The sequence below is a fragment of the Plectropomus leopardus genome, chromosome 19 (genome assembly GCF_008729295.1).
Source record: "Plectropomus leopardus isolate mb chromosome 19, YSFRI_Pleo_2.0, whole genome shotgun sequence".
NCBI lineage: Eukaryota > Metazoa > Chordata > Actinopteri > Perciformes > Serranidae > Plectropomus > Plectropomus leopardus.
Genome location: NC_056481.1, coordinates 19614626 through 19758804, shown reverse-complemented (window position 1 = coordinate 19758804; position 144179 = coordinate 19614626). Strand labels below are relative to the sequence as shown.

The window sequence follows — 144179 nt, the reverse complement described above, 5'->3', positions numbered from 1 at the left end:
GAGAATCTAAGACTCAGCTGAAACCTGCAGGAGAAGGTTAGCAACGCAGCTAGCAGGCTAACGTTAGCAAAGCAGGGCAGCTATTTTTACGTTAGCAGCCGTGCAATTCGGCCAGTTAGCTTACAACGCTACTTTAATAGCTAACATATTGAACGATATTTCATAGTAGGACATTTATGTCAATTAACCACATAAATCCAAAGAGTTTACATTACCTTCAGCTGTTTGTGTTGTCAAGTCAGTCCGTCCCCGTAATGTGTCCGGTGACAACATAAGACGCCCTTTTCAAAAGTTCCGCTCGGGTAAAATATGCTTTGCTGCCACCTACTGAATTATTTTGTCACAGCTCGACAAATGGGCCCCAACCTTGTGACGACTACTGGATTTACTAAAATACAAATCACAAATTCATTCAGATACTCAGAATATTTTTGTTCAGTGTGGCTTTGCATTAACACCACTTTTTTGTGGTTAGAAAGGAGGTTGCATCCAAATATTATCTTTTTAAGTAAAAAGTTTAGATGTTGAATAAAACATTCACTCTGTTGCGTCACATCTTTTCACCGTGCAGGAATACCTTCTTTTGGCAAAGACTATATACTGACATTTTTCAGCTTCATTGCCCAGTTTAAAACCTTCATTGGAAAATGATTCAAATGTAATGATGTTACATTACTTCAGCAAAAACTTTAATGCAGTCTTTTGATGCTGATATAACAAAGTGAGTACTTTAATATAATAACTTTTATTTGGATGCTATTTTTAAATATAAAATACTGCATATGGTCAAAATGATAACTGAGTCCAAATATGCAAAAGTAAATGTAACAACAGTAGCTACTGTATTATTTGTGAGTGTTTCTTTTCATGGAACAATAAAGATTGATTGATATATTTTTACATCCAACATCCTGACAGAGCCAAATGTTTTTAAAACATACAACTTTTATTTAACAGCTAACAGCACTTCTTTATTATATAAATAAATAAGTTAAATAAATAAATAATGCAGAGAACGACTGTTCACAAAACACACATGTAGAAATAACTCTTTTTAACATCTTAGACTCAGAACAGTGTCACACAGCACACGTGTGCGTTTCCTGCTCAGTGTGTGTGTGTGTGTGTTGGGATCACAGCCGCCGCAGCAGAGCAGACATGTGCTGTTTCACCTCTCCAGGGTCCGCCAACGAGCATGCCAAGACCACCCCCCTGATCCCAGTCCTGGTTTTACTCGAGGGGAGGATCTACAACATGTTATAAGAACTCTTAAACTCCTGATTTTAAAGATCACACACACACACACACACACACACACACACACACACACACACGCACACGCACAGAATCAAAGGCTACCTTCACGTATATTTTGCATCTCTCCAAAAGAAATTTCCACTTCATTGCAGTCCGCTCATCATCAGTCAAACTGGTGAACTCCTCCATCTGCAACAGATCAAAAATAAATGCTGTTTACGTCACCAGCTGCTGAAACTGTCATGTGTTTAATACATTCAAAATATAACACATTTTCTATCAATCCCGACACACAGCGGCTACATTAGATTACACGAGGCTGAAAAATCATCCCTATGTGAAGAAGTACTGACTGTGCAGCCGAGTGTCTTCTCTGCCACAGGGCTCCTGAGGGCGCAGGCCTGCACGGTGCCCGTGTGGTCTGTCAGGTCCACCAGCAGGTCAAAGCCTGTGGAGGCTGAAAGGGCCTGATCCCGTCCTGGACACAGCTGGTAGGAGCAGCTCTGGAGGTCCTCAGTCACCTGAAACTTACACCTGGAGCTGAGACAGGACAGAGCAATTTGCTGCAGCTCATCAAGTTTGCACTATAACAAAACATCATGCCTGGACTCTGTGAGCGTACCAGCGTGTCCTGATGACTTTTGACACAGAGGAGTCGAGGTCGAGTCTGGAGATGAAGCTGTACGTGATGCCGAAGAAAGCTTCGGGATCGACCCGGGCCTTCTGCTTCAGCTGGCTCACTGTGTACACGTCCGTGATGGACTCCACTGCACAGACACAAGCAGCAGCGCATGGTTGGAGAGTAACTGAAAACAAGTTATGTATTTAAAATACAAAATATGAGTAAATGTGTTCAGTTACGAATCAGTGGCATTCTGAATACAATTGCTATCTTTAAATATAGATTACTTGAAGAGAGTTTGTTTGATTTAGTCCAGCTGGCCATGAGTGATGTGGCACTGCAGTTTTCAGCTGAACTTTTTTTGGACGCCCTGTTTGTATTTAGTATTTCTGCTCGTTTTGAAAGCTCAGAGAAAGAATGGCTGACTGATGAAGTTAAAAATAAGGGCTGATCTTCACAACACCTCCTCGTTTCACTACAAAAACCTGAATAAAGTGTCAGCTGGCTGGAGGGAGATCACCAGGGATCTGAAACATAATGCTTAATGACCATCGCTAATAAGCTAACAAACAACACTGCTGTTGGCAGTGCTGTTTTTTATGTCCAGTAATTATCACGATAAAAAGTGACTTTTCTATATAAAAAGTCCAAATGTAGAATGACAGAAAGTGCTCGCCCATCTTTACAGTGGTAATGCCTCCAGTCAAGCTCACAGCTTATACATAGCCTACATGTTTTTTTTACAGTGAAGCATGTATTTTTAATAAACTTTTATTTTTTTTTAAATGTGTGCATAGCAGCTATCATATGATAATGGCAGAGGAGATGCACAACCAGGACACTGTGGTGTGTTTTTGGCATGAAAATATAAGACTTAAGACAAATGAGCTCAGCAAGATGATTTGGAAGTTTTCCAAAAGTAATCCTAAGTATTTAGCATACGTTACTTCATTTGACGGATCTAATGGAATATGTTCCAGATGACATCATATAACATGCATTCAGTAATCTGTGGTGGAACATGTTTCCAGGGTAACCCCTCCTGACACTGTCTGTATTACGTATCTGCACGTTTTCTTTGCAAAACAGGCAATGAACAGGCCGCACTTGTCACATTATTTGACTTTAAACAGGGTTCCCACACATTTTAATGGTCAAAGTTTCAAAAAAAAAAAAAAAAAATTCTAACCAAACTTGCCTTATCTACATGTCCTTTTTTTGTCTTTTTTTTGGGTGACAGAGGCCTGATCGTCCCTCTTGGAAACACCAAGCAGGAAGCTGTCTGTCTCTACTTTAGTGTAATGATCGGAGAGGAAATTTTAAAGAGAGACAGAAAAGTCCAAAATAGATGCTAAGGGATGAAAAACTATTTTAAAAGACTTCTCCTCATTATAATTCAAACAGTATCAGAATTATAACCTACCAGGAATATCTTCTGGCTTCTCATCTTGATCCAAAACTCCAGACTCAGACGCCTCTTTGGCGTAGCTGAACAGCAGACTGGCCTCTCTGGTGTCTGACAGCGAAACATGACAAGAAACTGACAGGATGCTACTTGCACGCTAAACCACAGCTGCTTTTTTGATTTATTGCACAATAGATGGTTATGTTTTTCTGAGTGTTTCTGTGACATCTTACCAGGATTGACAGTGATAATGGTTTTGGAGTTAACAGTTGCTGTCATGCCGTTGCGAAAGCTGTCAAAGCTAATCTTTGCGTCGGCGATGAAGAGAACTTTGAATGGAGAATAAAAAGTTAAAGCAAACACGCAGTCACATCTCACATATCCACTTCCATGTTTCTCCTCAGTGCAGTGTGTTAATGGGACGTGACAGGCAGGAATAACAGTTAAATAAAGATTCATTCTGCGGCTGAGAGTGAGCAGCAGCTGGTCACCCACCCGTCTCCTTTGGTATCATAGTTTGCACGAGCTGAATGGCTTCTCTGTCCCAGCTGTGAGTGAGACAGAGGTCAGGGAGTGGAAATCAAACACACATGGAGTTCAGCAGGTTAATCTAAAGCTTCGTGTCACCCGAGTCAATTTGCGGTGACCTATAGATGGAAAGTAATTCATCTTTCTTCCTTTTCCAGAATAATAAAGGAGCATGACGCACCAGACGAGAGGGAAGGACGAGACGGAGTCATCAAAGAGCTTCACTTCCAGCCGCTGCCCTTTGCGTCTGTCAGAAGTGGTGAACTGCTTCAGCTCTCCGATCTGTCAATGTAAACAGAATCATCTGAAGTTTCTATCACAACATCTTCCCTTCCTGTAAAAAAAACAAACCCAAATGAACAGTCTGGCCTCTGTCTGAACTCTGAACAGTGGTGGAATGTAACAAAGTACTTTTATTCTAGTACAAATTTAACACACCTGTGTACTCAAGTATTTTCTTTTCATGTCACTTTATGCTTTTACTCCACTGCATTTCAGAGGGAAATTACTTTATACTTTACTACATTGATCTGAAAGCTTTGGTTACTTTACAAATTAAGATGTTTGCATAATAACATAATATGTTCTGTAATAAATTAAACAGTTTATAAAAGTACAGCCGCAAGATTAGTTGATTAATAATAACAAATAACAATAAGATGACTGACGGAAAATTAATTGCAGACTATTTTGATACACATTTAAGTCTTTTTCTATTTTTATTAGTTTTAGGGTTTTTTAAATTATTAATTAGAGTTTTTTGGGGGTGTTTTTTAAATTCTATTTTTAAAAAATAATACATTTTTTGTGAATCTTCTATTTCATATAAAATTTTTTTAAACACTTTTTGGGGGTTTTTTTTTTTTTTGTTTTTTTCCCATATGATTTAATTGTTTTTTTGTAACTTTGGGGTGTTTTTTAAATTTTTGTATAATTTTAACTTTTGCAGCTTTTGCTACTTTTTTAATCATTTTTAATTTCTGGGGTGTTTTCTGCCATGTTTGTTATAATTTGGACATTTTTGGGGGTTTTGTTTTCACTTTTAATACTTAAGGTACATTTTCCTGATTTTTTTATGTATTTACTTTTACTTCACATTTTTATCGCACGACTTATACTTGTCACAGTGTGGTATTGGTAAAAGAGTACTAAGTAAAAGAACTGAATACTTCTTCCACCACTGACTCTGAGGCACGTCTTCAGGGCCACTGTGGTGAGGAAACAATGAGCGTACCACCATGTGACCACACAGACAAAATAAACACAAGGTCATCTATTAGGCAATTTATAAGATATGAAATCAGTACATTTAGAAAAAATATTTGCTCGGCATTGTCCAAAACGTCCCGCTCCGTCAGGCTTATCAGACCTCCCACTCCGGCCTCAGTGACGGCTTCCATGACTTTTCCATGAGTGACTTTCATCGTGTTACTTTTTTTTTTACAAATCCTTTCCTTCTTGTTCATGTTGTTTTTAAGATCAGGAAACTTTCGCAGATTATTTTCCACCACAGTTGAGCTTACTGTGGAGAAAAGCGAAGCTGAAAAACCACCGTCTAATGCAACCAGCATGTTGGAAAATACATGTTGGTTTCTCGACAAGTTTATCAATTTTCTTCTCAGTCTCTGTTTGAAACACATTTGACCTGGGAGTGAATTCTGATTGTAACTTTTCCCATAAAATAAAAAGCCAGATGTTAGCGTGTTAGTCAGTTATTTGTGCAGCGGGAAAGAGGCTATAAGTAAACATAGATGTGGCAGGTTGATGGAAATGTGAGCACACAACACATGTTAATTAAAAGACTGTAAAAGATAACGGATATATCCAAGTGCAAATACACTCTTTGTGAACTTCTCTACCATCTAATAATGACAAACTGTGACCTTAAATTGCCTCACCGATTTCACTGCTGCCAGTATATTTATCACAGACCCGTCCAGCTGCTGCCCGTTAGCCACGATGTCTCCCAGAGAGTAGAAATCTCTGGAGTCCTTCACTGGCAGGTGAATGAGTGGCAGCAGCCTGTCGATGGTGTCCATGTCAGCACACAGACACACCTGAGAGTGAGCCTCCGACACCAGCAGCCTGTAGAGGCTGACACAGCAGATACAGGCCTCTGATACACTGTTGCATCACGTTTTAGACAGCGTTACACACCTCTCTACCCTTCATCGCAAGCTGAGGGTGACTCATTTTTCTGTATTAAAAGTGTTAATTACCTCGGTGTTGTGGGACAGAATCTGTCCCCTTTCTCTGGGTCTTTGTTGGTGACTAACGGATTGTCAATGATGACTGTAAGAACAATAAGAAAAAAATTTTGTGCTATTTGTTAATCACATTCAAGCACTTAAAAATAGCAGGTTTGGGAGTCAGCAAAACACTGAAAACACAACCAAAGCTTCGTTTTGTACTTTTTTTGATACACCTGGAAACTATATTGATTTAAAAAAAACTATGAATTTCCATAAAATTTCTTCCAAAAAAAGAAAAATAAATGTATACAGATATATTTTTGCCAAATCTACAAAATCTCAAGAGTTTTTAAGGCTTGGGGGACTTTGAGAGTGACTTCCTCACCACAGTCTCCTGTGTTGAAGCTGTTGGACAGCCCGATGATGTACCCATCGTGTCCCCAGGCTGTCACATTAATGAAGAAATCGGGTGAGTCCTTTATGGTGAAGCTAAAAGTGAATCTGTCCGCACCAATATCTGAAATTCACACGCACAGGGTTTGATTAGTGTTGCCGTTCAAAGATAGACGAGAATGATTATCATTTTTTGTATCCTCCAGAAGAGGGGGCTGCTGTACAAGACACTGAGGTACAGTGCAGAAACATTAAAGTAACAACTGAGGCACACTAATATGAAAAGATACTAACTTTTTCTGTCAGGAAAGCCTTTGACATCAGATTTCCCGATGACAATCCCCGCCACTTTCTGAAGGAAAAAAAACAATCATTTCAAGGGCAATGACAGTGAGTAAAACATTTTTTGTAACAGTTCAACACAAACTCAGGATAAGCGTCCTAAGATACATCCTGCTCCACAACTGAAGAAAATGGCTCCTGGCTATTAGACATGAGATTTTAATTTGGCTGCAGCAGTAAAGAAAAGGATACAGAGCTGCAAACGATGGTCAAAGAAGTACTGAGACATTTGACTTGAGTAGGTGTATAAATACTCTGTTACAAGTTAAAGCCCTGCATTCAGATTTCAATAGTACAAAAGTATTCACATCAAAATAAACTGAACTCATTATACAGAATTTAACCCATAAATCATATTATAGAATTGTATTATAATTAATGATGCATCAATGCATTAAAAACTATTTGCACGTTTTCATTTACGTTGCAGCTGGTAAAGATGGAGCTCATTTCAATGACTTTATTGACTGGTGGGTTCCTTAATCCATATTAATGCACCATCATTTATTTGCTGATTATATTTTGTATCAATAATTGCAACGCTTAAAATAACTAAAGCCATCAAATGAATCAAGAGCCGTAAAAGGTCCTTGAGGGGAAGACAATCAAGTATTGAAAAAGGCTTGAAAAGAGCCACCTTTTTAACAAAGTTCTTGGAATACACAGTTTCACCAGAGTTTTGTTTATCAAGTTATTGTAATTAAATTTTACCCAGAATCATAAATTGCTGCACTTTTTTTCTTAAATTCTGATGCTTCTGCATATTGAGGCCCGCTCTCCTCCTCCTTTCGTCCTCGCCTCGATGATGTCCCACCTGACATAGTTTGTTTATAACTCTTAAAACCCCGGCAAAATTAGTAGGCCAATGTTGGAAACTTAACATGACTGAACTTACTGTGAACCTACAATGATCATATCTTTTATTTAAAAAGTTATACTTGAGATATTTGCCTTAGATTGAAAAAATGATCTTTGAAAAAGTTCTTGAATTTCATTTTGTATTTTCTGTATGAACCCTGATAAATGTAGTAGAGTGAAAAGTACAGTATTTGCCTTCAAGATGGAATCGTAATAAAGAAGTAGCAGAAAAAGGAAATACTCAGATAAAGATAAGAGTACCTCAAACTTGTATTTAAGTACAGCACTAATCCAGTTGGCACCAGACGTCCATATGACTTCAGGGAGACACTGGACTCTTATGTTGGACAGACATTACATTTTAGTTGTAATGAAATTTAGGTTGAAGATATTTTAAATGTCTAATGTCGCTAAATTTTACCTTTTGTGGACACTGACATTATAGTGTTTTGCAGTTGTTGGGTCTTGTTCATCATAACGCACCACTACACACACACACACACACACACACACACACACACACACACACACTACTACACTACAAAACTGTCTCAAAGCAAACCAGGGCTGTACTCATTTTTAGACATATATATTGTATATGTCTGACACTGGTTTATGGAAATTGTGTATTCCTATTTCATGATATCTGTTTTTTACTGTACTTGACTATGTACAATCAAGTTTTATGTAATTGTATGTACATTTTCCCCACTGTATACTTAAAAGCCCAGCTAGGGATAAGAGTTGGAAATTAGCAGTAGCTATAAACTCTCAGCTTCATGCTTTATATGAAACTATGTTTAACTGCATCATACCTATCAAATAAATAAATGCAATTCAATTCAATTTAAAGTCAAGATAGCTATGGCATGAAACATTTGGAAGATGTTGGATTTTGGTTAGTATGATGGAGGTAAATAAAACGTTTGTTACAGTAGCTTAATTATGTCGCCTCAGAAAAGGCCAAATGCCAACCTCACTGAGAACATCACAAGTCAGCATTTGTTTAGATTTATTAAGATCCCCATAAGCTTCTGTGGTAAGCAGGAACTACTCTTCCTGACCTGGGTATTTAATTTACTAGATTACATAAATACACATCCATAACATTCATACACATTCATTACTTTGGTAGCAATAAGATAACATTAATCCTGGGTGAGTTTTTCTCTAAATCCTCGTGGTTAAATCAACTGGAAAGTCACATTTTAAAGCTTTTTCACCCCTGATGAGTTTGCAGCCCTGTGCCTAACAACACAACATAAATCTAACAAAGTATCAACCTCATCTGTCATTAGAACTTTTGGTATTAGACATTTTCCAGACACTGAATGTGGGTCACGCAACCTCACAACTGAAATTCAAGCAAATATCAAAGTCTACCAACGTTGGTGGCCAGCTGGGTAAGTAAATGTACTTAATTAAATTCCAGCACTGTCTGTAGTTTTATAAAATAATGTGAACTCACCGGATGAGAGAAGTTGGGATGAAGCTCTGAGATGGCGATGTAGGTCTGAGCAGCCATCTTGTTTCTTTATTATTATCCAGTCCAGGTTTTTGTACACTTACAGACTCTTTAAATAAAACAAATGAAACAATGAGAGTTGTGTTTTAATAATTAATTTCACCTGGTTAAATGTATTAACGCATTTCAACTTTCCTAACATTACCTAATACTTAAAACTGTAGCTAAAACAACGATACAAAACTTTACCTGTTAGCTAAATAGTTAGCTAAGGACGGATAAGTTATCATAAACTAGCTGTTGTCAATACTCTAACTGACAACACGGCGAATAATTTTAGAGGTTATATTTTTATCAATTCATCATTGGTTAAAACAGTTTAATTTCAGCTCCACCTAAAATGTTGTTTTTTCATTTAGTTTTATTTTTACCTGTGTGTTTTCCTCACATTGTATTCCGGTTAACGAGGAAGACCTGTTGCACGCGACTGACCCGCCCTACGCTGCCGTACTCTGCCTCTGATTGGCTTAAACCGTAAAAGGCTCTGAACCAATCCAACCAACCATAACGAGTATTAGCCAATCAGAGGGCGGGTCATCACGCAAACTGCAGGTGCTGCTTTCAAACGCTGTCAGAAAAATCCCAATATAAAGAATTGATCTGATAAGAAAAAAAGGTCAGAATCAGGGTCAAAATATATAGCGACGAAAAACTGAAAAACAAATAAGAACATGACCTATAAAACAGTGCTGAAAATAACAAAAAAAAAATATTTGTATTTTTTTCTGTAACATAATTAAGTAAAAAAATTATCAAAATTCTAAATATACTTTTAAAACACTGGGATTGACACTGGACTGGGATAATTTTCTAATAACCCTCCCCTCTTTTTAAAACTATTTCAGGTCATTATTTCCCTTCAGTAATTCTTTTTTCTAGTCACATTTTACTAATTTGTGGCAGTATGTGGGACATTTCATTTCCACCCATGTTATCAAAAGAAATCAAATAAATTTGCTCATGGGTTCAAAGGATTAACTTAAATTATTTAAAATCCTTTTGTGTTATGACAAGATACCTATGTTCACGTAATGTTCCGGTAGAATTTAACTGATGTTGCCAGGATGATTCAGTCCTGTAAACATCTGTGTAGCTGTGCAAAAATGCATGAAATGGAACTGAACAACAAAACTGCTGTCACTGACTGTAAACTGTCAGATACACACACACACACACACACACACACACGCTCTCATATTTTTACACCTTGTGAGCCATTTCTTTGAAAGGTATCCCTGCAGCTCTGATATCGCCTTGATAATTCGTCCACAGCATCAAGGGATTTGTAGTCAGACGATGAATTTGACAGTTTCCTGGTTTATTTTGACAGCACAAAGCTATATTTGACATGTGATTCTGTCTCATAGACCTGAGCAGGATGAAAAGATGTAACAGTAAACCCTCATTCAGCTCCGCACTGAATAATCCATCTCATCCCTGTGACTAATGTTGATTTCCAGGCAGTCAGATGTCTGTTGATGTGATTCCCGATAGCTGAGAGGAAAACATCAGCAGCCAAAAAATACAATAACGCAGATCATTTCTGAGCAGACAGCCAGCGCAATGTGTATTGTGTATTGATGCACTTTGTATAATGTTGTATAATGTGAACTGATTAAATACACTGTGAACACATGCAGAGGAATCGATCTGCTATTTGCACCAGTGGTTATTCAAATGAAACCAAATTTCAAATTCTAATTTCATTAGTTTTCTCTGACTGCAGTTTGTGAGTCCATTAATCACCGCAGCACTGTAAAGTATCATCAGATAAATCAAGTGAACCTTTAGCTTCTGCTTCAGTGATTTAACCGTAATGAATTCATGGCCTTAGTTCATCTGTCATTAATCATACTCCGTCTCAGTATTCAGGTGGTTCCTCACAGTAAACGATTTGAATTTCTTTATGATGAGCAGTCACATGAAGTGTTGTATGTTGCCTCTGGTTGCATGACTTGATTCAGGAAGTACCTGAGTGGTGCCACAGTATCTGCAGGGCTGCAGCGATGTGCTGCGATTGGTCGGCCTCTCTGCTTCAGGTCGTCTCCCTGGAGGACCTGCAGCCATCTGACCGCTGCTGCTTGGCTATTAATCCATCATCTCGCTGTGTGTGTGAGTGTGAGGGCGTGAGTGTGTGTTCTTTTCTGTATGTGTGTCAGTGGGGTTATTTGCTGTGTGTAGACGTATGATGTTCATAGCTGAACAGCATGATGAACACAGGGCTGTTCTTAGTCTCCATAAAAAATGAGGCAAATATAGAAACTGCTGTCACAGGTGATACTTTTTGTTGTTGTAATGTTAAAAAAAAGCCTTCAAGTGTACAAAAACACACCTTCGGGCTTGAAGACAGTCAAGTTGGAAGTCCTCAGCACTTAATTAAGCTGATTGTGTTCAGAAACAAGCAACATGTCCTTAACTAAGTTAAGCAGATTTCTGCTGCAGTGGGAATGTATTATTTTATTCATTTACTTGGATCCCCATTGTGTAGCAACTACTCCTCTTGGCGTCAACACAGGTAAACATTACATCATAAAATAAAATAAATTTATAATTTTATGTCCATGACGAAAAGGAATGAAAAACAAGAAAATGGGAAAAGTAGTAAAAAGCAACTGCCAACAAAAGAAAAACAAAATGATAAATTAACAACAATGAAAATAATGATGACAATAATTACAACAAGTATCCTCACTACAATTAGTCTGTAAAACATCTGATACTCAACATAAGTAGCAGTACCACTAAAAAGAGCATATGTAGTACATATACTGAGAAAATGAAGTGGACAGGTTTTCTTTAACATATGTTCAGATATTATAAAACATGATACATCATACATTAGTTTTGGTGCCACCCTAACCACCAAACTTTTCTGTGGGCAAAATGTTTTAAGACATCACCTTTGGTTCAGAGAAGTGATACAGTTAATTTTATGGACAAAAAGATGAATCGAGAAAATAATGACCAGATTAGTCAATAGTGAAAATAATCATTAGTTGCAGCCCTAATTAGTGGTAAACACACAACCCCAATAATTCACTCATTTATTAAATTTTATACCACTTGCAGAAGCTTCTCTGCTTTTACTTTTGAGACTTTATTTTGCTCATCTTATACTTTTTAAAGCAAAAACTCTACTTGTAGTGAAGTATTTTTACATTGTGGTATTGCTCGTAAAAGATGTGAGCACTTCCTCCACCACTGTTCATATTTAGCGACTGGATCTCCACGATGGCACCAGACAGGAGCTTTGTGGTTCAGCTGCAGACCCTGCGTAAAACACGAGAGGAGGAAGCAAAGACAGCGGCGACTGCTCAGAGGCAACACAAGAGACAAACACAGAGCCAAGTCCTTTCAGAAACGCAGGGATGTGACAGCTGCAGATTCCCTCTTTCTAGTCTCCTGTGTGCTCGTGCTTTAACCCTCTGAAACCTGGATCGACATCACTTTTCTTGTATTGCATTCAGATGCCTTCACAAGAATTTTAACCTTCAAAATCTGAGCAAATTGGTTTGATTTCATTTAAAAACATGGGGAAAAAGGCAAGAGCTTACTTGGCAAGAACTGTTTTGAAAACACCAAGAAATTACTAGAATTTGATTTTGTTTTTATTTCCTCAAACTATGATTGTAATGATAGTAATAATCATAATCATAATTATATATTTAGATTTTTTAAGTAGAATTTTTATCATTATCAAGCACCTATTAAGTCATTTCTTTGTTGTTTTACTTTTTACATTTTTTTTTGTTTCTTTGTTTTTGTTCATTTTTAGTCAATTTTCTTGTACCTTTATTTTTTTTGCTAATTTTTGGGTCATTTATTCTTAAATTCCTCATTGCCTTTTCCCCATATTCTGTGATAGAAATTAAGCCAATTTTCTCAGGTTCCAACGGGTTAATAACAGAGATTTGAACTAAAATATCATTTGTAATCAAGAAGTTTTAGAACTGCTGCTTATCCACATGTGATGCACCAAAAAACAGGTTGTAGCATTAAGTTTGGTGAACCAAAAGGTTTTAACCCACATGCACACTCACACAGAGACAATGGAGCTCTTGTTTTTAGCAGAGATATTCTGTAAGGATCTAATGGACCCAATCATCATTATATTATTGAATCCGATCATTAAAACACATAGCTCTGAACGGTGAGCTATATCTTGGCAGACGTGTCCGTCCAGCTTTAGCAGCCATTGGCAGCCGTTTTTATTGGCTTCCAGAAGTGGAAGACGTCCAAACTACAAGTATGTGTACACTGTAATTTCCCTGCCACCTGTGTGACTGGCTGCTCACAGCGTCTGAATCCAGCTGGACTCTGAAGAAACAATGCTCTCTGTCTCCTCGTCCCCGCGTCCAGCGACAGTGGAGGAAACCTTAAATGATGTTAATAACGTGCTGTTGAAAAGACAGAAGTCAGAGGCATGCATGATGTCAGCTCCCATTATTACTGTGTGCCACCATGTTGAGGTAATGGGAGGACCGCAGCGTTGCTCATGTTATTGCTATGAGTCCCTACTGAGACTTAAGTGAGACAGGAAACATCACATTACGTGAAATTAAGAATAAATGAGGGAGAAAGTGACAAAAACACGACTGAAATGACACAATAGCCGTAGTGTGTTTTCAGTGAACATTCACACACTGAATGTAAAAATGTTGTTTCGAAGCAGCTTGCGGTTTGGGCACTTTTACATCGCCATCTACACAAAACAGGTACACAGCCTCCACACCCAATTGAGGTATGTCTTGTATATTTCTGCTGTCTGGCTCACATAGATATGGCTTTCATCCAAGTCTGTGCTGTCCTCATGCTCAGGTAAGAATGAGCGGGGGATGGTTTGCTTCACAAATAACAACCACGGCAAGCACCATGATACAAGTGGAGTCAATAATTCACAGATAACGGCAAAAAATACAATTGAAAAATATAGAAAATTAAATGTTTATATTAAAGCCTTTGAATCCTGAGCATATTGTCTTGGTTACTTTTAAAAACATGGGAAAAAAGGCAATGAGCAATTTTAGAGGACCCCCCCCCCAAAAAAAATTAAGAGAAATTACCCAAAAAATCAGAAAAAAAAACAAAGAAAAAAAATAAAGAGAAAAGAACTGCCAAAAATGCTATAAAATATTTAATTATATATTAATATTTATTTCTTATTTTTTGAAAATGTCGTTTTTGGCATGCTTACCCGTAGCTTTAAAAAAAAAAAAATATTCCAAATCCACTAATTTCTTGCAATTTGTGAAATTGTTTTTGCCAAGTTACTTTTTACCTTGTTTTGCCTAAGAAACCACACCAATTTATAACAACAACAACAACAACAACAACAACAACAACAATAATAATGATAATAATGATAATAATAATAATAATAATAATAACAACAATAATAATAATAATAGATTTTATTTATAGAGTGCTTGTACCCAAAGACACTTCACAAAAGTTTTTTTTAAAAAAAGATCATAAAATAGAGTGGAATAAATTACAGAATAAGATACACAAAACATTAAAATGAAAAAAAGAAGCTTTTTTTTTTTTTTTTTAAATTTTAAGGTTAAAGGTTTTTGTGTTTTTTCTGAACGCAGCATAAGAAAAATGATGTCAATCCAGGTTGGTTGGCATGTTGGTTCTAAGTATGCAGTAAGTTCATACAATGACAAAATGAAGTGTACTCAAACCAGACAGAATGCCTAAATATGGTCAACGCATTCTGATCCCAAACTCATCAAGCTATGACACTGCAGTAGCCTCCAGCATCAGAAATTATTGACGTCAAATTTATGCTCATTACATGCTCTGTAACTTTTCAAAACAAACCTTCGCTTTCGTGGGAAATATATATAGTTTCTTTCTCTTTTCAAAAGGAATTTTGAATGGGAAAAAAACAACTTTGCTTTTATGTTTACTACCTGAGGTTTAGGCAACTAAAGTGTATAGGTTTTGGAAAACATAAAAATGTTTCCAGTTGCCTCTCTGTCAGCTATGCTAAATTTGTGTGAAATTTGTGCAAAACAGAGGCTCTTATATCTAATTTGTGGTGCTTTTTGTGGTCAGCATTGGACAATGGTGACATGTGACTGTCACTCATCGGTATGAGGGAATCGTAACCAGACTGTAAATGCAACAGCAAATGAGGTGGTTCATTGGAGGAGATAGTCATAATGTAAGATACCTTTGGCCAACCTGTTTTCATCCCATCTTGTCTCATCTAGTGGACTGTTTTTTTTTTTTTTTTTTACAAATTCTTGCTAATTTTTGGGTAAAATTTCTTCTTTTGTTGCTCATTGCTTTCTTTCCGTATTTTTGGAAGAAATAAAGCACTCAAACAACATAAGTGTTACACACATGCAGCACACCACAACTCAATGAAGAGGGGGGTAAAAAAATACAAGTCTGCTACATATATAATGCTTTCTACACATACAACCCCTCAGCTCCCAGTAGAGTATAAATTTACTTTCTGATCTGGTTTTGGAAAATTCAAGATGTTTGGTTTGATATATTTTATGGACAACAGAGTAGTGTTTTATTCGTCCTAAATCAGATTTTCGGAGTGCAAGCGAGTGTGTGCATTCTGCCATTTGCTGTTCGCATGCATAGTTTTCCGTATGGAGGCGATCATCAGTCAATTTAAACTTTTTATCCACTCCACAAAAAGCCCTCTTGATATATAGCCACTGTCAGTTTAACGTTACCCAGAGAAGTTTTCACCCATTCATCATTTTAACTGTGGACGGGCTCAGAGCTGTATATTTCAGCTGCATCAAAGTCCACCCTGCTGTCCCCGTCCATCACAAACGTCCTCACAACGTCCACTGTTTAGATAGTTCCCCTCTGACAGAAAGATCTCGCTCCACGTTCGACCCCAAGAGTCAAAATTTAAAAAATCTTTGAAGTGTTTTTTCTCCCATAAATGAATCAAGAAACACGTTTCTCCAATTATTACTGAGTGATATATGAAACAGAAGCTTTCACTTCTTTGCCGCATGTGTTCCACTGAACAATGAAATCATTATATTCTGGTATGAAGCAGGACACAGTGTCATGCTGTAACAGCATTTATGGGCTGATTGTTAAATGATTTCAGTATTGCTTTGTTTAGGTGCTGATTTGATGGTATGTGGGACGAATGGTCTGTGCAGAGCATCATCTGCACGGCCTCAACATATGCACACAAGCGTCTTGTCTGTTATTCATAAAGGAATATTGTTTTTGGAGAGTTTCTTTCGAAAGTGAAGTATGTAACGTTTGAATAACAGTGACATCCAATCCAGGGAAGTGCTCACTGTTTGGAATATAAAACTCATTATTGGACTTATTTTAAGACTCTGACTTTCCAAAGACATTTGGGCATGAATCATTTGTATTTTTCCAAAAGTGGGATTTTTTTTTTTATCCTCTAATGTTCTGGCACTGCACGGTTCAAAGTCTTCACTTCAGGAATCTCACATAAAACAAAATGTGATTCCACAGATCTGTATTTTTATACTTATCCAGCATTTATGTCCATTGTGTTTCTGTTCATATTGTAGTTATAATCTGTTACTGAAGGATATAATTTGCAGTACAAAAGAGACACCAAGATCCATCCGTTGATATTGTGCATTCTCAAGACCTCAAGTATTTTCTACCCATAAATCTCACACTGTCTGTGCTGTACACCGTGTGTCGCATCAGTACTGTCCATTACATGTGAAGCTACAGCCAGCAATTAGCTAGCTAATGGTCAGCATACATTAGCCTCCGTAGAACCACAGCTTGTTTTTTTTACTCTTTGGTCTTCATCGAAACTAGATTCAACGGGCTGTTCTATATTGATCAGAATAGGGGGGTGGCTAGAAGCGTTCATCGCCCATAAAGGCAGATTTAATCCAGACAAAACACTTTCTTTTAGTGGACACACTTCCCCCCAAAATATGACATGCTAACATTGTTAGCAAAGGTCTGTGGCATTTTACATAGAATAAGTTAGCCTAGCGACTACCAGAGTTTGCAAGATTTTACAAAGGTAAGCTACTGTCAGAAAATTCAGCTCTGTTACTCACAATAAGGTTCATCGACAACACTGTCTTATACTGGAAAGGTTTTCCCCAAATATAGGCTACATGCTAACATTATTAGCACAAGCCTTATGACATTTAACATTGTATAGGCTAAATTAGGCTAGTGACTAGGAAAATCATGCACATTATTTAAAATGTCATTGTGTGGCGGCTTTATTTCACTTCACAATTAACTGTTTGAAATACATGTAAATAAAAGCTTGTTTCCACGAAGAGAAACATATTTTCAGATTACAAAAATATACAGGGCGCAACGTGTAGTTATTTCTGGGAAGGTGCATGTAAACTATGCCATAGGACAGTGATAAGTTACGGCCCATGAGCCAAATCTGGCTCAGATTAGGGTGCAAGTTGGCCCCCAAACCATTTAATAATTCGCAAAAAAGATTAAGTGATCCACACTGAGAAATGTTTATGTGTCTTTAGTAGCTTATACTTAAGGCGCCAGAGTGTATAAAACAGTATCAAATTTGGACTTTCATTGCAAAAAGTGCTAGCTGAGGATTGCTGCACCCCTGTCAGAGGTCTTAGTTAAGCTCCTTATGTCCTAACATCTGAGAAATGTCCTACTGTTCTAGAAATGTCCTTAAAATCTAGGAAAGGTCCTAAAATCCTAGAAACATGTATAGGGTCACATTTTGCAAAAGTGTCCCCAAGCAAAACTAGTTGAGTATACCCTTTTTGTGTCTATGCAGAGCCAGAGTTGAGGAATCCCCCTCTATAGACCAAAGAGTGGTATCAATGTCCCATCTATCTCCCGGCATGAAAGCCCAGGTCTACATATGCCTATTTCCTAAAATGCTGAACATTTCCTTTAACAACATCTGGTCCAAATAGGACAGTATTGCTGTGAAAGTGAAGCAGAAAAGACACATTGATGTCAATGATAAAGCCTCACTATTTTTATACTTTACTACGTGTTTGATGATGCTGTGTACATTTTTCACCCACAAGGGTAAAAAAGTTTTTTCTCTTTTTTTAAGAGACTGAATGTTATATGTTTAAAAAATATATATCTGTTATCTATGAGACTCTGTAGCTTTGTGTTCCTAATATGGATGTGCATATTATATTTCAGACAGACTTGTACACTGCCACTGCAGAAATGTCCAAAATGAGTCTTGCATTGCAGGGATGCATCAGATGCCTGTAAGAGTGAGCCATGGTGCTCTGCAGCCGTATCCTGCTGGATGTTACTGAATTCTTCTTCTAACCAAACTCCTTCATTAGAGGGAAACATCTCTGTCTCATCTGTGTCTCCTCGGGATGGTCCTAACATCACATATGGAAGACATCACGCTGTTCCAGAGCAGCTCTCCTCACAGAGCACTAATAACAGTGTGGCTGTGGGTTTAATAAAAAGGAATGGAACGAATTATGGCCCCGGCCCAGCCAGGGCCGTCATGTATTGCAGCACATTAGCATGGCCTCGGCAGCCAGTCCAGACCAGCAGAGACTGGGAGGGGGAGAATGTGACTGGGAGGGACCGGGGTTCCCAGTAATAACCAGTCAGGCTGTGAGGGTTCGAACACACAGAGAGATGTATGGAGAGAGTCAGCTTGCGGGCAGCACAGAGACAGACTCTGCCAGGACGTCAACAGCAGTTTCACTAAGCATGTTGATCCTAGTCCTGATTCAAATGGAAGTCAGAGTTTGTTGTGCTCGGATAAATAAGTGAAAAAATGGAAAAGAAGGGAATCTGTGGGGATTTAAGAACCCACTGAGAATCAGAGGAAGATGTAGAGCTTCAGGAATGTCAAATTAAAGACAAGAGAAATAAGACTGGAGGGAATGAGCGGTTAATCAAGTTGGTGACTTAAAGTAATCGTCAGAAATAAGAAAAGAACATACTTGTTTTAATATACTTTTTTTGCACAATTTAAAATATGCAAAATGAAAAAAATACCCACAGTACATAGTGCAGGGAAAGGATAAAAATACTGGGCTTCTTCAAAATCTCCACCCACAATGTCATAAGAAATACACACACACACACACACACACACACACACACACACACACACACTTTTACGTAAAAAAATATATTAGATATGAATATACTATGTATAAAAAAAGATATATTAAATATAAAAAATATATGAATTGAATGCAAGTGTGCCTTGAGGACTCCAAGATTATTAGTAGATTATGACTCCTCCTCCTCCAGCTTCTCCTCAGTCTTCTTCTTCCTCTTCATCAAGCTAATGCCGTGTCTGAATCTTTTTCAGAATGAGGGATTTTTCTTTTGCTCCTCAGTCTTTTGTTCAGAGTCTTCAGTCTCCTCCTGCACCTCAGTGCTGGGTGACTCATGGGGTGGACTCAGTCTGATGCTCCCTAGTCCTATCCTTGTGCTCTCCTTTGAGTGGAGTCAGTTCAGTTTGAGGGTTCTTGCTGACCTCCGTCTCAGTCTTGACCTTAGTGACAAGCGCTTGATTGGTTGAGGCCTGGCTTTCCTCAAACTCTTTAAAAAATTGACCTCTCTTTCTTAGAGGCATTTTCCTTCAAGCTTTGAATCTTCTCCTGCATCTGTCGGAGCAGAATGTCCTTCTCTTTTAGTTCCTCAATTTCTTGCTGAAGAGCTTGATTTTTGTCCTTTTCAACCTGGATCTCCTCCTGCCACTGATGAACCAGATTGTCCCTCTGCTCCATCAGCTGCATCAAGGCATCCAGTTCCTCAGTTGTCCTTGAAGTCTGGATGTGACTCTTTATGTCAAGTTGTCTCTGAAGGCTGATGAAACAGTCTTGTCCCTGATGTGCAGACCTGTCACTGATAAACATTTCAATCTTGATCTTTGATCGAAAATCTAGCTGAGATTTTTTTTGTGTTGTCTCAGAGCGGTCTGATAAAAAAAACTCTGTCCTCCCTTACAAAAGTGTCTATGTAAGCAATTTTTGATATCTGTCTGTCTATCTATCTATCTATCTATCTATCTATCTATCTATCTATCTATCTATCTATCTATCTATCTATCTATCTATCTATCTATCAAATCCATCTTACAACCCACGTGTCAAAACTGCCTTAATCACTATAACACTCATTGTACTCATGTGTCTTGTTCTGTATATTTTTTAACTTGTTGGTTGATTTTATTTTCATGCTCTGTAAGGTGACCATGAGTGTTTTTAAAAAAGCGCCTATTAAAAGCGCCTCATTATTATTATTATTATTATTTATTAGGCTGTTAAAATAATACAATAGGAAATAGGCTGTTAATATAATACAATACCAAATAACAATATACCTGTGAAATAAATACAGTTTATGGTACGACAAAACCCTGTTGATTGTATTGCATTTGGGTTTTATTTTGTATTTGACACATTGTCTTTGCCACATACAGGGAGCCTCACCCTGACACTTCACCTCCTCTCAGGGGGGGTCTCAACCTCAAAAGCGAGACCACCCTGGAGTGTCACACAGTGATCACCACATTAACGACTGTATCTCCTTTTGTGAATTCATGTAAATGTTGAAAAGTCAATCAGGGTTGATGAAGAGAAGCACAGAGTGCATGAAGACACGGGCGGAGCAGTTGGCAGTGAAAGTGGCTGCCTTCTGGGTGGGCAGAGCAGGTCCTAACCTTCGCCTCAGTATGCAGTGACACGAGTGTCCTAAGATCAGGAGATGACATGTTAGTTCAGACCTACAGCACTGCAGGGAATCCTAATGGCTCCATCAGGACAAGTGCACTGTCTGTTGTGTTAGATTTGACCTGTATGTCACCGTTTCAAGGCAGCAGTGACTGTCTGAGTTATTCTGGAGCTTAAATTCAACAGTTTTGCTCCCGTCTCCTTCTTTCACCGTGTTTGGTCACTTGATCTGAAACCTCCACGCCAGCTCACCGTCTCCGTCTGTGTTTCACTAAAGCTCCACAGATGTCTGTTATATTTGGATCAGAAGACACCAGCTCGCCTGATTTGCTCTCCCGCTCTCTTTTTGGGACATTTATTTTGACCTCTAAGTCGTTTTCCCCTTCACTGTCTGTCGGTGACGTTAGACTGCAGACCACCAGAGTTGGACTTCTGCTGTTTCACTCTGGCTTTGGAATTACATACCTACAGGATATGTAGGAATAATTACACTGAAAGAGCTCATTGCTCCTCCACACACTGCTGCCATGATAAAATGATGCAGAAAATTTACAAAGAAATTTCAGTCACTTGAAAGCTTATTTGGGAAATGTCCCTGCTTGTTTATTTTTCAATACGAGGACTCCCTCATGAATAAGTGCCAATGCAGTCCTGATATTAACAGAAGGGTCGCTGTGTAATTGATTTCCTTTAGATAACTACTCCAGTGTGTCAGAGTGATCAGCTGCAGCCTGCAGAACGGCTCGCTCGAATGCAACGGCATGTCAAGTCGGCCAAAGATACATTTGTGTTGTAAAAAGATATATTAACTCAGACACACATGCATGCACACACAGACATAAAATCACATCCATCTGCTCGGCGTCCTTGTAATTGTGGCTCCATCAATATCATATTACCTGTTCCTTTAGCTGCCTATTGATCACACAGGCCTGCAGCCGCCGCTCATGTGCTGGTTACGATGTGCTCTATTACCTGTGTAGATCAGGGGTTGGTGGGATTGACTGTGCATCATGGGAGGGCTGGGGGCTGGGGGTGGGGGGGGGGATTATGGTTTGTCCTGGCGACACATTCATCTCTGAGAATGTGAAGTGTCTCTGGTACAGATGGACCCCTCTCAGCACATGGAGAATGTTATGGTGGGCTGCAGAGGATGTATGGATCAGGTTTTCTGTATTTTTAATGGCTCATTTAAAGACATCCACCTGAACATTACAATACAGAAATAGCAGTTATAGCAGATATAGTGACTCTCTTCACACAAATAACAGTTTTTAACTGTCTACATTAAACTAAACCTACAATAAAGGTTTGGTACTTCAGTTTCTCCATGTAAAGCCAATTTGTGTTAGACTTTAAGACCTATAGCATGTCTTTTATAGAAATTATTATAAATTACATAACATGAGAGCAGTTATTTCATATTATTAACAGTAGAAATGTTTGTCTTTCCAATCTCTTCTAGTCTGCCGAATGCTACTTGGAGTCATTGGGATTAATGGCAGAAATAATAGACATGCAATTTCTGTCTGGTTTGTCTTCTCCCTCAAACCAAAGGATGTCAGTTTAATGTTGGAGTACGGCCTCAGGGTGATAGATATGACAAAACTATAGTGTTCAGCCTTTGTGACCAGAAAACAATGTGATATATTAGAGTAGATGACAAGCAATTATGACTATGCTGTAAGTGCATTCATATTATTTTATTGTGACTGATAACCACATATGTTTGTAGTTGTAGTTGGTGATCTTCTATTTCAGCTTGTGTACTTTTTATTGTGAAGGAAAAGAAAGATGGAAAATGTGTGTGGCCAACAATTTCTTTTTTTCTTGGGACCTCTTGTCTTATTTCTCTCTGCGGTGTTGAAGGCCTGACCTGGACACTGGACTCATTCCCTTTCTCTCCATCCTCGTCTAATCACCCTCATCCCTCTTTAAGCTCTCCCTCTCTTTCTATCTGTCTGTAAGCAGGAAATAAAACACATTACAAAGTTTTTCATGTTTGAATATTTAAACTAAACAACTAGCAACATCATTGAAGGGTAAAAACCACTTGAGGCAAGAAATCAGTTATAAAATGCAGCTGAGAGATCATCGCTTTGTTTATAGCGCCCATAGAACAATACACTCCAGAATAAAGTAATACTGCCAAATAAAGCAGAGAACCAATACTGATTAAATAACAGCTTTAACATAATAAATTTACATTTTAAAATTTTAATGAGGCCCAATGATTGACAGCAGATTGTCAGACTGCTCCCGACACATTCCAAAATAATCCAACCAACAATCTTCAGGCAAAGCTTCTGCCTGTTTCCAAGGTACTGTTTGGTAAAATCCTCTCAGCCTCAGTCAGAGCCAGAACAGGCACCCATCACGTGCAGAAATGGATTATTGAAGGGGCCTACAACGCACAGGCCTAGGGGCCCTGTGACCTTCTGCAAAATGAAAATCAAATTAATATCTACAGGCCAAAGAAACTATAAAAGAAAGAGAGTCATGATGTCAGTGTTTGAATTTTGCATTGAAGCCAGACTTTGGTTCCAGATATACTGGAATCAATTAAGTGGGTAAATCACATTATAACCCATCATATCTTTTTTTAACCAATGACTGGTATATATATATATATACACACAGTATATCCACATAACAAGTATTAGCCAATTACAGCACAGTGTTATTAGCCAATCACAGCACAGTATTATTAACCAATCACAGCACAGTATTATTAGCCAATCACAGCACACTAGGGACTAGGCAAAGAATATCTTGGGCATGTGCATGCATGACTGATGACATCATAGCATTCCATGATGTAATCTGTGATGACACCTTAGAATGCCTTTATGACATCAGCAGGATGTATGTATAAATAGCCCTGTGTCTTGAGCCTTCCATTTTCTTGCACTTTTTTGAGTGAAGACAGAGTTTCAACCTGAAGATTTTATCTGACCCCATTGAAACAACTCCTTCCATCTGCTAGACTTTGGATCAGCAAGTGTTCTACAGAGACAGGACTGTACATCAGCGACAGAACTGTTCATCGGTGACAGAACTGTTCATCAGTGACAGAACTGTTTATCAGAGACAGAACCTTTAAAATATACCCAACAAAAAATGGACCGAGGGAGGAACAACCGAAGGTCCAGTGGCTACTACGCCCCGCGAGACCAAGGGAGGCCTCAGGTCCCCATCACCCCACAGAACAGGGGGAGGCCCCAGGTCAGTTTCACCCCACAGAATCCAGGGAGGCCCCAGGTCCCCTTCATCCCGCAGAATCAAGGATGTCCTCAGGGCTCCTACACTCTGCAGATTCAAGGGAGGCCTCAGGGCCAATACTACGCACAGAACCAAGGGAGGCTCTGTGCCCCTTTCAACACCCAGGACCAAGCAAGACCATGTGCCCCCTTCATCCCGCAAGGCCAAGTGAGGCCTCAAGGCCCCTGCATCCCAAAGAACAAATTGCAGGAGCTGAACGATTTGTTGATGGAGGAGCGTGCCAAAAGCCAATCTGAATATCAGATGAGGATGCAGCTCACCAAGGAACTGGACGATGCCAAACAACAGCTGGCTCGTCAGAAGACCCTGAAAGAAATGTATATCAACAAAGAGAAAGACACACGTAAAGAGCTGGAGAGACTGAAGAGAGTCAGCGAGCCAGAGACCATGACCAACATGAAGATCGCCACTCTGGTTCAAGAAACTCTCAAAACCAAAAAGAAAAAGGTGCTTCAGAACGAGTATGAGGAGCTCAGGGTTGAATACATCATCAGCCAGGACAAGTTCTCAGCACAGCTTGGTGTTGAGAAAGCAAAAAACGAAGCTCTTTTGAAAGAACTTGAGCAGCTGAAACTTCAGGTTAAGCAGATAAACCTGAACTATGAAGCTCCGCTCAAGGCTGAAAAAGAGGCCTTCACCAACCAAGAGCTCATCACTCAGCTCCAGACTGAGACAGAGGTCAACAAAAACCTCCGAAATGAAGTCTCCCAGCTTAAAGAACATTACCAGGACAAGTCTAGGCAGCAGGAGAACAAGAGCAAGGCTTTCGAAAAGCAAGTGGAGGACCTGAAGGCTCAGCTGCAAACTGCTGAAACTCTCAGCGGTCGTCTGGAGGAGAAGGTGATGCACCTTACCACAGAACTGGAGTCTCTCCAGGAACAGGTGGGGGAAAATCAGCTCCTTCAGCAGAAGAACAGCAGCCTGCAGGACAAAGTGAGGGAGCTCAAAGTGACACACACAGTCAACCAAGTGATTTACTCAGCAGAGATCCAGGTTGAAAAGGACGCAAACCATGCTCTTCAACAAGAACTTGTAGAGCTAAAAGAGAAAGAGACTCTGTTCAAACAGATGCAGAAGGAGATCCAAACCTTGAAGGAATATGCTTCTCAAAAAGAGAAGTTATTTTTCAAAGAGTTGGAGGATCTGAAAGACAGACAGGCCTCCGCCTGCCAAGAGCTTGTCGCTAAGCTCAAGGCTGAGATGGAGGTCAATGAGAACCTTCGCACTGAACTCACCAAGCTCAAAATGGAGCACCAGAATAAGACCAAGGAGCAAGAGAGGGAGAAGGAGGCTTTGAAAAAACAGGTGGAGGACCTGCAAGAAGAACAGGCTTTTGCCTATCAGGAGGTCAACACCAAGCTCCAGATTGAGAGGGAGGTCAACAAGAACCTCCAAACTGAACTTGACAAGCTCAAAAAGGAGCAACAGGACAAGACCATGGAGCAGGAGGCTCTCAAAAAACAAGTGGAGGACCTACAAGAAAAACAGGCCTCCGCCAACCAGGCACTTGTCACAGTGGCCCAGATTGAGACGCCGAATCTTCAAACTGAACTGATCCCGCTCAAAAAAGAGCACCAGGACATGACCAAGGAGCATCAGACGGAATCCCCCCATGATTCTGCGACTGAAGGGTCTGAACAGAAGATTGAGGAGCAAAAGAAAAATCCCTCATTCTGGAAAAGATTCAGACCCCGCATCGGCTTGAGGAAGACGAAGAAGAAACCGGAGGAGGAGTCATAATCCACCAGAGACTCCTCAAGACACACATGCATTCAATAGAAAAATAGCATCTATAATATCTATAATATAATATCTATATCTATATAGAAATATACATATATTTTATCTAGAAATATATGTACAAATATATTTATATTTAATATATATTATATTTATATCTAATATATTTAATATATATATAGAAAATATATTTTATACACATATATATTTTATATAATTTATATTTATATATAATATATTTCTATACATATAAATATATATATATACACATACATAATATTTTATATAAAACTATATACAAATCATTTTATATTAAAATATATATATTTTATATACCAAAATATATTTTAGAAACAATAGTAATATATATATATATATATATACACAAATAATTTTATATTAAAAATATATATTTTTTTATACAAAAATTTAAAAATAAAAATAAAAAATAATTATCTGCCTGTTTTGTTGGATATTAATTGTATGCTAATATCTCTCTCTTTCACTCACACAAACACACACACACACACACACACACACACACACACACACACACGCACACAAACACACACATACATTTTTAGGTTTACTTATAAAATATACGAGGACCTGGGAGCATCAGACCTAGTCCCCCCATGATTCGCCCAATATTGAAGACTGAAGATTGAAGACCCTGAACAAAAGAATTAGGAGCATAAGAGAAATCCCAAATTAAAAATTAAATAAAAAAATAAAAAAATAAAAGTAAATGCATGTTTTGTTATATATCAATTGTATGCAAAAATATATATATAATTGTATATGCACACACACATACACATACACAAACAGACACACACACACACACAACACACACACATAAAAACATTAAAATGAAAAAGTACAAACTAACATTAAAAAATACATGCTTGTTCTATTTTAATCATATACTCATATATAGTATACTGATATATTGTATATATAACTAATATATCCATCATATATACTGTATATTTATATGTTTATTTATATATATTTTATGTATAGTATATAATTTAGATATGAAAATCCCTAAAATTTAAAAATACAAAAATAACAAATAAACCTGAACCTGAAAAGTAAACACTAATAATACAATTTTAATCCAATATTATTAAATATAGCCTAAAAAATTAAACACTTAAAAAAATAATTAAAGGAAAAAATCAATAAATATATACAGAATGTCTTCCCAGTTTGTTGTATTTTGAGTATCTGGCTAGAGTGTCTCATGATCTTAATGTTACAGCTCCTACATTACATTTGTCTTACATGGTCCATTGCAGGTATTTAAAACAAATAAACACATTATGGAGGGAATCTCTTCTCTCTCTTTTTTTCTATTGAGTTGTTACGATGGTTACATTAAAAATCATGGCACAAAATATTGAAATGAATTAATATGTTCCTTTTTTAAGCAACGAAATATTGGAAAGGTGACAAAAAGCTGTTTTGTCAAAAAAAAAACAAACTTTTCCAGCTCATTGGTGCAATTTAGGCAACTCAAACTACTTCAGTAAGGTTTACAAAAGAAGTTTGTCCTGGTTAAAGAAAAAAGAAATGATCAATAACCACTCATAGCTGTCTGCCATATATCAAACCAACGGGCAAATGGCTTAGCTTAGCATACAGAGTGGAAACAGACCCTGGCTCACTCAAAACATCAGAAATACACCTCCCAGCAGCTCTAAAACTTCTATCTCTATTGGCCCTCTCTGAAGCAGAGCGAGTGTCTGAAAATCGTAGGCTGCTGTGTGTCTCTGTTCAGCTTTTCTCATGTGTGTGTGTGACACGATGCTTATTGAACACTGACCATAAATCTCTGACTTCCGTGCAGCCTCTGAGTAAAGCGCTCAGAAATTAAATAATGAGACTCGGGGACGCGATCTGGTCCCCTGTCAGGGCCCTGAGGGATGAGATCTGATATTGTTCCCATCTCTGGCTCCAAAGTGGGAATTAAATGCAGCCCTGCTCCCAGCAGCTCACCGGAAGAGGACACTGTCTCCACTGGACTCAGTAATCACTGGAGATATTAAAGCTTCATCATCTCTTTCCTCAGACATATAATATTTACTCAGTATCAGTGTGTACTCATGGAGTCAACATAAGAACACCAGTGTGGGTTACAGGTTATGATTGAACCTTATTATGTTACATTTCTAATATAAATAACTTCTTAATAACCAGTATGGGCAGCATACTAACATAGGACACACACATGTTGGTTAGATTGCAGCAAACTGCTTTAAAACAAAAAGAACTTAAGAACAATAACAGCAACATGAGCAGCAGGAATTTTAACATTTTACCGCAGCGTCCCCCGAGCTTCTGAAAGATGATCAGGTCCTTCAAGACATACTCAAGAGGAAACTCGATCTGACCTGAGAGAGACTCAAGAGAGAGACAAGGGGAGACCCGACTCCCAAGACATCTGTTAGGTGGAGAAGCATCTAATTTACCTTTTGGTGCAGAGGGAAACGCAGAGGGAGGGAGATAGAGGGGAAGTAGAGGTCTGTATATGTTTGCAGTCACATCTGCCCATGTGGCATTTTCTAGACACAGTTTTGCCTCATGAATAGATTCAACGTGCACAGGAATTTTTTTATTTTTATTTTTTAATAGACTTTTTAATTTATATTATAATTTTAATATTATTAAGATACTTTACTGCATGTCATCCCTAGTCTCTCTTCTCCCTCGCCTTTCACTATACAGCTGTTTTATATTGAGGGCAAAAGCCTTAACAAATAATAATAGTCATAATTCTGGACAACAAGCGGGATCAAGTTTTCTTTGTTTAAGTTAGTGTAAATAATGAAAATGAAATTGTACAAAGTGTACGTGTGTATATGGATACTATATGAGATGGTGCACATAACTCTTTGTCCAAGTTAGACATCAATGAAAAAAGAGAGAAATAATACCATGTAATACCATGAATGGGCAATGAAAGGCAAAAAAAAGACAACCCAGTGACATCACAGCTTACACACTTACAGATACAAACTTGGCGGGATAAATGCATGTTGCAGTGTGTGAACGGACTGAAAAAAAGTCTCTCATGTTGTCTGTGAGTAACTTGAGTAAACAGCAGACTACACAAACAGCTGTGAACAGCAGGACCCTCACATGGAGTCACACAGCAGGTTAATGAGCACTGAGGAAACTACAGGACAGCAGAGAAATCAGTGGGAAAGGTTGGGGTATGCTCAGGGCTCTACGGTCTCATGTTTAAAATGTAATGAATAAAAAAACTGCATAAATGATTAAATAACATTATTCTTTCTTATTAAATTCAAATTAATAAATCTGCTAATTATCAACAATAAAACCTTTTATTAAACTTTAATAAATCTAATGTATCTCTGCACGCATCATTGCGGAGACATGGTTAACCCCTAGCATTTTGGATTGGGCTGTTGTGCTGGATGGACAGACCTTGTTGGGAGCCATAAGGACGCAGGACTCTGATGCAAATTCAAAAAATGCACTGCAGGAATTGAATGATGCCATCAGCAGCCAACACGCCCAAAGAACCAGATGGAATTTCTATAGTAGCTGCTAATTTTAATCAACTCATCCTTCAACTCCAAAGCAGGATCAAGGACAGTTTAGTTTTTTAAACTTTGTTTAAGATATGACTAATAAATCTACCCTCTACCTTCTTTGTTTTAACATTTTAGTGTCTCTCTCTGGACTTCTTCTGTTCAAGCTAATATTTAATTTAATTTATGTTAGAAAGGGTGACACAGGATTTTTTATTTCTTTCCATCCCCTTCCATAAAAAAAATCACCCAAACATTCTTGTGCCATCCAGATCCTTTTCTGGTGTGTGTGTGTATGTGTGTGTTTGTGTGTGTGTGTGTGTGTGTGTGTGTGTGTGTGTGTGTGTGTGTTTTATTAAGGTATATTGCATATTCAGTTAACTTTATATTATAGCATAATGCTGAAATAATTCCAGCTGAAACGGGTTAGGGTTAAATATTTTTAGTCATCATTTTCATACTATTTTTGTATTTTCATTCTATTCTTAAACCTTTTTGTTTTTTTTAATGTTTTTTTTTTTTTTTACAACATATTATGTTTTTCAGAGTTTCATGTTTTACGTATGTCCATACTGTTCTAGCCTGCATCCTATTCTGTGACTGTACGTTGATTTTGAGTTTATTTCCTCATCATATTTTTATTGTACGCTAACACAGAGGCAACTTCCCTGTAAATGAAAACCTAGTTGGTTATGAACCTCTCTCTGACTATAACTGCTACAACCATGCTGCAGATAGATATTGCTAGGTGAGTTTGTTAGCTCAATGCTAACACATAATGGAATTACAATTAATGGGCTAAAGGAAATAAGCATCATCACAATATACTATCTTAAAAAATGTTACATTTTATGTCTCATGCTTCACATTAAACAACATGTACTCATGGATATGGTCTATGGAAATGAACTAATAGCCACTGACTCAATTTGTATTGCTAGCCTGTTATTATGATTCCCGTCCTGCTCACTCCAGTTAATTTTTTTTCCTGTCCCGTCCCAGTCTCAGGGTGATTAGTGAAATTAACTCCCATTTTGCAGGAGCCCACAGGAATCATGTGACCACAGGATTCCTTAACAACATGTCGGCCTCTAATGTATTCTTGGATTCTGGCTTTGCTCAAAGAGCTAACCCTGAGAATATTTTAAATCATATTCACTTTAGTAGAACATTTCAATTATTTTAATTTCACACAATTATTTTATCAATAAATCATTAATAATTAATAATTCATCATGAAAAATAACTGCATATACCCGGTGGGACAATAAGCCTTTTTTTCTATGAATTTCAGGAGTCTGACGTTCACTTCAAGGGTCAAAGGTCGTCCATAGATCCCCACTGTGTGGTCGGCTTCATTAGGTGTTGATGACCGTCCCTGAGGGCGAGCTGTCAGCTGTGATTTTAGGTCTTAAATCGTATTAATCCGCCTTTTTATGTTAATAAAAGGCAACCTGTTCCCTGAGAAGTCTTCATCATCTGGCTGTTTCTCCTTCGTTTCCCGTTAAAATGACCCAACCACCAAACATCTTGGAAATGACATGAAACCTCAGTAAGCGGGCTCTGCTGAACATATGGTGGAATCAATGAGAGGGAATCTGTCATCAAATAGAAAACAGCACATACGATGAGCATGTAACGCGGGAACCTGGACTCTTTCCCAGTGATTTGTAATTAATGTACACAACACGTCTCTGTTCCTCCTTCATGTGCCAATTAGAGAGGAAACACGGGTGCAAATCCTCTCTGCGCCTTGCTGCAGGAATGCGCCTCTCGCAGCCAGAACTGAGTGTTTGCTCCTAATTTGAAGCTTGCTTGTCAAAGTAAAGAAGGCCTCGCATTAAACTAATCACAGGCTGTATGATTTGGCTTCTATTCAGACAGCTCTGATAAACAGACAGCAGCAGGACGGACAGTCTGAAGGACGGACAATTCTCTGATGTCCTACACTTTCCAGGTCCCTCTGGAACTCACCGAGTTCTAGTTAGTGAGATTCAACAGAGTCCTCTTTATGGTTCAGTCACCGACTGCCAGTATACAGGGCCTCGTGGGACTTCTGCATGTGTTGGGCTCGAAGTGATTTTCTTTTTGTAGACTCTTCATAGACATTTTACATCTGTTAATTGTTAACAGTCATTTTGTGTCTTTTTGTAGTTGTTTTCAGAGTCTTTGTAGCCTGTTTGTATTCATTCAGTGTTTGTTTACAGTCATTTTGCCTTTCTTTTTGGCTATTTTGCATCTTTTTGTGTCTCTTTTTACCTTCAAGGTCATTTTCTATCTCTTTGTAGTCAGCTTTTTTAATCTTTTGGCAGTCAAAGTTGAGGTCATTTCTTTATTCATTTTGTGTTCATTTGTGGTCGGTTGCATCTCTTTTTGCTCACCATACACCATACAAAAATGTGTCATTTTTGTCTCTTTGTAGAAGTTTTCTGACTCTTAGTAATCTCTTTATATTCATATTGCGTGTCTTTGCGGTTGTTTTGCACCTTTTTGTAGTCTTTTTGTCTATCTTTGTGGTCGTTTTATACCTGTTTTGTAGTCATTTTCTCCTTTGGGTCATTTTGTGTCTCTATGCAGTTTTGTATGTCTTAAGTCTTTGTAGACATTTTGCACCCTTTGTGCCTCTTTGTGGTTGTTTTTGCATCTTTTTGTTGTCTTTTTGTGCCTTGTTGTATTCTTTGTTTTTTTTTTTCTTTTTTTCTCTTTGTGGTCATTTTATGGCTCTCTGTAGTCATTTTGCATTTTGTGTCTCACTCAGGTCTTTCTGCATGATTTTGTGCCTCTGGGGTCATGTTGTATCTCTTTGCATCTCTTTCTTGTCATCTTGTGTCTCTCTATAGTTGTTTTGAGTCTCTTTGAGGTCATTTAACATCTTTTATAGTCATTTTGTGTCTCTTTGTAGATACTTTCAGACTTTCTGTTGCCTCTTTTGAGGCAATTTCGTGTTCCTTTGAGTTTGCTTGATTGACTTTTCAGCTGGAATCATTAACTTCATGCAGAGGCTTTGTTCCAGGCCCTTTTCAGTAATCCATCCATAACACAAAGAAGGGCACAATGTGGTTTTTACAACACAGATGCGTGTTTTGATGTTAGCTTGTTGGCCAAGAGCCGGTCAACTTGAGACATAATAATTATCTGAGAATTGTTTCAGCCTGTGGCCGGTCCTGGACGTCCAGTGTCCTCTGGGATATCCTGAGAAACATCCTCTGGTCTCTGGCTACAACATGAAATACAGGAAATGTATATTAAGTAATTAGTACTGTCAAAATGTGGTAAAAGTTTATAAAGAATCTTTGTGCTGAGAGTGTGAGAGTCAGGTATGTGTGGCTGACAGCAGACTCTCCCTGTTAGTTTAGGGTCAAAGGTCAACAGATGACTCCTCACTCCACCCACACAGGCATCACTCCAGTTGGGCAGTATGCTTCTGTTCAGATTATGTTTCAGACTGATGTTTTATTTTGCAGCTGATTGAAATCCTGCCGCAGTCAAACATGAGGGATCATCCATAATGATGTCAATGAGCAGGTTCTCCCTCTGCTATTTCCTCCATAATGACCAATTTAGCTCCATCCTTCACAGTTAATGAGTCCATTAGAGATCATAATCACTTTCCTTCCTCAGTCTGAGAATAACCCTCTGAAAATGAGGGTCAGATGACCAGAGGTGAACCTGATGGAGGAATGCACTTTGACCTCTGACCTCGGGCCATAAGGACTGATCCTGACCTCCACAGAGGAGTCATGGAGCGGAGCAGTGACCAGTTGCTCGGGTCACTTGAGGACTGAGAGGAGATGTTGCTCTGCTGTGAGAACAGAACAGGCTTCTACTGAAAATCAGCCCATTTTACTGCTTATTTAGCAGGTGTTTAAGAGCACAGCGGTGGCAGAGAGCGTTAAGTCCTTAAAGGAACAGTTCACTCCCGAATCAAAACGCCATGTGTGCTCTTCCCTGTAGGTCTGTTTATCAGTGTAGATGGTTGGTGTTAGTAGTCGAGTGCTGGAGATTCCAGTTATAGAGATATCTTCATTCTTTCCAATATATATTATATCATATCTTTATTGAGTTCCTTCAAGAGTTTAATCTTTCCTCCTTTTTTTTTTTAGATTTAAATTTTTTTTGTCAGCAGGGTTGTTTGGAAATCTTAATAAATCAATCATTCTATCTGAGCAGACGGAGCAGCAGGGCGCCAAGCAGAGTGAATGTGTGATTAACTTAATCATTTGTGTATTCATGCAGTAATAGGATTCACACTCTCATTTTAGTGTAGCGTGTCAGATTGGATTTAAAAACACACCTCAACTTCTTTACAAAACAGAGAAAAGAAGAACCTTCAATATGTAAGTGAATATTTTAAGTAGACTTTAGGGAGGAGACTTAGGGATGTTCTGTGCAGCCAATTTTATTTTAAGGACACCTTAATAAGGACTTGAAGGACAATCTTAACTCAAGTCTTTTCCTGCAACCAGCCACAGGTTTTTAATCAGGATCTTGTTGGTACATGGGGAATGGGTCACGCAGGCAAAGGTTTCCAAATCAAAAGCATCAAAACTGGCCAAACATACAGGAAAATAAATACTTGAACTCCCACACCGAGGAAGACAATCTGTCAGCAAAGGAGGGGAAGACAGGACTTAAATAAGACAGGAGACAATTAGACACAGGTGAAACAAATCAGGGTGGGCGAGTTGTCACAGAAAAGGGAAACTTGACAGGACGTGGGATCTGAAACGGGACAGTGGTTAACAAAATAAAACAGGAAACACAGTGATGGCAATGTCTGTTTTCAGGAATAATGTGTCCGAAAACATAAAACTAAACCTCTATTTATACATAATGAACACCAATAGGCTGAGAAGCTCTGTGGTAGCCGGTGTGGTTAACAATTTGAACCACTCAGGTTGGATAAACAAATAAATAAATAAATAAATTACAAAGGAAATGCATAGAAAGAAAAGTAGGGCTGTCAAGGCCATATTACAAAACATCAAACATATCTCAGTTGATAAAAACATTTAAACAAGATTCATTATATCAAAATTCATCTTGATATATATTAATTCATCATCAGTCTACATTACCTGCATTCAAAATTGTATTGAATTAAGCTTAAGAAAGAACTGAGGTAATCTCCAATTCATACATTTAAAAAAATACAGTTTAATACATTTTATAAAATGTAATTCAATACAATTTTGCATGCAGGCGATGTACACAGATGATGAATTTTAATTTTGATATCAAGATTATTTTTGTTACCATAGAACTTGTCAACCTATTGGTGTTCATTATGCACACATATATATAGGTGTGATTTCATCTTATCAAACATATTGACCTGACAAAGATCCAAATAAGATCAAAATGTCTAAACTTTTGTGGCATGAAGTGTGCACCTGACTGAACCCGAAAAAACATCCTCTGAATCGACTGGCACACTGGTGGGCTGTCCTCCAGCAGCCTGAGTGAGGACACTTGACCTCCCCAACAAAGGTCACCAGCTCTGGTCATTCAAAGTGTAAAGATCTGAAGAGGTGACGTTCACCCATCCATTCTAATATCTGGGTTTGCTCTAATCCGAGCATGTTTGGCTCCTCAGTGGAGCCTCAGATGGCTCGGTGACGGAGAAATGTTTGTTTTTTTAGATAAAGGCCTGTTCTGCAGAGCTGCAGCTGAACCGTCTTGTTTGCATATCAATACAAGCAGGCCTGAATGACTTTAGTCAGCTGCTGAATGAGATATCTGCTGCAATGTCAAGTCTCAGACACAGAAAGAAAACTTTTTTTTTTTTTTTTACCAGAGATGACATAGCTGGCTGGTCTCTTTTCCAGTGAATGGGTTTGTAAAATATAACTGGAGAGGATACAGGGTGGAAAATAAATACCATCAACCAGTGAAATGCAAATGCATTATGGCAAACCGGGAGGACTATTGTTTCATGTCTGTCATGGTTGTTTAATGTCTCTGTGTTTTGTTTTTTTTTGTGCCAGTTTTTGTACTTACTTTGGGTCATTGTGCAGTTCTTTTGTGTCTCTTTGTGGTTGTTCCGTGTCTCTTTGAGGTTGTTTTATACCTCTTTTTGATTGTTTTATCCATTTCTGGCCATAATTTTGTGTCTCTTTGCAGTTTCTTTGCATTTCTTTGTTGTTATTTTGCATCTTTTTTCAGTTTTCGTGTGCCTCTTTGTGGTCTTTCTGCATGTTTGTGTGGTCAGGTTTTTTTTGCTGCATCTCTTTAAATCAAACCTTTTTGCAGTTGATTTACATCTCTTTGGTCATTTTATGGCTCTCTGTAGTTTTTTTTTTTGGTGTCTATTAGACATTTTGCAGCTCTTGTGGTCATTTTACATCTGTTTATGGTCATTCTGTGACTCTTTGTAGTTGTTTTCCAAATATTTGTAGTCTTTTTTTGTCTCTGTGGTTATTTTGCAAGTTTTTCATTTTTAATCTGTTTATAATAATTATAATAATTTTTCTTTGTGTTGTTGTGGGCTGGAAAACCAAAACAATGAACTGAAAGTTGCAGTTTTAATTTCACCTGCTCTGTGACATTTGTAGACAAAGTTTATACATACAAGCATTTCATGACTGCATCAATAATAAAGTAGATGGATGGATTAAAGTCGTGCTCTGGAGCTGCAGCATCCATGTGAGCTCCCTGGTGTGTGTTTAGGTCGTGCATCGATTACACATGTATGGAAGATATATCAGGTGTTAAATAATATTTTACAAATGTATGATAGCGACCCGTGCTCGACCCCTGAGTTAAATCAAAGTGACAGTGGGACATGGTACGTATGAGCACATCTCCCTGCCGCCTATAAACTAAACAGGCAGTTATTGATCCGGACCCTCTCCCCTCAGAGGAGGTCCCAGAGGTTCAGAATGCAGTATTAATGGAGGCGGGGGCGTTGCTGTATGCCTGTGTGTGTGTGTGTGAGAGCATGCAGCCACGCTCATAGCTCATGCAGGGCGACTCCATTAACCAGCGAGGCAGGCTAGTGGTGGGTAAGCAGTTTATGGCGGCCAGGCTCACAGGTCAGGGGGGAGTGAAGAGGTCAAAGATTGTCCATTCCCTAAAGGTCTCCAATCAGCTTCATGGATTGATTGCTTACACATCAGAAAAGCCACTGGCTACGAGTAAACTTCACATTCAGCCCCTCCTACAGCACCTACACACAACTGTGTCCACCACCAACTTCTGCAACTGGGAAGTGTTTGCCAAAGACTGATGCTCAAGGGAATAGCTCCACATTTTGGAAAATTTGCTTTTTTGTTTTTTGTTGAGAGATGGATGAAAAAAACATTTTTATTTCTGTCCGTTCAATATGGCCACAGTTTAGTCTAAAGGCTTGAAGTCTACCATTATTTTAACGGTTCACTGTGGTTTTAAACTGGACCACAAGACCACAAGACAAAGGAGTAAAAAGGAGTTTATTGTTAGGTTTTGCAGGTGGATAAAACACGCAGATCGAAGGTAGGCTGAGACTGGTGTGGAGAGGCTGGTGTTAAAGTGTGGCTGAGGCTTTAAAAAAGTGTAGCTGACAGCACTGGAGGTTTGTAGGTTAATACAAGGAAGCGTTGTGGCTTACGGTGTACCACTGTGAAGAGCGGAAACAATGCCAGCACAGAGGAGAGAGAGCAGGTTTTTAAGCTGCAGTTGATGAGTGTGGAATGAGCGGCAGGTGTGCATGCAGAACTCCAGCACCAGGAAATCACGCCCAGCCTCTGAAAGCACACAAACACAGCAGCAGAAAAAAAACCACACAAAATCCATACCATCACAATTATACCGATGGCTCATTTTTCTGAAACCCTAATATTTCTCAAAATGTCCCATTTGTCCTACAGATCAGTATCCCAATGCTCAGTCTCTCTGAAGACAGAGAGATTATTATTATTAGAATTATTTGAAGTATTTGTTTTACCTTTAATTCCCTCTATTTGTTATGTTCTATACTTGTAAATTGCTACATCACCCTGGTTTATTTATTTCTTTTTTGAATTTCCTTTAATTAATTTCCCCTATTCATACCATGGTTGTACCTGTACATCCACAACTGTTTTTTTTTCACCAATTGAAATTTAATAAATGAATACAAATAAATAAAAAACAGTGGACAATAACTTCAAAATTGGAACATAAAATGTGATTAAAAATGTGATCATTGTGAAATCATGATCGACTATCGAATTTACTTGTGATTTAAAAATACTTTGACCTTATGTTAAAGTAATTTGATGATTGTAGTTACGTTAATGTCAGACATGAAAAATAATTTTACAAATTCAAGTGCTGGTCAGCAGATTTTGTTACCTTCAGATGGTTTCTGTATTTCCAGTCTTCATACTGCGCTATGCTAAATGGCTGCTGGCTTGCCTCAACTGTTGATGTGAACAATATCTATTTATTAAACATAAATCCCGTTTTTAAAACTTCATTACTTACCCTGTTTGTCTGTTTAACACTTGATTTTATAAATAAGCAAAACAGCATTTTCATCCTCTGTAAATGAAAGTCAGCTTTTCCTTAAAATCACACAACAGAGATTAATTTCATGTTCTTCTCTAATCATCCAGTGTCTGCTCGCTCTCTTCCAGGAAAACAATCATGTGCTGAACAGATGTATTTCAGATTCCCGGCAGTAGAAACATCAGTTTGTTTGGAACAAACACAAAGAGAATGAAAAATCATACCAAACACATGTTTAAGAATAAAGGTTTTAGTCAGAACTTCAAATACAAAAGTCTCGGAGAAAACATCTCAACAATAGTTTTTCATCTTATAAATTAAGCTTTTAGAAATATACATGTAGGTACCGCTCGTGGAGGTGCTTAAGTGAAGTAGAATCACAGATGCAGGTGTTGTCTGTAGAGAACTTTTCATACAAGCCACATAAATAACAGCAAATTTACAGCACATAGTGCGGTCTGTGTTTATGGTACCTTTTTGCACCAAGTCTCCTCCTGGGTTTGCTACATCTTTAATTTTTATTAAAGACAATCCAGAGAAAGACCTTCCTATAATTGCAGACACTGTAAAAATGTGACAGAGAGTAACAAAATGATTAATTTATATCTCACCGACCCAAATTTACATCTATTCTAATTGTGCATAATTCAAACCCCTATGTCTCTTTCTTTCCTTCACTGTCTGTGAGCTGATTTATCGCAGCTCTGCCAGTCTGTCGAGGCTCGTTACTCTTTTGCCGTTTGGTTTAACTTTAGGCACGTCTCTTTGCAGCGCTGGCGTCTTTCTGGAGTTATTTTCAATACAGACACTGTGCTGTTAAGTGTTCTGGACAGCAGTAAGAGCTTCGTTTACTTCTGGCACTCGGGGTGCCAACTGAAAGTATGCTTTAGTCTGGCTTGTCTTCGTAACACTTCAGCACCAACCGTTTCTCACAAGCGTTTCTTCAGCATTTCTCACTAAAAGCCCAGTCCAAAGCAAATATTCACAACAAGATGAGATGAAACTTGTAGTGCACCAGTCTGCAACATCCTAAAAATCCTGCCAGTTTACACCAAGACAAGACGGTGCATCATCTACATAGCAAAGACTCTCTGTACTTCATTATGATTTTCATGTTTTCATGCTTATCTTGTGGCTGATTATAATTTGTAGCTGGTTAAATCAAGAGTGAGGATAGTGATGGCGAGATTCTTGCTACAGCTGCATTTCTGTAATGAAATGGCAAAAACACAAACAAAATGGCCCCAGCTTTAGATGGACAATATTCACAACAAATGCACCACAATCTATCTTGATTTTTTCAGGCACTAGCCAGCCGGTTGAGGTGAGACGGGTCAGTCCACACTGCTGCAACTTTTCTCTGCAGCCCTCTAAAATGGTTTAATTTTGTTACGAATCTTTGGTCTGAACTGGGCTTAAAATGTCCCACCGGACTGAAGCTCTCACAAAAGTTGTTGGCATGACTGTAAATCTGGAGCAAGGCGGAGTTTTCAGAGCTTAAGAAAGGAAGGAAAGGCATATTTTACACACATTTCAAAGCTTTGGTAACACAAGATTTCCCTGACTGGTTCTGGTCGTTGGCTTAACAGTTTTTAAGAGCTTTGTCGAGTTCAGTCCCAGCCGAAATTGTGGCCGGTCATTTGGTAAAACTTGAGATTGAAGGGTCTGTAGAAGTCTCTGAGTCTGTGCAGGACCTCGTTGGGGATCTGGGGGTGGGGCCTGCCCTTCGACTTCCCCAGGCAGCGGGGCCGGCTGCTCCCCTCTGGCTTCTTCAGGCAGGGGAAACCTTTGGTCTGGTTGAAGTAGAAGTGCTTGTCCGTCACCACGCGTTTGAGCCCCAGGAAGTCTTGGACACGGCCCATCTCACCCGCCGGGTCTGTCACGAGGCGTTCTCCGCTGACAAAGAGGAGGCGTGAGAGCGGGAAGTATCGCAGCCAGTTCTCAAGGTGCTTGGCATAGATGCCGATGCGCACAGCACTCCAGGATGTGTCGATGAGGCCCGTGGTGGCGTTGCGGAAGGCAAGGTTTTTGAAGGATGGGAGCCCGGGGGATTTGGACAGAGTCTGGGTGTAATCAGAAACAGCCCGAGTTACGGGGTCACGCACCACCACGATGAGCTTGGTGTGGCGGCTCATGGAAAAGACGCGACGAGGGGCTTCTTTGGTGATGAAATAACTGGGAGTCTTCTCCATGGTGATCTGACCCTCCAGAGTGCGAGGCATCAGGTTCCTGTATGACGGAGAGAAAGAAAGATGGACATTAATGAATCTGTAATGTAAATAACATCTTTATATCAAAAGAAATGAAAATGTTCCCTCGACTTTGTCCTAATCCACTTTGCATTCCTGTGCTAATGCCTCACTCGCCTCGCAGGCTTTTTGATTTCGTTTGTAATTAGTGGCTAAATCTGCGATCAGAGGCAGATAAACATGACATTAGCTGCTGGCAGTGATGGAGTGACCGTGTCAGCACAGACTGGGAGGGAGGCTACTGTAGGAAAACCACAGGGCTATATTAACCTCAGGAAAGTCATTTCCTCTCCTCCTAAACAGCGAGGACTCTCCCTCTCCTCTTGGTCCTTGAAGCTCGGAGAACGTCCCGCAGGACTGAAATAATAAAACCCACATTATTGTCATACCACGGGTATTTGTAGACTTACAACAGGGATGGAAAAGTTACTCTTGTTTTCCTCTTTTGTATACTACAGGCTAATTTGTATCATATGACAGTGTTGGACGACTTGCATGTTAAATGTGATAAATTACTCATCACATGTTAGTCATTAAAACACTATTCTGTTTTGCTAGTTACTCAGCAGCAAAAGCAGGGGCGGAGCTTCAAAAAACTAGATTTACCACCTTACTGTTGGATGCCTCTGTGCACCAATTAAGTTGCACTTGGAATTCATGCCTCCATCCATGTCTGTGATAATATGGATGCGACACACAAAACATCTCTACAATCAGCACAGTTTCTAGATTTGTGTCCCCAATTCAGTATCTGACCAACTGTCTCCCCTTCTGTTCCAGCCATATGACGTTGCTGTTGCTGTTAGACATATGTGTGAAATATGAGCGTACGAATTCTTGAGTAATGGCCAAAAAACATGTTTTATGAGGTAACCCTGACTTCATCATTGACTTTCGACCACCAGATTCTAATCAATTCATTCTTGGGTCCAAGTGGACGTTTGTGCCAAATTTGAGGAAAATCCCTCAAGACTATCTTCAGATATTGCATTTAGGAGAATGAGATGGATGCAAGTGACCTTTGACCTAGGACCACCAAAATCTAAACAGCTCATTGTTCAGTCCACTTGAACATTTGCAAAGAAATCTCCACAAGAATGGCTGGATGGACGGACAAATGTACGGATGTACACAGAAGTCAAAGTAAGTGGTAACTGGTTAGACAACCAAAAAGCTTTTAACTTAACAAATTCCCAGAAGAAAAAACATGTTGACCTCTGATTAAAGTAGTTTGGATAATTAGCTGAAACACTTGGCTTCTTTACAACCCATCTGATCGTCTGGCCACTATATATTCTTGCCCCAGTTCTTCTAAATTACTGTTATCATTACCAAAGTTACAAAAATAAGACCCAGGTTATAATAAACTGGAATTAGCCTTTAATTTATTGAATATTTTGGCTGCAGTCGTCCAAAAGTTCAAAAGTATCCTGTAACAAACAGTTAGTGGAGTTTAGCCTTTATGGTAGCCATGTGTTCAGTCCTGTTGTTTCCTTTGGCCATCTCATTGTTATTATCATCGGAGGTATTCTAGGCACACTTTGGGCTGCCCTCTTCCTCCTGATCTTTACCCGTACTTAGATGACTCAGAGGAGACGAGGTAAAAAAAAAAAAAAAAAAATCAACAAACCCGACCGAGGCTTGACTGAGAGCCCTCGTAACGTGCCAGAGCACAGTGTATATAAAAGGATGGAAATGGGAGAGAAAGGAAAACCTATTTGTCTTGTGTCTGATATTACATTCAAATGCTACCGAAACACTGAAATGGAATTTAATAACCTCCGCTGTAAAAATAAAATCCATCCAAGTTTAAAGAGGAGATTCAAAGCTCAGTTATAGAAATCTGAGCAATGAGGAATGCCAACTGTGAAAGATCCCTCAGCTCGTTTCCATGCCTCCCTCCTCCTCCTCATGTGGTGACGGTCGGGTCGGCGTCGTCGTGGTTGGTCTATAAGCAGAGGGCTTATGGGGCTCTGAGCTCTGGTGTGTGCTGATGGAGCCGACTCTCTGATCCAACACACACAGTCAGATCCAAGTCCGACATGTCCCCTGGCACCGAGCTATGAGGCAACACCAAATACACAAGGAAGTCGTATCACAGAGAAATACTACAGGAAATAGCAAATGTTTGGGAAAACAGCGCTGTTTCTATGGATCGTCTCAACATCAGGACGTGTTACAGCGAGCGTTTCAGGCCAAAGCAAAAGCTGCAACCTCTCGCACCGAAGCCAACTCTCTGAGGCTTATTTGGTCACCACATGATGTGAGCGGCAGTATAGATTTTATAATTCTGAAGCTTAATTTCTCCTTTGGATCCAAGGGCAAGTTTAAAGACTCTGGCTCTGAGAGGAATCTCCAGCAGTTGATTCTTTCATGTGCCATCAATCTGTGGACGTATTTAAGCCCGTTCTTGCTCCCAACTCGTCAAATACCACTACGTTGTCAGTGATGTCGGCATCAGACACCGACGCAAAGAGGCTTGTTTTACAGTGGTATGATAGGCACTGGGCATTGGCAGTTTGTAACCACAACTACCAAATATAAAGAACACAAAAGTCACTATAGTGCTATTGGTAGGGGAGGCGGATGGGTCCAACAAACCTGCACCTTCATCCTAGAGCCCACTGTTCACTTCCGGTGTTAATATAGAGCCAAACCCTTATGTTTTTTTCTAAACCTCACCCAGCCTGCTCTCATTTCGAACTCGTATTCTTTCTCAGTTTGGTGTAAGACTACGATGCCAACAGGCACTTTTTGTTTGTGTGTGGAACACCGCTGGATGGTGTTAGAGGAGAAAGCGGCTGCACAGAATCAGTTGCAGAGTTATTATATGCTGGTGGACGGTCAGACTGCTGCTACTGCTTCCGCGTGGTACACACAGGACGGTGTCACTAGAGAACAGGCCAGATGGAACCTGTCGCATGCACATGAAAAATGGTGTGCGATGGATGTTGTCAGGTTGAAATGCTGATGATAACAGTTTAATTTAAGGAGTGCATGGACACCTATAGGGCGGGTGGGAGGGCAGGTAGATGGGTCGAACAAACCTGGACTTTGATGTGGGAGCCCAATGCTCAGTTATTTTTTGAGTGTCATTTTTTTTTTCAACACCTACCTACAGTATGTCTCCTTCCCCAATCTTAGCCATTCGTGCCAGCATGTACATTTGTTGATGTCCCGCTGTTGGTTGCCATGTGCTCACGTTGTCTAAACATAACCATGCGCAGCATCATCCCACCATGTGTATTTGTTGACATCACGGAACATAAAGAACAGATGCCCAAGGATACCTAAAACGTAATATTTAGACGCAGAAGTCCGCTGACAAAGCTGTCATGACTTGGGATGTTAACATTTTGGATGTAACAGTACATCAAGTCAGGGACAAAATCAGTCTTTAATATCAAGATTGTTTAAATGCTCTCAGCAATGAAATACAACAGCTCTTCTTTGTCTTGTCCATGTTGTTTCCACATCACGACTAAAAGCTCAATATGCCCATTGTCTGAGAACAACTTTCCAAAAATGTCAATGGGATCATCCAAGGAGCATGTAAATGTAGCATGACTTAAAACAAAGGCTGCAGCCTCATCTGCTCTGAGGGGAACTAAAACTTGACAGTTATTTTAGATGTTTGAGATTGTGTAACAGTTATTGAACACAGTTGTTGTGCCTCTGGAGAAAACCTTGACTGGCATCATCTCATTTTTTTTTAATTCAAAGGAATGCATAGAAAAAACACACTATACAACAACAGATCTGCACGATGCAGGATATTTTCAGTTATTGTTTTTTCCCTGTGGTTTCAGGCAGCGACAGCCAAAGCCGCAACCAGATCTGAGAGCTGAAAACAACTGAGGTGCCGGTGTGTTTGGTGTTTTGTGTCTATGGCTCTAAATGGATGTTTGATTTCACCCAATCAGTCTAATGGAAGCCACGGTGCTCCAGTCCAGGCGGAGCAGGGTTCACATTGACATCATGTTTACATTGTGAACCACCAGCCTATAATCACAGAACAGAAAGACCAGGAGGAGGAGGAGGAGGCCACACGAGTGGAGGAACAAAACAGAGAAAGAAGAAGAACAGGAGGAAAAAGAAAGGAGGAATGAATGTATGTAATCCTGTCATGAACCCGGAGTCGCTGCTCAGAAGCTTCTAATCTCTCCCTCTCTGATGAAGAAGTTTGTTCTTTTGTATCTGATATCATCAGTGTTCAGGGAAACCTAGCGACCTGATGTTTGTTTTCATCACACCTTTAACGTCTGCATCTGGAGCAGGAATGCACTCGACTCTGAAAGTGCGCAGATGTGCGTTTATCTGTGCACATGGACTCTTTCTCTGGCTCACAGTTAGTTGAGCTCTCTGTGGGTGGGCTCTGCTTTATTAGGGCTGTTTAAAGCTCTGCAGGCCAACAGGCTACTGTTTATAAAGAGAATACGAGGACACATGAGTGAGCTGTGGATACTGACCCACGTTGGGCTCTTGACTAAAGCAAGGGTTCACCCAAATTTTCATGGACAAAAATTCAAAACTTTTCCATGACTTTTCAAGAACCCATAACAAAAAAGTTTTTTTCTTGCCCTTCTTATATTTTTCAGACATGTCATATTCAAACTGTTAAAACATAATGTAAGCTAGCTGGCATACATAAAGGGAGAAAGGGAACACTGGGAGAGAATAAAGAAATGTATGTGATGTTAAAAAAACTGTATCGCATCAACACTTAATTTATTTGATTTTCTATATGTTGACAGAATAGGACACGTGTATGAGTATGCACAGCTGCATGTAAACAGGAATATTAGTGAAATGTTCGTTGTCATTAGACATGCGAACAGATAAATAGGAATATTGTCTTTTGTGGAATAAGGGCAAGTATTTTGTCCATGTAAACGAAATCAGTGTTTCTGTAGTTTTTGCGCTCTCACTTTCTAGTGCATGAAAGGGTTAAGCTAAATTGCTCAAAATGTGTGTGTTTATTTTAAAATAAAAACCTGCAGGTACTGTAAACACAGTGGCTATTATCGCTTTTCTAGTGGGAAGCACACGCTCCACAGATATTTTCATTTTTTGTTTGCATCTCTCTTTTTTTGCACTTCCTACTTGCACGCACACACACACACACACACACACACACACACACACACACACACACACACACACACACACACACACACACACACACACACCATCCATGTGAACATGCCTTACACAGGATGGATCCACATCTGGGAGCAATGAAGCCTTCCGTGTGTGTGTGTATGTGTGTGTGTGTGTGTGGCGGAGATGAGGGAAGTGTTTCTGGGTTCCGAAGTTTCCCTCTGGTACCACCGGGGCTCAGAGCTTTGTACCGGCTCTGCTGGGCCTGGAGCCAGACCCCCGGACCCTCCTAATCCCCGCCAGCCTGCACTACACCGACATGGCCTCTTCCACCCTGAAGGTCAGCGGCACATGGTTGTGTTTCAGAGAGCGAGACCACCGGGGATCACGGGGGATCGTGTAATGGTACATGTAACGTTTCCCCCTCTTTATCCCTCTGTCTCTCTTTCACTCAACTTTTTCCTCTGTACAGCTTCAAAGCGTCCACTCGGCCTCTGAATCTTCACAGCGAGGTTGTTATGAACACATCTGACACGTATGACGGGATTTTAAAACACACTGACATCCTGAACCACTACAGAGAGACACATGAAGACAGATACAGGCTGCCTGTGTGTGTCCACAGATCTGTAGAAGCAAAGGTTTGTCATTACTGACGGCAAATACAGGCTGAGCAGCTCCTGTGGGCTGATTACAAGTCAGCAGGGCTGTGAGCAAGTCAATAAAAGAGGAGATAAAGTAGTGCTTCTCTTTGTGTCTGTTAGAGTCGGGCCATTACGTTAGCTGGATGCTTTTTGTTAAATGTAGAGAAAAATTCTTCTTGGTGTATTTTTTTTTTTTTTTTTTTGCCCGGCTGCCAAAAGGAGATTTTAAGTTTAAAGTTATTAATGAGAAGTAATTGCATCTGGTTTTCATTGCATTGCAGAGACGTTCAGTCTAAATGTTGTTTCTTTTAAAGAAGAAAATTTAAATGTAAATCTAAACTCAGTGGTGGAAGAAGTATGTAGTTCCTTTACTGCAGTAAAAGTAATATATATATATATATATATATATATATATATATATATATATATATATATATATATATCACACCCTGTGAAAATACTCTGTTACAAGTAAAAATCTTGCATTGAAAATGCTTCTTAAGTAAAAGCAGTAAAGTAAAGTAAAAATATAATCAGGATAAAAGTACTTAAAGTACCCAATGTAGAAAAATCTACAAAAAATAGAAAGAAAAAAAGAAAAATCCTCTCTAAATTATAAAAAGGCATAAATGTTGATTAAAATAGTTGGAAATTCATTTTCTTTCGATTGGCTTATTGATTAATCAACTTATCGTTGCAGCTGTACTTGTATAAACTGTTTAGTAATTTCATTTTTACCAAAAAAATATATTTCTAAAAACTTGTCATGTATATTTATGCAAAAATGTTATTGTGTAAAGTAACAAAAGCTGTCAGATAGATGTAGTGAATTAAAAGGTCCAATATTTCTCTCTGAAATGTAGTGGAGCAAAAAAGTGTAAAATAGAATGAAATACAAATAATGTATTTAATTATATTCTAGCACTGTCTTTACTTCTAAGTTTTAGGAATGACACTTTTTACAGGGTTTCTACACAAAATTAAATTCCAGACTTTTTTTTTTTTTTTTTTTAGATATTTGCTGTTCTACACTGAATAGTATAAATCCTACAGTATATTACCCGTACACACAATATGTGTTTTACATAAACTCCTGTTGCTGTATCTCTCTTCAGCATGTGTGTGGCGGACGATTATACACACTCCAAAGGTTACCGTCTGGCTGACGCACCGGGGTGGTGAGGAGTATTTTTACCGAGGAGGTTTGCATCACTGGGGTAGGTCGGTAGGAAAGAGCTGAAGAATGTGTTGAGCAGAGGGGAAAAACAGAGGCGGAACGGTTAATGGAGACATCACAGGGCCTGAGAGCGGCGAGTGAGTGAGAAGTGGTCAGTCAGAATTTCCTCAGAGGAACCGGGGCGGCACTAATGACAGAGGAAGATCCTCCAACTCTGCACACTTTGAACCTGCAGCGTTAGACTGGAACTGTTTGAATCAGGCTGCTCTCTTAATTGCTGAATAGTTTGACACGTTGGGGAATATTCGCTTTCTTAACGAGAGTTAAATGAGGAGATACCGCTCATATGCATGGACGTATAAAGTGAACTGCATGAAGCCAAATAAAACGTCCTGGATTCAAAATTGCCTGAATCTTTCACATCGTTGGGCCCATAGAGCAGCACAATACAGACTTAGATTTCGGGTGAGAATATCAGGGTAAGCCAATCACAGGCAGGAAGGCGGGCCATCCCTTTGCCGTGCTAAGATTTGAAAATCTGCTTCCTGGGGGCCTGGTTACATCTTATTTGTTCAACTTTTCCAAAAACCTAATTGTAACCTTACACGACCAACACAAAAAATCGTGAAACACGATATAAAAGTGTTACCATAAGGAGTGAGCCTTTGAGGACATACTTGTGATGGAGCCAAGCTAGCTGTTTTCCCCCGTTTCTAGTCTTTATGCTAAGCTAAGCTAACTAACTTGAGCTTTATGATAACTATACAGAAACGACAGGATCGATCCTGTTCTTCAACTGGATATACATTATGACAAGTTATCTCTGGAAAGTAAAGTGCAAATAAATGGCAGTAACAGCGATAATAAGAACCAAACATATCAGTTAATAATTAAAGACTGACCGCAGGAAGAACAGGAAGTAGTGATGTTATCTCTCTGATAATAACAGAAACACGGAAATAAAACGTGTGTTTGAATGTTTATGTGTATGTGTCCACTTTGTGTCTGTGCGTGTACACTGATTGCCCTCCACCCCCCCGCCTTATCAAATGGGAAAATCAGTGCTGTTGTTCCTGCCGGGCCCACAGCAGCCTACTTGTGTGGCTTTATCTTCTAGCTGCCGGGGGCCCCAGGGGCCCCGCCCTGCCTGCTTTCATCAGATCTCCTGAACACAGGATGGACGTATAGATAGTGCGAGTAGATCCTGACTCAGTGATGTCATCATGTCCTCACCACAGTTACATAATTAAGCTGTTAGTAAGATGGATGTCAGTGGCTGCACAATCAAAACTAATCTTAAAATCCGCACATTAACACAATTAGTCAGCTACTTGAAAGACAATTGATTTAGAAATATTTTGTTAAAGTAATTTTCAGCAAAAATGCCACAAATTAAATTTATCCTGTATCTCAAATGTTATTATTTGTTGTATTTTCTTAATTTTCTATTACACTAAATAAAGTAAATGCATTTTATTTTATTTTATAAACCAAACAAATAATTAGTTATTAGAGAAAATATGAAAATAATTGAGATTCAAAAAAATGTATTCTGCAATATATTGCAAGGGTGTTATTCCATGTTTCCCAAATTATATTAAAAGTATTTCTTTATATATGTAAATACTCAATATATTACATTGTTTTTATTAATTTAATTTATTTTTAATTTATCTATTCATTCCATTTATTTATCCATTTTCTTTCTTTCTTTTTCTTTTTATTTAATAGTCTTTTTATTTAGATGGATTCTTTTCAGTCCAGTTTAACAGGTAACAGGTAAAATGTAATGTTTAACTTTGTCTCTGAGTCTGCACAGCTGACAGAGAAAACAACCTTGTCTTCACTAATTAAACAGCTTCTCTAAATGGGTACACAGACACATATGCGCACACACACACACACACACACACACACACACACACACACACACCTCAGAAACACTGTAATTGACTCAATATGGACTTGTGCTTGTCTGGCACCTCCCCAGGTCCCGACCAATAAGAACACTCAATACTGTCGGATCCTAAAAAGCCACTTCCGAGCAGCTTCAGCCTGCCACTCCTTGTGGTTTCTCAGTTCGTTGTTAGCAGCGTCTAAAGCTGAGAAACGGAAATCAGTGTTGGCAGAGACTCGGCTTTTACAACTGGAAACAGTCTGATATTAGTGCCATCTATCAGCCTCATCAGAGCCGATTGTAGAGGCCACGGTAGAGTTTGGACTGACATGAAGCCGGTGTCGGCTTCCAAATTTCCTCCCATCACTGCGTCTTGTTTGATGTTTAGCTTGTCCTCACATTGAGCTCCAGCTCTCTCTGCCAGAGTTTCAGGCATAATTAATCTCATTTCCTCTCAAAGCCGGCGCAGAGATCACTCGCAATTAACCACTTCAAGTCAGTGAAGTCTGACCGATGGGAGTTTTCTAGGAAGGTTTTATAGCAGACAAAAAAAGGTGTGTTTCTCTGTGGGATTCTCACAACACCCTCCACCCACCCCCCCTGCCAGGCAGTCAGACATTAAACAGAGAGAGAGACAGCAGTGAGAGGTCCACAGTCAATAATTAGCTGCCTCTGCAGACACACAAGTGATGGTTAACTGGTCTGAGAATCTGTGCTGACCATAAACAGCAGCAACTACGAATGATTGTAACTGTGTCAGTATCTCTTCTTCTGACATGAATAACTGACCTAATGGAGACAGTGAGCTGATTTTGTATTTCAGTTCTTTCTTTAGTGTTTATCCATCCGCTGTCATTTTAAAGTTGTCAAATACTGCAGCTTTTTTAAACATTTTTATTTTTTTACACAATTTAAGCGTACAATCCCGAGGCCAAAAGCCACCTTTTTCTGTCCACGATACGCCACTAGACAGTATTAGCTGAGAGCATGACTTGGTAGAACCGTTTGCCATGTTATAATATGCTGCCGGACAGCAGCATGATGCATGGACAGGCTGCGTCAGTTGAGAACACAGCCGGACGGAACCTGTCATGTCTGCATAATACGCCACTGGACAATGTCAGGTTATAACGCTGCCAGTAATGATTCAATATAGGGAGCAGGAAGGTCCCTATAGGGCGGGCAGGAGGGGTGGTGGATGGGTCTGACAAAGCCTGGATTTTCATGTGGGAGTCCAATGTTTGTTTCCTGTCTGAATGTGACGTTTTTTTCTGCACCTCACCACGTGCCTTTTTTTGCATAATTCTAAACTGAACTGAACTGAATTGAACTGAACTGGACCCATAGAGGGGACTCAAATCCCCGCTCTCCCTGAAATGATCTCTAGTTGAAAGCAAATTATTCGACTACATTTTTTAAGTCCAAAAATGAAGTTTGCAACAACATCAAACGTTAAAAGAATGACATCATTTCAGTGAAAATGATACGGGACAAAAATCCACAATGTCCGTTCCACATAAGTTCAACTGAAGCCTCAGCCGTCAGACAAATCGAGTTAGGCAAATCAAGTCAGTATCTTTACAAAATTCCTTCTTTGTGTTTCAATCCCTCAACTCAGCAACGAAACTCTGCTCAAACACAAAGAGGTCATTTTCCCTTGGAGGGAAGTGCATTGAAAAGGGATCCCTATGGTCAGTATGGGCAGGAAAAAATCTTACAGTGACCAAGAAGTCTTGAACATGCACATATGATTATGTGAGTGTAACTCTGGCATTGTTTAATTAGGAATGTTCATGTTTTATGACCTTATCGTCAGTATTCTACATATTCATTTTAAAAGAGACTATGTCACTGTAGTATAGGGGTTAACATAGGGGTTAAATAAACATATTAGGTCTATTTAGTGATATAAAATCAGTTAATATACTTCACTTTCCACCATCGCATGTACTTTATACAATCTGATGACTGTTGCCGCTGTGTCACCAATTTTCACCTGCTTTCTATTCCTCTTTCACTTCTTTTTCTCATGAGGAACTACATGTATTCAAGTAGTTTTTCTCATCCCCAACCACTTTCTTGTGCGCACACTAATCTAAATAAAAAGATCAATTACCCAAAGCAAAGGGAGAAAAAAGGAACAAGGTAAATGATGAAGAGCGATAAGATGGAGGAAGTAGCAACAAGTTTCCAACATAGAGAATTATAAGGTGCCTGCCTCCGCGAAATTTCGTTTCACCTCCAGCTCTTGACAAAATTCTGACCAAGAAAGGCAACGCCAAAACTGCCAAAGAGGAAAAAAGCAATACCTGCTTTTGACTGCAGCAAAGCACGTACCAGCCCTATAAACATGAAAGAAAGCCGATGAGGTCATTTTTAGTCTCCTTTTCCCTGCTGTTAGATGTTAGTTTTATATTGCCAGCTGGCACTTAAAAACGCAGCTACCTACAGCAGTCTGCCTTTTTGAACACAGCTCTGTGTAGTTTGTTTAATTTGAAAAGATGTTTACTCGGGACAAAAATGATAATTCAGCGATCGATTAAGCAGTCATTCATTTAATCAAGCGTGAAATTCTTCGATCAATCGATACACTATGCAGTACTGTTAAAGTATATGCAATATGTTACTGTGAGCTTTGATTGCGAAAAACACATTTAGTATTGTTGGGTATAAGTTTTTATGGTTTTTGAAATAAGAATAAATCAATTCATCGATTAATTGATTGGTTAAAGAAAGTGCTTACAATTTTCTACCCTAATATTTACAGATTCAAACATCTCGTATCAACAACTCATGAGCAAAAATGTTGCTGAAACACAAATGACACCTCTTTCAGAGTAAAGTAGACAACGAGCTACAAAGTAATTTTTATAAAAATGAGCTGTCCACTGAGCTCAACAAGTAACGTTGCTCTCTGTGTGCAGCCCGCTGTAAGACGAGTGAACGGGACCAACTACAGAATACTACAAAAATATTCAGTAACTACACTTTAACGAAGTGTTGTGTCCCCAAAATCACTTCACACACTGATCTCCTGTCGGTATGTAATTTGGTACATTTGTGCTTTTGCATAATTCTTGGGAATTATTTCACTTCACACAAATATAATTATAAGAACTCCTAAAATACATCTCTTTTAAAAGCGTTTGCTTGACTCAGTTGAGGCAACAGTACTCATGATCAGGATCAATTTGAGCCGGAAAAAAACCCAAAGTAAAAAAGATGATTATTTTGCTGTGGCACGTTAAAGATGGCGGCTTATCGTGATCTCTGTGTGTTTAACAGTGAGGCAGACTTTGATGAGTTTGCAGCGGAAGTAAAAGCACGTCTTTAAGATGCACGTTCTCATTCTGAGATGTTTGGAATTAAAGTCAGTCATGGACGTTGACGAACGACACAAACCGCCTCTCTCTGCACTCCATCGCTGTGATCAAAGCGTGGTGAGGTTCATACTTTCCTCTCATCGTACATCTGATTCTGTTATTTCTGATTGGACGAGATATGGCATGCTGGGAGTCGAAAGGTCGACCAATGACAAGCTGTCAAAATATTGATGATGGAGATAAATCAGACCTTTTTTTTTTCCTCACATAGTTAAAAATCCATACCTGTCCTGCACCAATTTATCAAGTCATGTTTGATTACATCCTTTCAGCTTCTTTACATATTAAAAATCTCTTTCCATGTAAATAGCAGCACGTGTCATGCAGTATTTATCAGCTCTGACAGACTCACCGGATAGTGTTGCTCATGTTCATGCATATATAACCGACCCAAAATACTTGCAGAGCATTCAACCCTGTCTCCTGCACAAAGCCTCCTTTCTTTCCACCAGCAACATCTATACATTTCTATTTTTCCAAATTCTTTCCTCCCCCTTTTGTCAGTCTGAGAAAACCCTCTCTGCAACATGCGGCTTCCAAGAATGCGAGGGCAGAGGAATTCAACCAGAGAATCCCCTGTGATTGGTAAAAAAAAGTCTGACAGGAAATAAAACCTGGACATTCCTGTCTAGGTAGCTGAATTATACAACGAGAGAGAGAGAGAGGAGACTGCGAAACAAAGAAGTGAGTCGATAAGGAGAGAGATTTAGAGACAGAGGGAGAAAACAGGAGCAGTGGCTTTACATGACACAGTTTGAGTGACCTGAACAAGCCGATAAATCCAGCCAGCAACACTCAGACTGCAGGGTATAAATGTCAGCAGTGGAGCGGAGTAACAGCTCCGTGTCAACAAGATTGAATATTCAGAAGTTAATTCATTTCTGCTGCAGCAGCGTGATAAAGGCAGGGAGAGAGGGATCAATACAAAGAACCTATTTTAGGTGATCGATATCGGGAAAAGACATTTATATATGCAGGATATTTAGAGTAAGGAGAAGAACGGACAGCAAGGGTGTTTCTAGGATCTGAGGACATTGGGGGACCTCTATAGGGGGGTCTGGTGATGCTTTTTTATGCACTCTGGCACCTTATTTACCCTAAAAATCTCTTTTTTAGAACTTTAATTATGAGTTGTGATGCGAAAATTAGCAGTTGGCAGCTGCTAACATTAAAAAATTCAGAGTACTATTAAATAGTAGCATATAGTAAAGAACAAGTTTTTTCTTTTAAAAATTTTGGTGTTTTTTTTTAATGACAATTTAATTTTTTGGGTGATTTAAAAAAAATACAGATTTTTTTCTTTAAAAAATTGCTGATATTTTTCTGTAAATTTTTTTCTTTAAAATTTTGAGTGATTTAATAAAAAAGAATTCATTTCTTTTAAAATTGTGGCGATTCTTTTCTTTCATTTAAATTTTTGTTTGTGATTTTTACATAAAACATACTTTCTACACCCTCAAAATAAGAATCACCTAATGTTTTTTATTGCACAGCCAGAAACACTTAACAAATTGAATTTATTGTTGGATTTTCAGATTTCCAACTGTCCTTGAACACATCATGTGAGATGAACGCTTCAGACATTTTCCCAGAGTCACTCAGAAAGGCTCAGGGAAAAATATTTGTAGCTTTTGGGGGGGGGGGGTTCAAAAACTCCAGCCACACTCCTAAACTGATAAATAAAGAACAGTAAGAACAGTCCCTTGGTCCCTCGCCTCTCAGGTAGATCCGATGCAGTGTGAATGAACCTCACACTCACTCACTTTGCACACCACTGCTGTCTAAACCCTCGTTCCCCACCACCAAACCACAGAATGGTTTCCAGTCGATGGCAGAGCCAAGGCTTTTCCACATAGAAGCATTTTTTCTTAAACAATTTGCCAAATGCTTCCTTTAAGGATGTCCATGTGTTTTCCTTGGTCCCCAGCTGAAGACAGAGGCCAAGGCTCAGAGACACACACTTTGAAATGAAGAGCTCTAAATGTTTAAGTGATACTTTCCAGCCCAGTTTCACATGATATTGTTGGCTCCACATACGACGGTTCTGTTTCAGATTGATATATGTGAAACTCGGGGTACTTAACATGTAATTACACTAAATGAATAATATTTTTATAACTACATGTGAGATCTGGATGTATTGAAGAGGCGGGAGGGCAGAAAGGGAAGGAAGAGGGGACAGTAAGAAGGCAACAGGGAAGTACACAACTTATTGGGGCAGTTCAGTGTTCACATATGTTAATCAATTACAAATTATGACACTACATTAATGACATTTTTGGAATTATGTATAATGTGTAAAGTGATGTGTGCCAAATGGGATGCCATAGCTCATAACTCCAAAGCCTCAATAGTCTGAAAAATGTTCCACAAGACCAAAAAGGCCATTTGTCAACAACCCTGTATCCCAAAACAGAAGCACATGGCTATTTATTATGCAGAATGACATCATCTGACCCTAATGCTCTAGTGAGGGCATGACCCTTACCCTGATATTCCCCCCAGCTAGCAAAACTGAATCGGCCCACGTACTGCCTGAGTCACGCGTGCCGGAACGAAAACACTTGGCCTAATGATCTTTGCAGTCTCTGCAGGCCGATTCAGCGTTTACCTTCAGTGTTGTTGTTCAGCACTTATACATGTCAGATGTGACAGTTTGTCTTTACGGTGTCTGGAAAAAAAAAAAAAAAAAAAAACGCCCAACAGGCTGCATACAGTGCCTTGTCATTCAGCTGGTCTCAGAAAAAAAAATAACGCTTTAGTGGACACAGGGCCTTGCGGTATAGGGAACGTTTGTGGTTGGGGTTAAAAGAAACCAAAGTTGACTGTTGACTTGAAAAAAACGGGAAATGGATGAAGTTCTCCTATTGTGGTGTCCAATATTTTGTGTAGTCGTCCATCCAACCTCGACTTCATCCGTCTGTGGACTTCCTGTCAGCTGCTAAGGCATGTTATCACCTGGATGTAATGTGGTTTTCGGGAACTTGTTGAATTTTTGGAAGGGCAATCACTGTGTTGCAGAGTCAATATGTGGATATATTTCCTAAAATCAAAAAATTGTTTTTTTTTTTCAAATCTCCCCATAATCCCACCTGGAAATTGCAGAAGCCCCTGCAGGAGTAAAGGTTACTGGTGCATGCTTCAGACATTTACATGTGTCTCATATAAAAATAAAAAAGGCACAGTTGTCTGTAAGCCGGTGAACTACACGGCCCCTGGGTCCAATAAGCTTCCCCTACAGCACCAAAGGTTGAGCTGCAGGAATACTGATGACTGCTGCTGGATATAAGCTGGGGGGCTGGTAGTGTTGACTAATGCTTCATAAGGCCTTGTTTAACTGTGACCAGGGGTCTAATCCCTCTCAGCCACTCTGCATGTCCCTGAGCTGTCCGTGTTAATGCCTGACCTGTCATTACACCGGTCCAATCCTCGCAGTGTTGACACGTGCTGTCGGCGGATTAGGACGCAGCGAAAACACACGTTTCATTAAGCGCCTTCAGAAGAGAAGAAAGGGAGGTGATCACATCATGTCTGCGTTCAGAGATACAATGTCAGGTCAGTTTCCCCTCGACATGAAGCAGTAAAATTGTCTCACCTTTAACCCTTTCTATTCAGGTAGCTACAGAGTGTTGCGCGTCGTTGAAAATGCATGTTAGCCTCACACTATCAGATTAACAAAGACAATATGCAAAACTGTTATTTTATCATCACAGATCGCATGTTATCAAGTTTGCAAAGGGAGGATGTGTTTCCCGGCAGAGAGATGACAGATTTTTTGCAAGGTTATGTAGCGGAAATTTAACAAATTTGAACTCTGACCCACGCTGACCTGCAACATGCAAGCCCAATGAAATTTATGGAAGAGAAGTCACAGTGAAAGAGTTAATTTGTAATTAACAAAGAAGCTCTGTAGATCTACTGTCTGATCCTAACGGGACTTGAGTAAAAATCGAAAGCCTGATGAGGACATATAGTGTATTTAAATGAACATGAATAACTCGTTTATGATCGGGTTTTCAGAGTATTCCATTTGTATGTTTAAGCGTATAAACACCATATTACTTTTAACAGAAACCCGCATATGCTCAACCGAGTACTGAAACTGAAAGAAACAGGGGTGTATGCCCGGAATGTGATAACTAGATTTTTCTAAACAGCTCTGTAGATCTACTGTCCGATCCTATCAGGACTTAAGTAAAAAAATTGAAAGCCTGGTGGTAATATCAGTGAGGAGATACATTGTTTAAAAATGACTTTTGAGGTTGATGTAGTCCATAGTATTCTGCTGCTGTGTAGGGTTACTTTCTGCTGGTTGTTTTAGGAGAGACATAATGCAACAGATAACAATACTGACATCTCCAGTCAATCCTCACATTTTACCCTAAATATCCCTTTAGTTCTCTTTTCAAACAAATCCTACTTGTTTGGGGTAGAATATTCAGATCTGAGAAGCACCTTTTATAGCTTCATTAAATGTTGAAAGTGAGATGGTTTGTGCATAATCTCAGGCACATTTCCCTAAATTCCAACAAGCCAATTAGAGCTGAAATAGTTAAGTGTTTGGTTGAAGATTAAACCTTTGAAACCCGAGCAAACTGGCTGGATTTCTTTCAAGAACATAAGGAAAAGGCATTAAGCAATTTTATGAGAAATGACAAAAAAATAGCATGGAGTCAGTAAAAGCAAAAAAAAGCATGCATAAAAAAAATAAATTAATAAATACAAAACAAATCGAGGGAATGACTTGAGGAAAAGCTAAAAATAAATAATTAAATCAATTATGAATATTAGTTTTCTGGACAGTTTTTCTTTTCTTTCCTTTTTTGTTAATTTTCTAGTAATTTAGTCAATCTCTCTTCTTGTTTAGGTCATTTTAAAAAGACCACATTTGTTTTCAATTTGCAGGACATTTCTTGCTAAGTTGGTCACTGCCTTTTCCCATGTTTTCAAAAGAAACCAAACCAATTTACTCAGGTGTCAAAGGTCTTACATGCTTGTGAAAGGCTTCAGAATGCAGCACAAGAAAACTGATATTGATACAAGTTTCAAAGGGTTAATCTCTATTTTGATAATCTCAAATGTAAGGATTTGCTGTTTTTTCTTTGTTTAAAATGAAGAAAAGCTGAATGTATCTGGGTGATGGATTGATGGTCAGATAAAAAAAAATATTCTGGGAAATGACGATGATGATTTTTCACTATATATTTTTTGACATTTTATCAGCAGATTTAATGTAAAAAATTATTTAAATAACTGTTAGTTTCAGCCACTATCATTACAAAGAAGGAAGACGTTGCGTGCGCTCAGTTAGGGTGTAGTTCATCCTGTATTTTTGCAACAGTGAAACTGACTGCAAGCAGCCGCTTTACAGACTTTACTCGAATAAAACCTACATTGTGTTGCAACTGGATTCAATTATTCATAAACTCAATGTGAAACTGCCTCGACAAGCTGCTGCCCACATTGCTAATAACTGTCATCATGCATGGTTTTCCTGCAGCATACAACATGCACAGACACTTCGCATGCAACAGGAAACTCTCCTCATCCTTCTGAAAAACAGAGGCACACACTGTGATCTGTGCAGTTCTGCCTGAGCCTCGCAGTGACCCGATCATTACCCGACTGTATTGATCTGTCGCTGAGTCTCTCTGTCTTCGTCTCTCACCACACCATTTCTCTGCCACACCTCTACTGTCTCCTCGTCTCTTTATCAAACCGTCATTTACTCCCCACATCTTTTTTCCTCATTCCTCCTCTGTAATGGTTTCCCCCGTCCCTCCATCTGTCTCTTTCTCTCTCATCTCTGTGTCGCCATATCAAAATATGAAGCTTCCTCTTGCAAAAAACCATTATTTAAATTACAAAAAATATTTTTCTTTACCAATTTATACATGCAAACTAAAACTACAGTGTCTCTCTGCACGCTCTGATCCTGAAAACAGTTTCGTGTGCTTGGATTTTGTTGGAAAAATTCAAATAAAGGCTGTTTGTGACAAGAAATATATCGCTGTGAACCTCCAAAAGCCCAATCCAGTTGATCCTCCAGCAAACACCTGACTGAGGGGTCATCCACACTACCACCATCCACAACATCCCATCCTCCCTCTGCCATCAGGCCGCTGGTGAGGCCCTCAGGGGACCAACATCGGACACTTAGGGAAGCAGCGTGTCAGCTCAATAAACAGCAATTTATTGGCAGGGTAGTGAATACGCTGGAAGCTATCAGCAGAGCCTCTTATTGCTGCTGAGGGATATTAATGAAGAGAGGAGGGCGAGGTGATGTGTGTCTGCACAAAAACAGCCTTTATGTGCACCAAAAAGTGGATCTGAAATAGCTGTTTTTGTTACATCAATAATGTGTCTTTTACTGTGAAAGGGGAACTAAAAAAAAGGAATGTTGATAATCTGATGACCGCAGATAAAAATGCCACCTAAAGCACCTTCCCAGATAGGTAAAAATTTAAAAAAGCCAAGCTTGATTCATACTATAAAGTGTAAAAACTAACCAGTTTTAAATTACTGCTTCATTAATTCATGTATATTTTTAAACACACTTTTCTGTTTGAGTATGCCAAAGAAACACATTGAGATGCAACTTTTGTCATCTGCCTGATCAGACATTATCCACCCTGTCAGACCGCTCTGACCAGATCTGAAAGCCGAGGCTTAAGTTGTTTTTTTTTTTCAAGAATTAAGTCCCTTTCCTCCTTTAAGGCCAGAAGAAGACATGACTTGTTGTACATGAATGAATCTACACGTTGCACATGTTAGATACAGCATATCTAGTGCACTGAGACTTGTCTCACTCATCACTTTATTCAAGGACTTGTTGGCCATATTTGACCTTTTGTAGAATCAGTCAGTGGTTATTTAAAAAGCCATAAACTTTCTCCAAACACTTGCAATTTGACTGAACAGAGATGTAGTCTGAGATCTCGAGATTTAGTCTTGTCTGTTCCTCGTGCTCAAACTGAGCCATACTCTGCTCCCCTCACTCGGAATAATGTTGTAAAGATTTGAAACTAGGAGAACTGGTTACTCCTCCTGATTTTAAAGCTCTCATAAGTACAAAGTGAATGAATCGGTTGGTGCTTGTCATTGTGCGTCAATATTTTTACGTGTTACTGTATATTCTGTTATGTTTATTATTGTGATTGTTGTTTGTAACATTTCTCATGCAACTGTCTTGGCTAGGTCTCCCTTGAAGAAGAGATTTTTGATCTCAAAAAGACATAGTTCAATAAAAAAAGAATAAATAACATGAAGATACAATAAATAATAAAAAAAAATAATAATAATAAAATTATACAGATTTTACATCGCAGAGAAAATTCATAATTCATAGACTCTGAAGAAGAACAGAGAAGTTCTTTTTGGCCACTGTCTGATCACCCTGCATGACCTGATTTTTCTCCTGTGCATTAACACCTCTCCACATACAATGAGAATAATTCTATATGAGAATATTATGTATAACCAATTGCAGAATTAATTTCACTCCATTTTTGAATGAGTTTATCTTAAATCAATGCCTTCTTTAAATTTTGTAGCCTTTGTAGGCTTCAAGGAACAGGCTTAAGCTGGTTCCTTGAGGACTGCATACAGTAAAAACTAAAAAAAAAGAAGAAAAAAAGCTAAGTGTACAAAATAATATAAAACAAATCAATAAATTAAAAAACAATAAAAACATAATTTTGATCAAATCTAATGAAAATGTAATGATTAATAATGATAATTTACTGTTAGATAGTTCCTTGAAGGCTATAAAGGCTACAAAATTTTAAAAAATAGAAATTTAAAATAAAAAAAAAATACATAATCAATTACTAACAAAAATCAATAAGTTATCTTTTTTTTTAATTAATAAAGATAATTTATTGACATGTATTTTTTTTTCTTAGCCTTTGAGGAAAAACTTCAGACAGCCCTAGTGATAATAATAATAAATGAATAAATTGTCTTTATTGATTAAGAAAGATAATAGGGCTCTGTAGGTTAGATATTTATACATATTCTGAGGACGACCAATAAATTCTTTAACCTAAACTTAAATTACCAGACATTTTCTTCGGGAAAGTGACAGCAAAAAGCTACAACTTTTATAATCAGCCTTCTGCCCTGAACTTTGACCCTTACAGTCACTACTCTCGTTTGGAGACAGCAGAGATCCGAACATAGTTAATAAATGTTATCATGAAGTAAAAAAAAAAAAAAAAGCTTCCCTACCTGTACCAGTCCAGTCCTTTATCGTAGAAGCGGTCGAAGAAGTGCGGCTCCGAGCCGACGGCTCTCACGTCCGGATGGATGCGCAGGAACTCCAGCAGAGCGCGCGTGCCACCTTTCTTCACCCCGATGATGATGGCCTGAGGAAACTTTTTGCTGCCGAAAGTGTTGGCTATAGAGAGATTACTGTCGGACGGAGCGTCTGACAGCTGCTCCCGGACAACCTGAGACGCGTTAAGCGCGCCGAGCTGCTGCGGTGACGCTTCATCATTTAGGATGATTTTATTAGGAAGATTACTCTGTTGGTCATAAACGGGCCTGGGTAAGGAGTCACAGTATCCGTTAAGGCAGTAGAAGAGGTACGTGAAGAAGATGATCATGGTAAAGAAGACGGACAGCTTGGACTGCACCCTCAGGTGTCCACAGTTGAGCGCAGCTCTCCATTTACTACATCCCATGAGTCGCACTCCCGAGCGTGAGGACACAACGCAGGAAACACGCCACATTAAAGGACGTCATGCTTTTTAGAAGTCACTCAAACTGAGGACGCCTTGGAGAAATCACTGTGCTCGTGCCACAACAGAGAGTGGCGCAGAAGTTGTCCCCCCGCGCGTCAAAAAGCTCCGCATCTTACTCAGCGCGTCTTACTCGCCCAACTAATCTCTCTCTTTCATCAAAATCAACCTGTTGCTTTGTCCAAAAACTGCCCTCCACGAGACTCAGCTGAGAGGTGTGCGTGACGTCCCGCAGCGCTCCGTGCCGTCTGTGAGCTCCCGTGGCTCCTTGGCAGCTGCTCTGCAGGAAACACCCCCAAATCCACGCCCTGTTTATCAAACACACGCCCCCTCCATCCTCAGCCCGAAAAATCATTCACCTCTCCAAGCTGTCTGAGACAGAGAAGCTCTCATGTCAAGTTATGATTATTTTAGAGAAATAATTGCATTTAATGCGTTTTGGAAGAGGAGGGAAATGATGAGGAGGGCATATTAGTTTCTGAGGGTGTAATTTCCTCCAATTTCCCTCGTAAATCACCATATCCACGGGGAGACGTCTTCCCTTGCAGCTCCGAGCTCCTGGTTGCTTCTTGCCCAGTTTGTGTAGGTGTGTTTCTGTAGGTGGGGGCTCGTGGCCACCTGCTGTCTGCTGGCCCTACTGACCACACACCCCCATGGAGCCACGGACATTAAACATTACACGGACATTAAATTGTTTTTTTTTTGTCTTGAAAATTTTTTGGTGTTCTTAAAAAAAAATCATTGTTCTTTTGTTTTTTCTTTTTCTGGCTTGCAAAAAAAAGATTTGCAAAAAAAACCAAAACAAACAAAAACCCACAAATAGTGAAACAAGAAATTATCATTGTATTTTCAAATTTACAATAGTCCTTGAACATCAGAAAACCCCCCAGAACCAAATCTGAAATTAAAATAGTGATATTTCATCAAAATCACTTTATTCTTTGTCCCATTAAAAATGTGTCCAAAAATTACGGTGGAAGGAGGGACATGCATTTTCTCCAAGTCACTAAGGGAGGCTTAGGGGAAACGATTTTGAGCTTCATTCCCTTGCTCTTATAAATAAAGACCAGTCTCTTCAGAAAAAAAATCTAAATTAAGCTGTCATATGAGATATTTGCTGATATCCAGATTTTTGGAACAAAATCTTCATCATGTCCTTGAAATCTACCCGTGTGTTCCTGAATCGTGCCAAGAAAGCCTGAGGACAGAGATTATATTTTCAGCGGTGACACAGACAGATAAAATGTCTGGATCTCTTCCTCCTGTATGTGGAGCTTGCTTGAAGTGTAAAACCCAAATAAAGCCTTGTATCATTTCTGCAACCTGAAGATGTTCACTGACGATTCCCACAGTTTTTAAATGTGTATGTTCCTCTTTATTTTATTTTGATCACGACATTTCCTTTAAGGCTCTGTGATAGTCTGGCGACCTGTCCAAGGTGTACCCCGCCTTCCGCCCGATGACAGCTAGGATTGGCTCCAGCCCCCCCGCGACCCTTATGAGGACAAGTGGTTATGGAAAATGGATGGATGGATGGCATTTCCTTTAAAATATGCCTGTAAGTAGATTCCAACCTGCAGCTGTAAAGATATAGAAAGTAAAACAAGTCATGTTGCATTTCTGCACCAAGCAGCAACCTCCAGAGCTCAATAATGAAGCCAACACTGAAGTATGAAAAACTGCAGTTCCGCTAATAGATAGATAGATAGATAGATAGATATACTTTATTGATCTCAAAACTGAGAAATTGGGGTGTAGCAGCGCCATACAGTAAGAACAAAATGTCCACTTGAGGCTGGCTACAAGAGAGTCAACCCCCATAGGGCCCCATGTTTAAATGCCTAAATTTACAGCAGAAAAAAACAAACATGTTTTGGTCTGTTTTGCTAATTTCAACATTCATAACAACTGTACGCAGGTGAATTTCTATATAACTGCTGATAGTGTCCTCGGCTACTCGGTCAGATCCATCCCTCGCTCCTCCACTGCTCCACCCTCTAGTCCAAACATGGTCATTTCTGGCTCCAAAAAAGACAAGGGTCAATACTTTATTTTTGTTTGTTTTTGTTTGTTTACAGTTTGTTTAGCAACTTCAGACAAGTCCAGACAACCTTTCATATTTCTAAACACAGTTACCTGTTTATAATGCATATAAATGATTTTAGGTTTGAATCCACAATTCCTCTTTGAAATCGTGGACTAACACCACCCAGAAATCCCTCATATGTGGCCGGTTCCATGTATAAGGGGCTTGCCTTTCCATTACTGCTTGCATAACACTCCTAAGTGGCCTTCAATTGGAAATAATGACAGCTAGTGTGGTGGCTGAAATAGAAATAAACCTGATAATGTTTTGAACATCCGTCATTGTGGTTCTTGGAATGTTATCGCCAGAGGAAAAGTCGCATAACATCATTAGAGAAGTTGCATAACATCAGAGAGGCAGAGAGACAGAAAGACAGTTACCACACAAACTATAGCAGACCAAACTACAACACAGTTGCAGCTCAGATCTTTACAGGTGTGTTGTTAGTGGACTGCAAACCAGTTATTGCATTATTAGATGTTCAGTACTGTTCTCTTTATTTCTCTTTTAACCACACATAGAAAACCACATTTGTGTTCTTGTACAGTACGAGTTGAGGAGATGACATTAATGTACTGTGGAGTCTCAGAGTCATTGTGCTACAGTGGAGTGACCAAACCCAACCAAACCCATGAGCCGTCGATGTCAGTCTGCTCTGAAATGGATGCCTCCAGATACTAAATCCATTTTCCCAAAATAGTTTCTGACTATATATGTGTTAGAGTATAAATCACACTTTATTGGCACTTTGAGCCCATATGTTGAGGTATAAGTGAGGTGCTACATGGCAGCACATCCATATGGATGATAAATCTGAAGGGGATGACGATATGAATCGACCTCGGCCTCCTCCAACCTGGCAGGATGTCAATTTCCCCGAGTCTCTAAACAGAGAAGGCATCATTTACCCTTCTGTACTCTGAGCTCTCCTCAGTATTGATCTGCTGTGATGTTGAAAAACAATCGGAGACGTGCCACTCTGTAGTCAAAGTGATCAATAGTGCGGGCTGCTTTGTTTGGGTTAATGTATGCCATTCAGAGCTCGGTCGACTTTACCTTAAGGTTCTAAAGGATTTAGGGTTTGCGACACCTTCAATCATATTTGTTTGTCTGCAGCATTTTTATCCAAAGGCACTCTGCCTTTGGATAAAGATGCTCTGTCTGCTTTTCACACAAATCAAATCATAGATGTAATGTTTTGATTTAGAAAATCAGATGTGGAACAGTCATATTCATATCTTAACTAAATTTTGAATAAATGAAATTCTTATATTTTGCATCAGTAATGGTTATATTTGAATTTGTCCACTTTCATTGTGACTGTTGAAATGTCCACTTATTTCCTTTTTTTTTTGGTTTGTATACACAACTGCCAGGGTTAATGCAATGTATCCTCATACTAAACTTTGTATGATATCTAACAAATTAGCACCCTCTTCATGTAAAGTTATGATAGCTTAAATTTAGGCAAGTAAAGCTTGGTAGGTTATGTTTAGGAAAATAAACATGTTGATGACGTACCTGAAAATAACTCAAAGTTTACTTGATTTTACAAAGGACACAAACACTGGTCTTCTGAGAGAAATTCCTGTATTTGTTGTGTTTTTTTGACCCATCTACCTCCACAACATACCTCGTTACGTTAACTTTGGCTCTTTCTAACACTTCTTTCTTTACTTCAGTCAGCATATTGGTCACATGATCAAAGCTGTCTGGATTTTGTGCGTTTTATACAAATTGTGGTGCATTACTTTTCTTAGATATATCAACAGTATGTGAGAAGAGCATGAGACACTTAAACTTGAGTAAAGTAAGAACATGAAATAAAGATTAATCACTGGCATGTGCAAAGGAAAAAAAACATATACTGTATTGTAGTTTCAGATACAAAGAAACTGTGATATCTGCAGTGTGTGTTACATATTTTGGCTAATATCAGCCATCGTGTAATATGTGCCTAATCTTGAATGACAGTGTAATGTATGAGAAGAACAGTTTACAGGGCAACACCTGAACTCAGGTATTCCCACACACACCTGTGTGTCTGTGAGTGACATCCTCTGTCTGTGTGAGGCCTGTGGCTGTGAGGAGGCAGACAGCTGGACAAAGCTCTGCACCGACTCTGTAATCCTCCCTAAATCCTGCCTGTGACGACCTGTGGCGGCTGCTTCAAAGACACAATGTCACTCTTAATACAGCGGACTCCAAGTTTCGACTCGTGGACCTGGAGTTCTTACTTGGCAACTTGGGAATCCAAACAACTGCACCTCTCTATAGTGATGAAAGAATCTCAAAAGGGCCCTCTGAATAAAAAATAAAATTAAACCCAATTTACCATGAGATGCAGTCAACAGATAAAATGTGTTCTTCTGTTGTCATTCTGGTGTCATCTAAATTCCCATCAGGTATCAGTTAGAGGAGAGATAACAGAGACACTCAAAGCATTTTAAAGCGATGCATATATCTGCACTGACTCTGCTTTGTGTCTCTTTTAAAAGACTTCCCGTGTTTGTGTTCCTCACAATAGTTAAGCCCCTCACTGTTTCAGGTCAAAGTGAACACAGCAGACTTCTCAGGTTGTCCAGGAGGGCGTTGCATCGTCTTTGTCCTGCAGGAGAATACGAAGCATTGTCCCAGTATTGTACTGGATCACTGAGGATACAAAACATGAAGAGCCGCTCTGTTAACTCACCTGGATGGAATGTGTCTAACACACACACACACACACACACACACACACACACACACACACACACACACACACACACACACACACACACACACACACACAAGCGTGCGCGCACACACACACCCACACAAAGAAACTTGTCACCAAACTTCCCCAGACGTCACCGTCATTAAAGGCCAGCAGGATTAAAGGATATGTTTCAGGCAGGCTTTCTTTCAGACAGTCCTAGTGATTCAAAGTTCAGGGAAAGCTGTTACACTTTCCAAGCTGTAATCTTTCCCTGCTGGCACTGGCGGTCTGACAGTTTACGCTGCCTTCTCATGATGAGCTGCCTGTAGTTCATCCTATCAGACTAGGTACTCAGGTCAGATATGTGTGAAAAGTGGAAAAAATGCCTATAAAAATGAAGTTAGATGTGTAATAGGTCATTCTGTCATCTACAAATATCTATCAAAATGGACAACTACCTGTATAAATGTAGATAAATGTAGAGTAGTGCATCCGGTAAGGTACAAACTTTCTCAAACTGGACTACATATCTACAAATCTGGTGTAGGTCATTCTATCAGGTACACATATCTCTAAATATCTCTAAAAATGGACAGACGTAATGTAAGTCATTCTGTCAGGTATAAATATCTATCAGAATGGAGTACTACCTTTATGAATGTAGTTAAATACCAAGGAGTCTAAAAGAGATTATTTCCAAGCACCAACAGCTAGTTTAATTGTCATAGCTTTGGAAACAGATTAAAGTAAAATATTCGATTTTTTTTTCAGTTCATTTAACTAACTTATCAGTTTCATTTAACTAACCTGTGGAAGACCGTTGTCCCTGCCTTCGAAGTGTATATATCTATATCTCTAACTCTGAATTAAAGTTGAGGCTGACTTTAAACATTTTGTCCATTTCATCTGTTTGTAATTGTGGTTGTCAATGTGGCAAAACCCACAAATGTATTATTAGAACTATATATTGACTCCATTTCAATGAAACTTTTTTCATCCCTGATTAGTTTCTGTGTTGTGCGTTAGTAATAGCACCAAAACTGTTGTCTGTGTAAAAGGGACAGCCAGCAGGATGAGATCATGGGCAGGATGGGTGTGACGTTTTGATGGCGTAATATGTGTGCGACCGACTACGTGAGCTTTAAAAAGCAGCTTTTTGCACTTTGCAGCTAACTCGAAGAAGAACAGCATCAGTATATGTCCATAAATAATAAAAAAGATAAGGTCCAGGATCAACCGCCATATGACAGGGACGCTAAATGATTGTCATTCACATTTTATGCTATTGTTATTGTTTATAAAGAGCTGCTGATACCTATGTTATATGTCATACTAGAGAAGACACTGTTGTGTTACATGTCAAGCCTCTTTTGCTTCTGTGATGCCAGCATACTGTTTAAAACCGCACTCTGGAGCGATATGATGCAGTCCTTGTTTGGTTCTGCGTAGAAAACAAAAAAGGTCACAAGGGTCTTTGTAGCGGGCCATATCTTTTTTCCCTATGATGCACAGACTTTCAAGCTTTATATTATCTAAAATGGCTTTAAATTTAGTGCACATAGCTGCTGTACGTCAAAAAAATCTCCTTGGGGAAGATGCCCTTGAATTTCAGTATGTTAGGGCTTAACCTTATATGTTTACAATATTTTGCCCCGCCCCTGTTCAGCACAGAAAACAGGAATTTGTGCTCAAGATGTCACCAAGAAAACAAACCCCATGCAAATGACCATTTTACACACAAACAAACCAATGAGAGAGTCTGACTGTGTGTATTGTGTGAGAGCCAGTGGCAGGGCCATATTCTGAGCCCTAACTGCAGGGCAGAGCTCTGCGGCGAGTGGGGTAAGTATAGGGCATGGCAGCACCGTACATTATCACATGGGTGTGGCTTCAAGCTCGAAAAATGTTTTCAATTGAGGAGGCACGTAAAGTGGCGGGCATGCCTGCACAGGACCGTCGCTAAGCTATGTGACATTCAGGGTCATAATAAAAACTGTTTAAAGTCAAGTCATTACAGAGAGAAGAGATAACAGGAGCTGCCCATACCTGATGCATCTTATCAAATTCCAGCTTTTACTGCAGGTTACTGTGGTTAAACAGTGGACATTGACTCTCGTAAAACCTCACAGTGTTTCTGTGTTGGAGCAGGAATAGCCTTTACTTGTCTTTTTGCCTCATTTGTTTTTTGGGGTTTCTTTGTATAAACTGTGAAGGAAAAAGCTTCTTGGTTGAGCAAAACAAATCAACCTCAGATACTTCCTGCTTCATGGAAACATTCTGGTTTATTTGGGCTCTTGTTCTGTTATTATACATGTCACCTCTGTGTAATGGGATTGGGGGAAATCCAAAATGATGTGCTGATCTGTGTTGACAGCATGCTGACCAATCACACAGCTCCCAGGCCCATTCACACTGTTGCAGAGTAACAATGCAAGAGGAGATAAGGCGTCAGGTGAGTCATGCAGTGTTGAAATCCAGACAAAACAACAAGCAGAGAAATCAGTGTATCTCTTCAGATCTGATGTATCTGTCGCTATGAGATCAAGAGGATAGAGTGGCTCAAACTAAATGTTACATTTATTGAGATGAGGAATGTGTGCATACTGTTTACATGTTTAACACTAATATATCAAATGAAAAGTGACATTTTATTTTCCTCTTTGCAAACAAAGAATTGAGACACTTTCTTTTCCAAGTCAAGTGGCTTACAAAAATGTCAAGGAACAGGAAAGAAAACAGCTGTCTGTCTCCAGCCGTGTGCATTTTTGAGGCCATTGGGTTTGAAAATGTTTCATGAAGCCAAAGGTTTTTGAATTTCCTGTCTCTATAGAAAGCACAGAGTCCTTCGACTTAAAGAAAAACAATTTGCAAGGTATTCATCTGACTGCATCAACAGGAATTGGTTACATTTTTAAAATAGTTCCAACATGGTGTCATCCATCTGACCACCTGGTAGTGGTTGAAATATGTTGGCTTTTTTAATGATTTAGCCACTTTTATAAAGGCTTTTAAATGTAATTCCTCCTCTTGTCTCATGTCTTTCACACTTTAATATCTGGATTTCCCTCCTATGTGCTCTCATCCATGTTGCCGCTTTGCAGTGGACTTCTGTGTCTACATATTATGTTTTAGATATCCTTCTGCATCTGCTGTTGATGTTCCAGGATGGCGCTACCATGATGTCAACACAAGCACATGGTGGGACAGTGCTGCCTATTGTTATATTCAGGTAATGGAGATGTAACCATTCTGTCAAAACTCGCGATTCCATTCACGATACTGGCTTCATGATATGAAGTGTGCAACACTTGTTTTCTACTTTCAGGTCTACTGCCAGTGATCAGTCAAGTAAAGTCAAATCAACATCATTTATAAAGCCCATTATTGCAAATCATAATTTGCCTCAGAGGGCTGTACAGCCTATGACATCCCTCTGTCCTTGGACCCTCACTGGATAAGGACACCCCCACCAAAAAAAAATTTAATGGGAAAAAAATTGAATATTTTTTCTATAAATCTTCTCATCAAACATTTGGCAAGAAAGTTAGAAAATTTAGTTGATAAGCTTTTCGTTCAGGCGAACATATTTACGTGAAGTTGAGCAAAAACAAGTGAGGTCATAAAACAGCCGAGAAATAAACACATGGAGTTACAGCTCAGGTGACGTCAGGCACTGTTAATGACAGCAGTATCAGCTGATCTGAGCCGCACTTCACAGCAGTGAACAATCAGCTGCTCTGATAGGTTATCAGACAGCCAGGTGTGACTGGGGGTAATAAGGCCACCCTGTGAACTGTGCAGGTCATGAGAGGGCAGTAAACGTGTGTGTGTGTGTGTGTGTGTGTGTGTGTGTGTGTGTGTGTGTGTGTGTGTGTGTATGTGCGTGTGTGTGTGGTGTGTGTGTGTTCTGGCATGCAATCATCCCCTCCCTGACCTTCAGTTTTCCTCAGCATCAAACATTTAGCCAAGAATCTTGGCCTACACGCTACAGTTACCTTGCGATTTACTGCACCGTGCACGGAGGATTTGCAAAACCATACGATTCCATGATCTACAGTCATGATGTCATTCATGCAACAAAAACTGGCCTGTAATCATTCTGCTCACTTCTCCTCTTGGCTATGAGACTCCACAGAGGAGGATGATATATCAGGAATAAATACAGACACACACACTGCCAGGGTCGACCATCTGAACCCAAGGACTAAATAAAAACGCCAGCACTGCTCTCTAACTTCACCGGCATGCCGGACAATCCTTCGTTTGATTATTTGACAATTTAAGCTGCGGGAGACGATGGAGCGCTGTGAGGAAAACTAGTCAGATCTGATCACAGAATGAGACCTCCATGAGCCACTGAAACAGACAGGCAGCCTAAACAAACATGACCCCCCCAACCACACACACACACACACACACACACACACACACACACACACACACACACACACACACACACAAAATCACAGTCCAGGTCTGCAGCAGAAAAGCTCCTGATTAAATAGTTTTGGAGCATGCATCGATGCTGTGGCTTGGGGAGCTCAGCAGCTTTGAAGCTGGTCTCTGTGTTCACTGTTATCTGCTTTCAGTGCTGAAGATAACGCCGTGAGACAGCCATGTTTACTAACAGTGAACGGCGCGGTCAGCACGAATTCATGGTAATGCAGACATGTTGATGATGATCGGGCAGCTTTAAACCTGGATGTGTTTCTGCAGCCAGACTCGCCGTAAAGCACTTTGTATAAACTCTGACTCGGCTCAGGGCTCTTCTAGTTTTTCATTTGGTGTCTGTTAAAAGCTCAGTAGGCTACATGACTGAAATGACATCGAAACTAGTCATAAACCTTATGGTATGTTATGCAGAACAATCGGAGAGGCTGCAGTGTGGAAACTGTTTGGAAAATGGGAGCCACTTTCAAAAAAGGCTCAGCAACTGATTGGATGAACCAACTGTTCAGCCCGTTCTCACTCCCAACTCGTCAAATACCACCGCTTTGTCAGTAATGTCAACGTCAAACACAGATGCTAAGAGCCAACTTTTGTGGTGGTATGATATGCGCTGGTATCGCACCATAACATAAAGAGCTATAAAGTTCCTTTGGAGTGGGCGACAGAAGAGGTGGACAGGTCAAACAAACTCAAGACTTTCATCCAGGAGCCCACTGTTCACTTTTTGTGCAAATGTTGAGCCAAACCATGATGTTTTTTTTTCTAAACCTAACCATGTGCTGCTGTTGCCTAAACCTAAAAATGAAGCTTTACCTACATTTTGAGTTTATTTTGAAAAAGACTGTATGCACATTACGAGCAGATCTGTGCATTTTCTGTAAACATAAAACATCAACAGCTGATGCAGGAGGATACCTAGAGTATCACATTTAGACGTGAAGGTCCACTGACAAATTGACGATTTGTCCAGTTGGGATGCAAGCGTATTGCAAAGTACCCAATGAAACCCAGAAAAAATAAGTAGTTAAAAAACACCCATGTTAACTAAAACGATGCTGAAAACACTAAAACACAGCTAGTTTTATTGTTTGTTGGTTTCAATCAGTGATCTTTGCAGGTGTCTCACGGTTTTCAGCGCTCCCACTTATGAGGGGTTTGCCTTTTCATTGTAGCTCACACAACACGCCTTTGATTGGAAATAATGACGGCCTGCAAAAGAAATAAAACTGCTAATGTTCTGAACATCCATCGCCATGCTTCTTGGAATGTTATTGCTTGTGCTTCAGTTTTGCGCAAATCTGTAATGGAAACCCGCCTACTGTTATCCTGTCATCCTCCTCTGATGCGTAAAGATTGTGTGGTAGGAAGTTTAATCATAAAGCGGCTACAGCCGCCTTCATCTAGCTGGCATTAACCAAGACCCCCTCGGCCTCCGAACAACATGATGCTCCGTCCTCTGGACAAAAAGTCAATCTATCTCTCTGTCCCTACGTGTGGACCTGCCCACTGCAATGGCCAGATCACCGGCTTGCTATGTGTCTCTAGAGTCAGCGGCATCTTTTAGCTCCCTGAGGAGCCCACACACAGATCACCATGCATCTTACTCACCATTAAAAAGCATCAACCTGCTGCTCAATAAGTCAGTGGACAGACAGCAACGGATCGACTCCTTTCAGCTTCACATGGGATCAGAGACAGAAAGCAACAAGGGACTTTACTGACTTATTGCCTTTCTATCTTCATGTCTCACAGTGGCTCTGATTCTTTAAATGTCTATACATGTGTCTGTATACATGTGATGCTCTGATATATTGCTGCCACACTGTTTCAAGGCACCACTGTTAGAGAGGAGTTGGTTTTTCAGGTGTACACCAATAGAGAGGGTGAGAAGTTTTAATCACTCAAATGGAGATACAGGCCACACTTTCCAACAGTCTGAGTCTTTGCTCAGAGACAGACAGGGTCTGAGAAGCTTAATCAAGCCATCGCTATTTTTCTAAAGGGAAGAGTGCTATTTAAGCAGTTTTTTGACATGAAAGTGGTGTTTTTTTACAAAGACATTGCTGTGTTTTTCTGCTTGGATAGTGCCATGAACGCAATTATTTTTTTAAAGTGATATTGCCGTGATTCCTGCCGGGATAGTGCCATGGAAGCAGTGAGCAGCAGTGAGCCATTCACTGGGGCATCGCTGAATTTTCAGCTTCCAAAATCAGATATTTTCAGCCAAACATGATCTTTTCCTCACTGTAATTCAAGTGGGGTTTTTTTTGTTCCTAAACCTAACCGCATGTTAATCATAGCCTTGTTGAAGCGTAAAGTTTCAATGTATCTGCTACATAATAGTTTACAAATGTAACGCATCTGTGATTTGCTGAAATATTTTTTTCTGCCAATTGGGTTGCATGTATCCCAAAGACAACTTGATGTAACCCACAGTTGGAGCTCTTCTATGGCCTAGATCAACATGAAAGTCTCCGGATTAAATCATTAGTCCAAAGTATTAACAGCTGCTTCAGAAAATAAATGTTTTTTTGTCAAAAAGTTGATATGCAGATAAAAAATCTGAGGGAGAAGTTAGCCACGACTACTAAGGTACATTTTAGCAAGAACATTCACATTACAATATATTTGTGGGGAATATGAAGCATGTGCTGTTGAGAAAAAAAATCTGTTCAAATCAGTTCACCTCTACCTTTTGGGTTAACTTTGATTGAATTCAGCAGTGATCCAGATCGTGTAAAGTAGGTGGGCAGAAGTAAGAGCAGCAGAGCAGCACTAGATAATTGTCTCAGGTATAGTCAATGAAGAGAGTGTGCATACAATCTGACCAACTCCAACAAAAGCACCAATGTGCTCCAGACCAGCAAATCCAACATAAATAATGAATAACATCAGATATTTCCATAATTTTATAGAAAAAAACAGCCATATGGAATATATACTCAACAAAAATTTAGACACAACACTTTAGTTTTTTCATATTTATGCTCTCTCAGTTTTGTTCTTTGTTTATGAGTTGCAGTTAGTGAATCCTTTCATGGCTGTTTAAATCAAGTTTTCTTGGAGTGTACTTCCTTAAAGCTGTTAGTTTGTTAGCTGCTGTTTTTGGACCTTGACTCATAATACAGGGACTGAAAGTCAGAATATTTCAGCCTTTGTTGCATTGAATTTAATTGATGTAATTTTTTCACCCAGCTTTATGGAAGTCAATCAGTGGAGTAATCCCTGAGCTATCTACTTTGGGAACATTTTAAAAGTAATGCCAGCCAAACAAACAAATCAAGAAGACCTGATAAAAACAGCTCTGCACGAGTACTTTCATGCTGTCTGGTGTTGCACTTGCATCCAATAAGTTTCATAATTTTGCAAATGTCCAACAGTCATACACAGAGACAATCAGTACAGTGTGAGAGGTACGTGTCTGACATTATAGACACACCCTGCTATTAAAACTCTTGTTGGCTGCCAACAGACAGTTAAGCAGATTATAATTGCTTTTGTGCTAAATTACATCGCACGCCTTTGAATAGAAGCAAGTCGAGGCCTGAATGTAGGATAAACAGGTGGAGAGCAGCAGAGAGTATGGGTGCAGGAAGGTGGTTCCTGAGGCTGCTGCAGCACCCCCTATGACAAGAGGTGGAACAGCACAGTTTGTAGCAAAATCGCTGCTGGAAATGGTGCTGATGTCTCGATAAATGACACGCTTTGGAGGCACACTTGCTGCTGGAAATGAAGCCGATGTCTTGCAAAAATAAAAAATAAAAAATACCAAGTTTGGGTGGCAAAATCATGGCTATATATGCTTGGTCTTGGTGGCGCAATTGCTGATGCTGCTGATGCTGCTGATGCTGCCAATGTCCTCCTAAAAATATCCAATTTTGGTGCCACATTTGCCACTGAAAATTACATCAATGTTTAACTAAAAAACACAATGCCAGTGTCTTGCTGAAAACACTTATTTTTGGTGACACAGTCCCACCTGGAAAATGTGCTGATGCTAAAAAACGTTCAGTTTTGGTTGCACAGTTGCCGCTGGAATTGTTTCTGATGTCTGACCAACAACATTTTTTTTTTGTTTGTCGGTCTTGAACAGTTGCCTGCAGCTGGCGGCGGTCTTGTCTAAGTGCTTACACAAACACTGCCTCGCGTACACATTTATACCTCGAAGCACCCTTCAGTGAAAACGTGTTCCAGCATGCATGACTGAGAGACAGAATACACCAAAAATGTCAAGTGCAACATATTTGTGACCTACATCAGATTATCTTACTGTAGATATAACATTCACTTTAACAGATCCTGTTGGTGAGAGGATGGTGGCCATTAACTAAATTCTCAAAGTAAAAAAGGAGATAAGATGGTCTTCCTGTCAGACAGGAAACCACCAACATGCCCTGATGCTGGTGGGGTATAAAGCATTCAGTGTACAGCAGCTGCACCTGTGAGTTGAGGTGTTTACATGAGTGTTTAATGGTTAAAATTTTATCTAGATCTAGAGAATAAAGCTTCACTGTTCCATGACAAAACCATTGTCTGCGTGTGTATGTTTGTGTGTGTGTAAGTGTTTGTGTGTGTGTTTTGGCACAGCAGGCGGCTCTAATATGCCCATAATAACCATGAGGTCATCCACCTGTTTTTGGCTCCGGGGCTACGATGACTGATGGGACAATTTTGAATAATCATCTTATCTGATGTGGAGAGCTGTGGAGCTTGAGGCCAAAGAAATTACCAACAGAAATGTGAAAAGTCGTCTGAAATACCTCAAGGTTTATCTACTTTGGGGGAAATGCGGGTTTTCCACTCAATTTCTCTAAAATAATGTTTAACGAGTCTGAAAACGTGTTTGTTTTGCAGACCAAAGCATTTACTTTGATAGAATACACTCATTTGGTTTTATTCACCTTTTCAGTCGTGTTGTGGTACCTGGACTCTTTCCATTTAATGGATGCTTCACCTGTTCGGCCCCGACAGGAAAGGTGGGGTCCTTGAATGCAACGGTGCAATGAAAATGACCTTTAAGAGGATGCAGCTGTCCTGAATACTCTCTGCTTTTATAACATTGTGCAGGCAGCACTTTTGGGCTTACGCAACCCCCCCCCCCCCACCGAATCAAACATTAACTCCGTGTTTAAAACGACTCAGGGCAGCCAGGTTAATGCAGCGCCCGTGTGACCCAACAGTGTACTGTATGCCCTCTGAGGAGATCCACCATTAACCCTGAGTTTACTGCTACAAAGAATAGGTGTCTTGAGTTCAAATTGAGAAAGGAATTCTTTTCGTTGATTTCATCAAACCCAAAATGCAGCATGGGTTTGCAGATATGACTCACTCAGTGCAACGTCAGTGATGAAAAGATAAATTATTGCTGATTTGTCTCGTAGTTGAGCACAGAATGCCCCGTGGAAGCATTTTATGAAACGCATCTTTGTTCAAACCAGTTTGGTAGTTATTTGTGGTCCAGACACATGCCACTTTGTTTTTGCCAAACACTCCTCAGAGTTCTGGTTTCCTGGGAAATAGATCTTTGAAGCTCTGACGGGAAGGTGACTATTATTCACCTACGTCAGCCTGAGAGGGTAAACATTTTAGTGCAGTCTCTCACAGTGTGTTTTCTTTCCCCTGAAGATAACATTATGTCATTTAAAAAGTAGTCAGGTGTCATGTCAGGCAAAGAAATAATGAAAGGAAAAAAAAATCAAAGAAAACAATCTGAAAGAAGGTGCGTTCTCTGAATAGAAAGTAAAGTGATTCTTGAATATAAGAAATCACAAACTGAAGTGGATATAACCTACTCTAAAAGTTGAAAATTAAAAGGTCAGCAACAAATTGTGGTGAAAACTGGCGAAAAGTATCTCAAAGAACAAAAACAAATGCACAAGAACACACAGGATATTTCCACTGGTCAAATTTGTAAAGATAACAAGTGGTGAAAATTAACTTTACTCTTTGTTTGAACCACAGAAACAGAATGGATAGAAAGGACATTTGGATCAACATAGCAGGATGGACAACAAAACAAGTAGTGAAGAAGCGCATTGTCAAAAAAACAGTCGGTTACTTTTAAAATACTGCCTTGTTATTTTTGTTGCCTTGGAAGAGAGAGAGAGACCGTGGGGATACTATACCATAACATACCATGCCATATCAATCCATATACTTAATTGTTCCCATAAGGAAATTTATCCTGGACTCAGATGCTTCATCCATAGATGCCTACACAGGTGCAATAAAACAAACCACATATGAGCAAAATAACAGAAACTGTACCTAATCACACCAATAAACTGCATATAACCCAAATTGCACATACAAAATGCAGCACATGCATTGCACATAACACATATTGAACACACCCTGCTGTTAAACATCATGGAACTATTGCACAATCTCTTGAAATTGTACAACACGTTTCTTTGCCCATGACCAAACATATGCATAAAGTGTTAGAATGGTCAACAGTTTTGTCTGGGTTTTGAATCTCACTTTGCTTATTCCTCATTATTTATTCATTCATCATCATATATTTATTCAGTCATTCATTCAATTTTTTGTAGATTGTTTTCTAACCCTGCTGTCATTTTACACCCTGCTGCTCCCACTGCCTGCCCTCTCATCAGTAGATTCCCTCCACCTGCTTATTATCACTCACCTGTTCCCCATTCCTCATTGGCCTCCTCCTATATTTAGCTCCTTGGTCCACTCTCACTAGCTCTCTGCCAGGTTGCGTGTTAGCTTTTCAGCATTTGATATCTGTTTAGTGATTTTTCTCTAGATTTTGACCTGCCTGGATTTTTTTCAGCTTTAGCCTCAGCCCGACCCCTTCACACTTTGGTGAATGCACGGATTTTCTTGTATCCTTGCCTTTTTGCAAATTAAAGACTCTTTGATCGGTTCGTCTGCTTTCTGAGTCATACTATTGGGTTTTTGTCTTTGAACTGTGGCAGTTTTATCTTCTGAATATTAGCACGTTAGAATTTCGGCATTTGCTTTTAGCTCAAAGCACCACTGAGCCAAAGTGCATTCTCACAGAGCTAAAAGCATGACCTCTTAAGCAGCTGAAGAAAAAAAAAAGAAGAAGAAAAAGAGAAAGAAAATGAAGAATGGGAGACACGCTAATGTGGGAAGCATAAATGACAGGCTAAAGTACAGCAAGTAGCTCCTTAAAAAACAAAAATTACAGCTGGAATCCACCAAACTTTACAGACTGATGATCCAAGGGTTGTTTTTCTGTTTTCATTATTGTACAGCTTACTTATCTGACATTGCAATCACATTCTGATCTCCTTGTATTTGTTTTAGTCTTATCTGACAGAGCCACTTCTGCAAAACAACCACAGCCAAGGCTATGGCTTTGATTACCAGCCGGACCACCTTTGCTAAAAATGCACGCACTCCCAGCACAGTGAGGAAACATCCACCAAATGTACTCAAAGAATAAACTGCTGAGTGTCTGCGTGCCAAGACAACACAGGAGGAAATTTACTCAGCCATAACAACCTCAATGCAAGGTCAGGCTCCTCGACCACACTGAGGGCTGAGACTCTTCTGAAAACCTCTGGCAGCATGCAGACGGGCAGTTGGATGGATGCTGGCAGCCGCGAAGTCGGATGGATGTTGGCAGCATGCAGACGTTGAAGCAGTTGGATGAATGTTGGCAGTGTGCAGACGTTAAAGCAGTTGGATGGATGTTGGCAGGATGCAAATGTTGAAGCAGTTGGATGAATGTTGGCAGTGTGCAGATGTTAAAGCAGTTGGATGGATGTTGGCAGGATGCAAATGTTGAAGCAGTTGGATGAAAGTTGGCAGCATGCAGACATTGAAGCAGTTGGATGGATGTTGGCAGCGTGCAGACATTGAAGGTGTTGGATGGATGTTGGCAATATGCAGACGTTGAGGCAGTCGGATGGATGTTGGCAGTGTACAGACATTGAATAGTCGGATGGATGCTGGCAGAGTGTTAATGTTTGAGCAATTGAATGGATGCAGGCAGTGTGCAGACGTTGAAGCAGTTGGATGGATGTTGGCAGCATGCATACATTGAAGCGGTTGGATGGATGTTGGCGGCGTGCAGTTGGATTGATGTGCAGTGGCGCTCCAGAAGAGTTCAACGACATCCACGAATGTTATGATGACCTCTGGTAATTGCACACTACAAGAAGTATTGTTATGAAAGAAAATACACTGCAAACTTAACTTGTCTGTGGTGAGACCAATAAAACAGAGGACTGTGTGTGTGTGTGTATTTCAGTGTGTGTTTTATATGTAAAGGTAGTAAAAGAAATTAATGCATGAAGATGAAAAGAGTAGCATGACACACACGGTTTTTCTCTGTGTGTGTGTGTGTACTTCCTTGGTAATGATAGCCCTCTGTCTCTCAGCAGGCGGCCAGGCTACTCCTCTCAATCTCATGCTCTCTGCCAGCATGTGGCCTGCAGCTGGGCCACAGAGAGACCCAGAGCCCCTGATAGCTACTGGAACCTCCAACAGTCAAAATACATGCAAGTCGACAAACAAACACACAGTCTATATCCATATAACTGTGCAGGTAACACACCGCATACAAAAACACATACATCACACATTGTTTGCACTCTGCGGAGGAGTGAATGGGATGCAGCGGGATGAGAGCTCCATCTACAGGTCAGTCTGAGGAGTAGCAAGATTTTCTCACAATAATCTTTCACTTCAGGTCAAGGTACCACACTGTATAAATATTTAACATATTTCTCTCTAAATTGTATTAAATTAGAAGTATTAAGCAGCATAAAACAGAGACACTCAAGTTATCTACAAGTACCTCAAGATTGAACTGCAGCACTTAACTGCAAATAAATCCAAAAAGACAAAAATCTATCAAACTATAATTTATTGTTTAAATCCTGTAACAATGGAGGATAAATCAAAATATACGTACATACAAGAATTCTATACTAAAATGTACATTTTTTAAAGTAGTCAAAGCACAAAAGTTTTTTTCTGTTCAAGTAAAGTATCTTACAGGTCATGACAAACAGGAGGAAGCATGTAGCTAATTCATACATTTGGTCAACAGTTTCTTTGTTATTGTTGCATAATGTTGAAATTTAAAAAAAAACAGATACCCAAAGTGCAGACTGAAAAGAAAGGTGACTTCTTCAGTGCATAGATAATACGGTGAATGATACTGACAATATGACGCAGTTGCATGTTTCTATATCTGAAAAACCTAAATTCTTGCTCAGTGACATGCATTTGCTGATACATCATATTACAAGTGACATCATAATCAGTTAATATGTATATATATATATGAGGTATTCAAGGAATCATAAAGGAGTATTTGCAGAGTTTCTGTCACTGTGTCCCAGGCAGGTCAAAAATTCTTCAGTGGATGGGACGTCCCTGTCAGGACTTTCTCCCGTCCACGTCACCTGCTGACCCGACCTGATCACCGGTTCCGGATTGAGCAGCAGATACAGCAGGAAACTTGAGTGGAAACTTGGACCTCACTCTTTAATGCTTGTCCTCACCTGGGACAAAATGAAAACACACGTGAACTCACAGATACAAATAAACTTGACCTCTGTCAAATCGCACAGAAATAGTTGAATGTGTAATATAGCTGCAAAATGTTGCATAAATGGTTAGTGAACAAGCCGAAAAACATGCACATTTGGCACTCCAGTGAATTTATATTGACTCAAAATTAACGATACATGATATATAGACTTTTTTTCCAGCAATACAAATGCCCAGTAATTACATACTTATCATGGTAATTTCACATTTTTGTATTTTAAAAAGAAGTGCATAGCCTGTCGTTTTTGCACACCTAAGGGCAAGAAAAGGATATAGTGAGAAAATATGGATGATTTAATATTCAGCAGCTCTGATCTAAAACACATCTAACTGACATTACTATTGTTAACACAACAAAACAAAGAATAGTTCTGTCCCCTCAAATTTTATTTTATTTTTTTTACTTGAATTTATCAAAAACTTTCCCAAACATAGGCCTACTGTGGCTTTTATCAAGTGTTTTGCCAAGATTTTATATTAAATGGCTCAATATAATCTGTCAAATTGGACAAGTCAACAAATTAACAGCAAATTATACATGGGGACCCTGAATGGTAATTAACGAGTTAAACAAGCCTCAGTGCTGCATCTAACCAGTGTGATGGAAGTTACACAAAGAGATCAAATCCCCCTGGCATGATAGCGTTTTCTTCCTCTAAAACTGTAAAAAAAAAACAAAAAAAAAAACTCACAAAATAATGTCCACACTAACGTTTGTCTCTCAAGTTTGCATGTTGGGTTTGCTCCTCTACCCCAGTTAAATCAATGAAATCTGTATGACTTTGTTTTGTCAGCTCTTTTATAGGCCATAATTTTATTATTGGAATAACACAGAAACATATACATTTCCCATTAACAGCAGATAATCTATTGACCTAATATATATCACGCTTACTACTTAAAATGAACAACTGAGTGTGTGTTCATGATAAAGACAGAACGTGTCACCCAGTCAATGTTGTGGCTCGTGTCTTGATACTTTTGGACAGATATGGAGGTCGAACTAAAAACACAGAAATATCAAACTGTAGATGCACAGAAAATTTGTGTTCAAAGGGACAATTCATCTGTGTTTTTGGTCTTGTAATGGGATTTGTTGATTAAATGAAAACCATAAATTATTGTTCATTGTATTCAACAGTTTTGAGAACATTGGTGTTTTACCATCTATAAATAATTAAAAAAACAAAACAAAAAATGTTTGTTTTGATATAGTTAAGCTGCTGTTAAACATGGACCCCAATAACTTCTTTTCATCAAGAATTTTGTCAGTTTATGGATCCTTCGTTTACCACAGAGTCATGCAAGAAAAACAAAGTTTTCTCAAAATTCACATAACGCGGTGCGAAAATTAATAATTGATATACAAATGATCATTTTTTGTGTTCCTTTAACACCTCACCTGCCTATATCTCTCTACTGTCTGTGGTCCTCTTACCTTTGTTGGGGACAAACTTGAGCGAGTGACTGAATATTCAAAACCGTGACACTCCTTCCTCTGGGCCGTCGTTCACAAACTCGTGGCCGAGCCCGTTGCCGCATTTTCCACACAGAACCTGCGGACATGAAACACATGGAGGCTCTGCTTTAGTCACATCCTGATGAAACATATATGAACACAATTAAACCAATGTGAGTAAAATAAAGAGACCTTGTAGGCGGTGAGAGTCTCCATCATCTTGGTGACGCTGTCCTCTCTGATGGTGTCGGTGAACGCCGGCCAAGGAGACGAGTGGGCAAACTTGGAGCGGCTGGAGAACAGTGGATGGTTGCACTTGGAGCACACGTACATGCCTGCGGGGGACAGGTGCTTTTAAAAGTCACCACTATGTTTCAGTTTATACCTGAGAGACAGACTTATTTAAAAATGTAACAAGGAAATGGGCCCAAAGGTCAAACAGAGGGAGTCAACGATGATCAAAAAGTAAACAAACTGATCAACAAAATTAGGTAGTAGTTTGGTAAAAAGAAAATAGTTCCTCCATGAAACTGCTCCGCACAAGGTGTGTGGATTATATTGAGTAACTTGGTCATGATTTCTGCTGTTGGGTGTTTCCAGTGTATTTTTTTGGACTAGTTTTATTATATGCAGACATCTCTACAGCTGCTATCTCCAACACTTGATGCTCACACCAAAAATATCTACAATGATAAACATACCTACAGGGAGGAGGAAACATTAAATCTTTGGGGTGAACTGTCCCTTCAAGGGCTCACAAACCAAAAAAGGTTAAAAACATTGTAATAAGGTAATTTTCATTAAATATACCAAAACATTATGACCACTGCAATTGTAAATGCATTAAACAAAAATATTTTACTGCTGTGTTTTTACCAAAATCATTATTATTATTATTATGGGAATTATTATTAATACTGATACTATTATTATTATTATCAGTATTATTAAATCTTATAATTCTTAAATAAACTTTATGACCACTGCAAGTTCAGTCCTTTTTTCTAGTTTTCTTCTTTTCTCACAAATCTAAGATACCATGGAACAAAAATATATAAATATCCCCCCAGTTTGTCACAACACGTGCCAGTTGCTCTCTGCTCATCATTGTGATATAGCAAAATAATTGAATAAATAATTTCATTTAAAATGTCGCTCATTTGAAACCAAAACTGGGCTGAACATTGGAGATGAAATGCTATGTTTGATCTTCATAATCCAGACTAAAGGGATGTTACGTCACCTCGCTTCTTCGCGTGCTCACCTGGTTTAAAATGATCCTTGTAGACCTCACTTCCGAAAAAGCGACAGAAGGACATGCTGAGTGTCTGCAGGGACAGCTGAAGGACAAACAAACCGTTATTTTGTTCTTCAGGATGACCGGACGCTCTCCTGATTCTCCTCCTGTCGGTGTGAGGTGATCCCGGCTGCAGATTTAACGGAAGCTCCGCCCACTGCCGTTACCTGCTTTAACACTAGAGGTCAGTGTCTAACAGCACGCGCTGCAGGTGGATGGATGGAGGTCCTCAGTGCAGTCAAACACTGGATGGACAGTTCATCTTGAATTACTATCTGGCCTTATCACCACAGTCCATACAATGTGAGGAAATAATTGACAATTTATCTTAATTGGCATAATCAGTAGTTTACGGTATAATGCTGGTTTACACTGGATTTTTCTATTTTACTTTGTGAACTGTTCCTTTAAAGAGGGACAGCAGCCAATCAGTGTCGATGTGAAGCCGCTTCCTGGCGGGAGAGGGAAAAACCCCAAAACAGAGAAGTTGCAAGACTAGTGAGGAGAAAAGGAAAACAAGTGTAAAAAGGCAAGTTGAGGAGTCAGGCACTCCCTGTGTCAATTAGCATGCCATTTTCTTGTTTTTCAAACTGTATTTGCACCAGAAATCACCTGTAGCCGAGCAAAGACACTGCGAATTGAGTTTATATTGTGTGTTTTGTGGTTTTTTCTTTGTGTAAATTTAAAATAAGAGACTGCTTCATTAGTAATGTAAGCAGGTTCTACCATTGACCTGTATTTAGCTGCTAGTCCTCCTCAAGTTCCTTATTTTGTTAAGAAATACGTAACACTAAAATGTGTGTATGCGTTGCATTGTTGCACAACAGACCATGTTTTCAGTTGGTGTTTGCACACCTGAAGCTGGAACGAAGATGGTGAGGTACCCAAAGGAGAAGTCCTACCAGGAATCCAACCTACCAGGAATAAGGACACTGACCTGAATCGAGGTAGGACTAAACTTTGTATTTTGCCCCAGCGCAATCTTTTTGTTATGTACATGTAACTGTGTATCAAGTAATGTGAACTCTGCTCTTGAGGGTGAGAAAGTAATGATGAATTATACAACACTTAGAAACACACATAGAGACACCTAACAAATACCATTATTTTATTTTTGTTAGCAGTCAGACAAATGATGTCATCACTATCGGTGTCTGGTAGGTATTGAGAGTACAAATGTCAAAACACTTGAGCTTTATATCATGAGTGAAGCATAGTCTTTCATCCTGAAAATAAATAAATATCCTTTTCTGGGCATAAACTGGGAGAGAGTTCAGATATTATTGCACAGGTGTGTTTCTTCATTCATACTTGCAGTAGTGCTTCAGAGCCTCTGGCAGCTCCAGCCAGTCGATTGCCATCCTGTGGACGATGTGCTTCTGGATGGCCTTCCTACATAATGTCTGCAAGGACGAGACTGATGCAACACAGAGATGACAACAACAAAAAAAAAAAGAAACAAAAGACTGTGGATTAGCAAAATGAAAGTAGTGAGGTGATTTTTAAGAAATGAGCATTAAAGCACAGATGGAGTTTTGAGTCTTTTTGACGACAAAAAAACTCAAAACAACCACAAAAAGGTGCAAAACTACTACAGAGACTTAAAGCAAGCACAATGAGCTACAAAACGGCCACAGGGAGACTCAAAGCGACTTTAAGGAGACCCAAAAAAACCACATAGAAATACAAAATGAGTACAGAAAAACGTAAAACAACAAAGACCCACAAAGTGACATCAGAGATACAAGAAACTAAGAGAAAATGCAAAACAACAATAAAGTGATGAAAAGCAACAACAAAGAGTCAAACCGTCTTCAAATAGATGCTTAACAACCACAAAGACACACAAAGAGAAATAAAGCAAGCACTAAGAGATACCAAATGGCCACAGAGAGACTTAAAATGACTTTAAAGAGACCCAAAAGGATCACAAAGAGATGCAACTTCAAAAAGTCAAGACTCAAAGACTCAAAGTGACATCAAATAGACACAAAATAACCACAATGAAGCCCAGCTCTCTGACACATCTGTGCTCTGGGGTCCTTTGTTTTAAAAACCCATCCACGATTATCACTGTGACACTCACATCCGTACTCCACCTGGACGATCCGGACACACTTGGTAGCAGCAAAGACGTCCACCACAGCGTGGAGGGGCTGGGTGGAAGGGATCCCCTTTGCAGATGCTCCCATGTCCTCACCGTTGATGATGATGTGCATGTCTGCCCGGTCTCTGCCTTTAGGCACGTACAGAACTCCTATCCGGCTGCGTCTGGCGGTGGGCGGCAGCGCGTTGGTCTTGTACAGGTCATCCAAGATGTGGCTGAAGCGTCCAGGCCTGCTGCGACCCACCAGCTTGTCCCTGGGAATCCGAACACTCTCAATGTGCAGGTGAGAGTCTGTGAAGAAAGTCTTTGGTTTGTTGCTTCTTCCTCCATCTTCAGCTTCATCTTCAGCTTCCCCTCGTCCAAGTCTGTGGCCCCCAGCCAGTGCTCCGTCTCCAGCCTCCTGACCAACTGCTTCAGGATCCTCTACGATCTTGTTGTGGTTGCGAGTGATAGCGAAAATCCAGCTGTCCCCTAAGTCCGTCAGGTCTGGGATGGAGTATTCAGGCACCACCTCTAAGCTCCGAGGGTCTCTGGCTGTCAGACCGACCCGCAGGTGGCCACACCAACCCAGCTCCTTGTCCTCAATCTCTATGAGAAAAATCTCCCCGGGCTTCAGAGGGTGTTTGCTGAAACACACTCCGTTTGCAAAGCTCTCCACGCGGGTGGCCTTTGTCTGTGAGTGGTCCAGTCTCACGTTAGTGCCGTGGATCGGGTGGAACTCCATGAACTGGTCAGGAAAGGGCTCCATTTTCAGTTTTAACACAACAAAGAGAAGCAGACTTACTGAAACTGTCCAGTCAAACAGTCTTACAGAAGTTTCGGATGATTATCAGCCAACATGTGGACATTATAGAGACACAAACTGATCCCACTCTTATCTGTGGGCCACTCAGGGAAGCTTCTGGTAGAGGGCTATTTTTGAAGCTGCATGTCAACAGATGGTGAGGTATGTGTGTGAGTGTCAGTATGTGTGTGTATGTGTGTGTGTGTGTGTGTGTGTGTGTGTGTGTGTGTGTGTGTTGAGGGGGGTGGCCAACATGCACGCAGTCGCTCACTCACACCAGACATGCACAGAGGTGAAGTTAGCTCCCTCAGGCCACAGCGCTCATTTAATCTCACAAACCCATGTACTGCAGTAAAACTGTGCGTAATGAACATAACACCATATGCCGGGGAAATCCGTTAAACAGGAGCTGCACTCTAAATATAGATTAATTTTTATGCAAAGCAGAAATTAAAGTGATATAGAAGGAGAGAGATTTATTATAGTGATGGAATTACAGCGTAAGAATATGAAAAGGAATTATATTTTTAAAAGGAAAGATAAGCAGATAATTTTCACAGTAATTATGTATTCAGAGTAAAGGCTTCTGCACACTGTCACTGAGGATTTATATCATTTCATTTTAAAGATCACTGTTTTAAATATCAAGGGTATATTAATTATGCAGTATGTAAATTAGGAGCCACTCCATATGTGTTACATCCCTCATTAGTTACATAACAAATCTAATTTAGCACATTTTTCGCCTTAGACAAAACCAGGTCAGGTTTTCCCACATATTAATTTATTTGTGGCTGCACGCCATGATAAAAATCTGTCATATTGATTTTTTATTTTTAGAGCTGGACTTTGCATTAGGAACACTGTTGGAATAAATCATTCAGTTATTCATAGCACCACACTGCTGGAGTGCAGAGAGTACTCTGGGCACAGATGGAGCAGTAGAAGGTCAGGCACAGTGAAAATGAAACTTAACTGTTCATTCTGCAGCAGCTGCTGCTCTGATCTGTTAATCTGATCACTGATCAGTTATCCACCTCGTGACTCAAACTGCTGCTGAGGAAAAAAGTCATGAAGACTTCTGCCTAACCTCAACTCTAACCCTAACCCTAAATCCTTTACGGGTTAATGGTCTTTTTAAACTTCACCCTGGCTCTTCTTTGCTTCTCATTGATTACGACCTGTTATTTTAATCTCTTTTGGCATCAACAATATTTCTTTATTCCAATTATTGCAAGTGGATAGTGATAACCACAGCAGTGGTTTTTTATATTTTTCCTTATTAAATAATTCATTTCAGGTGATCACCTAATCCGTACCTCATTAAATAAAATAAATGAGGTGTGCTGGTGTTGAAATTAAATTAAATGGCTGATGCTGATTTAAAAAATATTTGAAGTGGTCTCTTAATTATTTTCAGAGCTGTCAGTCTGCTGGCTGTCTCTGAGTTTCAGCGATGAAGCTCATCATATCATAGTCCATCTCCTGAGACAGAGGTACAGTAGTCAGCTCTGGAGCTACCAGATCCAGATACGTCATATCAGTGGCCTCATTAAAGGGAATATAAAACATAACCTCTGGTGCAGCAGACACTTGGCATCCCAGGCCAAAGGCAATCAGTCAGACTGTGAGCGAATGTTGCTCCACAAGCAGGACATTGTCGAGGTTGACATTCTCTTGTACAATTCCCATGGACCTCATGGGAAGATGTCCTCCATGTAATAGATCCGGCGTTGATCCAGAAGTTCACAGTCACCATGTTGCAGTGATCCAGACATGACAGCGGCCAGTCAGTGTTAAAACTCTGCATATTTATGCGATCTTTTCGACTGCGAGAAGCTTCATTATGAGGATTTAGAACATTAGAAAACATAAATCCTTGGAAACCTGAAGCGACATAACTTCACTTTTAAGTTTTTAGACCCTTGAACCCTGAGCTAATTGGTGCAGTTTCTTTCAAAAACATGGGCGAAAGGCAATGAGCAACTTGAAATTAGTAGACTTAAAAAAATGGGTTTTTTTTAATAAAAGGTAGGGAAAAATATTTTTACAACTATCAGAATAAAATTATGTTACACAAAGTATGCTATTTTTAAAGCACTTTCTTTTTTGTTTGTTTAGTTAATTTTCAGGTAATTTTTGTTGTATTTTTAACTAATGTCTTGCTAATTTTGAGGTAATTTCTTCTGTTGTTGCTCATTGCCTTCCTCCCATGTTTTTGAAGGATTAAAAACACGTCACATTTCTGAATTGCTGGTAAAAAGAAACCTTATGAGGGTCCTCTTACTGTTCGGTCCCCCTGCTTAGACACAAAGAAATCAAGAAATGAAGACAAAGCAGCAAAATATTCGGCAACAGATAATAAGATAAGAATAGGAGAGGGTGTTCTGTACTAATATGTGGCCCTGGGCTGATATCGTCAGTCGTGCGTCCAGCGAGCCGGGCTATTCAGGAGCTCTTCCTGCAGTCAGTGATGGATGGGGGTTATTGTCTGTGAGCCCAGCTGCAGCCTGCACTCCACTCAGCCCCGTTCTTCATATTGTCATTTCTAGGGCTTCCGGTGAGTTTTATGTAGGCCAAGATGGAGGGAGGGAAAGAAATGAAAGTCAGTCTTTTATCCTCTTCTTTATATTTACATTTCTTTCCCAGTGGACACATTATGGAAGTCGGTAGAGTCCAATTAGTAATAATTTGGATGCGGCTGAACTTCATCATAAACTGAGCCCTTGAGTCTTGCATGTGTGCTCACCAGATTAGAAAAGAACACTGTCTAACCCCTCAGGCTGAACTTTAGCCGTCACCGTGTTTTGTACAATTAGACAGCAGCATTCACACTGTGGTTGCAGAGAGTGTGTGTGGGTCTGTTGGGGCTGCTGCAGGACTCTTAATCTGGATTATCAAGCAGTGCAGCCATGCTTTTCATAATCAGTTTGGTGAGCTGTGATTCTCGGCAGCGCCTCACACATCTGGATGCAGGCAGTCAGAGAAGGGGAGGTGTGTGTGTATGTGTGTTTGTGTCTGTGTGTGAGAGGGAGAGAGAGAGAGAGAGAGAGAGTCCTCACTCTGTCGTCTATGCACACACAGATGGAGAGGGAACCAGCAGAAGAAGACGCCCCTGACCGGCGGCTTTAGTCACGTTTCCATGCACAGAATAATTTTCCATGTAAGTATTTATTCCTTTTCTGTTTCTCTTTTTGCAAAACATCATCAGTGTTGCACACTTTGCAGTTCCGTACAGATTAGATCAGTGCTCTGCAGGAACAGTTCTGTCCTGATTCGAATATTTTTCAGTCTCTTAACTTCTGCTGTCTGCATGTCACACTTCAGAGAGAGCGCAGCTCTGAAGGTGAAAGTAGAGGTGTTTTACTAAATTCTATAATGTGAGTTTAAGTAGTTTTATGCGCACTGATATCTTACAATATGATCCTGTTGTAGTGAGATTGGGTCATATATTCTGGAAGTTGTGACAGCAGAGAATGTGTTTTCAGCAGCTTAGAGATCTGTCTATCTGCCCAGGTTAACCTATTCTGGAGTGGACTGCAGCCCGCAACTAATTCTTTTCATTATCTATCCTTTAAAAGGTGGAGCAACCCACTTTTCTTGCGCTGCTTTCAGACACTTTTCATAAGTATTTAAACCTTTAAACCCTGAACAGATTTGTTTATTCTTTCAAAAACATGGGAAAAAAGGCAGTGAGCAACTTGGTAATAAATGTTCCACAAATTGCAAGAAATTGGTGGAGTTAGAAAATTATTTAAAAGATGTGGAAAATGTCTGGCGGAAGATATATTATTAATTATCATGAATATAGATTTAAAATAATTTTACAGAATTATTTCTTCACCACTTTTCCCAGGTCACTTTCTTGTTTTTTATTTTTTTGTTTTATTTTACTTTTTACCTATTTGCAGGTAATTGTCTTGTTCTTTTTTTTAAATTTCTGTCTGTTTTTGGGGTAATTTCTCTTTTTATTGCTGATTGCTTGTCTCCGACATTTTTGAGAGAAATTAAGCCACTTTGCTCAGGTTTCAAAGGGTTAAACTGTCAATTATTTTCTGAATTTATTGAAATACGTTGTCTATACAGTGCCAGACAATAGGGGAAAAAAAGCCCAGTTTTAGTTGCATGTTTTATTTGACTAACAGTGAAAAAAAACCCAAAGTCAGTTTATTGTCATATTGAGAAATAAACGCAGCAAATTCTCACCTTTTAGAACAAGGGCGTAGTTTTAATGTCACCATTCTTGGGGATAATTTTAAGTGGGTAGCTGAGGTCCTACACTTCATTTTCTGCATTCTGGTAAAATAGTTTTGCATCAATTTATTGTGTAAATTATGTAGAGAAAAATCACAAAATGTTGTTTACAGTAGTATAGATGTCTGTTCTTGTGCTGCAGTCTGAAACAGACAGTTATTGTCTTTGTGAATAATTTGTTGATTATTATTTATCAAATTTATTTATGAACTCTCAGATCCTAGGGTCAGACTTTATTTGCATGTTTTATTTGACTAACAGTTCAAAACTTTTGATTTGTATAAAAACAAAACGTATGAAATGGACAATAGCTTGTACAATAAACTCAATGAAAAGATGCTAATACAAAGGGAGGAGAAAGTATTTTTTATTTCCTACCCCTTCACTTCTATTGATCAAGTATTTTATGAACTTAATCTCTGATGTATGTGACAAACACAAAACAAGCAAATTCTAACATTTAACATATATAAAAAGAACAAGAAATTTTGAGCGTCCAGCATTTCATCCCTGCATTTTCGTGAAGTTTAATGCAGCAATTTATGGTGTAAACATTTTTGAAAAAAAAAAAAAAATACAGAATTCAGGGGATAAGTGATGATGCAAATTATTGAAATATAATGGAATATAATGCGGTGAGGCTTTTAGGCATTCTATATTGCTGTCAAATATATTTTTTCCTGTAGATCAACTTTTGTTGTTATCTCTGTTGAGTCAGCTCACATATAGGGGACGTAACCTCAAAATGTGCATGTGGCATCTCTTCATCAATGATAAAGCAATTTATTTTAATGAAGTTATAAATCCCTGGACTTTAGTAGCTAACACGTGAATACGTGAAAACTTTCTGCACATTGAAAACATGTCCTACATATCTGTGTTCTCTGAGAATAAAGTTATGATAATCTGAGGAAAAAAAGGTATAATGTTGCGTAAATAAACTAACGGGACTTGTTTCAAGAAAAAAATTCTGCTCCGTAGTCTGGGCGTTAGATTTTTTGCTCTGCTGTTTCTCTGTCATGCCGTCTGACAGACACAAAACCTGTTTGGGACTCACCTGAACACTTGTGATCAGGATCAATATATGTAAATAAATTGCTCTGTCCCTCACTGAATCAATACGAGACGCAATTTGAGCTGTATCATCAAGCGCAGTACCATTAGAAGGAGGACAATGTGAACAAATGGGCTCAAATATTGGTAAGGACATGTCCTCACCATCCTTGTTTAAGAAGGAAACCAGCAAGTATTGGACATTTCTGCTCAGGACAAAACTGATTAGGGCTTCACTGATTTTCAGAATAGCTACAGGTCAATTTTTGTGATTGACTAATTGATTAACCAACTGATCATTTCAGCTCTGTGTGTTACAATGTATGTTTCTCTGTATAGTGTGGCAAAGGCTTTGCCTTGGGTTGATTTTAATAACTTTCGGTACTGGCAGATACTCAATATTAAATGACTCGGATTGGGACATACCTAATTGAAACATTTTTTCAAACAGTATATTGCCCCCCTGCAACCTGACTTAATGAATAAGAGCACTGATGGCGAACGCCGCTGAAGGATTCTGATGTCACTAATAACCACAATCAACAGTGGGTCATGGAGATGAGCTTGCTTGGAAACACGTCACACCAAATGTTGGTTTATCCCGTAATCCGGCTGTGATTTGTCAGATTTCACGGTAAAACCCGGCATTAATGTTAATCTGAGATTCTTACTGTTCGTGTCTGATCAAACACACACACACACACACACACACACACACACACACACTGAGTCACAGTCACAGATATACAGTTTGCTGTGAGGCTGATTGAGAATGTAAAGCATTCATCAAACACATTGCACGGAGCAGATGTGTGCTGTCCTTCGTGCTGCAGTAGTCACACGATCGCTCTGTGTTTCACACGCAGCCTCGTGGAGGGTTCACAGCTCTCACATATCACAGTTCATCATTAGAAGCATCACATACAGACAAAAAATGCATGTTATATCTTGCTATATTCCCCCCACTCTTCCTTATGTTGTTGCCTTTCTTTGTTTGCTCTCTGTGTCCCCTGGGGTCGTCACAGCTGAGTACTTCCAACAGCACAGTGTAACTAAATACCCAAAGAAAAGAGTCGAATACTTTACAATATATTAGGAAATTTTGGAGAAAGAGTCTTTTTATCTCCTAGTAAAAAAAAAATGTACATAAGAAGTAGTCCTGAAAAATCTTAACTTGTGGTGTTTTGCACAACCGGCCCCTTAATTGGATATTTTTAGCCATTTGAGTGAATACACTAGCAGTGTTAATCTATGGATCAGTCAATTTTACAAACACATTCATGGTCCTTAGAAGGTTAATCCCATTTGTTGTAACTTGGCGACTTTCTCGCTTTAACAACTTTTTAGACCCTCAGTGACTTAATTTCTAAAAAGGGACTTGTGACAAATTTAGCAGCTTATTACAACTTGCAGGGAAAATTTTTAAAAATTCAGTCACTCCCATGCATGCTGCTCAGAGTAATCTTTCACCATCAGCATGGGGTCTCTCCTCTCTTCTCTTTTGCCGTGTCGTAGGAGTGGGACAGGAGTGGGAGGAGAGGAGACGCAGCTCGCCATGGGATGTCATTTGTAGTGAGTTTCTATGGTTACGTTCACGCTTATGCTCACTAGAATGGATGTGTGAGAAAGTGGTGGTATAAGCGCCATAGCTGTTATGACGTTCAGATGTTTTTTTTGAAGATTTTTGTGTTGAATCTAATTCAGCAAAGTTTTAATGCTGCCATAAATTCACGATGATGTCACCAATATGTGTACAAATGCATGATGTCATCAAGCGACTTTTGGAGCTACTTTAATTGTAAAAGAGTTTGCAGCAGTGACTGTAGTAATATTAGTAACCTTGCACTTTTTCATAAGGTATAGTTTTCATGAATGTTAAAATTAGTTATGGAGACCAAAACCGTTTTTTTTGTACCAGTCTGTAAACATGTTTATTTCAGCTGTAAAGTTTGCCATTTTAACATGGAGGTCTATAGGAATTGACTCACTCATGGTAAATATGGTAAACATTACATCTGCCAAACATCAGCACATCTACAGTTTTCTTTTAATCGTGTAAGCATGCTGATGTTAGCATGTAGCTCAAAGCACTTCTGTGTGTAAGGAGGCTGCAGCCTCACAGAGCTGCTAGCGTGGCTGTAGATTCTGAAACCAAAATGTTTCACTTTAAAGTCCAATCCACAGATGTTGCAAAACCAAAAGATGCACCTTAACCCTTTGAAACTAGGAGACACATCACTTTTCTTGTGCTGCTTCTGATTTCTCTTAAAAACATGAGAAAAAGACAATGAGCAAATTGGTAATGGCAATGCAAATTGAAATTATTTTAAAAAAACGAGGCGAAAACTATATTTATGATTATCATTATATATTATCATTATTATGATCATCATATTAAAATTATTCAATACACACACACACACACACATATAAAATTAAGCACCTTTTCAGTTAACAATGCTTTTAATTTTTTAATTGATATTTTTAATTAATTCATTTTATTTTTTAAACAAATTATGAGGTTATTTTCTTGTACTTTTTTTATGAATTTCTTGCAAGTCTGTGGGTCTTTTGTTGCTCCTTGCCTTTTTCCCCTCTTTAAAAAAAAATCAAGCCAATTTGCTCAGATTTCAAAGGTTAACTTGTTGATTTGTTCCCTCCACTTAAATAGTTGTAATGACCTCATGTGCAAAATCTAACTTGAAGCTGCAGTGATTTGTTAGATGAATATTTGGATTAGTGAAAAAAGCACAGCAGCATCTGGAGTCCATAAACAGCACTTTGCAAACTAGCCAGGCTGTTACTGTTTCTACAATTAGCTCGGAGGAAACATTGTTAGCTTAACAGTGGAAATGTGGGTGTGAGTGCATATGTTTACTGGCACTTTGCAGGCCCTGGTCCCCTCTGCCCACCTTGTGATGATAAAGGTCTAAAGCCGCATGGCTCGTGTGTGTCTGTGAGCTTTATCTCCCCACAGTCCATTTTGGGTGAGAGCAGATTAGTCCGAATCCACCAGCTGCTGTGGAATTGGTTGAAATCGTGCCACACAGCGCTGTAATACGGTTACGTAAATGCGACCAGTCAGAGGTTTAACTTGCATGAAGAGTAGGGCACTTGACCCAGAGAGACGCCGAGTAAAAGCGTACCCACCGGGGTGTCGTGCCTTCTCCCATCTTGTGTCTCCCAGCAGCTTGTGTCCACTGATGTAGAGCTGCTCTTTTCTGTCAGAAAGTGACAGCTGATGACAAACACTGCTGCTCTGCTCTGTGGTCTGTTAGTATCAGTTTTGACGAGTCAGTAGGTGGCTGTTTAGTGTTTTAATGCCACATAGGGGGGCTGACAGAGGGCATATTTGAACTCCCCTCACTATTTGTTTCAGGGTTACATAAGTAACTCTTTAAAGACACTAGAGGGAGGGTTATGACTCGCTGACAGTTGGCTGTGCAGAGGTTTGTTTCCTTAGGGAGATGGCGTGCTGAATACGTTAACAAAGCCAAAAATACACCCTCTTTGTTTTATACTGAAAGGCTGCATCTTTACTCAAACTGTGCACATAAATGTAATGAATGCTGTCAATTCAATCAGCCCCAAAAGACTTCAGATCAAAGCCTTGGCTGCCCCAGTTTGTGCAACATTTGGGGGGAACAGAGTCTATTTTTGCACATGTTCACTATGTAGAACGACAGCGATGGGAGAGATTTGATTCACTCATCTGCCTTCAGATTAATGCACTTTTTATTTTTATGCCTCTGCAACAGCAAAAGCCATAGTTGAAGGTATTATGTTTTTGGTAGGTTTATCCATCCATCCGTCTGTCCATCCATCCATATGTACATCCCATTCTTGTGAACCAAATATCTCAAGAACACCTTGAGGAAATTTCTTCAAACTTAACACAAGTCCACTTGGACTCAGGAGTGAACTGATTACATTTTGGTGGTCAAAGATCACTGCGACCCCACCCATCACATCCTTGTGGACATGATGTCTCAAGAATGGCTTGAGAAAAATGTTTAGAATTGGGCATAAACGTCCACATGGAGTCAAGACTAGACGGATTAGAACTAACCCTGCTGATTGAAAGTCAAAGGTCAAAGTCACTGTGACCTTGCATCCATCACATTCTCGTTTACATGTTATTTAAAGAACAGCTTTAGGAGGTTTCCTTGAATTTGGCACAAACGTTCACTTGGACTCAAGAATAAAATAAGAATTTGGTGGTTTGAAGGTTAAAGGTCATACACTAGAATTCATATTATAATTGTGACAAAATTTCTAACAGGATAAAATGATGAAGTTCTTACATTTTATATCCTTAATGTTAACTTCACTGTGGCATCATTGTGCTTTTTGTCCAATACTTAACGTCATATCTCAGGAACAGAAAGGGAGACATTTGCTGAGATTATTATTTCTGCTTATTTTACTGTAAAGCACTTTGGTGGGCCACTGGGTGTTTTAAAAGTGCTAAATAAAGTTGACATTAACGTCCTGAACTGGTGACACAAATCTAAACTGTGCTGATCGTAGAGATCTTTGTGTGAAGCATCCATGTCTTCACAGACATGGATGCAAACTGTAACTGCAACTTGACCAATGAAGGCACACAACCACAAGGAGGTAGTTCTAGTTTTAGCAAAGAAAGTAAGGCAATTCCAACATGTTCTCATACCAAGTCGTCACATATCACTGCTTTGCAGTGGATTTTTGTGTCTACATATTATGTTTTAGGTATCCTTCTGCGTCTGCTTTTGATGTTCCGCGGTGATGTTACCGTGATGTCGACAAAAGCACATGGTGAGATGATGCTACACCTGATTATGTTTAGATAACAAAAGCACATGGCAGTCAACGCCGGGATGTCAACCAAAGCACATGCAGGCAAAGGTGGTTAGGATTAGGGGAAGGAGGCACATGTTAATGTGTAGAAAAAAAACATCATATTTAGATGGAAAGTGAACACCAGACTCCTGCATGAAAGTCCTGGGTTTGTTGGATCCATCTACCACCCCTTCAACCAGCCCTACAAGAACCTTCATGCTCCTTATATCATGTCATTACTGACAGCATTGTACCTCGACACCATCCAGTGGCGTATCATGCAGACACAACAGGTTCTGTCTGGCCCTGTTCTTAACTGACCGTGTATGATGCTGCCATTGAATCTAACGTCTGGCTGGCCGTAGATGTATAATAACAGTGGTAACTGTTCTTTCCAGTTGTGTTCTCAGCTTATGCCATTCGATGCCATATCATATGGACACAGAAGATAGCTTTTGATGTTTGGATCTTATACCAAAATCGATGCAAAAGCGGCGGTATTTGATGTCTGTGGAATGAGAACGGGCTGGCAGTTCCTAAAATAAAAACCCATTTTCTGCTTAAGTCTTCTCACTAGTAGTTCAAAATGTGGCTTAAAGGAAAAGACAGTCGTCCAACAGAGTGCCCAGGTACTTATCAAAGTCGCTCTTTGCTTTTGGTCTGATGTGTAACAGCAAACGGGAGATCTGAAAGCTTTTCCTACACTATGTGACAAGCACACATTAATGCAGAGTTGGCAATGGTTAGCAGTAAGCTGGTGGAAAAGATGCCGTCCTCTCCCCCACTGGCTCATCCCCTCACTGCTGTTATTTGTTCCGCCACCGAGGCTTAATAATGTTGCTGACCGTGGTCTTTATTTGTTCTCTTTCACTGACTCTCAGGTGCCTTAGCTGTGCGATGTAAAGCCAAGAAATGGCAGAGAGTGGAACCGATGGGGAGAGAAGAAGTAAGGATAAAGGGGGAGGAGGTGGCAAACCTCTCCAGGAGGGTCTCTCCCCCGCTGCTGGGAACAAGAGGCACCTTCCTCGAGGGATAGTGATCCAGCTGACTGGAACGGAGGGAGACTGGGACAGTCTGGATGACAGTGAGCTCATCTTCTCCCTCGACCACGATGAAGACTACCCCTCCATCTCTCTCTCTAAGGAGAGGCAGCTTTCTGTGGAGGATGATAGAAGGTTGCAGTCCCAAGCATTTCATGTCCCCCTCTCGCCCTCGTCCCCTGGCTCCTTGGGCAACTGCTCAGTCCCCAGCTTTCTCTCCCCGGGCCCGTCATCACCCACCCACCGCCCCCTCGCCAGCCTGGTCAAGTCGCTCTCCACGGAGCTGGAGCTCAAAGAAGGCTCCACGCTGAGACCCAAGCCCCTTCTTAGCCTAGTGAAGTCCATCTCCACGGAGATCTCCCGCTCCGAGCCAGAGGTGTCGCAGTCCAAGTCAGACTCCCGCCTCAACCTCCACTTGTGGAAGCAGCTCACCCAATCAAAGACCCGCAGCAACGGGGACTCCCGCACCGCGCCCCCGTCTCCGAGCTCACTCTCCCCCAGCGGAGAGAGCCTGAGAGGGGGCTTCTTCAAAATGGAGTTAGAGGACACAAAGAGGAAGCTGTCGGAGGCCGTGCACGAGCCTCTTAGCAGCATGTTTAGCAAGATCATGAGGGAGGAGAGTGCAGGGAGCCCAAAAATCCAGAGTAAGAGCTCCAAAGGTTTAAGGCGAGACGGGAGTACGGACACAGTTCTCTCAGAGTCTCCTGTGAGGAAAAAGGCAGATGCAGATGTTTCTTCTGTTTTTGACTGGCCTCCTGTCAGACAGCCAAGAAGAAGCCAGCGCAGCTCCTGCCCCATGCATCACAACAGACAACTTCACAGGGAGACGGAGCTGGAAATATGTACAGACGGTGACATGATGCAAGTATTCGCCACAGAGAGGTCACCTCCCCTCACAGCGCCTTTGGTCAGGACTCCTCCCCTTCCTCAGCCCCCTCACCCCCTGCCACGCATGAGTTTATTCTGTGTGGCGGTACTGTCCTACGCCTACTTCATCCTCCCTCTCAGTCCGTACCTCTCTGGCTTGGCTCTAGGATTAGCACTAGGCTTCCTGCTTGGACTGTTGCTCATCAGGATGGGCTCCCCGAGGTCTCGCCGCTCAGAGTTCCCACGCAAGGTAGCACACACTCTGCTGGGAGAGGAGATCCTGGCAGGTGGCTCTTTCTGCACTCAGCCTGACACACTCAAGGTAAAGCTGATGAATCATAAAGGCGGAAAGTGTCACATTTTGTTCTCGCCTTATTTTAAACCGCCTCTCAATCACACACTGACACATTTCTCAACACGTCCTCCATAAATACCACCTGAGAAAGTACAAAGGTCACCAGACTTTGAGTTACATTTCCTTGGTCCACCTCTCTTAAAGCAATGGATGGCATTTTAGCAAAAACATTTATTTGCTTTCTTGCAGACGAGAAAACTCAAAACAAATGTGATGTCTGTCCTTTCAGTGTTAACCTTTTGAAATCCGGAGCCACATCAATTTTCTCGAGCTGCTTTCAGAGGTCTTTAACAAGTATTTAAATCTTTGTCACATATCAATTTTGTGCAATTTTTTCAAAAATGTGGGGAAAAAAGCAATGGTATGAAATGTTCCTCAAATTGCAAGTAATTAGTAGATTTAGAAAATTCTATATAAAAAAGCTAGGGAAAAATGTCTTGGGGGAAAAAAAACCTCACCCCTACCACCCATTATATTAATAATTATATTGTAGATTTAAAACTATGTAACAGAATTATTACAAGTTTTTAGCACTTTTTTAAGTCTTGTTTGCCCTTTTTAACTTTATTTTTCATTTATTTATTTAGTTATATATTTTTTTGCTCTCTTGCAGAGAGTTAAATGAGAAGATTGATACTACTCTCATGTCTGTCCTGTCAGTATTAAGCTACAGCCAGTTAGCCAGGCGACACAGCTAGAAAATAACCAAAAGTGACTGATATCTGAATGCACTCTAAAGGCCCAAAGACAGCAGTGACAAAAGCCTCACGTCCCCTGTGTCTCAGCCAAAAAGTTGTACATGAACACACCGCAAAGTCTACAGCTGAAGGGCCAACCAGCATATGCGATCTGCACTTACAGAACAAGTTTGTTTCCACCTCACTCCCTCTGGACTTTAGGTCTTTGTATACCCTTGCTTCTGTTTCTCTTCTCGAGCACTGAGCTCAACTGACAATCAGAGCGATTTCATTCACCGACTGGTTCCACAGTCTCAACGTTGATTCAGCAAGTTGAATTTGGCATTTTGAGAACATTCTGAATTGACTTGAAAAAAGCCAACAAGGGTCCACAGTGCAGGACACATCACAGAGACTAGGGTGACAGATGGTTGAATGTCCACTTGGTTTGTCAGGGCCTTTACAGCTACAGTTGGCATTTTGAGAAATAACTTTATTTGTTTTCTTGCAGAGAATAAGATTGAGAGTGGCATTGATATCCTCACCTCTGCAAGAAAGTGAAGCTCTGTATTTTTTTAAATCTATATTTATTAGGTCAGCGTAAATTCTTTTACTTAAACACAACTCCATAAGACTTCAAGCAAAATAAGTTTATATATGCTTCAGAATCGTCTTAAATAAAAAAGAGGCATCTTTAAGATAAAACTGCTCAGTCTGAAATAGATGCTGCAGTGTTCATTAAGCTGCATATCAGCTCCATGCTGTCACAGATTCGCTTTAAGAGTTTGATGCTCCCTTTTAATGCTCCTCATAAATAATGTATTATTCATCCTGAAATTTTATTTGTACTTTATTCATGGTGGTGTCAGCCTTTGCCCTTGTCTCAGAAGTGACTGTCTATCATCTGATTTCACAGACTAAAACCAAACTGCTAACGACCAAACAGGGGAATTATCTCAAACCTCCAATTTCCAACCATCTCTACCACGCCCCAGCCCCCTTCCTGACACAGTACAGCTTCCTCCTGCCTGCATCTGAAACACTAATTGCCTTAGGATCTGACAGACTCTGGATGGTAGCTGTCCTCTCCAGTCGCCCCGTGTCGAGCTCAGCCAGGAGGAGAACAGTAATTACCGCTGCAGCTCAGGAACATTTTATTATTGAAGCTTTTAATTGCTTTCTTGGCCATCTTATGTTGCTGCATGGCACTTTGAGAAACTTTAATCTGTGAAGGAAACAGTCAGCAGAGGTGCTGAACCGACTTGTTGGCTTAACTCTGGTCTTTAAAAACAAATTAAGACGCGTGAAAACTAATTAAGAGAACTCTGTTACTGTATTTGTAGTTAACTATTAACGTGAATTCAGATGTCATTCACTTTCACTGAGTGTTCCCCTTCATTCTGCTGAGCTAAACTGACTGTAGTGTTTGTAAGCTCTAATTATGTGGCTAGGAGACAGTTAGGATAACTAAGCATGAAGACACAGTTAGCCTGGTTCAGACTAAAGATCATAAATACTCCTACCAGTGCCTTTAAGAGCATGTGGAGTTCTTTTCACTAGAATATTAGAATTTGTTTCGTTTCACCATTTCTTACATATGTCCCACAACCTCCAGTGGTTGTGCTATGTTTCCTCTGTATCCGTTAATTTTCAGAGAATGTGTACAAATACGGACAAAATGATATATCTATTGTTGAGCATAAATGAGCCTTAAAGCTTACTAATCAAAATGTTATCCTGTTACGTTGTTTATTTCATACAAATAAATGTGGTGTAGGTTTTTCTTCATGCAGTCTTTTCTTTGCCATGAGGTTGCATGACAATCATTGGAGACTCCAGGAAGTCTCTTCACCAGGCTGCCATGGCTTAGCTCCTAGGAACAGCGCCAGTATTTGAACCCAATTTTCGTAGTGGCTGAACAGTGGAATTAAAATTTCCCAAGTCCGTAATGCGATGCCATTGGGCCCAAAAAGACTTTTTCCCATAGACTTACTTCATGCACCACTGAGCAACTTTCATAGGAATGAGCGGGACACTGCCTCCAATACTGTATCCAGTTTCCCTTAATACGTCCATGGTCATTCCCCAATAATTGGTCTAACATAATTTAGCTTAGCAATTGAGCAAAACAGCAGTTGATCATTTCTGAGCCATGACAGTGACACTGAATACATGGTGATTATGACAGGGGTTGATTTACTCTGATCTCCTCTTGCCTAAACCTAACCAATCTAACCAACAAAGGCAACGAGTACTCGCCAGTCATAAGGAGAGTAGGATCATTCCTTTGCTATCCGAGGATTGGTAAATTTGCAATTGATAGGCTTTAGTGACAGCACCATGAAGTGAGGAAAGATGCTTTGCCCGGGAGGCCAAATCAAGGACACAATGACCCTTCAAACAAAAAGCTATTTTGTCATATTCCATTCACATTCTCTGTACTATCATTATTATAGATGACTAATCCTGTAAACCCTCGGCTCGCAGACTTGCCCTCTGTTCTGCATTTTGTTCCACAACTAATTTGTCCGTGTTAAAATCAAATCTGCAGAGGAGAATTTACCATACCATAGTTTGTACCAACAAAAACACACATTTACACCCACTTTAATTCACTTCAGGGCTGATTATAAATATCATAACATTTTCAAAATTTGTCGACTTGTGTTTATTACCTGAAACTATGGAGAGTGTTGACTGAAATTACTTTGTGCCTTTTCAGGGCTGGATGAACGAGACGCATGATTACGACCCAGAAACCTCCCATCCAGCTCTGACTCACTCAGTGTTCGCCACCCTGGAGGGCTCCTGTCTCCGTCTGGACTCCCCACGTAACAACATCAGCCGCAGGGCCACATACGACGAGAGAGTCCACGATGCCACCTTCATCAAGTCCCGCTTCTTTCAGCTCACAAACAGCAAAGTATGTTTTTTTTAAGATTTTTTTTTAGCTTTTATTGCCTTTAATGGACAGGACAGTTTAAGCATGAAAGGGGGAGAGAGAGAGGTCGACATGCAGCAAAGGGTCTGGCATTGAACCCGCGGCCACTGCGGTGAGAATACAACCTTTGCATAGGGGGTGCCACTCTATCCAATGAGAAACCAGGCACCCCAACAGCAAAGTATGTTGACTAAGTCATGAATCAATGAACAATTCTATTTCGGTTACTTGAAAAATTGATTATTTCACACATTTTTTTTCAATATCCCATCTTACTCTGAACTGTAATGCTTTATTGTTTGTTTGTTAAGTATGAATCTGAGTTTGTTAAGTATGAATCTGAGTTTGTTAAGTATGAATCTTCTACTATTAGTATAAGAGTGAATGAATAATTCATAAATGGGACATTTGTCTGTATTAACAAAACTCTGCCGCTGTTCCCCAAAGGTATTCCTGCTGCCATCTGCGCTCGCTCGCAAGAGGATGTGGAACCCAAAGTATCCCATCTGCATCCAACTGTCCAGGGAAGCGAACTCACAGGAGGATGAGGGAGGAGAGGAGCCAGGAGCTGAACCGGCAAGTCCACAGCAGAGTTCATCCAAATACGTCTATGACCTTCCCACCACTCTTTACGTCTTTGGCCGCACAGGAAGAGAGAAAGAAGAGTGGTTTCGTCACTTCCTGCATGCATCAATGGATACAGAGAGGGAACAAGAGGGAGACAGACAGCAGCCTGGCAGATGTGTGTCCAGATCGGGTAGGAGAGCGTTAATAATGCATTAGAGAGCACAGGGCTTCCGGATAAGGCATCTATACAAATGATATATGTGTGGATTATGGATTACGTGCTCCAATTCAACATGCATTTCAAAGCCAATCCCTTTGGAGGGAACAGACAGATCTTACAGTTGTTTGGTGACATTACAGGGCAAAGGGTTTTTTTATCCAAAGAAAAATACTGTGTGGGAAAAATGTAATGTTTTCTTAAACAAATCCGTCATTTGATCCATCATCTGTCACTCCTACTTTAACATTTAATGCATTAGTTGGGAGCACCAAATACAAACAGTTACTACGTCACATTAATGGGAATTGCTGGTGATGAATGTGAGTGATTTTGATGAATAGTTTAACTTTCAGGGAAATACATTTGTTTACTTTTTTGCAGAGTTCTGTGAGAGGATTAATACCACTGTCATGGCCATATTATGTATTAAGTATTCAGCCAGAGCCATCAGGTTCTTAGCTTAGTTTGGCATAAAGACTGGAAATATGGGGAAACCGCTAGCCTGATCTCACAGAAATACATGAAATGACCACAACTTCTTAAGACAGCATTACATGGTGGTGGCACGTAATGTGTTAAAATTACATGCTGTCACAACAGAAACAATACCAATGGAAAGTCAATTAGGACCCTTTGTCGTGGTGAACAAATGTATTTCCTGTTTTAAAAGTGTCATACCAGGAATGGTGGTTAATGTTATGTGCCCATATGTCGTATAAAGAAGGAGAACATCCATGTAGGGTTGAGGTTGGGCTATTGGACATGTCAGACAAACACAGGACTTTCACCCAGGGGCCGCTGTTTGTCCCATGTTGATTTTAACTTTAAGAACTTCCGTACTTTAGAATCAGAATCACAGTAATATTTATTACCAAGCAGGCTCTCTCTTGCAAGGATTTTGCTTTGGATTTTGGTGCATACATTAATCATTCAATGAACATATTAAATGAAATAAAAATAAGGCAAACCATAACAAGAAAATCTAAAGTGAGAATAAATGTATGACAAAGATACTTTAGACGAATAACAAATATGTAGAACATAGCTGTTTCAGAAAAAGAAAGCTGCACGGTTTTGGGCAGGATGTGCAAAAATATGAATTGGGGGATGTGTGAAAGATCATAGTTGCGCAAATATGTGCAATGTGCAGAGGTAATAATCCAAGATGTGTATTAATGTTATGCATATATACAGTACCTATAGTTGGTTAAAAAGACCATGTTAGTGGGGTTCCTGAGGCTTGTCGGTGCTGATGAGCCCCACTATAAGAAACTGCTTTGTAATGTGATGTTTTCTTCCTGATGGGCCGCGGTCCACTGCCAGAGGGGAGTGTTTGGAAGAGTTTGTGTCAAAGGTGGAAGGGGTCGGCCACCATTTTTCCAGCCCCCCGCAGGGTCTAGGATGGTACTCTTCAGTCTGCCCTTGTCCTTGGTTTAGCAAATGGTGATGGAGGAGGTGAGGATAGACTAAATGATGGCACTGTAGAAGTGCACCAGTGCTTATGTGACTTAACATCACCTACTTATGTCACATTATGACATACCTTGATAACAAAATGAATTGTTTTAAGAAAAATCTCAATCTCTTCCTAAGCCAACTGCTTTTGGTTCTTAAATCCAACTAAGCTGTGACATTTTCACAGTGTTAACCACGTGTTTAAACTGCAACCGTTCCAGCACGCAAGTTTAACACATTACGTGCCACCAATACTTATGTAGTGTTACAAGGCTGTGGTAATTTCACATATTTCTGTGAGATCAGGTCAAGTCTGGTTCAGTCTAAAAGTAACAAACCTGCATGATTAATTTTGTTTGCTCACTTTCTCTCTCTTATTTTTTTCTTTTTAAATAGAAATGATTTTTTATACAAAACATAACTCTTCCGGGGACTTTTTTTTAATATTAAAAGATGACATGTGACAGGAAAGCTGTCACTTTTATTGTCTTGCTGTACTGATGGAACTGGTGCTGTGAAATTAACATTATATTAAATGTATCAAGGCAACAGGTAAACATAGAGACCGCTTTGAGAGAAAGTTTCTTTATTATTCTGCCCCAAATGGTTCTCTTTGACACTACTGAAGAATTGCTCTCAAAAATAGTCTTTTTTAGTCTTTTTTATCTGTAAATGATCAGTGTCAACAAGGTCTATTTATTTCTTTTCTGCCATACACTTTATCTCAACTGATTCCAATTGCTGTCTGTATTCTCCCAGGTGATCCAGCTTTTGCACAGAGTGTCAGTGGCCAAGGTAACGTGCCGAGCAGCAGGGGCTCCAGCAGAGTGGGCAGCAGTGACGATGACACCCCCTTCACACCTCCAGCCCCATGCATCCCTGCAGCTCCTGTAAGTCAGACCTCCAGTAGCACCAGGGGCCCTTCCCTGCTGGACTACCCTGGATACATGGCTCGTCTAGTGGCCACAGAGGATCTGACGCCCCTCTCCAGTCCTGGAGCTGGCAGCACAGAGACAAGCCCCACTATCAAAGGAAATGTAAGTCATGCTTGCAAATGTAGTTAAGTGAGGCAGATAAAATGCTGCAGGGACATTTCAGAGCTTGACAGTTCACGTTATATTGCATTTGCAAAGAGTAAAGATACACTGTGCAGCAGTTTGAAATGGCATTTCCAGCATTTAAGAAATGATTCTCCCCTTCCTCCTGATTTTCTGGTCCTTGCTCAGCAGTTAATTAGCTGTCTTTTCTACAGTGTACCTGTGATTTGGCAGAGCACTCTGGGACAAGCCAGACTGACTGGGCTAATGCTCTAATTGGCCGAATCTTCTGGGACTTCCTGCGAGAGAGGCACTGGGCCGATGCTGTTTCCCACAAGATCCAGAAGAAGCTGAGCAAAATCAGAGTGCGAGCAGTTCAATTTAAAGTCACAATCCCTGTACAGTGTCTTGGGGAAGAGGCATACTCCAAACCGAGTATTACAAGGAAATATTGACAAGATGACTCTAATAGCAACAAAACAAAGTCACAACTGTATTTTCTTGTTAATAAAGTTTTGAAAATTATGATAGCCTTCAACAGATCTTACCTAGGTAGCCAAAATGACCTGGCCTAGCATCAGCCCAAACACAGCATGCCAGAAGAAATAAGTCTGTCCATGTCAGGTTGCCCGGCTTTAGCTCAGATTTAGCATGAATTATGCCCTAGAATTGGGATTAATAAATTGGCCCAATTCCAGCTTCCAACAGTGCTATCACTGAACCGTTATCAAAAATGAAACTGGCCCAAACATGGCATGCTGAAAGATATAAGTCTGTCCAGGTCTGGTACCCCTGCTTGGCTGAAACTGGGGGTAAATGATAGACCAGAATTTGGCAAAATAAACTGGATCAACTCTGACTGCCGACACTGGGGAGTGTCATGTTTTTTGGGGGGTTATTTTGGCCGTTGTCTTGGTTAATTAGCTTACTGGTGAGCTAGCTAATATAGGGTTGTTATGGCTGATTTGTGCATGACAGTCCTGCTTTTTTTTTACATATTTCCATGTTGTGTCCCCCCGTTTGATGGCATATGACACCCAAAATTTCCCTTAAGTCCAACAGCAAAGTTCCTTCACTTGTTATCGCTCCTCTAATATAAGTTCCGGGTTGGTAGAGAAGAGCACATGGTGCTTACATCACCCTATAGAGAGCCTCTAGTGAGCTTGTGATGTGCAATGTTCAATTTTATTTGATGACTTCTTTGATTGATTTATAGCTCAAAGCTTAAGCTTAAGCCTGTAGCCCATGCAAGCAGTGTCATCACCTTGACAACTTTTTCACTAGATTTTGTGACTTTTCAAACCCCCCTAGTAACCTTATATCTAATAAAAAACTACTGTCAAATTTAACCAATTATTCAGACTATCAAGGAAATGAAGGATGGTTAATATATGCATGCTGCTTAGAGTAATCGCAGTCCATGGCTCTTCTGCCATCAGCACAGGGTCTCTTCCTTTTTGTATGTCTTTTATATCATTTTAATTCTGGTCTATTCTTTGCAGCTGCCTTACTTTATGAATGAGCTGACTCTGACTGACTTGGATATGGGCTGCTCGATGCCGCAAATCACCTCTACCTCCAGACCAGAGGTCAACCACAGAGGTGAGGACAGACACACATCCAGTGTGCGACACATATGCAAGAGATGAGATGACGTGTTGCTCATGTGATTACAGCTGAGTCCTGCAGAGCATCAGATCAGACGTTGTTATCCTGTTGTAATCTCATGCAGCAGGAGAGCCATTAAAATTTAGAGCATATTGGTGTGTGTGTGTGACTGTGTTTGTGTTTTAAAATCAGGCAATCTGGCAGACAACCCTCCTAATGATGAGGGGAATTTATGTGCGTCAGCATGTTGCATCTACGTCTCTCCACCCAATTCGCTGTTACACAACAAATGATCCAGTTTTCAGCTCCTAAAGGCGGATTTATAATTTGTTATAAATTTAATTTCAAGGCTTGATAATCACTGTAAAAGCTGTTTAATCTGCCCACTAAGCAGTGAGTGTATGTGTGTGTATGTGAGTGTGTGTGTGTGTGTGTGTGTGTGTGTGTGTGTGTGTGTGTGTATGGTGTTGACCTCTTGCTGCCCCCTGCAGGCCTGTGGGTGGAGCTGCAGCTGGTCTACACTGGTGCCCTGCAGATGACCCTGCAGACAAAGTTCAACTTGTCCAAACTGGGGAAAGAGGGCAGTCAGGATGCAGACTGTGCCACCGAAACTGGTAGCCCACGGTTAGTACTATACACACACACAAACACACACACACACACACACACACACACACACAAAAACCTGTACTTCTATCTTTGTGAGGACCTTCATTTTCATAATACATCCCCAAGCCCCTCACCCTTATTTTAACCATCACAACCCTAAACCTTACCTGAACTTAAAATTCATTGTAACATTAAAACCAAGTCTTATCTTTTAAATGCGCCTTTAGAGAAGTGAGGACTGGCCAAACGTACTGATTTTTGATTCTCTGTTGGTTAAAAAAACATTTGGTCCTCACTATGTAGCAAGTACAAGAACATACAGAACATGCCTATCTCAACTGTCCTCTTTAATGTGCTTGTCTGAAATGATTTGATGCGTATTTGTAGAATTTTATGTATTTCACAGTTCCACTTACAAACCTCCCCTTGTGTATAAAATTATGTTAAGGTGATATGTTGTTATTTGTGGTAACAGCAGCCACTCCTACAACAAACTATCTGTAACATTGACAGATAGGGGTGAGCGCTATGGACAAAGTTAAAGTTTTCTGTCACAATGTATGTCATTTTATGTTGATATATATATATTGGGTCTGTTTTTAGAAAATACAAAACAATTAAATAACTGATAAATTACCAGTGTTATGAGGGTTACTTTTAAAACTTATTCCACTACAGATCACTGAATATATGCCTTTAATGTCATTTTACTAAGAAAGTTTTCTAAATATTTTGGATTACTTTTTGAATACTTCAGAATTGTCTTGCTGAGTTTTTTCAGTTAAAAGAGGTGGTATCATATATAAAACTCCTCATTTCAACTTCTTCTTCATCAAAGTGAGCATCATCCCCTCCGGATGTCATCATCAGGGTTTTTTCTCAAACTTTAAAACTCAGATTGTAGCAGTCCCTCATTGTTTAGTACTTGCTGTCATCTCCATTTTCCCCAGTTAATTTTAGCCGACAGTCACAGTTGATTAGATAGTGATTCAGATCACCTGTTGTGCAGGTTTGCTTACTGCCTCCTCAGGAAAGATTGAGAGCAGCTTGGTGCTGGACCAATCAGGCTGAGAAACACCCTTTCTGAGGGCTTAAGAGAGGTGATGAAACACACACCCAGGGCATTCTGATCCTTCCTCAATCTAATGCAGACCTCATGTTAGTAGATGTTGACAGTCAGAAACTCTTCTCTCTTGGCCCTTTTAGACTTCAGTGCTGTCTGTTGCTGTTTGTCTGTTTGAGGTGGATTTTATGCTTTTTGAAAACAGAGCAGAGGAAATATTAAAGAAAACCTTTCCACTTAGTCAACTGCATCAGAGTAGCTCTGTGTTTTCCTGCAAGAGGTCACATAACACCCACAGGCTTTATATTGTGATTTTATTCTTTGGTTTGTTTCACAAAGACCCAATATAACCCCCACCCCCCCACACACACACACACACACACACACACAAAGACGCATGTGTTGATTAGTATGCCTGTGCCACACTGCCTGCATTAGCAGCGCATGATCACAACTTTGTGGCGCTGCTGCAGAGTTGCCTGCTGATATAACTACTAAATTTCTACAATTAAAGCCAATATGCCACTGCATTGTCAGCAACACAGTCCTCCAAATATTTTACAATACCTGAAGGGATTCTGTCCACAGATGTGTTGTCAGAGGGCTTTTGTTTTGACATGGGAACAAGGAGTTTTGAGTTAAAAATATTTAGGCTATTAGGCTATCATTGTTGTGTTTACTAAAATATTTGTGCCAAATTTGAAAAAAATGCCTCAAGGTTGTTTTTTTTTAGATATTACGTTTACAAAAATGAGATGAATGAGTTTATGGTGACCATTACCTTTGACCTATGACCACCAAAATCGAATCAGTTCATCCGTGAGTCCAAGTGAATATTTGTGCTAAATTTGAAGAAATTCATTCAAGGCGTTCTAGAGATATCACGCTCACAAGATTTGACCGGACGAACAACCTGGCGTGGAGGCATAAAAATCAATACCTCAGTATTTCTACCATCCGAAGGTGTGTTTCATCATTTTAAGGCCAAGTAGCAGTGGTGATAGCATTAAACCCTGTATTTGCATTCTTATCACAGCACTCCACACACAAATACACACCTACACAGCTCTCTTTCTCTCCCTTTATCCCTCTGCCGTCTGATCTACCGAGCAGAGCTCCACATTACATTGATTAGCATAGAGCTGCCTGTCACAGACCTGCAGCCGCAGGGATTAAAGTCCAGGCAAAGCCTTACATTAGCTGTCTGAAAACTTGTGCTTGTTAATCTTTTCACTCCACTGTGACACTTCTGACATGTTCTTATACATGCATCCTCCCATAAGCCAATCTGCATCGTTAAAATCCAGTTTTTTTTTTGCCAAAACAATAAATTATGTAGGATCTATACTACACTTTCATGCGTAATTTGTCACCCATCCACCAGTTTATAACTTGTCTGCTGTGCGTCCTCCCAGTTGCAAGCCTATCTTCAGTGTGTTGGCGGACAGCGATGAAGAGTCCTCCAGCGCTGGTTCATCTGACGAGGAGGAGCTGCTTCTTTCTGAGCCTCAGGGTCCAGTCGGGGAGAAGGGATCCACATCAGCTACTGACGGGTAAATACCCATCAAAAAAATTAAATAAAGCCCATTTAAAGAATATGACTAATGTACCATCAACTGATATGCTGTCTAATAATTGAGTCAATAAGCCTATTTCCAGCGGTTTAAAGGGGAGAGAAAGTGTAACTCAGTCAGCAACACTTCTTAGTGTTACTTCAACCCATCTGTGTTGCAAATGCTCCTTTTCTAAAGCTGAAAATAAACTGCGTCACACTCAGATAGCTCTCACTCTCCTTTCCATGGCGTCTGAATACTTCTCTCCTCTCATCCTGTCTTACAGGACGGGGGGTGGAAAGACTGGAAAGAAGATTTTGAGATTTGTGGACAAAATTGCTAAATCCAAATATTTCCAGAAGGCAACAGAGAATGAGTTCATTAAAAAGAAGTTTGAGGAGATGTCCAACACGCCACTGCTGCTTACTGTGGAGGTTCAGGAGCTGTCAGGATCGCTGGTCGTCAACATCCCACCGCCTCCTACGGACAGGATATGGTAAATCATGAGCAACTTCTCACCACTGTTTATAATTTGGAACATAAGAAAGACGGACAACATGACAGGGCTCTAAAAGTGAAGCCAAAACATTTGGGTTGCCCCCTGGTGGCACCACTTTTTAGAAAAAACAAAACAGATTTATGTGTGAAAAGCTAAGGAACAGAGATTGGTCTAGCTCCACTCTGGATGAAGACACTAAGATTGCCTTCAGACTTAATACATCGGTCCCTCCAGGATTTTGTAATGTTGCGTCAATTCACAAATCCAGCCAATCCCCAACATTCTTTGTCAATGCAAGATACCAAACAAAAGACAGAGACGCTTCATGTTAAGTTGCTGTGAGCTGTAAATTCACCACTTCTAAGCAGAAGAGAGAAGATAATGTTTTCTCTGAGCCCAAGGTGAAGAGTCTTTTCTCCTTTGTGCCACTGCATCGTGTGCACCGCAGCCTCTGCCAAAGATTTGCATAACAGTTAGGAGCACTCACTCTGCAGCAATCTCAGAGGACAAAAAAGCTCTCAAAAGCACACTGTAAAGCAAACTGGCTAAAATACAGCAAAATAAAAGACTGCTTGACTTGAACTTATTTCAGTTGACTAAGGGGGCTTGGACTGATGATTCGACTCTCAGATTCCAACTGAAATCATGTTTTGCTGTGTTAGCTCGTGCTAACCAGGAGGAGAGTTGAAGAAACGGCCCTTTAGCTTTTTTTCGAAAGGCAGCAACAGGTGATTTTCAGCAATTCGTTGCAAAGTAAAGTGTAAAACATAGCAAGTTGAATAAGTGTTTAACAAAGTTTCCATGAAACAGGCACAGCAATCCCCCCCCAAAAAAACCCTGGAAATCCTTGAGTTAAAGTGAAACATTTTTTTAAATTTCACTCTGTTATACTGCATGTCATAAATGCACTGCAACTTCAGAATCAGTTCATGTTCAGCAACATGTTTGTGACTCATTTTTTGCCAGCCAAAAGAACATTCATTCATTTTCACATCCACGTCAGTCGAGCCTGTTTCAGGCAACAACATGAGCCTGAAATGTGGCCTTAAAGAGCGATTCAATATAGATGCGATAGATCTGATTCTGATCTAATCTCGTCTGCAGGTACAGTTTCTGCGTCCCCCCTAAGCTAGATCTGCACGTCCGTCCCAAACTTGGAGAGAGGGAGGTGACTTTCTGTCACGTGACTGAGTGGATTGAAAAGAAACTGCAGGATGAGTTCCAGGTTAGAAACAAAAAAATAACGGCACCTACTATAAACAATGATCCGAGCTTTCATAACAATTGTGTTTTTTCTTTGTCCAGAAAGTGTTTGTGCTGCCAAATATGGACGACATCTACATTCCCCTGATGCATTCTGGGATGGACGGCCCTCAGACTGCTCAGCACCTGTCTGCTCAGTCACAGCGGTCCCACAGCTCGTCCACAGAGTCCATAGAGAGGATCCCACCTGAGATCTGTGAGGCTGAGATGGATTAGTGCCTCACTGTTGATCCTGGAAGATTCATGATGTTAAAAAAAATCACAATGAGAAGAATAAGAGCATTAAGTTTCAGACTCACTAACCAGAGGTTTTCTGTCTGAGCCAGGAGTCTCTTAACGTCCTAGCGCTGCACAAGTGATACCTTTTGCAAATGTTTACATGTGAAGGATCCTTATGAGATTATATTTGTGACATTTACAGCTCAATGTCACTTCAGATAAAACGTGATGGACATTGTTAAATAAAAAAGCACCCGCCACATGCACATGAGTAAAACTTTCATGAGACACCAAAAACACATTTCCTCTCTAAATCTTACTTTTGAACCTTTTTATAAAAACTGCAGAGATGAAATGTTTGTGAACCTTTTCAGTTTCAGCTTCTGCACATACTTGAATGAACTCTCGTGCAGCGTTTTAATGGATCATGATGAATCTTATAAACATCATATTGCTGTATATTAAAAGACTTTATTCATACTTTACTTTGGTGCAGCTCTTATTATTATGTTGCTCATGATTTGACACACTGTTCACTGCCGTTTGCTCATATTTTAATAGAAAACTGACATAAGGTTCTTTAATTAGTTAAAGGGACAGTTCACTCCAAAATATGTACATACATCCATATGTTTCCTCTTACCTGTAGTGCTATTTATCAGTGTAGATAGTTTCGGTGTGAGTTGTTGAGTGTTGGAGATATTGGCTGTAGAGATATCTGCCTTCTCTCCAACATCATTGAGGTGGATTAAAAAAATACATCTGAAAAATCTCAGAAATTCTCACTCTTACTTCTTCTTACTGAAGATAATCCACACACCTTGTTTTAGGCAGTTTTCATGGAAGAACTATTTTCTTTCTACCAAACTACCGTAACCATTAAGAAGGTGTCCCCAACTGATTTACAACAAAAAAAAGGCACAGCAGATGAATATTTTCAAGAGCAACAAAGCTGCAATAATAGTATTAATTGTAGTTCAGTTATTATAACCAGCGATGCATGATGTACGATATAATACGGTACAGTATAATTTATTGTTCCCGTAGGTAAATTTGTCTTCGATTCAGATGCTGCACCAATTAATGCTTTCACAGTCACAATAAAATGAACCACATATGGACAAGTCCATTGTAGTGACCATTATGCATCATGCATTTCCAAACAATTAATAATTTAAATCATCCTTAAATCACACACCCCAAAACCCTTTATTTGCTACTTGCTCATCATCATTAACAAGGCTTTACAATAATCAAGAGAGGAGAAATACAGCATGTAATCTATTATAGTGAAAATGTAATCTCATATATTTTATTATATATTCTGCAAATTTAACAATAAGGCTGCATTCACTTTCTTCTGCAAAGATACAAAGAACAGAAAGTAAAAGATTGTACTTTTAGATCATGTCTTAATTATGGATTTTAGATGACCAAAGCATAGCAATTTTGGCTTCAAACTCAGATGAATCACAGATAAAATTAAGTTATTTTCCTGGTTTGTTTTGGATCATTAAAGAATGAAAATGCAACTCTGAATCACTTTATCCAAATAATATGAATATCATTTGTTATGAAGCAAAAAAGTTTAGGGTGGAGATCAGATCATCATCTCATTGGCACAGCTTCATTTAACAGGAGTGAGAAAGTGAAATGTGCTTCATTAACGCTTCAGTGAACACTTTCATGGTTGTGAGTTCTGCCTTTACACTTCAGAGAATGTGAGTCGTTACCTGTGGATGCATCCAAAATCAAACATCTGAACTCTGAGATCAAACCGAGGAGCAGTTAATTGAAGATAATTGTAACAAATGGTCATTTATTACAGAAAACACATGTAAATCAATGACAGAAGTGACGAATGGGAAGCAAAAATTCAACAGAATGCAGGGGAAAACAGCAGAAGTCCTGATCCATGAAATGAAATCACAGTGTGGGAAAGAAGTGTGACGATGTGTGGGAGGGTGTGTGAGTGTGCACATGTCACTCTGTGGGATACTGCTGAGTTATTTGTGCTGCAGTTCATTAGACAGGCCCAAGGTCTGCTGTGTTTCAAACTCTTATGAGATGTTAATTCGCCGCTGCAGTGAGTGTAATGACTCCACAGTGGAAATAATCTGCATAAAGTCACTTAGAGTGAAACTATATTTTGTGTTACGTTATCACCCTGTGATTGCTGAAAACACAGCTAAGCCTCAAAATAACTACATTATATTTACTGATGATGTTTGGTTTCATCCCACGTTAAGTGAAAGAATGAAATTCATGATCACAAGATATAAAACCTGTGTTGTGGAGTCGTCAAGCGAGCATGAGAGGGCAGCACCCGTTCACCATCCAGCAGGATCATACTGATGAACTCCTTCAGCATGACTTTATTACAATCTCACTCTCATTCTGGAAGAAGTAATCTGATCCAGAGGTGTAGACTCAAGTCACAAATCTGGTTACTTTAGACTCAAGTAGACAAAATCAAAAAAGAAAAATTGCAACTCAAATCAGACTTTAAAACCAATGACTTCACTCTGACTTGAGTCTTTTGACTTTAAAATACTTAATGCGTTCCCCGAGCTCAAAGATGAAAAAATATGTTGTTTAAAAGGGGAAACTGGAGAAAGAGTCTTAAATAACCCTTTGATGGCATGCCAGCATTGTTTTAAGGTAGACTGCAGACTGACTGAGGTGTAAGTACTTTTATCAGTGTAAATTTTTTTCAGATTCGTTTCTCCAAAAATGAAAGTACACCAAACTTGCAGAATGGCACAGTCTCATCCAAATGGAGGCAGACTGATGCCAGGAAGAAATTCTTAGTAGCACAAGTATCTGAATTTTAAACTTTAGTGCATTAGTGGATTCTTTCCAAATAAAATCTGATCACTGAATCCTAAATCAAACTCCTAATCACCCTTCCGGTGAGGGAAGAGGGTTTTTTTTTTTAGGTTATTCGTCAGTCCGTCCTGTTCTTGTGAACACGAAATCTCAAGAATGCCTAGGTAATTTCTTCAAGCCCAAAAGTTAAATCAGTTCAACATTGAGTTCAAGTGGAGGTTTGTGCTACATTTGATGGTCACTTTTTAACTTGCATCCATCTCATTTTTGGGATATCTCAAGGTCATCTTGGTGGTCAAAGGTCATATGGAACTCACAAAACATGTTTTTGGCTATAACTCAACGCCATATCTCAGGGACAGAAGGGGAGACATTTGTCAGATACTAAATTGGTGACACTATGCTTGTAACTGTTCTGATTATGTGTGCAGCATCCTGGTGCACATAGGCATACAACCACTAGACGGTAATTCTAGTTTTATCATATAAATGCTTTTTGCTGGGGAAGTAGTTTATTATTTGTTTGCAGGATTGCATTTGTTTTTGACAGTTTCTGATAGCGAGCTGTCTCTGCAATAATTTATGTGCATTCATGATTTTCATGGGCGGTGCATTACTGTAACAGAAAAAACACTCGTTATGTAACTTAGAAATGAATGCATCCATTCTTCCTCCTCCATCTTCTTCCTCAAACTGCATAGCAGCCTGCTCTGATACTGAATGATGTGAATGACAAATGGGATCAGGGATTGTGTTTCTATAGCAACTATCTCAAGTTTAGAACAACAACAAACAGACAAAACATTATATACATTTTTGACCATCAGGCCGCCACAGTTTTTGAACAATAATAATAAAAAAGATCTTGTGGTCCTATAAAATTCTCTTAAAACTCCTATCCAAGGCTTACCCAAAATAAACTGAAAGTTGCTCTTGTTTTATTCTTAGTTTATAGAGATGCATGGTCTTATTTGAAAGGTGACACTCTGAATAGTCAAAATCATTGTAAGTGCTTCTGTTGTTGAGATATATCAGTTTCAACACTCTGAAACAAAATATTTCTTAATGTTCACCTGAATATGCTGCAGATGACTAGAACTGGGCGGTATTAGCTGGAAAACACAATGGGGCCAAACCATGAACCCTGATATAGTCCAAATTCAAAGTAGATAACAATATCACATAAAATAAACATTTTATGTTTTTTTTTTCTTTCTGATGCTTAAAAACACATGACACAATGGGTAACACAATGAGTGAAAAAAAACAATACAGACCACAAACCAGGAACTTATTAGATTTTGGTGGTCATAGGTCAAAGGTCAAGGTCCCTGTGACCTCTTCTTTCCCACACTTGTGAACACAATGCCTCAAGAAAACCTTGAGGGAATTTTTTCATTCTTGGAACAAATGTCCTCTTAGACTCAATGATGAACTGATTACATTTTGATTGTCAGAGGTGAAGTTCAAGGTCACACTGACCTTTAATTCTCTTGAATACCATTCTTAAAATGACCAATGCTTTTCGCTGGGGCTGCAGATTATTTTGAGTTCATTTACTTGCAGTTTCTGACAGGATGTGCAGAAAGTGATGCACTGTAATTATAGAGGCGTGTCAGAGTCTGCCAATAACAACTGAGCCAACAAGGTCAGTGGAAGTGTGCGTATCCACATGTTTCATTCATGATTGTGTTGTATAACTCTAACAGGAAAGCCCTGTTTTGTAACTCTGTTAGTCTTGGAAGTCTCTGCACAGCAGTTTGTTCTCATACTGTGTTGTTTGAGAGAGTTAGTTGCTATAGCAAATCTCTAAAGATTAGAACAGTGAAGACAATAAAAATAGAAAGACAAAAACAAACTTTGCCTTTAATTCAATTCATTTATCTAATTTAGCAAAGGTTTCATAAAGGAAATAAATACAGTCAGAAATAAAATAAAAAATAGTTTGGCTACCATATTATATCATTCATATCATAATAGTATAAATAAAGATGGCTAGCTCAGAGTCCCACTGTCATGATGTACTAGGACACTTAAATAGAAGAGAAACATCACATGCCTGCTTATCCTATAATGACAATATAGTGTGTAAAGTGTAAGTACTTTTATCAGTGTAATACTTTTTCAGATTTGTTTCTCCAAGAGTGAAAATACACCGAACTTGCAAAATGGCACAGTCTCATCCAAAGTGAGGCAGACTGATGCTGGGAAGAAATTCTTATTAACACAAGTACCTGAATTTTAAACTTAAATGCATTAGTGGATTCTTTCCAAATAAAATCTGATCACTGAATCTTAAATCAAACTTTTACTCACCTTTTTTCCATCACAATAAAGCTCTCAGACTGCAGCCTTAATGTCAGATGTTGCAGCCTTGATGTAACTTGTTGTTTGGTTAACGGTGCCTACACATATTTCATTCACAGATGATTGTGTTGTGTTACAGAAAAACCACACATCATATAATTCTTTCATCCTTTCTTCCTTCTCCATCTCCTTCCTGAAACTGCACCTGCATAGCTGCCTGCTCTGATATTAAATGATAAGACACAAATATGACTGCAGGGACTGTGGTGCTAGAATTTTTCAAATAAATATAAATAAGATGCATCTGAAGGGTGCTAATGCTGTAAAAACAACAGAAACAACAACAACAATGAAAAATATTTTTTTTTACAAAAGAAAGGGCTTTCCCCATGTGCATCTAAGACCATTCTGCTTGCATAGGATTTCCAAATTAAGAAATATTATTGACCATGTTTTACACCATTATTATGGATTATGGAAGAGGCATTTGATAAGGTATAAAAAAAAAAACCCATCACATTCAGACTGGAAGTGAACACCAGTATCCTGCATGAAAGTCTGGGGTTTGTTGGATCCATATACTACCCCTCCCACCTGCCCTATAGGTGCCCTCGCGCTCCTTATGTTATGTCGTTATTGGCAATGCTTTAGTACAATGCACACACGACAGGTTCCGTCTGGCTGTGATCTCAAGTGACACCACCCGTTCACATATCAGGCTGATGTGGCAGGTGCCATTTGGCCAGCAGCATATACTAACAATGTATAATAACAATGTATAATAACAAGCGACTGGATGGGCCCCGGGCCCTCCCTCACTAAACATTTGGGGAAACAGGCCTCCAGAGGCCATTCATATTGGTACATTTTGCAAGACACCCCCCTTAAAAATGCCATAAAGGCACTGAAGAGTGCACTGCTGTGGCTTCTACCAGCTGTATGACAGCTAGTTACCACGAGGTAAAGGTAGCTATAGCTTACTGTCCTAACTGTCATACATATGTCAGTACAACCATCAGGGCCCTTATTGGCTTCTTTGCCTGAACCCCCTCAGAGTCTAGGGCTGCAACTGAAACACAGCAGACTTGCAGAATGGTAAAATCTCATCCAGGCAGACTACTAGAAGGAATTTTTTTGTTTTTTTATTGTAGCTTTTTAACACCTACTTGAATTGTAATCCTTTGTGTGAGGGATTCTTCCCAACACTGAATGAAAGTGCAAACTTTTCTCAACACGGTTTAATTCCCGGAATCCAGCCCTGTCTCTGACATCACAGCTATAATTAGATTTTCTGTTGCTGGGTACAAAGAAGAGCCTTTATTTTCTGCTCCATTGCACATGAATGTGATTCCTTTAAGGAAGTGTGTTGAACACGTCCCGATTAAATAATCTCTTAATCATCAGCATTATGTTTTACAGCTCACAGCTTTAAATACCTGCTTTGTACAAAACAAAAAAAATAATAATTATATAATAATAATAATGATAACAATAATAAAGTTGTTTTAAAGCACCTCCCAAAACAGAGAGTACTTCTACAATAAAACTACACACATTTAAAACACAAGGAAAATGACACAAACTAGAATGTCATAAAATGTCACCAAAATGAAATATCAAATAAAAAACAATAAAAGAAATCAACATGAGAAATAAATTTATTAAGATAGCAAGGATAGCAATAACACAGACAAACAGCTCAGATAAAATCAGGATATGCTTTCTCATAAAAGTACACTTTTAGGAGAGGCCCAGACTGCAAAAGCTCTGTCACCTTTAGCCTTCGTCTTGGACTCTGGAACAGACAAAAATCTTCCGTGCTGGATTTCAAACTGTGCAAAGGTTCATAAGGAGTTAAAAAGTAATCCTTAAGATCCTAAAATTAATCATAAAACAGACAGGGAGCCATAAAGAGGCTGAAACTGGAGTGATTCTTGGTTTGGGTTAAAAGCAACTGAGTTCTGAACAATCTGTAGTTGATTCAAAGGTTGTTTTTTTTTTTGGTTTTTTTTTTTGCTTAAGACAGGACTAGAGGCTGTTGCATTAATCAAAGCAGAAAGAGAAAAAAAAGCATGTACAACAGTCTCGGCATCTCTAGAAGTTAAAACTTATTTTTGCAATTAGAGCAGGACTGTGCAAGCTTAGTGACTAAGCTCTGAAATATGAATAGCGTGAAAAGGGATTGCACATAATAGTGATGTCAGTGTACAGTACGATCTGTGTACACTGTACATTCCTCTGCAAACAATACATCTCACACTACTTCCTGACGGTTCCTGGTTTCTGTCACACACACACACATACACACACACACACACACACACACACACACACACACACACACACACACACACACCATATCCATAAAACAAGTTTGGTGATTGTCAGGCAGTGTAACCGGAGGGCATCTTTTCCCATCAGCAGCACTTGTCAGACTCATTATTCACCTCACACTTCCTCGTTGCTCTCCGTAAACACAATAAAATCTTCCCCATGGAACAGCACCCATCCCTCCTTAAGTAAATGCTGGAGCTGATTCTTCTCAAGAAAATTGGTCTATTTCCTTCTTTCTGCAAATAAATGATGAATAAAAGTTATATTCATTGTCTTACTTCTGTTTTTCCTCACCATAGTTTATTGAGCAGAATGTAATAACATTGCATGAGCTCGTTTGACTAAATCCTCAGTAACGTCAGGGTGTAATTCTGTGGTAATAATGTGTGGTACAGTTCAGTTTGTGACGGGAACAACAGGCGATTTCACGTGTGGCCCTCAGCAGATAAAACAGTCCCTTTACTGATCTTACTATTTACTCACTTTCAATTCTTATCTCTGTTGAAAGCAGGGAAAACACTGACACCCACCTGAAGCTGAATCACACACTGAAATGTTTTCTTTGTCAAATGTAATCTGAAACAGTTTACATGCATTGTGTTTACTGATTAATTATGGCCTTGGTTTCATAATTAAGTAATCAACCTTCCATCATTACACAATTTAAAAGAGCTGCACACGGATACGGCTGCTCAGCTTTCAGCTCATATTCTTTGTTTGAAGTCTCAGAAATTCCTCTGACGCGTTTTAGTGAATTCTGCATTTGAGGAATGTGTGCCAACCTGCACCATCAAATGACTCAAATGTCGAAACTTTTTCCACAGCAGAGGTTGAAAGGAATCTTCTTAGCTCTATGATAATAAATCATAGAAGTCAAGTCATAAAATCAACAGGTTTAAATTAGGGCTTCTAAAAATAATTTCTTTAAAATCCTGATTAATCGCAGAAATGTAACAGTTAATAACTTATTTTTTTCATTGCATGCATTCAATTCCCTTATATTGCATCTCTTATTTTGCATCTCTTATTGACAAAGTAAAGCCATTTTTACCAGATTATCTTGATTAGGATTCAAGTAATATGAAAAAACTGCATGGGACTAGCATCAAGTGGACATGTCTGTAAAGGGGAGGCTCATGGGTACCCACAGAACACATTTTCATTCGGATATCTGGAGGTCAGAGGTCAAGGCACCCCTGTGAAATGGCCATGCTGTTTTGCCATCCCCAAAAATTCGCCCAACTTTTGAATATTATTTACCCCCTTCTGAGAAGACAGCCTGGTATGGTTGATATCGCTGAGCTCCTCAGGTCTCCTGGTTGCATTTGATACCAGTATCATCACTTTAGCTTTAAAACTCAGCCTGGTACAGCCTCTTAAAGGCAGCAATGTCTGCTGGTGATTAAAGTGATTTAAAAAAATTAACACATTAATGTACGGACCTTAATCACTTAAATGCATTAACGCTGACTGCCATAGTTTTAATGGAAAACATTAAGATAAAAGATTGAGAGGAAAAAACAAATTTTGTGATATCATGTGAAAAATGAGGAAGTAAAAGACAGTCCAAAGAAAATTTGAACTCAAGTAAAATGAGGAAGGGCTCTCTGATAAAAACTTAAAAGAGATCACTGACTCAGGCGGTAATGATTTCCTCAGTTGGATCGCTTCAGAGCCTCAGGGCCAAAACACTCTGTCCCCTTTGTTTTTCATCATCTGCAACAAACAAAAGAAAAGAAACAGTAGTTTGTATTTGGTCATGAAATAATCTCCATTAACAGATATCTGCATATGAATGAAGTGTCAGTTTCAGTTTGTAGTCTGAGTAATATCTGCCAAGCATGTTTGAAGGTAGGTAAACCATCTGGGTGGAGAGGCAGAACTGGGAACCCATCAGTTATTGCTTTTTTATTTTTTTCTGTATTTACATGCAGATATGTGTTTGTAAAAAAATAACTGAAATGACCAGAAGAGAAGGTCTTGGCTATGAGATGTGCTTAACCAGACCTCTCAAACTCCATTTTTAAGAAAGCATGTCAAACACATTCCCAGTAAATAATCTTTAATCTATAGGTTTACATACAAACATACGGTTTTACAGCTCAGCTCTGTAAGACCTGCTTGGGACATAATAAAGGAATTACATTGGCTAGTTTCTGTAGAAATATATAAATATTTTTAAATTCTGCTCCTCAAACACACATAAATCTGGAGGGAAGCAGTCATGAAAATATTCTCTGGGTTTTGTAGTTCAGCTCTTGAAAACACACTAAGTCATATTTTCCTCTCTTTTTCAAAATTAGCTTTTTAGATGGAAATACACCCCTGCAGACATCCTGTGCTAGTTTTTTTCTTACTCGCTGCCTCTTTATATGCCACAAGGATATGTTGCCCAAAACTCTCCAAAAATGTTAAATTTGATGGTGATTCACAATAATGCAACAACATTATGAATGCATTATGAAATGTCCCCTTTACTCGCCTGTCAGCACAAACACAAAACTACAGCCTTCAGCTGCAGAATGCAAAAAAGTATTCAGAAATGACTGAATGTGCTTCTTTTCCTGATGATTACACTGCAAAGAAAGAGTACATGGTTCCTTTAACTTCAAGTTCAAGTCAGTTTTATTTATGTAACATAAAATCCCAACATTTCCTCAAGAGACATTAAAACTAAAGACACCCTCTGTCTTTAGACCCTGGTTTCAGATGAGAAAAAGCTCCCCTGACAAAACCTCAGGAAGAGCAACTGAGGAGGGATCCCTCTCCCAGGACAGATATAATATAAAATAATATAGAAGTTGTTAAAATAACATATGAGTGTTGAAATATATGACTTGAAAGGGGAAAAGAGAGAAACAGGTAGGGATATATAAGTTTTACTTCTACCTGCACCTTTTCAGACACTGTACTTTTGTTTTGATTGTTTGTTTATAATATGTTTTAATTTTTAGTTTGAAATAAAACCATTCATTTTTCATTCACAGATGTGCAATAGAAGTTGTGTGTACATCTGTCAGCATCAGATCAAAATTATAAATCATAATCTAAACGACTAAACTGGGACAGGAAGAGAACAAGATTTTTTCTGGAAAATGTGCTCGTCTTTTCTCCCACATGATGCTTATCTGCGTGACGTGATATCCAGCTCCACCTGTCTGGTCAGAATGTTTTTTTAAACATATGAAAAGATAAAGGAGAAATATTTCCCTCGAATGTACTAAAATCATATCACACATTTTTTTTAAAAAATCTGATTTAGGCCACATTATCAGTTGTACATTGCTATGTAGTGGATTAAAAGTGTATAAATGATCACCAGAGTGAACCAGCAGTTACATAAGCTGGGGATTTTTTGGCAGGTACCCGGATGAGTGATTATTCTTGTCATAACAGCACTCCTGCATGATGGTTATGACAAAAGACCCAGCTCTACCTGTGTGAACCCGCCTCTACATTTGTGCATGCTCTGCTCTGCAGCCCTCAGGTGTTTGTCGGTGTGACTCCGCCTCCTCTGTGTGCAGACTATATCTTGGGCAGCAGACTGTGTGATGTGTCAGACCAGCAGAGACTAAAGGTTCATAAAGCAGCGATTCATCCTGAGAGCTGAGACATTGCAGAGTGCACGATGGCTGCTGAACAACGCTTTGTAATCAGTGCCCGCATCATCGGAGCCGTCCACAGGGACACACCGAAACTCAAGGTGAGTTAACACCTCACACGTTATCAATCTAAGGGCCAGTCTCTTTCTGGGCTCTCACCCTGTATTTCCTATCTCTCCACAGATGTTCATGATCTCTGTGCTCTGGTCCGACCAGACTGAAGTGATCATATACAGGTCCTTCCAGGATTTCAAGAAGTTTCATGTAAGGAAAGAAAAAGCCTGCTTTCTGTCCTCAGGGTGCTATTTCTTTTGGAGGAATCATAATGAATAAAATTGTGTTTTTGTCAAACAGAGGCAGCTGAAAAAGAGGTTCCCTCTCATGAACCCTTTCAAGAAAAACGACAGAGTGATCCCCAAATTTAGAGGTGAGATTATTTCTCTGTTTCTGCAGCCAGTAATTTAAGTTTTCTATCTCTACAAACATGCTTTATTCAGCTGCTCGTCCTCTGAGGGCCAATGTGTCGCCTTTGAGCATCCTTTCTTTCAATGTTTTCTTCTTTTTTTCAACGGTGTGAGCATTAGTGCTGGAAAAAAGAGCTTTACCAGCATAAGATGGTTAAATTGGTAGACTATCTTGTTTGACCAGCTTAATTTATATTTTTGCAGAATGTTTGAGGTTTTAGCCCGTCATACCAGCTTGTGGTGCTCACTCCAGCTGGTTTATCCATTGACATTCCTGTAAAATTGAAACAATATCAATATCCTTGAGTATGGAGAAATAACTGTCACGAAGGGGGAATATAAAAAGCAAATGGCATAAATCAGTTAAGTCTACTTTCATGGGATGTGCATAAAGATAAATGGGCGCAGCTTGATAGGCTGGTCACACCAGCATGTCCGGCCAGTGGCCCACCCAACTTTGACCAACTAAAACCAAGTAAACTGGCTGCCAGCATACGCTGGTTTCTAGCTGTCTTTTTCAGCGGAACATTTTTATAAAAAAATCTTTGAGTGTAGTTGGTGTTGAAGGTGTTTCCTGTTGTCTCTCAGGGCAGGCCAGGAGGAGCAGCCTCCAGAACAAAGCATCCAAGCGTTTTGTCCAACGAATGAAGTTCCTGGAGAGCTACTGCGACAAACTGCTGAAGTGTGACCAAACTGTGACTCAGAGCTCGCAGCTCACACACTTCTTCCTGCCCAAAGACCACGACCTGCAGCCAGACTTCACTAAGAACAGGTGAGTCGTCCTGTCAGCGAGTTCCGTCTGATGCTGTGAGAGGTCGACAGCAGCTGATGATGATGATGATGATGATGATGATGAACTGACTGACTTCTCTCTCGCAGCTTCCTGATCCTGCTGTCTGATGGTCTGCCCGACGGCTCAGGGGGAGGAGGGGCTGATGGGACTCGGCATCATGCAGGCAGCGTCACTCACCCGTTTGTTACCCAGACTTACCGCTGCGTGGCTGCTTACGAGACAAAGGACACTAAGAACCGTCCATTTAAGGTAGCTGTGGACGAGAAGCTGGACGTCCTGATCAAAGACCCTGCAGGTCAGTGCGTCAACTCTCATGCAGAGAAACCTTCCTTCACCGCCGTTTGTGTCGTGCTGACCGTGTGTTTGACCTCCTGTGCAGGTTGGTGGCTGGTGGAGAACGAGGAGAAGCATCTGGCCTGGTTTCCTGCTCCCTACCTGGAGTTATGGGAAGGAGAGGACCATGATGATGATGATGAAGGATTCCAGCTCGCAGGTGAGAACTGATCTCAAGCTTGTATGAATCTCTTGTGATGTGAGCTGTAACATCATGCCAGATGCAGACGCTGAGCATTTTACTTTGACGTTACAAGGAAACACCACTGGGGAGTGCTCTTTAAACATCAGAGGGAAACATGCTTCTGTTCCCTTCAACCAAAACTCTGAGCACTCTGCTGTGAGAAAGACACTCTGTGTGTGTTTGTCTGCAGAGAGATTTTAGCTGTGCAGCACCTCCTGAGCTTGTTGTCTTGTGTGTGACCTTCAGGCACCCTGTACTGTGCCGTGAGGAGTTACTCCACCAAGAAGGAGGACGAGGTGTCTGTGCCCATCGGCTCTGTGGTGGAGGTGCTGAGGAAGTCTGACAACGGCTGGTGGCTCATCAGGTATCTGATCTGATCTGTGTGCACTGCAAACAGTGGAGGACAGGAATCAGGAGACATTAAAAGAGTTCAGTTTCATGAATGTCCCGGCATTGTCTTTACGTGCAAAACAAATGCCCCATTGTCTGTCCAGAGAGTATGAGAGGCACTTTTATTAGAAGAGTTGATGTATCAAGTGTCTCATCCAGGGTTGAGGAAATTAATTTTCTTTGCAATTGTCTCTTCAGATTCAACGGCAGGGCCGGTTACGTCCCCTCCATGAACCTGCAACCGTACAACAACCCCCGGGCTGGCCTGTACAGCCTGAACAGTAAGCTGCACAGCTCCACTCTGAACCTGGCGACCAGCAGGGACCCTCTGGCTGCTCATCCACCCAGCACCAACCAAGAACCAGGTTCTCCCCGTCAGTCCAGAGTAGAGCCCAGTGTGCCCGGGCGTCTCCACAAATCCCGATCTCTGGATGTCCTCTCTGAGACATGGACGCAGATGGAGAGGGACGCTTCCACCTCAAACGGCCATGCACGCAGCCCTAGCAACAAAAGCACTGAGGTCAACTTCTCTGGCTCCTCTTCAAGCAACCAATCGACCTGAGAGACAGTCCTGCGGCCTCTTCCCAGCCGAGTGTCAGCGACAGCGGACGCAGCAGCCCTGATCTCAGTCTCTCTGACCGCCGTGGCTCTGACATCAGCTCTGACAGCTCTGACAGCTCTAACAGCTCCGGGTCTGTCAACACTCCCAAGGTGCCACCCAGACCCAAAACTGAGGAGATCCTGACCCGCTGCACCACCATGACCCGCAAGGCAGCGCTGGCCACCAAGAGCCGGCTCCACATTCAGCCAGAGTCCGTCCACAGCCGCTAGAGACCCAGCAGCTTCTATCAGCTGCTGGAAGCCACAGGGTCACTCAGCAGCAGCATTCACAGCTCTGCTGTCAGTTCTTGTCTGAGCAAAGATTAAAGATGCTGACAAGATATGTACGATGAATCCCATTTGATCATCTTTGAATATTTCACTCAGAATAATAATAATGTAGCTTCAGTGAAGCGCCAGAAGGAGCAGGGACATGAAGACATACGTGACATTGTCACACAGCAGTAAACTTTGATAAGGGGACATTTAAGGGGATTGTTAAGTATTCTAAGTTTCTCTCCTTACTGTTTATCACATTTAACATACAGAAATCAGTTCCTCTGAAATGTTATAAAAGATACTTTATTTCTAAATGAATTCTGTTGAATCTGACTGTCAGCTGACAGGTGATATTTAATGATCACCTTCTGTTTCTGTTATTGTATGAATATGAAAATTTTTTGGGTGCAATATGTGTTGCATTATAACCTGTATATATTTATATTTTATTTTTAATAATAGGTTTCTCTCTTTACTGTTCACAGAAATCACATCTTCTGAAATGTTATAAAAGATACTTTATCTCCACATTAATTCTGTTGAATCTGATATGTACCTGTGTGTCTCCTGATGGACATGAAGGTGTGTCCTCCGGTCGCAGAGAACATGTCACTGACTGGCAGCTGACAGGAAGTGATATTCAATGATCACCTTCTGTTTCTGTTATTGTAAGAATAAGTATATTTTTTTAACACGCAATATGTGCTTTAACCTGTTCACTTTGCATCTTCATCATGTTTAAGTTTAATAAACATGTTAATAAAATCACATTTTCACTAAAGTAACAAGATGTCTCTGTTTGATGAATTTAGAAGAGAAGAGTCTTTGTGTATTTTGGTAACTTTCCAGATATTTCTACATTAAATATGGTGGCCGGATAAAAGGCAGTATCATGATTTTACAAACATTTACATTTACATTTACATACATTTACAATCTGAATGCATGCTGGCCACAGTTTACAAGGTGCTGCACAAAAGTCATGTAACAGCTTGAGTGCGTGTCATGAAAACTTCATCACAAACACCAATAAAATTTGACCAAAGGAATATTATCTTGAAAACACATAAAGATAATGCAGATGAGTGAAAAAAGTGAAGGGTTTAGAGTCAAATGTTCCTCCAGGAAGAATGTACCTCAGTTTTTGAAAAATTCCTTAACAGGAGAAACTTTTATTTCTCTTCTCTGCTAAAGGTCAGAAAGCACATCCACATTTTTTGTTGTTGTATTTGAATTTAAGGCTGCAGTTTCAACAGCTGCGCCCAAAAGTAACTCTGCATGCAAGAGATGACACACTGACAGGACTCTTGTCAGGAGGTGTGCACACTTTGTTACTAAGGTGGATTTGCGTTTAAGCAATTCCTGAGTGTAAAATTGTATTTTTTTAAGTTTAAGGTTGTGCCAATTTCTGGGCCTATGCCCTATTCAAAATATTGAAAGTGTAAAAAATTTAATTTGATTCACGACACTGTTTTTATCTCAATTTATATAGCTTGTATTAAAAGAAAAAACAAAAAACACCAATGTAAGAGCAAGAAAAGAAACTCAATCTTAATGACAGAGCTGAAGATGAACAACGAACATGACTGTAGCTCTGATTTGAACAGTCACGTGATGTCTGTAGTTTGGTTTCATCGCATGAACTCACTTAACCTACATATGTCTAACATGCGTCACAGACCAGTTCATCCTGGTAATTGGCTAACCACCTTCTTCTCTACTTGTTTCAATGACCTCATTAACTCATTGTTGCAAAAGCTTGATTTCATAACACATTCATATGGAACATGTTATCTGTGTGTGAATGTGTATTACTCATGTAATTAGAACATAAATCTATATACATAGTGATAGCTACTGTGGGGACTTGCCTTCATTTGGGGGAATAAAATGCAACTTGGGTTAGGTTTAGGGTGAGGTTAGATTTAGGTTAAGGGTTAGGAATGTAGAAGTAGGGTAAGGGCTCATATATGCTCAAAGTTAGTTACATATAGAGACGGGGACAGAGCTTTCACTCTTTACTCTGCCTTCATCTTGTCCGTATTTGTGTGCATTTTTTGAAAGCTTATGGATATGGACGAAACTAAGAAACTGCATGCACTAAAGATATGAGGTGATCTACTGCCTGACTAGCTAAGTGAAAATGCCTCACCGAAAATCAGGGGCCCCAAAAAAAAGTTGCAGAGAAAACAAGAAAATGACAGAAGAAGAGACACAAAGGCCAAATATCTGGCATAAAAGAAATATGAAGAAGCAGCAGTATGACCAGCACAGCTGGAGATGAGGAGTTAAGTAGACTTAGACTCTCCCCCCTTCTCTCCCCCTATCCTCCCCTCTCTCTTTCTCTTTCCTTTTTGCCATGATTGTATTTCATTTGTTATTTACAACATCTATTGCACGTCTGTCCATCTACCCCCCCCCCCCCCCCCCCCCCATTACAGGGGATCTTTTTCGGGAGTTTGTCCTTGGGTGATGTGAAGGTCTAAGGGCAGAGGGATGTCGTACACTGTAAAGCCCTTTGAGGCAAACCATGTTTTGTGATAATGGCCTCTATAAATATAAAATTGACTTGACCTGACTTATGTTAGCAAATTAAACCTGCTGTAGCAGGCTCGGTTTTAAAGCTAGCTAGAAGACACAGATATCATATTAAAAGAAGATGACCTAAGCCATCCATTGCTTTCAACCATGTCATGCTATCTTGTCGGAAAGGGGGCTAAATTTTGCTCCAAGGTTGCACAAAATTTTGGCAAAGGAGAGAGCAGCACTACAGACCGTTCGTTATTTGTGAGAGGCGAGATGGATGTAAAACAGGGGAGGTGCTTCAGAAATTTGGGAAGGGAGGTGTTTTTTCATGCAGACTAGGGGACGGAAAGTCAACTTTAAGTGGTTTTATTTTGTATTCAAAACTCATGACTGGGTTTTTAAGGCATGTTTTCTTAAAAAAAAAAAATCAGCCAGTAACTCTAAAATGTGTGTTTATGGTGAAGGGTGGGTCATTCATTTTGCCCCAGCCACCCTCTACTCTGATAAATAAAGTATAGTTCCCTACCATTTCTGAAATAGTGTATTTAATATTACTGTGTAGTGGGTTCTCTAAACAGTCTTAGAATTGCAAACCTGGGTGTTGTTTAATTTAACCTATCTCTAATCATTAACTAAAGGACATTTTTGGTTATTTATTTTTCATGTAAATAAATATGGTTATTTATGGTGGAAGCAGGATCATGTTCCCACAATCACTCAGGAAGGCTCCAAAATATATATATATCAATATATCTATATAGATATAGATATAGATATGAAACAAATCATTGTTGTTTCTTTAGTGAAAATGTGATTTTATTAACATGTTTAATAAACTTAAGCATGATGAGGTCACACAGTGAACAGGTTATAATGCAGCACATATTGCACTCAAAACAATTTTCATATTCATACAATAACAGAAACAGAAGGTGATCATTAAATATCACTTGTCAGCTGACAGTCAGTGTCCATCAGGAGACACACAGGTATACATCAGATTTAACAGAATTCATTTAGGAATAAAGTATCTTTTATAAAATTTCAGAAGAACTGATTTCTGTGTGTTAAAATGTGATAAACAGTAAGGAGAGAAACTTAGAATACTTAACAATCCCCTTAAATGTCCCCTTATCAAAGTTTACTGCTGTGTAACAATGTCACATACGTCTTCATGTCTTCGCTCCCTCTGACGCTTCACTGAAGCTACATTATTGTTATTCAAAGATGATCAAATTTGATCAAATCGTACATTTATCTTGTCAGCATCTTTCATCTTTGCTCAGACAAGAATTGACAGCAGAGCTGTGAATGCTGCTGCTGAGTGACCCTGTGGCCTCCAGCAGCTGATAGAAGCTGCTGGGTCTCTAGCGGCTGTGGACGGACTCTGGCTGCATGTGGAGCCGGCTCTTGGTGGCCAGCGCTGCCTTGCGGGTCATGGTGGTGCAGCGGGTCAGGATCTCCTCAGTTTTGGGTCTGGGTGGCACCTTGGGAGTGTTGACAGACCCGGAGCGCTGTTAGAGCTGTCAGAGCTGTCAGAGCTGGTGTCAGAGCCACGGCGGTCGGAGAGACTGAGATCAGGGCTGCTGCGTCCGCTCTCGCTGACACTCGGCTGGGGGGAGCCTGCAGGACTGTCTCTGAAACTTGATTGGCTGCTTGAGGAAGAGCCAGAGAAGCTCACCTCAGTGCTTGTATTGCTCCGGCTGCGTGCACGGCTGTCTGGGGTGGACACGCCCCTCTCCATCTGCGTCCATGTCTCAGAGAGGACATCCAGAGATCGGGATTTGTGGAGAAACCCGGGCACACTGGGTTCTCCTCTGGACTGACGGGGAGAACCTGGTTCTTGGTTGGTGCTGGGTGGATAAGCAGCCAGAGGGTCCCTGCTGGACGCCAGGTTCAGAGTGGAGCTGTGCAGCTTACTGTGCAGGCTGTACAGGCCAGCCCGGGGGTTGTTGTATGGTCGCAAGTTCATGGAGGGGACGTAACCTGCCCTGCCATTGAATCTAAAGAGACAGTTACACAGAAAATACATTTCAATCCTGCAAACCCTCCTCCACCCTGGATGAGACATCTGATACTTAAACTCTTCTTCTAATAAAAGCACCTCTCAGACTCTCTGGACAGACAATGGGGCGTTTGTTTGCATGTAAAGACAATGCCGGGACATTCATGAACTCTTTTAATGTCTCCTGATTCCTGTCCTCCACTGTTTGCAGTGCACACAGATCAGATCAGATACCTGATGAGCCACCAGCCGTTGTCAGACTTCCTCAGCACCTCCACCACAGAGCCGATGGGCACAGACACCTCGTCCTCCTTCTTGGTGGAGTAACTCCTCACGGCACAGTACAGGGCGCCTGAAGGTCACACACAAGACAACAAGCTCAGGAGGTGCTGCACAGCTAAAATCTCTCTGCAGACAAACACACACAGAGTGTCTTTCTCACAGCAGAGTGCTCAGAGTTTTGGTTGAAGGGAACAGAAGCATGTTTCCCTCTGATGTTTAAAGAGCACTCCCCAGTGGTGTTTCCTTGTAACGTCAAAGTAAAATGCTCAGCGTCTGCATCTGGCATGATGTTACAGCTCACATCACAAGAGATTCATACAAGCTTGAGATCAGTTCTCACCTGCGAGCTGGAATCCTTCATCATCATCATCATGGTCCTCTCCTTCCCATAACTCCAGGTAGGGAGCAGGAAACCAGGCCAGATGCTTCTCCTCGTTCTCCACCAGCCACCAACCTGCACAGGAGGTCAAACACACGGTCAGCACGACACAAACGGCGGTGAAGGAAGGTTTCTCTGCATGAGAGTTGACGCACTGACCTGCAGGGTCTTTGATCAGGACGTCCAGCTTCTCGTCCACAGCTACCTTAAATGGACGGGTTCTTAGTGTCCTTTGTCTCATAAGCAGCCACGCAGCGGTAAGTCTGGGTAACAAACGGGTGAGTGACGCTGCCTGCATGATGCCGAGTCCCATCAGCCCCTCCTCCCCTGAGCCGTCGGGCAGACCATCAGACAGCAGGATCAGGAAGCTGTGAGAGAGAAGTCAGTCAGTTCATCATCATCATCATCATCATCATCATCATCATCATCAGCTGCTGTCGACCTCTCACAGCATCAGACGGAACTCGCTGACAGGACGACTCACCTGTTCTTAGTGAAGTCTGGCTGCAGGTCGTGGTCTTTGGGCAGGAAGAAGTGTGTGAGCTGCGAGCTCTGAGTCACAGTTTGGTCACACTTCAGCAGTTTGTCGCAGTAGCTCTCCAGGAACTTCATGCGTTGGACAAAACGCTTGGATGCTTTGTGCTGAAGGCTGCTCCTCCTGGCCTGCCCTGAGAGACAACAGGAAACACCTTCAACACCAACTACACTCAAAGATTTTTTTTATAAAAATGTTATAATGCTCACACCGTTTTAAAAAAGGAGAAAACATTGAAACGAAGGATACTCAAAGGCGACACATTGGCCCTCAGAGGACGAGCAGCTGAATAAAGCATGTTTGTAGAGATAGAAAACTTTAATTACTGGCTGCAGAAACAGAGAAATAATCTCACCTCTAAATTTGGGGATCACTCTGTCGTTTTTCTTGAAAGGGTTCATGAGAGGGAACCTCTTTTTCAGCTGCCTCTGTTTGACAAAAACACAATTTTATTCATTATGATTCCTCCAAAGAAATAGCACCCTGAGGACAGAAAGCAGGCTTTTTCTTTCCTTACATGAAACTTCTTGAAATCCTGGAAGGACCTGTATATGATCACTTCAGTGTGGTCGGACCAGAGCACAGAGATCATGAACATCTGTGGAGAGATAGGAAATACAGGGTGAGAGCCCAGAAAGAGACTGGCCCTTAGATTGATAACATGTGAGGTGTTAACTCACCTTGAGTTTCGGTGTGTCTCTGTGGACGGCTCCGATGATGCGGGCACTGATTACAAAGCGTTGTTCAGCAGCCATCGTGCACTCTGCAGTGTCTCAGCTCTCAGGATGAATCGCTGCTTTATGAACCTTCAGTCTCTGCTGGTCTGACACATCACACAGTCTGCTGCCCAAGATATAGTCTGCACACAGAGGAGGCGGAGTCACACCGAGAAACACCTGAGGGCTGCAGAGCAGAGCATGCACAAATATAGAAGTGGGCTCACATAGGTGGAGCTAGGGACCTATGTCATAAACATTTTGCAGGAGAGCTGTTTTGAAAACAATACTTACTTATCTGTCCCTGAAAACAAAATAAACCTAGCTTATGTAATCACTGCATTCACTCCCACATTAACAGGTGATTATTTACCCAAAGGACTCATTTTTAATCGACTAAATAGAAATGCACTTCTGATAATGTAGCCTTAGTCAGATTATTTTGTTTTAATTGTTAATAATTTCATTACATCAGTTGAAAATATTTCTGCCTTATCTTTCTCCCCTTTGTTTACAGAAATGTACTGATTGTGCCATTATAAAACATGATAAAAAGGTGACTAAGTATTTGTTATTTTTATGAACAGGTCAAAAGTCCATGTGTAAATGTGCAATCTATATAAAATAGCTTCTACAAATACAAAAAAAAAAGCAAACTCACAAAGATGTCCTGCAAATATAAAACGGATAGGCAAATACACAAACAAATTTAGCAAAAAAAAGAAAATAGCTGTGAATGCATTTAATTTGAAAATGAATGAAATGCATTTGTATTCGAACACGAATTCATACGATTTCATAGAAAACATTAAGGATACGTAAAATAAGTAATCTGGGGCCAACCACTTCTCCTAGATAATTTACAAATTGTATCCATCATTTTTCTCAGCGTAGCCAGATATAAGTACCTAATCAGTAAAAATTAACCTAACTCACAAAAATAGTGAGAAAAACGGTTTTCATATTTGGAGTAATTTTCTTGTTATCAGTATAATATAGCACATTATCAGCTTATTAAAATGTGTCGATCCAGTTTTTAGAGTTGATAGATTAATATTTCTGAGAAAGGAAATGACATCTACAGTCTTGGTGTTCTGAAATCCCCCCAAAAAGAGAAACTAATGGAAACTTGTACGTGAGTATTCTGTAGGGCATCAACACAGATGACTCATAAACATCATTCTTAGGCCCTTACATAGTGAAAGTTTTATGAGAGTAAAGGTATGCAGTTGATCTCTACTTGGCAATAATTTACTTCCATCTGTCAAAAAGACTCGCCTTCCTCCACCAAGATTTTTCACATAGCACCACGGAGCATCGTCTTATTTTATTTGGCATCGTTTCACAATCACGTCTTTGTTCAGGTTGATTTGATTTTGACAATGGAAATGTGTCCAGGTGCACGGCTCAGTCCTTTCATTTCTCTCTATCTCTATTGAACATTTACAGGAATAATATCAAACCACCTGTTTCACAAAAGGCACTAGAGTACTGGAAATTACATCCACTTTTTAAATAATTTATTTAGATAAAGGATCTCAATACCTCCAACCCCACAGACTATTTATCACGTTAATGAATAACATGGGACCCTTCACGGTGTCCCAAATACCACACTGGGAGCATGCACAGCGAGAATGTGTGCAATCTCTGAACTCTGCACAGCTGCTTCAGTTTTGAGATACCTTCGCTGAAGGTAGAAAAAGCCCAAAAATATTTTTAATATTCTATAATGTCTCTCAAATATGAACCCAAGTCTTGTATAATTTCTTTTTTGTTTGTGTTACATGCTTCATATATAAAAGAAGAGTAAAATAAAGCTAGGGCAAATTGGAGATGATGCACCTGAAGTCCAGTAATTTCAAAATGCAAGCTCTGGTTCATCCCAAATTTGGTGTGACATGTGCCGGGGGGTTCCTCTACAAAGGCAAAAAAACAGTATGTTAATATCTCAATGCATTAAGAAAATACAGCACTTAAACATCTAAGTACAGTGAGCAAAAAATGAGACATTCTGCAAAATTTAACTTTTAATACTCTAAGTATGTTTTGATGGTCATACTTGTACACTGAACTACAGTAAAGAACTGCCATGCCTGTTTTGGTTGCTTTGTGTTGCTTTGTAACCATTTTGTGTCACCTTGTGGTTGTTTTACATCTTTTTGCAGTCATTTGGGTATCTGAGGAAATTTGTGTCTTACTGAGATAATTTGGTGTCATTTTTGGTTTGGTTTATAAACATTTTGTGTCTCTTTGTGGTTGTTTTGCCCATTTTTGTAGTCATGTTGATTGTCTTTGCAGTTCTTTTGCATCTCTGCATGTTTTTTCTTTTGGTGTCTTTTTGTTCTTGTTTTGTGTCTCTTTGGGGTTGTGGTGTTTATTTTTTGGCGTTTGGGTCTCTGAGCAATTTTATGTCTTATTGAGGTAATTTTTTTGGTGGTTTTGTTAACCTTTTAGTGTCTCTTTGTGTTTTTTTCTGGTCATTTTTGTACTTAATTTGTGTCTCTTTGCAGTTCCATTGCATCTCTTTGTGGTTGTTTAGTGTCTTTTTGTAGTCGTCCGGGTCTCTATGAGGTCATTTTATGTCTTTTGTGGTGTTCTGTGCTGCTTTGGAATCATTTTATGTCTCCTTGTGGTTATTTTGCATGTCTTTGTGGTTGTTTAACCTGCTTTTGTAATTATTTTGTGTCTCTTTGCAGTTCCTTTGGATCTCTTTGTTGATGTTTTGTGCCTCTTTGTGGTTGTTTTTTGTCTTTTTGTCATCATTTGGCTCTCTGAGAAATTTAGTGTTTTATTGAGGTCATTTTATGTCTTTTATGCTCACTTTGTAATAATATTGTTAACGTTTTTTTTCCCTGTGGTTGCTTTCCGTCTTTCTTATGGCTCTTCATGTAGTTGTTTTATGTCTCTGTAGTTGTTTGGATCACTTTGAGGTACAGTAACTGTCGTTTTTTGATCGCTTTGTGCTGCTTTATAATCATTTTGTATCTCGTTGTGGTTGTTTTGTGTCTGTTTGTTATTTTTTTAAAAATCCATTTTGTAGTTATTTGTGGTCATCTCTTTGTGTTTCCCCCCTTTTTTTTTTTTAGTAAGATCTGCATATTTCTAACATTACTGCGATGGGCTAATCAACAATGGTGTCCCTGGAGCTATGCTCATAGTGTGGTTAAAAACATGAATTTTGTAAAATGTTAATGAGATCTCTGAAGAGCCTGGGTAAGTTATGGTATGTAAAGTGTTACAGAACCTGTTCCTCCAGCTTCCACCCGGTCTGCCTTCTAAAATTTACTGTACAGAGGGTCTTTGTCCTTTGTCTTTGTTGGTAATGTCGGTGGGACTCTAGATGAATTTTAAGATTTTCAGTGCCCTCCCACTAAGCAGATATAACAGTCTGCAGCTTCAGACAAGAGAGTGGTATCAATCTTCTCGTCAAACTCTGATTTACAAGTTCAAAACAACCTTTGAAGCGACCAAATATAGTCTTGTTTTCTCGAGAATGCATTACATCAACTGCTGTCATCGCTTCCTGGCTTCTCTGACATCCTCATCTCCCATAATTAAAACTTTTCTGCACGTGCAATCACTTCACACTTGTCATCTGGCTGCAATATCCCTTATCAGGAATGAGTGTGTGCATCTGACTCAACAGGTAAGCTCCTGAATGTTTGGGGGAGGGGGGGCAACAGGTGTTTCTTCAAAGTGAGGATTGCATTAGAAGGCCAGAGTCAGAAGGGGTTATCCCCACCACTCATCAGCTGGACGTAGGTGTGGAGTCTGTGTCTGAGGTGATGCCAGGATTTTATCGCACACACACTCACAGTGTTATGGTGTTAAAGGTCAGGACTGTCCGGTTCTGTGTACAAGCTGATGAGACGTGTGTACACCTGTGTGTAAAGCCACATGAGGTGTCCCCAAACTCAACAAAAGCACCATGACTCTGAAGTTTTAGGGGAATCTCTTGACACACTACATAATGTGTATTTATGAGCAAATGGGCCCCTGGACACAGACATGCAAAGGGCCCTACCACCCCTCCTACAGAAGAATAAGATTCACAAAGTTTGTTGTCATTATGCATCTTTTTGTGTTTTTTGTCTTGTGTGTTATGTCTTTTTGATTGTTTTCTGTGTTTTTTAGTTATTTGGGTTTATTTCTCATTGTTTTGAGTCTCTTTGTTGTCTTCTTGTGGCTTTATTTTTGCCTGTTTTTTGTTGTTCTTTTGTGTAGGGGGGTGGTGTCTCTTTGTGGTTGTTTGTGTCTCTCCATGGTTGTTTGTCCATTTTGTGTTATTTTGTGTCTCTGCAGTTCCTTTGTATCTCTTTGTTGTTGTTTTTATTTGCATCTCTTTGAGGGATTTGGTGTTTTATTGAGGTAATTTAATGTATTTTTGTTTGCTCTGTGTTGCTTTGTAGTTCCTTTGCAATTGTTTGTGGTCCTTTTGGTTTTTTTTTGTTTCATTTTTTGTGTCTCTTTGTGGTTGTGTTGTGTGTTTTTGTGTAGGTCTCTATGAGGAATTCTGTGTCTTATTGAGATAATTATCTTTTTTTGTGCACTCAATGTTTTTTGTGAGTGTCTCTTTGTGGGGTTTTTTGCCCATTTTGTGATTTTTCTCTTTATGATCTCTTTGTGTTTCATTCTGGTTGTTTTACCTGTTGTTGATATTATTTTGTGTCTCTTTGCAGTTCTTTTGCAACTCTTTGTGGTCTTCTTGTGTCTTAAGTTGTTTCAAATAATAATCAAAATATTTATGAAGATAATATAAACATGATTATATGAAATTTTTGGAACTCGCACTAAATATTAAGCGAAAAATACACCACATACTGTGTATAAGGAATAAGGAAAAAGACTTGATGAGTTGTACTTAATTCTGAAGAGATAAAGAAAAACTATAATATCTGGATAAAATCTACAGTCTTATCTTAACAGTTGTTGTGTTGAGTCCCCAAGCAAAAGAGAAACTAAACAAGTATCAACACAAATGACTCATGGAGGTCATTCTCTTTCATAATGAAACTTCTGTGAGTCTTTGTGTGGATCAGAGTTAAGCTATGCAGTGGATCTCTGTGTGCCAATAATTTCATTGCTCCATCTGTCAAAATAACCTTCCTTTCTGACTTAAAAATAAAAAAGATTTTTTTCACATAGCACCACAGAGCATCATCTTGTTGTCTTGTTTGTACTTTTTTCACAACTATGTCTTTGTTCAGGTTGAAACTGACAATGGAAATGTGTGGGTAACTGTCCAGATGCATGCCTTCATTTCTCTCTAACGCTACTGGACATTTGCAGGAAAATTTGTATTAACAAAGTTAACACATATTATTACCCTGACAGTCTTTTGCATGTTGAATGTCGATAGATTCGACAGATTTTGTTTCCTGACATTCTCAGTTTTAGTTTAAAAGTTACTCTGATTACAAATAGGAAAAGGAAGCAAAAAAAATGTGAACAAGGAAGGAAGTCACTTGTGTGTTTGATTACATATGGACTCATACCTGTGCACTCAACTACTGAGTTAACCGCAAATCAAACAGGTGAGGACGTGACATAAAGCACTCTTTATGGCTCTCAGCATGGCCCTGGACAAACATTGCCAACTTCTTGTAAGTATAAATGCATGGCAAGAGAAAAATTTATGATTTTTTGTAAAATAAGTGAACAACAGAATTGCTTTCACAGACACAGACTCACATTAAGCAGTGGTCAGCTTTTGGTTGTTCATTTTAAGAAAACAATTGGAAATAAAATAAATTAAAAATACAGACACTGATAGACATATTCCACCAAAACAGAACCACTTTGCTGCACAATCTGGCCTCCCGTCACACTGATTAGATTACGCGTATTGTTATTGACCATAAAGGATAACACCCATGCTTTGAACACTGTGTTACAAGGAAGCTGCCAACGTGAACTTGACACTAAACTTGCCCTATAGCGGGAAATCTGATGGTTGATGGTACGGTAAAGTATTTGGTAAACAAACATCCCTTAGTAGTGAAACGTGGTGCCTGAAGCTTGAAGGTGGTGCCCGAAGAAGGTGGTGCCCGTGGAAAAAGGTTATACAGCTTCTGAGAAGTCACTTATCACAAGAAGAAGGAAGCTTTGTATTAACCAGTGACTGTAACTCTGCAGTCTGTGCCGGGAAATCCGTTTGTCCAGCAACACCCAAAGTATCTGATACACCCCCTGGGGAACATGAGTCACCAAAAATATAATGCATAAGTGACTCATGTGATTTAGTTATTGTAAATGTTTTATCAATATTTTATTTATGTGGTTTCTGCAAAAATAGATTCTGCATGTACAATCTCCTGCAAAGGTACATTATGTTATGCAAATCACGTTCTTTCCTTTATGTGTGACGCAACAAACAGCGATGAAATAATTACTCAGCTGCAATGACTACACCTAATTCACCCATTAATCACAACTCCATAATTTGGCTTGGTAATGAATGGACAGCAGCCAAGCACAAGGCGATCCAACAGCAGAGATATCTGCAGGTGTTTATTGAGGGTGTTGTTTTTTGGCGAGGAATTTTAAAAACTGACCCACTGATGATTGAAAGGTAAGGAAGTTGGCAGAGTTTTTTCACTCTTATCATGCATGGTGGTTAGTTCTTGCAAACATTCAAACTAGTGCTGGGCCGTTAACGGCGTTAACGTGCTGCGTTAACGCGGGATTCTTATCGCGCGATAATTTCCTTATCGCGCGATAAACTATTCACTAAGTTGGGTCTATACAGTGAGCAAGGCACCAATTTCACTTTGTTGTTTAAGCGCGGATGTATACCTGGTCGAATTACGCGGAGGGGGCGCGAACAAGGCGGAAGCTGGTCTGCCTGAGTGACTGGAGTGATTGGCTCAAGCCGTGTCACAAAGCTGCTGACTGTTAATGGTCTTCTTCATGACCTCTAATGTAGGCCCACAGTTCAGTTAGGGTCATGTTATCAGAGGCTGCGCCCTCTGCTGTTCATTCCAGTTAGCAGGAAAAAGCTTTTTCCACATGGAGACAGAACCTGTGTTCCTAAATGTCTGTGTTTAACAAAATAAAAAAAAGTTAAACACCAAAGTAAATCTTATGGAACATTATTTTTCTTTACCAAATATTATAGTAGAACAGCTTTCTCAAGCAGTTTGTGATGCATTTTCATCATTTAGATAGATAGATATTATTTTGAATGTCTTTGGCAAAATTCAAATCTATAATTTTAATCTAGATTAATCTAGATTAACTACAGGATTGCAGTGAGATTAATCTAGATTAAAAAAATTAATCTATGCCCAGCACTAATTCAAACAAATACATATACAGTAATTTAAAGTTGTGTGCTCATCTGCTAAGCCAAAATAGAAACATAAGTCCTTCCTCAGTACTTGAAATAGTGAACAGTCCCTAGTCTTATATTGCACATCTCTTGCAAGCAACTCATAAACACATAAATAAATTCTAACTAAAGCGCAGGAACAAGACCACACTTCCCTCTCACTGAATCAAATCACCTGCACCTCACTAATTCAACCACCTGTGCCTCATTCATTCAATCGCCTGCAGTGGCTTATAAAGGTGTGTCCAACCATTTCCCTTCTGTTTGACTCACTTCTCACCCTGCAGCTCAAACCATGTTCCTCCCCTCTCTTCCATCTCAGCCACAAGCACCGTCACTTCACAACAAGAAAATGAACAAATATGACGAAAGACGACAGAGCTCAGTGAGACGTCTCCCTTACCTTCGACCCCATAAATGCTCCTGCTTTACCATGACTCCATTAGAGCCCATCCATCCCCGCACACTTAACCACTTTAAATCCCTCTCCTCCCCATAATCATCATAAATGCTGAAATTAGCTCCAAAGGCCCTAACCATTTTGTAGTTCCAGGCTGTAGACATGTTTATTTCTGCTTGTAAGTTTCACTGCAAAAATTCCCAAATCATTTTTAGGTCAAGCTGCCTGGATATAAGCATGCTTCTGCTGATAACATGCAAATTCATTGTCTTAAAAAAATTTAGGATGCCTGGCTGTCATGACAGCACATAAAATCTTGAAATAAGATTAAAAAAAATATTGCAAGTAATCTAGTTGAGACTGTAATGCAAAAGAAACCATTTATCTAAAGCTGGGGCACCTATAACATCAGATTACTTAAAATAAAATAAATTAAATTCGTGTTTTGAGGGAGCTGAATTGGACCATAAGAAATCATGACAGTTATCTCATGAAAAAAACATGTTTAAAAATAAGTCCCACATAAGGACCCACTGAAAAATAACAATTCACATGGTCACGTCTCTTAAAAAGCTTCTGTGGCAAACAAAGTCATCAACATTTATAGAACAAATAACTGATAAATATTGGATAAAGCAAACATTTCCCATGTGTCGCTTTTCTGACAGAGACTGTTTTTTTTTAACTTTCCAAGTCTTCAAATAGTAGCTTCATATCACCAGACGAATTAACATGGGGGTTTACGGGAATTGACTCGCTCTTGGAGCCAGCCTCAAGTGGACATTAGAGGAACTGCAGCTTTGTGTTGGCTTTATTTTTCATCTTCAGACTGAAGTTCTCAACAGGTGGACAAAATAACAACCCGAAACCAACTGACTGGTGTGAGTTGAAGCAGGAATCCAGCCCCTCCAGGATCATCACATAAAGTATTGAGCCCAAGGCCCGAGCCCGACCCACCCAAAAAGCTTCTAACACCTGGGACACAAGAAAATAAAAGCGTGGAGTGCACTTTGCATTTATGTGCATTTATTCAAATTAAAAAAACAAAAAAAGCCAATGTGGAGATCTGTGTTTACACTTTTCTTGTGTGTTACTTCAAGCAAACTGAGTGAGTTGTGTTTGCAGTTTTGCAAAAACTATTGAATTATAAACTGAGAACGTGCAGAGAGCATGCATTGGCTTCAAGTGTTCATAGTTTCGGAGATAGCACTTAATGCATTCAGTAAAAATACTGTATTAAACAGCCTCCGATTCATTAATAAGGTGTGTCGCAGAGTTACACAAACACATTATGCAACAAGGAAAATATGAGTCACCTTATTTTTGGAGTGTTCAACTGACAGACATGTTGTTGCTTTCACTTAGCGGGGTTTTACCTGTTCTTCTAGAACTTTTAAGATATTTTTAATTGAACTGGGGCACAGTCCGGAACGATCTGGAAATTTAAGGGTGGAGCACATGCCACATGGCTGTTTGGCTGCAGCTGGAGGCCACTGCTTTAAGCGAAATGCTAATGCTAGAGCATCCTCACAATGACAACATGCTAATGTTAAAGCACCTGTTTGTGGGATATAAAGTGAGTATAATTTCATCAGTCTGTTTTCTCTCATGTATAATCTGCTAAGTATGAATAGTTGTGATTTTGTAACCTAAGAATGAGTTGCTCATATCTACATAGGGAGCGGGTCCTTGTCTATGGAGATAGCCATGTTGCACCAGCACATTTCTACAGTAGCCTAGAACGGACAAACCACACACTAGCTCTGGATAGGGTAATTCAAGTTTTCAAGTCAGGTATTGTAGTTAGCAGCCCCTCCAAAGCGAGAGCATCGGAGAAACACTGATTTGTAACATGAAACGTCTTTATTCCGTGTTTTGTCTAAATCATGTGGTCTGTTTGTTTTGGAGAGGAGGTAAAAACCGCCTGAACACTGAAGGAATTCTAAGAAGCAGAAGTTTCAGCTGGTTGACATACTTTGCACTCTTCACTTCAACATGCCACTAATAACTCAAAACCTGACACACCAAACCTTCAAAGTGTTCATCAAAATATGCTTAACCCTTTAAAACCTAGGCAAATTGTTTTGATTTATTTCAAAAACATAGCAAGAAGGCAATGTGCAACTTTACAAGACATGGCCCAAAATTTAGCAATAAGAAATTTTTAAAAATCGAGGAAAATAACCTGAAAATAAGTAAATAAGTAAAGTTGAAAAAAAAAAGCCCAAAAATGTGTTGACGTTTTTGTAAGGACATTTTTTCTACCTTTCTGTGTCCCACCCCATTCTTTTTGTGTCACCCAATATTGTGGTGATTTTCTTGTCAACTTTAAACAATTTCATGACATTTGTGGGACATTTCCTGCTAACTTGGTCACTGCCTTTTCTCCAATAAAGATAAATGTACACTATATTATTGATTATTGATATTGTTTGTTGTGACATTTATTTTGTAATAATAATTTTAATCTGCAGAGTAACTAAAGATATCATAAAATGGAAATAACCAAGTACCTCAAAATGGCCAAGCACCTTAACTACAGTTCTAACATAAATGTCCCACATACAGTCACTTTTACATTGACAGTATGGTTAACATTCATCAGTCACTGTCACTGCAGCATTCTGGAAATATTTTCCTATTCATACATGTCAATAGTGTGTGACACTCCTGGAGAGGAAGCAGCAGTCTTGGAGCCAAAACTAACTCATTGGTTATATATGTGGTGTGCTAGCTGGCAGGACTGGGGCAGTCCCGGATAAAGGGACATTTTTCATGACCATGTAGATAGTGTAAAGAAGCATCCATTGTGCTGCGACTACACCCAGATTGGCTCATTCTCAAAAGCATGCGGTATAATCTGACATTTAGTTATGTAGCCAGAAAGGTAAACTAAGGTGCAAGTTTACAGGAACCGTTTGTCAAATAAGGATCTGACTTGCTTTAGTTCTTCAGTAAGAAAGAAGTTGGTTGTACACATGCTGTTTGGGAGAATTTTATCATCCTCTTGAACAACATTTTTCAATGGAATCTCCAGCTCCACATATTTTGGTTTTGTTATTGGATAATATCATAATGAGTAATACTATCCTTGTAAACAAATAAACAAGGCCATGGGTCTGTCTAGCTATATCAGCTATAACAGGATGTTGAACTGTGATACTTAACTTATAGCCCACGGGCTAAAACTGGCCCTCGAGAGGATCCTGGGTGGCACCCCAACCATTTTCTAGTTTACAATAAAAATAAAGTGATTCACACTGAGATTTTTTTTGACTTTGTACTGAGCTTGTTTATAACAATAAATAAGGTGATAGTGGAGGATTGCCCACACCCCAACAGAGGCCGTAGCTAAACCCCTTATGTCCTAAAATCCTAGAAATGTCCTAAAATCCAAGAAACATCCTAAAGTACTGGCTATGTTTTAAAATCCTAGAAACAGCCTAAAATCCTAGACATGTCCTAAAATCTTAGAAATGCCCTAAAATCATGGAAATGTCCTAAAAGCATCCTAGAATCCAAGATTTTAGCCCCTGGCCTCTGTCATTTTGCAAGTGTGGCCCCCAAGGAGAGCAAACTGATTATCTCTGACACAAAACAATGTTGAGACACTGAAAATCATCTGGCCAGTGCTCTTTTAAGGAATGGATTGAGCTGTTGACAAACTTGGCTATATCTGAATGTAATATGTACAGAGTAATGGGGAGAGAATATATTTTTGAACATGCCTGGGACCCCGTCTTCTGAACAAATTTGAAATTATTTCCTCAAGGCTCAAGATACCACATTCATGAGAATGTGACGCACGGACAACCTGAAATACCTCTGAGCCAGCGATAGCCATGGCTAAAAACTAAAATAAAATGATAAAATGTTATGTGCAAGTAATTCTTTAAATAAATAAATAAAACAAGCCAAAGCTACATCATTTGTTTTGTGTATTAATATCCGTTGGACACTGAGGTCAGTTCATTATAAAACCTTGTGTTTCCCCAGGTGTGCCTGCACTCTGACGAGGCCTTCAGCCAAGTCAAACAATAGTCATGTGACACGTCCTCCCTCTGCTGCTGGCCTCAGGCCAAAGTCAGGTCGCACCACTGCAGCAAATTCGATTCTTTATTTTCCCACCCATCCAGATGCTTTCTTTGTTTAAAGGTTTGTGTCATGCTATCATTTCTCCTGTGACTGGAAAGTCCGGTGAAAATTCCTGAGCAGACGAGTGATTGCAAGATTATTACAGTACTTAACTGTAATTGATCCACTTTGCAGTCCAGTTTAATGCAGCACACACACAAACACACACTCACACATGTGCG

At 39.8% G+C, this 144179-nt stretch overlaps 7 protein-coding genes and 1 pseudogene across 7 annotated transcripts in view; 2 read left to right on the top strand and 6 right to left on the bottom strand.

Moving 5' to 3' along the window:
• Positions 1-261, bottom strand: part of mlst8 (MTOR associated protein, LST8 homolog (S. cerevisiae)) — a 6491-nt gene extending 6230 nt beyond the window's left edge. The window contains exon 1 of the mRNA XM_042507836.1: positions 216-261. The gene's annotated coding sequence lies outside the window, so the exon portion shown is untranslated. The remainder of the gene's footprint in view (positions 1-215) is intronic.
• An 810-nt stretch (positions 262-1071) lies between these two features.
• meiob (meiosis specific with OB-fold) lies at positions 1072-9570 on the bottom strand. Its single transcript, XM_042507835.1, has 14 exons — positions 9511-9570; positions 9066-9171; positions 6692-6749; positions 6390-6521; positions 6032-6104; positions 5711-5906; positions 3994-4094; positions 3780-3832; positions 3518-3613; positions 3303-3395; positions 1880-2024; positions 1611-1797; positions 1360-1446; positions 1072-1247 (listed from the first exon to the last, which is right to left on the bottom strand). Exons 2-14 carry the CDS (start codon positions 9120-9122, stop codon positions 1134-1136), a joined length of 1392 nt encoding a protein of 463 aa, XP_042363769.1. The 5' UTR covers positions 9123-9171; positions 9511-9570; the 3' UTR covers positions 1072-1133.
• A 29742-nt stretch (positions 9571-39312) lies between these two features.
• si:dkey-121b10.7 (heparan sulfate glucosamine 3-O-sulfotransferase 6) lies at positions 39313-61288 on the bottom strand. Its single transcript, XM_042508608.1, has 2 exons — positions 60522-61288; positions 39313-40071 (listed from the first exon to the last, which is right to left on the bottom strand). The coding sequence occupies exons 1-2, from the start codon at positions 61022-61024 to the stop codon at positions 39453-39455; spliced, it is 1122 nt and encodes a 373-aa protein (XP_042364542.1). The 5' UTR covers positions 61025-61288; the 3' UTR covers positions 39313-39452.
• Positions 61289-79524: 18236 nt separating this feature from the next.
• On the bottom strand, positions 79525-82700 carry msrb1b (methionine sulfoxide reductase B1b). The gene is made up of 4 exons (XM_042508617.1): positions 82548-82700; positions 81476-81618; positions 81263-81380; positions 79525-79775 (listed from the first exon to the last, which is right to left on the bottom strand). The coding sequence occupies exons 1-4, from the start codon at positions 82600-82602 to the stop codon at positions 79759-79761; spliced, it is 333 nt and encodes a 110-aa protein (XP_042364551.1). The 5' UTR covers positions 82603-82700; the 3' UTR covers positions 79525-79758.
• A 769-nt stretch (positions 82701-83469) lies between these two features.
• Positions 83470-111802, top strand: tex2l (testis expressed 2, like). Its single transcript, XM_042507906.1, has 13 exons — positions 83470-83527; positions 88556-88634; positions 96481-97828; positions 101261-101461; positions 101927-102236; positions 104481-104758; positions 104974-105123; positions 106261-106360; positions 106858-106990; positions 109454-109591; positions 109878-110087; positions 111195-111315; positions 111396-111802. Exons 3-13 carry the CDS (start codon positions 96512-96514, stop codon positions 111567-111569), a joined length of 3132 nt encoding a protein of 1043 aa, XP_042363840.1. The 5' UTR covers positions 83470-83527; positions 88556-88634; positions 96481-96511; the 3' UTR covers positions 111570-111802.
• neurl2 (neuralized E3 ubiquitin protein ligase 2) lies at positions 83693-85570 on the bottom strand. Its single transcript, XM_042507905.1, has 2 exons — positions 84667-85570; positions 83693-83997 (listed from the first exon to the last, which is right to left on the bottom strand). Exons 1-2 carry the CDS (start codon positions 85433-85435, stop codon positions 83882-83884), a joined length of 885 nt encoding a protein of 294 aa, XP_042363839.1. The 5' UTR covers positions 85436-85570; the 3' UTR covers positions 83693-83881.
• Positions 111803-122622: 10820 nt separating the features above from the next.
• LOC121959218 lies at positions 122623-126053 on the top strand (annotated as a pseudogene).
• A 3527-nt stretch (positions 126054-129580) lies between these two features.
• LOC121959093 (NADPH oxidase organizer 1-like) lies at positions 129581-132220 on the bottom strand. Its single transcript, XM_042508272.1, is given in 11 exon segments — positions 129581-129700; positions 129820-130216; positions 130453-130570; positions 130841-130954; positions 131039-131096; positions 131098-131207; positions 131210-131247; positions 131364-131547; positions 131770-131842; positions 131932-132012; positions 132095-132220. Coding segments are annotated over 11 exon segments (1368 nt in total). The 5' UTR covers positions 132170-132220.
• Positions 132221-144179: the final 11959 nt, after the last annotated feature.

Coding starts and splice junctions, on each gene's coding strand:
- meiob (XM_042507835.1), bottom strand. CDS start 9,122: ATGGCTGCTCAGACCTACATCGCCATCTCAGAGCTTCATCCCAACTTC. Junction 6,750..9,065: donor ATCCCAACTTCTCTCATCCG/GTGAGTTCACAT, acceptor TTTTTCCTTCAG/AAAGTGGCGGGGATTGTCAT. Junction 3,396..3,517: donor CATTATCACTGTCAATCCTG/GTAAGATGTCAC, acceptor TTTCGCTGTCAG/ACACCAGAGAGGCCAGTCTG.
- si:dkey-121b10.7 (XM_042508608.1), bottom strand. CDS start 61,024: ATGTGGCGTGTTTCCTGCGTTGTGTCCTCACGCTCGGGAGTGCGACTC. Junction 40,072..60,521: donor AAAGGACTGGACTGGTACAG/GTAGGGAAGCTT, acceptor TCCGTCATACAG/GAACCTGATGCCTCGCACTC.
- neurl2 (XM_042507905.1), bottom strand. CDS start 85,435: ATGGAGCCCTTTCCTGACCAGTTCATGGAGTTCCACCCGATCCACGGC. Junction 83,998..84,666: donor CGTCCAGGTGGAGTACGGAT/GTGAGTGTCACA, acceptor GTGTTGCATCAG/TCTCGTCCTTGCAGACATTA.
- tex2l (XM_042507906.1), top strand. CDS start 96,512: ATGGCAGAGAGTGGAACCGATGGGGAGAGAAGAAGTAAGGATAAAGGG. Junction 106,991..109,453: donor ACCGAAACTGGTAGCCCACG/GTTAGTACTATA, acceptor GCGTCCTCCCAG/TTGCAAGCCTATCTTCAGTG. Junction 111,316..111,395: donor AACTGCAGGATGAGTTCCAG/GTTAGAAACAAA, acceptor TTCTTTGTCCAG/AAAGTGTTTGTGCTGCCAAA.